The sequence below is a fragment of the Polypterus senegalus genome, chromosome 5, assembly GCF_016835505.1.
Source record: "Polypterus senegalus isolate Bchr_013 chromosome 5, ASM1683550v1, whole genome shotgun sequence".
In the NCBI taxonomy this organism is placed as follows: Eukaryota; Metazoa; Chordata; class Cladistia; order Polypteriformes; family Polypteridae; genus Polypterus; species Polypterus senegalus.
This window is the reverse complement of record NC_053158.1, coordinates 194,590,983-194,735,161: the sequence shown is the minus strand read 5'-3', so window position 1 is coordinate 194,735,161 and position 144,179 is coordinate 194,590,983. Positions and strand designations below refer to the sequence as shown.

General features: G+C 41.1%; 1 protein-coding gene across 1 annotated transcript; it reads right to left on the bottom strand.

The window, feature by feature from the left end:
• Positions 1 to 33,333: 33,333 nt before the first annotated feature.
• On the bottom strand, positions 33,334 to 137,401 carry mkxa (mohawk homeobox a). Its single transcript, XM_039753889.1, has 7 exons — positions 137,281 to 137,401; positions 135,752 to 136,017; positions 114,718 to 114,877; positions 105,727 to 105,880; positions 103,051 to 103,383; positions 38,991 to 39,024; positions 33,334 to 35,659 (listed from the first exon to the last, which is right to left on the bottom strand). The coding sequence occupies exons 2-7, from the start codon at positions 135,931 to 135,933 to the stop codon at positions 35,470 to 35,472; spliced, it is 1,053 nt and encodes a 350-aa protein (XP_039609823.1). The 5' UTR covers positions 135,934 to 136,017; positions 137,281 to 137,401; the 3' UTR covers positions 33,334 to 35,469.
• Positions 137,402 to 144,179: the final 6,778 nt, after the last annotated feature.

The window sequence follows — 144,179 nt, the reverse complement described above, 5'->3', positions numbered from 1 at the left end:
TTAGGTGCATTGGCGATCCTAAATTGTCCCTAGTGTGTGCTTGGTATGTGGATGTGTTTGTGTGCCCTGCGGTGGGGTGGCGCCGTGCCCAGTATTTGTTCCTGCCTTGCGCCCTGTGTTGGCCTGGTTTGGCTTCAGCAGACCCCCGGACCCTGTAGTTAGGATACAGCTGGTTGGATAATGAGTGACTAGCTGACTGATCAACTGGTAGGTATATCCTGCATTTGTCCCCTTTAAGTTTACCTGATATGGTCCATGGCATAATGTTAGACCTCATTAGTGACAACTACAGACAAACCACTGGGTTGATGTCTCCCAGTGTGTGCTTTCTAGCTGATCAAAGTGCCAGTGTGAATGAGCCGGAGTGCCTAACAAACACACTGAACTTGAACTTGAGCTTAAAGAGTGCTGACAAAATTTTTCCATCTGCTTTTTATTACAGTTGAGCTTCTGAGTTTCTGACCACCATTCTGAGTTTGAAAAATGTTCAATGTGTGATAAAGCGTTAAAAATTCTGAAGTGTCCAGCACATAACTTTCCATACATAAAGCTGTGATTTTAACAATAAAATATCGCAGAGCAGTGTTATATTATGTGGAATGAAATGGAAGAATCATATCTTGTTAAGAAAAATGGACATTTTCTTTCCCAAGTTAAGGTGCATTTGAGGCACAATAAAACGATTAACATTTTTATAGAATGTACAGCTCTTGAAATGCTTTTACAATGCTAGTAACTTTTCCAAGTTTCTTTTCGAGTTAAAGATTGTGGTGTGTGGCCGGCTGTTCATCCCGGCCAGTACCCCCAAGCCGCCAGGTGGAGCCCTTCCTGCAGCATGGAGGTGCCCCAAAGACCAGCAGGGCATCATGGACATTGGAGTCTTTATCCACAGCCCTGCTGGATACCGTGGGGGCCACTAGATGACGCTGCAGGGAGGAACGACGGTTATTTACCCTACGCCACCAGAAGTACGTCTGAGTCACATGGACAAGGGGAATGACGTGCTTCCAGGGTGAAGAAAAGGACTTTTTATCTGACCCGGAAGTGATAGGACATCACATGGACTAGGGATTAGAACACTTCTGGGTCAGAGAATATAAAAGGATTGTGGGAGCTCCCAGACGGCGAGCTGAGCTGGGTGGAAGGGTGGCAACGCGTCTGGGAGTGGAGGATTATTGTGTATTGTGAGTTATTGGATGAGTATTGTGGAGGAGAGGGTGCTTTGTGCACTGTGCAGAATTAATATAGTCTACTTTTGGACTTTTATCTGGTGTCTGGCGTCTTGGACAAGGGTTCAAGGGAGCGATAGCGCCCCCTATCTGTCACAAGATTCATTTGAAGAAACATAAGAAATTTAACAAGTAAGAGGAGAGCTTTCATTCCATCAAGCCCGTTTGTTTAGCTAATAGCTAAGCTGTCCTTATATCTCATCAAGATCCACCTTAACTCTTTCAGGGCTGATGTTGACTTTTGTCAAAATTCATTCGTAAACTCTTTAGTTCAACTCTCTTTGTTAGAAGGAAAGTTAACTTCGTTGATTTGACCTCGGTTCAGTGTGCATGCATGAGTAGCGAAGAGCAAACAACCTCCCTCTAAAATGGCATTGACATCTGACGAGAGACCAAAGCGAATGCACAAAGCAAAATATTCCGTGGATGACGTTTTGCGTATTATCGCCAAATTGGACTCTGGTTTGCCGGACTCCAATTTTGATGCAAGTGATCTGAAGATGGAGATTGAAAACGAAGGTGAGGCACCGGCTTCAGCTGATTGGTCCCCAGCTGATCGGGGTGCTGAACACGCCTGTGTAGCCAATAGTGCCAATGTGCAACGTTCGCCTGAGAGGACCGCCAGTTATGATGGCAAGAGGTACGAACCAAATTGTGTCGCACTGCAAACGTGAAGACAGGCCAGGCAGCCAGCCTGCCACACATTCGTACCGGCCATCGTGCTGTCCCTACACAACCGCCAGAGACACTGAACAGGAGCCGACAACAGCCACAGCAACAGACATTTTACGTTGATTTACATGTGAAACCTTTGCTTTGTGTGCTTTTCGGAAAATGGAGTTGCCTGCAAAAAATATTCAACCCTCAAAGAGTTAAAGGTCGTCAAGGTTTCTGCTTCAGCCGCATGTCTTGATAGGTTGTTTCAGATTCCCAGAGCAGGTTGGTGAGCATGCACAGGTACAGCGTGTCGCCACACCCAACACAAATGACAAAACAGCTCAGTATCCCCCTTAGGTAGACACTTGGTCCAGTCCCACCCCCTGGAAATGACAATCTATCGGCCACAGCCAGGTGTTACTTGGGAAATGCCTTGGCCTGGTCCAGCCACTTGGGTCCTTATCAATAAGGATCTTGCAACCCAGATCGGGGAATTGCGCCACATGGCCGTAGTGAGGTAACTGACGCTCCCTCACAATGCAGGTAATGTGCCTCAGTTTGGACTCCAAAGTCAAACCAGCGATACCCAAGGATTCTCAGTAGAGAACAGTAACGAAGGAGTCCAGTCTTCATCTCAGGTCACTGGATGGCGTCCATGTCTCGCCACCATATAGCAAGACAGGAAGCACCAGGACTCTAAAGACTCTTGCAGAGATATTGGGAACATCACACACCCCTTTCCAGCGACCTCATGACCCCCCATGCTCTCCCAGTCCGTCTGTTGACTTCATAGGAAGTGTCACTGGAGACATGAATGTCTCTGCCGAGCTAAATAAACCTCTCCAAATGTTCGACATTATCTCCACAGACAGACACACTGCTGACGGCTGTGCCCAAGAGGTCATTAAAGGCCTGGATCTTGGTTTTTATCCAGGACACACACACTTGCTTAGTCTCCCAAAAGCCCCAATCAGAACCTCCATTAATTCCACGAAGATTACAGAATTGTTGGCAAAGTCAAGATCAGTGAATCTTTCTTCACCAACAGATGCGCCACAGCTGCTGGACCCCACGACCTTGACCAACAGCCACAGTCCATGCAAACATTGAGGAGTGTAGGAACAAAAACACACCCCTATCCGAACCCCAAAATCAACTGGGAAAAACACAAAGGTTCTGCCTCCACTCTGCACAGCACTCACAGTACCGTTGTGCAGGCCGGCCATGATATCCAGCAACTTCGGTGGGATCCCGCAAAACCTCAGGCTATCCCAAGGGGTATCTCGAGTAACTAAGTCAAATGCCTTCTGAAAATCGACATAGGCTACAAAGAAAAACACTGCCGATATTCAAATGTGTGCTTGATGAGAGCCATCAGTGCCAGCATGTGGTTGGTGGTAAACTTCTTAGGCATAAAACCAGACCGCTCTGGTCACTGGTAGGTGAGCAGATGATCACGGATCCTATTGAGGATGACCCTAGCAAAGACCTTACCCGGCACAGAGAGCAGTGTTATCTCCCTGTAGTTGCCACAATCCAGGCGATTACTCCTACCTTTCCAGATAGCGATGACAAGTCCTGTTTTCCAGTCAGTTGGGATGATGCCAGTCTCCCAAATGGAAGCAAAGATTGTTTGCAATACCATGAGGACAGCCTTACCACCAGCCTGGAGAAGTTCACCCCAGATACTACAGATCCCTGCAGTCTTCCCTACCCTCAGCTGGTTTACCACCTGGGCAATTTTTGTAAGACTTGGCGGTTCACAGCTTATTGGAGGGTCAGACTCAAGAACCGTGGGTTGTGACTTAAGAAGTGCTTCCTGGCTTAAGAACTAAATGCGCGTCACCTTCATTTCCACTGACGTCCTCGAGTACGTGATTCACCCTTAACAACAACAACATTTATTTATATAGCACTTTTCATACAGATGATGTACCTCAAAGTGCTTTACATGATGAAGAAACAGAAAAAAGACAAAATAAATAAGAATTAAAATTAGGGAACACTAATTAACATAGAATAAAAGTAAGGTCCGGTGGCCAGAAAAAAAAAACTCCAGATGGCTGGGGAAAAAAAATAAAATCTGCAGGGGCTCCAGGCCACGAGACCACCCAGCCCCCTCTGGGCATTCTACCTAACATGAATGACCTCAATCAGTCCTCATTGTATTCAGGGTTCTCATGGAAGAACTTGATGATGATGGTCATGTGGACTTCTGGCCTTTAATCCATCAATGTAGGGACATCACGGTGCTTTGATCAGGTGGTGGTGGTGCAGATCGACACCACAGAAAACAGGAAAAAGAGCGGAAGAGAGAATAGGGGATAGTATGGATTTTGGAGCCACCAGAAATGATAATGATAATTAATTGAATATACAGAGCATCAGGATTAAACCAAAATGACGCTATGAGAAAGCTATGGCAAGCTATTCCAGATTTTAGGTGCATAACAACAGAAGGCCGCCTCACCACTTCTTTCAAGTTTAGCTCTTGGAATTCTAAACAGACCCTCGTTTGAAGATCTAAGGTTACAATTTGAAATGTAAGGTGACAGGCATTCTGATATATAAGATGGAGCAGATTATTGAAGGCTTTGTAAACCATAAGCAGTATTTTAAAGTCAATTCTAAATGACACAGATAACCAGTGTAGTGACATCAAGACTGGTGTGATGTGCTTGGATTTTCTTTTCCTAGTTAAGATTCTGGCAGCTGCATTCTGCACTTGTTATAACTGATTGATGTCTTTTTCGGGTGGTCCTGAGATGAGTGCGTTACTGTAATCTAGATGACTGAAAACAAAAGCGTGAACTCATTTCTCAGCATCTTGCAATGTCATAAGAGATCTAACTTTTGCTATATTTCTTAAGTGAAAAAATGCTGTCCTAGTAATCTGATTAATTTGTCATTTAAAATTCAGGTCAGAGTCAATAGTTACTCCTAAATTCTTTACCTCCGTCTTGACTTTTAATCCTAATGCATCAAGTTGATTTCTAATAACCTCATTATATCCATTATTGCCAATCACTAAAATTTCTGTTTTCTCTTTATTTAGTTTGGGAAAAGTACTACTCATCCATTCAGAAACACGAGTTAGACATTCTGTCAGTAAATCAAGAGAGTCGGGGTCATCAGGCGCTATTGATAAGTAGAGTTGTGTGCCATCAGCATAGCTGTGGTAGCTAACGTTATGCACCGAGATAATCTGACCTAACGGAAGCATGTAAATCAAAAAGAGCAGCGGACCCAAGATAGAGCCTTGTGGACCACCATATAGAATATCAGGTTTCTTTGAGGTATAATTACCACAACTAACAAAGAATAAGCCAAAATAATGTAGCAGGATTTATTTTATTAATGCCTTTGAACATATTGAAGGCCTCCTTAGGTCTCCATCAGAGGTGGGTAGAGTAGCCAAAAATTGTACTCAAGTAAGAGTAGCGTTACTTCAAAATGATATTACTCAAGTAGAAGTAAAAGTAGTCATCGAAAAAATGACTTAAGCAAGAGTAAAAAAGTACTGAGTAACTGTTTGATCATAATAAATGATTTATTTTTTAGAAATGTTGTAATAAGACAGACAAAAATATAAAATAATGTGCAAATTCTGCTATTTCCAAATAATGAAATAAAAAATGAGTAAAAATAAATAACATCTTTACAAAATAAAGATGCACAAATAACACAAAGTTCCAAATCTGTTTTTCACAACAAAGCTTTTGAAGCGAATACCTACAGTATGTAACATGGATGTTTGAACAGTGCAGACTACTTACAGTGACGAGATCTCCTGTACACTGACAGTATAATACTGCATATTCACTTGCCGTCCATATAGCACAGCTGATAGAAAATAACATTAGAAGAAGGCAGCTTGTGTACGTACAAGAAGTCTCACTTTACCAGAACTGTCTGTGTCTGTGCATGTTTAGTTAAAACGTGCTTGTTCTTCACTCTGTGAAGTGATGGTTAAGCTTCAGCAGGAGTTGGCTCTCATTTTTCATGTACAAGTGGAACCTTGGATTGCGAGTAACTTGGTTTGCGAGTGTTTTGCAAGACGACCTTAAATTTTTTATAAATTTTGACTTGATAAAATGAGCGTGGCCTTGCAATACGAGTAGTCCGTATACGCTTTGTCTGCCAAGCGTCACGTGATAACAACTGAGCTGATGGTTCTTCTCTCGCTCGCTGCGGGATTGTGGGCAATCGTCAGTCAGCGTGCCTCACTCATATAGTCAACATCCGTACGAGCGTATACTGTTTACTACAGCACTGTGACCACGTGTGTGTGCTGTGACGTTTGAGTTCCCGTCTTGCACCCCGACACCATCTTTGTTCAGCTTGAAACAGGAACAGCGTGGTTATTTATTGTAGCAGGATCTGCCGCTCTCCTATACAAAGACACAGCAGTCAGGCAGGATCATGCCCAGGTTAGTGGCCAAGTAATACTGTGCCCTGCGCATTTATAATGTCTCTTGTATCACCCATCAATGGCAGGTGCTTATATCATTTCCACGAACTTTTTGGATTCGCTTTTACGGTGAACTGCTACAGCGCTGGGTGCCTGTGGTTGCTTCAGGACGCTCTTCCACGTGTCGTCTTGTTGGGTGGAATCCCACAAGAGTTTAAAAACTCACTCACACCAACCATGATTCTTTTCAAAGGTGAAGTGCAGGTTAATTTGTTTGATGTATTTTTACTTTATATTTAATATTAATCATTTTTATATGAATAGTTTTGGGTTGTGGAACAAATCATCTGAGTTTCCATTATTTCTTATGGGGAAATTCGCATTGATATACTGTACGAGGGCTCACCGCCAAAAGCGTGATAGACATATGCGCCCCCGACAAAACCGCGACGGACAAATGAGCGCCGACAAACCCGCTAACTGGTTTTCGACAAATGCGCGCCGACAAAATCGCCACGCCAAAATCGCGAGAGAGAGCAAGAGAGTTGGACGCCCTTACTGCAATTCTTCCTACATATGCAGGGCGTGATCTTAAGGACTATATGCGTGCTGTGCTGATGGCATGCCGCGTCTCATAATATTGACTTCTAAAATAAACATTATTATATATGCTTTAAACTAGTAATTCATATTTAATGAAACTTTCGAGATTTTGTCGGGGTGATTTTGTCGGAGCGATTTTGTCGGCGTGATTTTGTCGACGCGTTTTAATCGCCGCTATTTTGTTGGCGCGCATATGTCTATCACACAAATGTCGGGTCACACTGTACGAGTGCTTTGGATTGCGAGCCCGTTTCCTGAACGAATTATGCTTGCAAACCGAGGTTCCACTTGTATTCTTTCTTTCCCTGTCTGCTGTCTGTGAGGAGTTTGTGCCGCTATGCCGCCACAGTATGTGTGTGGTCATGTGACATCATGGCTACGTCTGATTTGTGAAACGGAGCCATGTGATTATTGTTACTACGTCTGATTGGTAAAACGGAGTCTTATTATTATTGTTGCTACGTCTGATTGGTGAAACGGAGACTTATTATTATTGTTGCTACGTCTGATTGGTGAAATGGAGTCTTATGATTATTGTTGCTACGTCTGATTGGTGAAACAGTCATGCAGTAGATCCACTGGTGGCTTCTCTCTGGCAAAAATAAAGCATATTTAATGGAGAACAAGTAACGATTCGAGTGTTGCCCGATGTTACTGGAGTAAGAGTAGCGTTTCTTCTTCATAAATGTACTCAAGTAAAAGTAAAAAGTGTGGTGCAGTAAAACTACTCTTAGAAGTACAATTTCTTAAAACAGTTACTCAAGTAAATGTAACGGAGTAAATGTAACTCGTTACTACCCACCTCTGGTCTCCATGCAGTCTCCTCTGCTCGAAACTAAACAAGTTTAATTCCCTGAGTATGTCAAGAGTAACTCACGTCCTTAAGTCCTGGGATGCATCTTATTGCTCTTCGACCGCTTGGCCAAACCGAGTAACCGGGCAAGAAGGACCTCGGGCGTGAAATTGACCAAGATTTCAGTGGTCACTCTAACACAGCTTCAGATGTCCTATGCTGAGATGGGAGAACCTGTCAGAAAGACAACTCAGCAGCACCCCATCAATCAAACAGAAGCCACTCTTGTGTTAAAGGCATCTGATGATCCACTTGGAGTTTGCTGAAGATTTCAGTTTTTGATTTTTTAAATAATGTTGCCAACCTTTGTAAAAAATGTTTTCACATGGTCATTATTGGTGATTGAGAATAAATTGAGTGGCAAAACTGGCAAACTTATCCATTTAAAAATGACATTTACAACAAGTGTGTAGAAAATGAAAGGGGTCTGAACACTTTGTGAGTCCCCTCTAGAAATGTCAAATATCAGTGGTCCATTACTGCTTTCATTACCGAAAAATAGGGGCCTTTCTCATCTTTACGGCTTTTAAAATCTTCCATGTTGATGTTTTGTATGTGACTCTCTACAAATCCTTCAAGGCATTGTGAAAAAAAAAAATACAGATATGAAAATATTTCTAAAACCTAAAGGAAATGTTGTCCAGATGGAAATTTAAAGTAATAAAATAATAAAAGCAGAACTTTAACATGCAAAGTGGCGAAAAGCTACTACAAGGCTAGAATGTGGTGGAACCACAACTTCAGAGAAGGAGAAGCAGATGCCGTGGCATCAATCCAAAGAGGTGAGAGGATAAAGGAAAGCAAGAACATGATGCAACACTGCAGGTGTAAAACTCGGAGGTTACTTACACATTTTGAAATGATTTAAAACAGAAGAAGATACTGTGAAGAAGGAATGGAGCCTTAAAATATATACCGTATTTTTCGCTCCACCTGACCATAAGACGCACTTAGGTTTACAGAAGGAAAACAAGAAATTAAATATTCTGAACCAAATGGTGTACTAATATATTAAATAAAATATAGCAGAATAATATTTCAACCAGCAGTATTAAGAACCATCATCACTGTCATTAACAAATAAGGAGAGACTTAAAGGTTCAAGCACTCTTCTAGTTTTCTGGAAACCCCAAGAACTCCTCAACGCTAGTGTCAGAATTTATGAAGCTCAGTTGCTCACAATCACTTTGCAGGAGCAGGTACCTATCATCACGTGGCATAACCTGTCCAAAGCCACCAGGGGACAAAACATGCTTGGAGCAAATTCTCCCTGAAGTTATATCACCAGTCTAGTCCCATCTCTATTTGTAATGCCACAAAGCCCTTCATCTCGTTTTTTGTTGTGGGTTTCCACTTTGAAAAACGAGAATGCGGTGCAAACACAGCATGCGATCAAAAAATTTCTCTGCAATTTCTCTGAAAGGCAGCCTTAGGAAAGAACAGCATGAAGTAGTCCAGTGGCTGGTAAACCTTCGAGTCCAACAGCAAGTCATGCTGTCTTGTGAAGTCCGGTAGCCAGTTTGGCTCCCACGGATCAATGTCTGGGTATTCCTCCCACACGAACCTTGCCATAGGTGCATCGGCTGCGTGAATGTGCTCAGCTTGGGGTGGCATCGGCTGGCATCCGTTCAGCTGATGCCAGTTCCTCACTCTCTTGCTCGATCTCCTGATCACTGTCAACAAAATCAGATTCTGAAAAATCAGAGTCCGACTCGGCGATAATGCGCAAAACATCGTCTGCTGAGTATTTTGTTTTCTGCACTCGCTTCGCTCCCTCGTGAGATGTCGATACCATCTTCCCTTTGTTTACATTTCGTAACTCACGCCCACGCAAGGATTAGATGGCGAGTCAATGAATCTAACATTCCTCCAAGCAGAGAGGGAATGCCTGTAACGTAACGGTGAGTTTTATTGCCATTAACAGCTGATTGTCGCCCTCTACCCCTGGATGTCGACTTTTGTCAGGTAATACACATCACGGTCTGTAATGCAATTTTTGCTCCATAAGACGCACAGACATTTCCACCCTTCTTTTGGGGAAAAAAGTGCGTCCTATATAGGGTGTATATTACTGCAGGATAGTGGAAAAATCTGCTAATAATTAGCTATGATGGTGTACCAAAGTATGAAGATAAGTTCTGTGGATGACACCACTGTGACTGGACTCATCGAAGACAACGATAAGGCTACCCTGAGGAGGGAATTAAAAGACGTGACTGTATGTTGTCATGACAGTAACCTCTTTCTGAATGTCGGCAAAACAAAGAAGGTCATTATTGACTTCAAGAAGTACAAAGGCAGTCACACTCCACATCTACGGCTCCCCTTGTCCAGAAAGTTAACGGCTTCAGGTTCCTGGGTGTCCAGAATCACTGACTACCTTTTGTGGTCTCTGAACACCACCTGCATACTCAAAATGGCTCAGTAAGGGCTGTTTTTTTTTCCTGAAGAGGCTAAAGAGCTTTGGGATGGGAACCAAAACACTAATGAACTTACTAAACCCTTACTACTATCTAGAAATATCCTGTATAGCCTCAAGCAGAGGAGACTATGTGGGGACCTGATCCAGGTATTTCAAATCCTCAAAGTAGATAAAACAGATCCATCAACATTGTTTCACCTTAATGGTGAATCACATATTCAAGGATATCAGTGGAAATTAAGGGGAAGTGCATTTACTTCTGAAACCAGGAGGCTCTTCTTTACACAAGGAGTTCTGGGGCTCTGGGACAAACTACCGAGACGTGGAGTTGAAGCAGAAACCTTGACGGCTTTTAAGAAGAATTTGGATGAGATACAGTTAGGTCCATAAATATTTGGACAGAGACAACTTTTTTCTAATTTTGTTCTGTACATTACCACAATGAATTTTAAATGAAACAACTCAGATGCAGTTGAAGTGCAGACTTTCAGCTTTAATTCAGTGGGGTGAACAAAACGATTGCATAAAAATGTGAGGCAACTAAAGCATTATTTGAACACAATCCCTTCATTTCAGGGGCTCAAAAGTAATTGGACATAATAAACAACTGGAAATAAAATGTTCATTTCTAATGCTTGGTTGAAAACCCTTTGCTGGCAATGCCAGCCTGAAGTCTTGAACTCCTGGACATCACCAGATGCTGGATTTCCTCCTTTTTAACGCTCTGCCAGGCCTTTACTGCAGCGGCTTTCAGTTGCTGTTTGTTTGTGGGCCTTTCTGTCTGAAGTTTAGTCTTCAACAAGTGAAATGCATGCTCAATTGGGTTAAGATCAGGTGACTGACTTGGCCATTCAAGAATTTTCCACTTCTTTGCTTTAATAAACTCCTGGGTTGCTTTGGCTGTATGTTTTGGGTCATTGTCCATCTGTATCATGAAACGCCCGCTGCCCAATCAGTTTGACGTCATTTAGCTGGATTTGAGCAGACAGTACGTCTCTGAACACCTCAGAATTCATTCGACTGCTTCTGTCCTGTGTCACATCATCAATAAACACTAGTGTCCCAGTGCCACTGGCAGCCTTGCATGCCCAAGCCATCACACTACCGCCACAGATGATGTGGTATGCTTTGGACAATGAGCTGTTCCACGCCTTCTACATACTTTTTTCTTGCCATCATTCTTGTAGAGGTTGATCTCGGTTTCATCTGTCCAAAGAATGTTTTTCCAGAACTGTGCTGGCTTTTTTAGATGTTCTTTAGCAAAGTCCAATCTAGCCTTTCTATTCTTGAGGCTTATGAGTGGCTTGCACCTTGCAGTGCACCCTCTGTATTTACTTTCATGCAGTCTTCTCTTTATGGTAGACTTGGATATCGATACGCAGAACCCCTGGAGGGTGTTGTTCACTTGGTTGGCTGTTGTGAAGGGGTTTCTCTTCACCTTGGAAATGATTCTACGATCATCCACCACTGTTGTCTTCTGTGGACGTCCAGGTCTTTTTGCGTTGCTGAGTTCACCAGTGCTTACTTTCTTTCTCAGGATGTACCAAACTGTAGATTTTGCCATATTGTAGCAATTTCTCGGATGGGTTTTTTCTGTTTTCGCAGCTTAAGGATGGCTTCTTTCACCTGCATGGAGAGCTCCTTTGACCGCATGTTGTCTGTTCACAGCAAAATCTTCCACATGCAAACACCACACCTCAGATCAACTCCAGGCCTTTTATCTGCTTAATTGATAAGATAGAACGACGGACTTGAACACACCTGCCTATGAAATAGCCTTTGAGTCAATTGTCCAATTACTTTTGAGCCCCTGAAATGAAGGGATTTTGTTACATAAATACTTTAGTTGCCTCACATTTTATTCAATCTTTTGTTCAACCCACTGAATTAAAGCTGAAAGTCTGCACTTCAACTGCATCTGAGTTGTTTAATTTAAAATTCATTGTGGTGATGTACAGAACTAAAATTAGAAAAAGCTGTCTCTGTCCAAATATTTATGGACCTAACTGTATTGGGACACCTTAGCTATTAGCTAAACAAAGGGGCTTGATGGACTGAATGGTCTCCTTTTGTTTGTCAGATATCTTATGTTGTTATGTACCCTGGCCAGATGTATCATGGTCAGTCAGTCAGTCAGTCAGTCAGTCAGTGTCCAACCCGCTATATCCTAACACAGTATCACTGGGGTCTGCTGGAGCTAATCCCAGCCAGCACAGGGTGCAAGGCAGGAACAAACCTGGGCAAAGTGCCAGCCCACCATAGGGCACACATACACCAAGAACAATGGAGGATCGGCAACAGTCTTTGGACTGTGGGAGGAAACTGGAGCACCCGCAGAAAACCCATGATGAACATGGGGAGAACATGCAAACTCCACCTGAACCCAGGTCTCCTTACTGCGAGTCAGCAGCGCTACCACTGTGCCACCGTGCCGCCCATGTATCATGGTGTGGTTTCATAACCTCACTCTCCACGATTGTAAACTCCTTCAAAGGACTGTATGTACAACTTCTAACATAATTGGGACTGACCTTCTACAGCTTCATACCACCTACTGAACCAGCTTAATACCATCTACTCAACCAGATGTCTGAGGAGGGCTGAATCCATCATCTCTGATATCAGCCACTCAGCTCATCCCCTGTTTTCACTTCTTTCTTCTGGAAAGCACTACTGAAGCCTTACCACTCACTCCATCTGCTTCAGGGTCAGCTTCTCCTCCCAGGCCACAAGGTCACTGAACTCCTAGTAACCTGATCCTACTTGTCCTACACTGTGTGTTGTACAGGCTTATGCAATTTTGTACTGAATGTTTCTTCCTTCACTCTTATTTACTGTATTTATTAATCTTTTAGGGATCTGCACTGGCAATCAGAAGGTTGGCGGTTCGAATCCCGTAAATGACCAAAGGGACTCTGCTCAGTTGGACCCTTGAGCAAGGCCCTTAACCTGCAATTGCTGAGCCCTTTGAGTAGGGAGAAAAGCGCTATATAAATGCAAAGAATTATTATTATTTATTTACTGTACTGCGGTGGGTTGGCACCCTGCCCAGGATTGGTTCCTGCCTTGTGCCCTGTGTTGGCTGGGATTGGCTCCAGCAGACCCCCATGACCCTGTGTTCGGATTCAGCGGGTTGGAAAATGGATGGATGGATATTTACTGTATTTATTTGTATTTCACGACAACTAAAGCCCAAGAATTTCGCTATGCTCTCACCACGTATGTGACAATAAAGATCTCGAATTGCTAATCTTGCCTTGGCATCTGTAACTGCCAGGGCTAAACGTTATCATCCTGCCACTTTGCATTGGATCAATCAGATGTAAACATGGACGAGTGACTAATCCTTTTCACTCAGTAATTGCAAGCAGAACTGAAGTGTTTAAGTCTTTCAAGTTTCGTGTATCCAGACAGCTCACTCGCTGAACTGATGCTTTGGATCGTATCCAGTTTAAGCTACTGTACTTAATTAAAGTAATGTCAGTCTAGTGCAACCACCATACTGAAGACCCTGAATTCTTGAATGAATTTAATGAAAAGGGGCGAGAAGTCAAACAAAATGACCCCTTTTATTGGCTAACTAAAAAGATTACAGTATGCAAGGTTTCGAGGCGACTCAGGCCCCTTCTTCAGGTAAGATGTAATACAGAAACTGGAGTTCCCTGTGTTTATATACACACCAGGACACAAGTAACAACGTCGGTAAATCTTTAAGTGAGACATCTTTAATGTAAAAAATTAATAGACCTCTTATCCAAAGATCTTGACCATAAGAGAGAAGAACGATGAATGGTCAAGATCTTTGGATAAGAGGTCTATTAATTTTTTACATTAACTCTTTGAGGGCTGAATATTTTTTCCAAAAAACATAGTTTCTGAAAAGCAATGGTTTCACACAGAAATTCAACATAAAACGTCTGTTGCTGCTTGCTGCGGCTGCCAGTTTGCTAAGAATGTGCGGCAGGCTTGCTGCCAGGCTGTCTTTGCGTGGCTAGGACATGGTCGCAGTGCATTGCAATCTGGTTTCTACCTCTTACTATTGTTAAGTGGCACTTCCCCTGGAGAACATTGTCAGTACAACGATTAGCTGGGGACCAGTCAACTGAAGCTGGAACCTCACATTCGATTTCAAAATTTGAGTCCGACAAGTCATAGTCCAGTTCAGAGATAATAGGCAGAGCATCATCCACAGAGTTTTTTTGCTTTATGCATCCGCTTTGATCTCTCGCCAGATAGATATCAGTGCCATTTTTGCCGTTGTTTGCGTCTTGCTACTCACACAAGTGCAGGAAATCTCGGTCAATCCAATGAAGCTTCTAGCAATGAAAGTCCAACTAAAACATAATAGTTGGCTTTGTCACAGTTTATAGTCCTTTTGACAAAAGTCGACATCAGCCCTGAAAGAGTTAAAGATGTCTCACTTAAAGGTTTTCCAATGTTGTTTCTTGTCCTAGTGTGTGGATATAAACACAAGGAACTCCGGTTTCTGTCTTACGTCTCGCCTGAAGAAGGGGCCTGAGTTGCGCCGACAGCTCGCATATTGTAATCTTTTTAGTTAGCCAATAAAAGGGGTCATTTTGCTTGGCTTCTCATTACATTCATAATGGCTAACACGGTACAACACCCTAATACTAATGAAAATGTCCAAATCGTTATGTTATTATCATACCTCTACAGTAGATTTCACAGTGGAACATTAAAGGAGGACACAGGAATAGTTTCAAGGTATTGAGTAAGTGCATACAAGACATTTATTCATTCATTTCTTCGTATATTTGTGCTCATTCCCAAATGCAGCAGTTGCCCTGAAATGTTTCTGATATCATTTTTATACCCTGGGATCAGTTTGAAACATTTTTCCACGTATAGCATGGATGAGCGGTCAAAAAGATGAAAATCTGAGGAAGACAAATCTGGGCTATTTAATTTGGGATTTCCAAAGATGGTGAGCAGGGTGTGAGACCTCCATAAAGAGCTACAAAGCAGGAGACTACCATCATTTATCTGTCCAGAAGATGCTTACTTCAAGTCAGCAAAGTCTGCAGCTACTACAGTACCTTCTGGCTTTGGCCTATAAAGGCTTGATGTGATTTTAAGGCCAACAAACTGGATGGACCCTCTCCCCTCTCTAGCTGTGTCTTAATATCCTGTCCATGCAAATCAAAAACCAGGATAGGAGACAAAGTATAGCCCTGGCAGAGTCCCACACCCACTGGAAATGATAGCAACGTTTTTCTGAGTATATGGTGTGGCACCCAGCCAGGACGCTCAGGAGGACTGGAGGAGGGCTTGTGCCTCCTCCAGACCACGAGGGGGCGACCGCCGTAGTGGCTTTGAGGACCCTGTAGGGGCCAGGGGGTGCCCCGATGCATATGGAGCCCTGGACCTCAGCACTTCCACCACACCCGGAAGTCCTGGGGGGAAGAGGATCAGGGACACCCGGAGTGCTTCCGGATGCAGAGCCGGCACTTCCGCCACACTGGGGAGTGCCGGTGGAAGATTGCCAGGAGGCATCTGGAGCACATCCACGTTCGGGGGCTGGAGTCGGGTGGAAGAGGACAGAGCTCGGAGGAGAGGAGTGGAGGCAGAACAGAAGAGAGAAGAGGCATTGTGTAAGGGCCTGGCACAGGGTTGTGTGTGTCACTGTTGTAAATATTAGTGTCAATTAATGTGTGAGGTGCTATAAGATCATGTCTACCTGTTTGTGTCCGGGCTGTTCCCTACAATGGACACAGCTCTCATTATGATTATACACAGGGACCGAATAGCCTTTATTGGGGCCTCTGGAACCCCATAATGTCCCGGCACCCACCCACCCCACAGAATCCCTCGAGGTGCACGGATTGGACGCCTTGTCTAAGTCCACAAAACACATTTGGACCGATCAGGCTTGCTCCCATGTCCCTAGATACAATTAAGCAATTGAAATTGCTTTGAAAGTTTCAGGATTTGTATTTTGTGAAGATGATGCGTAACTAATTAAAGTGGGGACTTGGCTGAATCACAAATGTGGAACTCATTTTTTTTTCATTTGCTAGCCATAGTTTATGTAACAAGGCTTAAGACTGTAAACGATCAGATCTGCTCCTGTAAGGTAAAAAAAAACAAAACCCTTGTGATCTACTTTTGTCCAGAAGTTCCATCTTGTACAATGATTTCTTTTTGACTCAGTCTGTTAATTTCTAATCATTTGTTAAATAAAATCTTAAATTTAAGTTGTAGCCTCTTCGTTCTCCCACATGAGGAGAATATTCCATGTGGCTATTTTGTAAACCTTCGATGGAGCTGCAGTGCATTTCATGCCTTGTGGTATGAGAGCACAGCAATACACTTGGTGACAAGGGTGGGATTTACACTGTGGACAGGTGGAGTGTAGTTGGGGGTATTAGACAGAAAAGAAGAAGGGGGCTGAGGAAGACAGAGAGAGAGAGAGAAAGAGAAAGAGCTCAGGTGATGTCACCAGGAAGTGTTCAGAAGTGGTATCTGTGGTGCCAAGGCTAGGAGTTCTCTAATTGGCTCACGTTGTAAAGAGTCTGCTTCTGAGACAGATGTTGTTTTATGAAAGACCACGGGCCATTCATCACAGTGCAAATCTACAAACTGAGAAGATTTGTGGTCTGCAGCAACACAGCAGTACACCGGCGCAGTCATGTTTCCCATTCTTCTCTTGTGGCACACAATACAATACAGTAACATTGACAAACATACCAATAGATTCGGAGAGAGGTTATGTCCACAGGTTGTAAGGTCACAATCATAATTACTGTACAAATTCTTGCATTAATTATGATCACATTGGGGAGCTAAGACCACCAGACAGAGAAAGAATACCACAGCCAAGACACGTAGAAAGGAAAATATCAAATCTTTATTAATTCTGGCAACATAGTTGGCCTCTTTAATCTCTCTGAAGCCAGATGTACTGTATAATCAATATGTCTGGAGACAATCAGGAGTGAACTGTGCTTAAAACAGGAGGGCTCACCGAGTGTCACATTTCAAAATCAATACAATGCCTCATGAAGGTGGCCCTCAAAGTAGGGGTGGCGATTTTTCAATGGCAAAGATTAGAAGTAAACTGCTTAACTTGATCCGACAGACAGCAAGCTTCTGATGACAATGACCCTGCTACAGTTGACAAAGTTCCCTAAAAAATTCTCCATTTGACATATAAATGTGTGTCTTGTGTGTAGAGAGCACATTATCCATCCATCCATCCATTTTCTAACCTGCTGAATCCGAATACAGGGTCACGGGAGCCAATCCCAGCCAACACAGGGCACAAGGCAGGAACCAATCCTGGGCAGGGTGCCAACCCACTGCAGGACACACACAAACACACCAAGCACACACTAGGGCCAATTTAGAATCGCCAATCCACCTAACCTGCATGTCTTTGGATTGTGGGAGGAAACCGGAAGCGCCCGGAGGAAACCCACGCAGACACGGGGAGAACATGCAAACTCCACGCAGGGAGGACCCGGGAAGCGAACCCAGGTCTCCTCACTGCGAGGCAGCAGCGCTACCACTGCGCCACCGTGCCGCCCCGCACATTATACGTTTTAAAAATAAACATAATTTGATGCAAGGGAAAACCCTTCTGTAGCATCAGATTATACATTGACTTCTGACGGCATTAAAGGACAAATGGTCAACGTCCTGTATTTTTTAATCAAAAAATTAATGATATTAGAAATAATATAGTACATCTCCCCAATACTGATCCTCTTAAACCCCAGTACTCCGTTATAAACAAATTCAGTTCTTTCACCAGGATAGATTTACCTGATTTATATAAAATAATTTTTCAACTGAGACCCTCAACCTGTGTCCTTGACCCAATACCAACAAGTTTTTTCAAAGAAGTATTGGGCGTGCTAATTGATAATATTCTTGACATAGCAAACTCGTCATTAGATATGGGGGTCTTCACAGACTGTCTTAAGACTGCTGTAATTAAACCCCTGCTCAAGAAAAATAATCTTGACTCCTCTGCTCTTGAATATTTTAGACCTATCTCTAACCTGCCTTTCTTAACTAAAATTCTAGAGAAGGCAGTCATTATGCAGCTAAATGACCACCTAAATAAACCTGCTATTCTTGATAAATTTTAGTCGGGTTTTAGAACTAATCACAGCACAGAAACTGCACTCGTTAAAATAGTAAATGACTTGCAGGTAAATGCAGACAGAGGCCGTTTAGCTGTTCTCATCCTCTTAGATCTGATACCATTGATCATAATATTCTTAGAAACTGCCTTTGTTAATGGGCGGGCCTCTCTGGCAGGGTCTTAAATTGGTTTGAGTCTTACCTGGCAGGTAGAAAATTCTTTGTTAGTTGTGGTAATTATATTTCAAACACACCTGATATTCTATATGGTGGTCCACAAGGCTCAAATCCTGGGTCCGCTGCTCTTTTCAATTTACATGCTTCCATTAGGTCAGATTGTCTAGGGGCAAAACGTGAGCTACCATAGCTATGCTGATGACACGCAACTGTATTTATCAATAGCACCTGATGACCCTGACTCTGTTGATTCATTAACACAATGTCTTACTTTTGTTTCTGAAGGGATGAGTAGTAATTTTCTCAAACTAAATAAGGTGAAAACAGAAATTTTAGTGATTGCCAAAAATGGATATAACAAGGGTATTAGAAATAAACTTGGTCCATTAGGATTAAAAGCCAAGACAGAGGTAAATAATTTAGGGGTAACTATTGACTATTGAATTTTAAATCACGTATTAATCAGAATAACTAGGACAGCATTTTTTCACTTAAGAAATATAGCAAAAATTAGATCTCTTATGACATTGCAAGATGCTGAGAAATTAGCTCACGCTTTTGTTTTCAGTCGGCTAGATTACTGTAACGCACTCCTCTCAGGACCACCCAAAAAAAACATCAATCGATTGCAACGAGTGCAGAAAGCAGCTGCTAGAATCTTAACCAGGAAAAGAAAATCCAAGCACATCACACCAGCCTTGGCATCACTACACTGGTTACCTGTGTCATTTAGAATTGACTTTAAAATCCTGCTTATGGTTTACAAAGCCTTCAGTAATCTGCTCCATCTTATATTTCGTAATGTCTTACACCTTACACACCAAATCGTAACCTTAGATCTTCAAATGAGTTTTTGCTTAGAATTCTAAGAGCTAAACTTAAAAGAAGTGGTGAGGTGGGCGGCCTTCTGCTGTTATGCACCTAAAATCTGGCATAGCTTAGGAACAATAGGAATTTGCCAGGCTTTAAAAAACTGCTAAAAACTCATTACTTTAACATATCTTTCCCATCACTTCATCTTAGTTTAATCCTGATGCTCTGTATATTCAATTAATTATCATTATTACTTATGGTGGCTCCAGAATCTATACTATCCCCTACTTTCTCTTCTGTCCCTTTTCCTGTTTTCTGTGGTGGAGATCTGGGCCACCATCACCTAATCAAAGAACCGTGATGTCCTTACTTTGATGGGTTAAAGGCCAGAAGTCCACATAATCATCACCATCAAATTTTTCCATGAGAACCCTGAATACCATAACGACTGATTGAGGTCATTGATGTGAGGTAGAATGCCTAGAGGGGGCTGGGTGGTCTTGTGGCCTGGAACCCCTGCAGATTTTATTTTTTTTCTCCAGCCATCTGGAGTTTTTTTTTGTTTTTTTTCTGTCCTCCCTGGCCACCAGACCTTACTTTTATTCTATGCTAATTAGTGTTCCCTTATTTGAATTCTTATTTATTTTTCTTTTTTCTCTTTCTTCATCATGTTGAGCTACATTGTTTGTATGAAAATGTGCTACAGAAATAAATGTATATATATATAATTCACTAAGGTAAGACACCCATGGAAAGCACGCCGGAAGGGGCGTGGATTCACTGAGTCTGCCGACAAGTAAGACACTTATGGCGCACGCAGGAAGGAGCCACAGCCACCAACTCCTGGCACCTCCGAGCCACCTTGACTGTTCATAGAGGCATGTTTCTCGCGGAGGTGAATCGCCATATGCAGCTTGTAAAACGGTTTGCGAGGGGTATCCCATGGGATCCTTAAAACAATCCTTTACAACTGAGGTTAAAACACAATGAAGTAAGCAGTCTTTAAAAACAGAGTTTTTGGTTACGACACACGACCGCGTGCACCATAGCAAACTGTTTTACACGCTACATACAGCAATTCTCATCCGCGACAAACATGCGTCTTCTTAGATGCTCCTGCAGGAACACGGAAAGTCTACGTGAGTCACAGGTGCATCTGGACTGTGCAAAGACAACAACGACTCAAGTGACGAGTTGGAGGTGGGCACATGAGCAATGGCGGTCCGCCAGTTTTCAGTCATGGACGTGTTGGTTCGTTCCGTGCATTGTTATAATGTTGCTTTTCTTGCTGATTTATTACATTACCGAGTTTTCAAATGTTAATTTTCTCCCTGTGTTTAAAAATCATTAAAAAACCCAGCCTGATTATGCGGAATATGGTACGCCGCGGGTTGGCTAGTACTGTATATTATTGTAGGTGCTGTGTGTGCTCCCTGTTGTTCAAAATTATTCCGATAGTGCAGGAGTCGATGTAAGCCTGAAAGACTCATGACTCATGAAAATATGAACTGCAGAATATGCGTCTGATATAAAGGGTGTGTCACATTCCATCAAAAGGACTGCCATTAAGAGAACTGATAACAAATAGCCAATGGAGAGGCAGATTTCAGGGCTCAAAAAGCCCGAATCAACAAATCTGCCTAACGACACCAGCAGATGCACAGATGAGGCTGCACAGCATCCACCTTTCTGTCTGTACATCTAAACGAGTAACTAAGGAGGTGAACATTGCGGTCTAATTGGAAATGCAAACATGCCATGACAGTACAGCTGCAGCCTTTTAACACGTTGTAACCACAGACGACAAGGCCTATCTAAACTCTGTTTGATGTTGTTATGTCAGACAGTGATGCAATAGTCAACATGTAGCAGACAGATGCACTTCTTAAATGTGTGGAACCCACTAGCTGTGGTAGTCTGTGTGTGTGTCTGTCTGTCGCAGCACTCATTAAAATGTGCAAATTAATTATTAAGCTTCAGTTACTTTGTTGCTACTGAGCTCCTGAATGGATAACAGCAATTGTAGCTTTTTATTTTCAATCAGCATCAAGTCTTTTCTTCAGCATCTTTTGCTTGCTCTCTGCGTGAAACCCCGACGGTGGTTTAAAAATGCGTGAACTGGAGAAATTGGGGGTGAGTGTTTTAGGATTCAAAATCCTGTGGGTGCAGCCATTGTAGCACAGGATTTCGTTGTTATTTAATGCACACTTTTAACGGGTTTGTCTCCAGATGTGCATTCTTGTTTGAGCATCACGTCTGGCTAGTGAGAATTAGCCTCTTGGTCTTCTCAAGCAATTAATCTCTATTTCCCAAAGATGGGTCAACCCAAAAGACCTTGCTTTTTCTTCCTCTCTGTCAAAAGGCAGAGAACCTGGCCCATTGGTGGGCGAGCCAGAAGTGACTGTCACTCTTCCTCTGAGTCCATTTATGAAGCTGTCCTGGATCATGAGAGATCAGAAGATGTTGTCCTTTCTGCTCCTTCACTCTCTCAAAATGTAATGGTTCTCAAGTAACACTTTATTAAATTGTGCAGTTCCTCACAGGACCATTGCTTGATAAAGAACCATTTCATTCAGTAAAAGGATTCTTTACAAATGAAATTGGTCCTTTTGGCTTTGAAGAGGTTCCTATGGATGACCAGCAGTTAATGTATGCATACTGCCTCACTGCTAACCCATAATTTGACAAAAAAAAAAGTGTCCACCTAAAATCTAGAATAGCTTACCAAGAAAAATTCTCAGGCTAATATGGTGGAGCACTTTAAAAAACTGCTAACAACCCGTTATTTCAAAATGGCTTTCTCAAAGCTACATTTTAGTATAACCCTTATATACTGTACATGCATTGAATTATAGTTGTTATCATGGCTCCACTAGCCATATTAACCACTACTTTCTCTGCTGTTCTTTTTCCGGTTTTCTGTGGTGGTGATCTGTGCAACCACCATCTGATCAGGGCACCCCTTAGTGCAGATGGATAGAAGGCCAGACGTCCACATGACCATCATCTTCTAATTCTTCCACGTGAAGCCTGAAAACCATAAGAACTGATTTATGGACCATTTATTTATCTGCCATTTATGTTAGGTAGAATGCCTAGAAGGGGCTGGGTGGTCTCGTGGCCTCAGAACCCCTGCAGATTTTGTTTTAATTTTTTCTCCAGCCCTCTGGAGTTTTTTTTTTCTGTCTTTCTGGCTATTGAACTATACTTTATACTGTGTTTCCCCGAAAATAAGACAGGTTCTTATATTAATTTTTGCTCCAGAAGATGCACTAGGGCTTATTTTCAGGGGATATATTATATTTATTCATGTACAGTCATGTCATCTTCTTCTGGAATATCGTCATAACTCTCCACATTCAAACCCTGAATTTCTTGCTACGCTTTTAGGATCCTCCAGGATCGATGTGTCTGCTTCGATATTTGATGAATGGTTCAATGTGGTGAAGCAAAATGCCAACATACAAATGCATTCGTGGTGCTTTTATATTCAAGCGTCGCATATTCACCAAAGTAATGACACAATACATTTTAAAAGTCTCACATACCATTTTCTGTGCCGTCCTTTTTTTTTTTTTGCACCTTTACAATACCGTCAGAATGTATGGCGGCGTATTTGAGCCACAGAGAAAATAGAAAATAAGGACATAATGAAAATGTTTATTTTGTAATGAAAGTGGAAATGTCAGCTTTAAACTTGAAATGTCCACTTCAATCCCGTAGTTTACTTTTTTTATTAAAGCAGACCGTCGTAAATGTCATCTTAAAATCGACCCAGTTGTTAATCACTACGTGCTTTTGGGGCTTCCTCCTGACCTGACAGCAGCAGCAAGCAGCATCGCCACACAGAACACATTCAATCTCTTATATATATATATTTCTCTTCTGGTTCGTCCTGCTTCCTCTTCAAACCCGGTCCCCCCCACATGCAGCCCACATGGCATTGCTCGATTCTTATTCCTCCTCTTCCAAACCCTTCCCCACGTTGCCTGCGGCCTCACATACTCCCCCACGCTGCTTTTCTCGATTCCTATTCCTCCTTCAGACTACCGTGTTCCCCGCTCCTCTCTCATGACCCCATTGGTGTCACGTCACCACCCTATATCTAGCCTGACCGCATGACCTTTCACTTCGGCCATGTGTGCGCCTGGGAGTCTTTTCCGTAACTTGCTACAGGAAGGTACTCTCTCGACCATTGGCATTGGTTTCGCTCCTTGCTATTTTCGTTATACTGTGACTAAGCCTTTGTTATAAAATGAACGAAAGTATCTTCTCTGTCGACGAGTTTTTGTACAACGTCATCTGTATTCCGGGATCCCTCACACCAACTGGCATGCCTCCCCATATTCTTCATCTGAAGGTGGGAGCCTTAGTTATGCTCTTCCAAAATATTATGCCATCAAAAGGTCTTTTCAACGGAACAAGACTCATCGTTACCTGAATACATACAAATATTATTGAGTGCAAACTGATCGCTATCCAAAATTCTGAAACAATCTTCATTCCCAGAATCTCTCTCCTTCCTTCCGACACCAATCTCCCTTTTAAATTTAAACGCACAGAATTCCAACTCAGACTCGCCCTCTCCATGACTATCAACAAGTCCCAAGGACAAACGTTTGCAAAGATTTGCGTTAATCTACAACAACCAGTCTTCAGCCATGGTCAGTTGTACGTGGCTTTTTCTAGGGCTAGATCTTTCAACTCATTATCTGTCGTCTCCAGCAAAACACCTATTCACAACTGCATATTTCAAGAAGTATTTCTTTCTTCTTGATTTCTGAATTCCTTTCTCACCGTTTTCCATTCCTATTCTTACACGCCGTATGCTACGGCGGGCATTGGCTAGTTTATAATATTCCAGCTCTTTGCACATTTAGAATTCTTAGATTTATACTTGATATCACTTTCATGATTGTTGTGATGTAAGATTTTGCATATAACTTGATAAATGTTTTGTATGTCTGTATTTGTAATTTAGGCGAAGCAATTTAATTTAGTGGTACTTTGGTGAGAGGCATTCGTGTTTGAACCGTTTACGACTTTTCTTTGTAATTTTACGACAGGATTTGGGGATGTGTCTTAAACCAGTTTGGCAAGTGTTTCTTTGCTAAGTCTTTCTCTCATCCTCCACATAAAGCCAGGTTAGCTTAACATATGGTCTTGGGGGGTTGCAGGTGTTAAGATGTACTATTTTCCCCCCATTGGTGTGAGATATGGCTGTCTGGATTGGCTGTAGGGGTTGGACAGAAAACCTATAAATTTGCTTGCTCAACCACATTCTCTCTCTCTAACTAACATATGATGAAAGAAGCATCTCTTGCTAACCTGTGATGATGTAGAAGTATCTTTCTCTTGTTAACAACTGATGAAGACCATCACACCATGAACTGACAAGAACAACACAATGAAGAGCACAGTTTCAGCCATTTTGAACAGACATGTGGCTAAAAGCTGAGCACCAATGATGCCTTAACTAGAGACATTAAGTAACTACAAGTCTGTGTGCCACCTTATCAGGTTGTATGGTTGCCAATACTCAAATGTATGAATATTATCATCCATCCATCCATTTTCTAACCCGCTGAATCCGAATACAGGGTCACGGGGGTCTGCTGGAGCCAATCCCAGCCAACACAGGGCACAAGGCAGGAACCAAATTCTGGGCAGGGTGCCAACCCACTGCAGGACACACACAAACACACACTAGGGCCAATTTAGAATCGCCAATCCACCTAACCTGCATGTCTTTGGATTATGGGAGGAAACCGGAAGCGCCCAGAGGAAACCCACGCAGACACGAGGAGAACATGCAAACTCCACGCAGGGAGGACCCGGGAAGCGAACCCGGGTCTCCTAACTACGAGGCAGCAGCGCTACCACTGCGCCACCGTGCCGCTCCCTGAATATTATCAGTAATACATTATTTTATGTGTAACTTAACTCCTGCTTGTCTTTTTACTACATCTAATTGCCTGAGGTTATAGATACAGAAGGGAAGGTGGGGTTAAGTTATATACAATAATACCTTATAAACAGTGGGAAGTCCGTGAGATTAGGCATTCTAAGGCTACATATTAATAATACAATAGGGGAAAGTAGAGCAATAAATATATTACTCTACCAAGATAAAACAATGATGAAATTCATTAGAATATGTATATGACATTTCACAGATAAATCGTTAACTTCATTTAAATAATGAATACTGTTAATAATTACACATATGGGTTGGCACGGTGGCAGAGCGGTAGCACTGCTACCTTGCAGGGAGTCACGTTCCTTGTGATCTCTGCCTGGAGTTTGCATGTTTTTCCTGATGTGTTTCCACAGTGGGCTCAGTTTCCATCCAAAGACATGAAGGTTTTGGGATTTAGTGAAGCTACAATGATGCCAGTGTGTGTGTGTGCTTGTGTTCACCTTGCGATGAGCTGATGCCCCATCCAGAGATTTTGTTTCTGTCTTGCGCCAATGCTGCAGGAATGGGCGCCTCCCCGAATTAATGGATGTAATCATTAAACATCCTGTTCAGAAATATTGTGGCAAGGTGTCCTCTGAATTTAATGGATATTTCAGGCACACGTGTTGCATCGTGTGAAGTATAAACCTGGCCTTAGGCTCCATTATTTTTCAGCTGACAATCTTGACTAGGGCTTATTTTTGGGGTAGGGCTTATATTACAGAGCAGCCTGAAAATCATGCTAGGGCTTATTTTCGGGGAAACACGGTACTTTGTTACTTAGCATTGCCTAATCTTATTTTTATATTTTTGTTTTTATAAGCTTTTCTTTTTTCATCTTGCAAAGCTCTTTGAGCTACATCATTTGCATGTGGAAATGTGCTATAGAAATACATGTTGTCGTTGTCTTTCACAATGTTTTCACGTTTTAAAGAAGGGACTGATGACCCCTTTCCCTCTACTCTCTGAAACAGATGCTATAAATCGAAGATTGCATTGAAAATGAACTGCACTGGACTTGAATTCCCAGCCTACCTTTTTTAAGGCTGGGGGCGGTCACTTAATGGTGAAGGAAAGGTGGCCCCGCCTCCTGATGATCCGCCTAGAAAATACATCAGAGTACAGGATAACATATATAGAAACTAAATAATAAATACATAGAATAAAATGAACAGAAAATGCATAATTGGACAAATAATAAATGAACAGTACAACATTGGCAAAAATGATAGAAAACAATGAACAATAATAAAAACTGAACAAAGAAGACAGAAAGAAAATTAATTAAAAAATAAACCAGGAAGGAACCTTGCGTGTTCTAAGACAAATTGAATTTTCCTGCTCCCTTTGTTCTCTTCTCTTGGTTACTTTCTATAAGTCATAAATTCGTTTCTTGAGCACTTGCCTTTTCCTAGTGGTTTTAACCAAACACCAAACAGACTTCAGACAATTACTAGTTTATTTTATTGTGTAACCTCAAACCATTGAAGCCCATATGAGTACAGACCAAGTGGTGGATTTCAAAGCTCTTTGTAGAATATATTGTCCTGAATTGTTTTTTTCTTTTTTAAGCAGTGGTAGGCAAATTCAGAAAACCGACATCCATGGAGACATCTGAGCCTTGGTGGCGCAGTGGTAGCGCTGCTGCCTGGCAGTAAGGAGACTTGGGTTTGCTTCCCGGGTCCTCCCTGCGTGGAGTTTGCATTTTCTCCCCGTGTCTACGTGGGTTTCCTCCCACAGTCCAAAGAAATGCAGGTTTGGTGCATTGTCGATCCTAAATTGTCTCTAGTGTGTGCCCTGCCCGGGATTTTTTCCTGGCTTGCACCCTGTACTGGCTGGGATTAGCTCAAGCAGACCCCTGTGTTAGGATATAGGAGGTTGGACAATGACTGACTGATCTGAGCCTCAGTGGGACACTACCAAGTACTCCTAAAAAGTAAGAATGAGTTTTTATCTTTTCATAAAATTTACTTTATGTGAGAATTTATTTACAATATCATTTATTTATGTATGGCTCAAAATCACACAAGAAGTGCCACAATGGTCTCTAACAGGCTCTGCCTCTTGATAGCCCCCCAGCCTTGACTCTCTAAGAAGACAAAGAAAAACTCCCAAAAAAACAACCCTAGTAGGAAAAAATGAAAGAAAACTTAGGAAAGGCAGTTCAAAGAGAGACCCCTTTCTAGGTAGGTTGGGTGTGCAGTGGGTGTCAAAAACAAAAAGGGGGTCAATACAATACAATACACAGAACAGAACACAAGTCATCCTCAATACAGTATAAAAATATTACAAGTACCGAGCAGAATTTAACAGTAGATGATATCACATGATATTTCTCCTCAAAGCGATGTGAATTTTATTAATTTTCATGTTTACATTGCAAACTCAAATCTGTATCAAATCATACCAGCAGCACAAGTGGTTAGTGTAAGAGTTAAATTTGAACCCTGCTCTACGGTTCATGTGTGCACCTGGCATGTGTCTGAGTCTCATACCCTTCTGAGCTTATGCTTAAAAGTTGACACTGTTATTTTATTATTCACTGTGACAAATGTCAGTCAGTCAGTCATTTCCCAACCCGCTATATCCTAACACAGGGGTCTGCTGGAGCCAATCCCAGCCAACACAGGATCCCCGGGAAGGGTGCCAGCCCACAGCAGGGCAGACACACACTTGGGACAATTTAGGATGGCCAATGCACCAAACCTGCATTTCTTTGGACTGTGGGAGGAAACCTACGCCGACACCATGCAAACTCCACACAGGGAGGACCCGGGAAGTGAACCCAGGTCTCCTTACTCAGAGGCAGCAGCACTACCCCACTGCGCCACCATGCCGCCCCATGTATTTCTTGTTATTTATATAACCTCTTGTGAGAAATGCTATATTTATGGCATAACCATTCCTCTATAGTACTAAGTTTCCTGTTTTTTGTACCAAGCTGGATCATAAAATAATTAGGCCATTGTTTTTTTACTTTTTTGTAAAACAAGATGTATGTGGCGAAGTTTGCACATCTCCTAAAATAAAAATAAGAATGAAAAATATACATTCAAAAAGGCACGTACATCCCAAACAAACAGGACTATCAATCAAATTGTGGTCATCTAAGGTATCAACATCTGCCATGTCCCGTTAGCAACTACTGTAGGTGTAACCAATCATGTTAAAAGTTTTTTGAATTTGTAATGGATTCCTTTTAAAGAATAGTGACCTAATCAATGGATTGTATAAATATGGCGCAGATGACACTTATTTCTTTGCAAAAAAACTGATATGATGCTTTTTGCCTCTTCGGAGATTTAGATAAAGAATAACGATTGGCGCTTTCTCCTGCCTGTGTTTTATTGCTTAGGATCACACGTGAAGCACTTTGTTCTTGATCAAACGTTGTTGTTTTTTTCTCAGCTATCACAGATCTGGATCAGCCTGATGTGGCCTTTGATCATTCTCAGACTACATTCACATTATTACGTTTTCATTTAAAAGTACTGTTTTTAAACAAAAGTGATCTCTATGCACGCTAGCATTTTCAAATAATTTATGAAAGTATCTCTATCCACATTAAAACAAGCTGTCACATATGATGTAGCCATTCGCCTATACTGGGCCGGCACACATGAAGTGATAGTAATGCCACTGGTCATGGCATTTATCTGAAAACTGCAGCAATCAGTAAATGATTTGCCTTTTTGCACAGGTATGCATCATTCAAACTAGGCATACAGGTAAGCAACACAACAAGTGCCTTGAAAAGCAACTTTTCTATACCCGCTGTGTTAGAATTTGGTCCAACTTCTATTGGTTTACCTCTGAACCAATGGGTGCAGGCAACTCCCTTGGTTCATCCAATCCTATTTCAGCCACAGTCCAATTCGAATGATGAATAGAATTAGTCTACTTGCCCCTTCCTGGGACATTCACCAATGAGAGCACTCTGGTTCTAACCATCCCGTAGTACTTTCTTCCGTTGTAGCCTTTCCTGCCAGGATTTTCTAGATGTAAAAAGAAAACACAAATGCAACTTCAAAGAAAAACTATTGGGCACAGCTGGGTCTATGCAATGCCCACCCAAATTTATGCTATGCCCATAGTTGGTCAACTATATCCTGTGCCATTTGAAAATGCCTATCAACATTTACTTCCTCTGCTCTTGTCATGATTCCCTAATTGCTGATTTGCTGACTGAACTGAGTAAATAACGGTGCTGCCTTGACCCTCCAACGACAGTTTGCAGATAATTTGTGGGCTAATTATTTGAAGAAGAATATTTGTACATTCTTTAAAGCATTTCTTTCCTCATTGTTGCTGTAGTTTATTTTAGTGTTGGGTTGAATAAGAATATTTCCATTAAATCTTAACATTATTGTTAGCTTGCTAGCTCACCATTGGCCTCATGTATAACGCCGTGCGTAGAACTCACACTATAACATGGCGTAAGCACAAAAGCGGAAATGTTCGTATGCACAAAAAAAATCCAGATGCATAAATCTGTGCGAACGCCAACTTCCACGTTCTTCTGCTACATTAATCCTGGTCAGCATGAAAAGTAACGCACGTTCATTTGCCTGCTGTCCCACCCCAACTCCTCCCAGAATTATGCCTCTTTGATTATGCAAATCAATTTAAATAGCCCTTAAGCTCAGCCTTCTGTGAAAAGAGAATGGGAAAAGCAAAAGGGAAAATAGAAGAATTTCAGAGAATACCAAATGGAGGCAAAGAAAAACGTACTATTTGTTGGTTTGAACAGTGGTATAAACAACAAAAGGAAGTCGATCGAGTGACATAGCGTGTCGCAGACACTCGAAAGCTGAAGTTCACAAAGTCGTACAGTGCCCGAAATAAAAAAGAAGTTGTCAGATATCAAAGTCGCCGTGAAAAGGCAAGTCATTGCCCACCGTCTGAGTGTCATGAAACCTTATTAGGATACAGAGAAAAAAAAAAGGCGCATAGTGGGAAAAAAAGCATGAAATGTCAACTTTAATCTTAAAATTTCTACCTTAATCACGTAGTTTATTTTTTCATTAAAGTAGAACATCATAAACTTCATCTTAAAATCGTTTAATTTACTAGTTTCTCAAATCCCATCGTAACTAAAGTAGCACGTTAAATGCTTTGCTTTGTATTTGATCTTCTATGTGCTCTGTGCGTGTGAATCACTACGTGCTTCTTAAAGTGGCTCTCCTCCTCCGACAGGACACAGAATCCATTACATTCGTGATATTACAGGTCTCTGAATAATTAAAATACTGAGATGTATACATGATATCATTTTCATGATGATAGGAGTTAAAGCACGTTAAACATGGGGACACGGTGGCACAGTAATTGTTCATGTCTCACGCAAGATGCTTGTTGCGCCGTGCACAACCTTTGATGAAATACTTTATTGCAGCAGTACTGTCTCTTTCAAACGTACTAACCTCCAATTCCTGTCCTTCCTTTTCTTTCTCCAATTGCCACACAATCAGCTCTGTAATAGACGTTAAGCCATCTGTAAGCTTAGAACGCTGATTCTTCAAAACTTTTAATGAACATCAAAATATTTTCATAGTACGTGTTTAATTATTCTATCCATCCAGTGTCGCGTCAGCCACAGCAAGAATATAATGTGAGGCAGGAACAATCCGTGAATGGAGCGCAAGTGGCTCACTAGCGTTGGCACCGTGTCCTCACATGTCTAATTATTAACAATATAGATTATTTAAATGAAGTTAAAGTTTTATCTGTATAACATAATAAAACATTTTGCTGCATTTCATCTTAAAAATATCTTCATCATATGTAAATATGTGCTTTATTAAGTGGCACAGGTTGTGCAATATTATAACTAGTGCAAGTTTACAGTGAGGTGATTGTACTTATAAGTACAGACAGTTCTACAAGGAGCACTTGATGGACTGATTGATTTCATTTAGAGTTCTTGGGATGAAACTTTTTCTGAAGTGCGAGGTCCGTACAAGAAAGGTTCTGAAGGGTTTGCCATATAAGAGCAGTTCAAATAGGCAGCATGGCTGAGGCAGCGTGTCCCTGATGCTGAATACCGATAATTCTCTTTCCGATCAGCTGCTGCTGTGATTCACACTCAGATACAGTGATAAAAATACTACGAGTGGTGCAGTGAGAGTAATATGGAAAAAGGTGATCCGCTGTGGCAACTCTTAACAGGAGCAGCTGAAAGAAGAAGAAGGCGCAGAGAGAGTAACAACGCTAAAGCAGTTATGGTATTTGGAAAACTTTGGCTATTCCCTGGACCATTATATTGTTACAAGTTAATTACAATCAGATGCGTTACACTAATAAACAATATGCAGTTAGTTTCAGTGTATATGATAAAGCCGCGTCAGGGATGTGGATCTAAAAAAGAAAGGGAAACCACACAGGAACAGTAGCACTGCTTTGATGCTGGGTGCTGCTAGTTTGCAAAACCGAGAGCAGAACTTGCACACACCAGGGATGGAGCTACTGTGAAAATGTGTGTGGATTTACGCCAAGTTTAGGTTTTATACATCGCGATTTGAGCGTGGAAAGGGGAGTACGCAACATTTTTGTGCATATGCACCATTTATACATGAGGCCCCAGGACACTATTTAAGTATTTAAAAATTACACATTTACAAAAATTGCTATTAGCATGCATGCTGAAGCATCTCGGATAGGCACAAGTACGAGGCGTATTCTCTTCCTGGTAATGTTTTCATTCATCATCACTTTTTACCTTTAGTTTTTCATGTCTTTTAGTAGGTGTTTTTTGGTAATATTGTGCAAAGCTCAATTTAGCCAATGAATGAGGCGTTATAGGGCAGGACTTGTGACCAATGAACGAGACGGGGAGCCGGGTGTTCAATTCAAATGATACGAAACATATGAAGTGGTATATATAACAGTATTTGAGTAAAAATCCACATATTTGGGATGTTGTGGGCATACGACTGGATGAGATTTGTTCATTGACTTTTTGATAGTGTTTACCGTTGCTCAGCACTGGTCAGCACTGAGCCCAACTAAATTGGAAAGTTTGCTGACTCCGGTCTGCATGAAAAAATAAAAGAAATTTTATTTCTCGGCCATCACTACAAACTACATGGGGTAGGTAACATACAAAAAAATATATTTTTTGGTTGGAGTGTTCCACTAATTTCATTTTGAATGTTAGCAATGCCAGATAAAAGAACAAACATCTACCAGCTAATTATATGCAATTACTTTATCTATCTATCTATCTATCTATCTATCTATCTATCTATCTATCTATCTATCTATCTATCTATCTATCTATCTATCTATCTATTATATAGTGCCTTTCACATCTATCTATCTATCTATCTATCTATCTATCTATCTATCTATCTATCTATCTATCTATTATATAGTATCTATCTATCTATCTATCTATCTATCTATATAGTATCTATCTATCTATCTATCTATCTATCTATCTATCTATCTATCTATCTATCTATCTATCTATAGTGCCTTTCACATCTATCTATCTATCTATTATATAGTGCCTTTCACATCCATCTATCTATCTATCTGTCTATCTATCTATCTATCTATTATATAGTGCCTTTCACATCTATCTATCTATCTATCTATCTATCTATCTATCTATCTATCTATCTATCTATCTATCTATCATATAGTGCCTCTCCTATCTATCTATCTATCTATCTATCTATCTATCTATCTATCTATCTATCTATCTATCTATCTATCTATCTATCTATTATATAGTGCCTTTCACATCTATCTATCTATCTATTATATAGTGCCTTTCATATATCTATCTATCTATCTATCTATCTATCTATCTATCTATCTATCTATCTATCTATCTATCTATCTATCTATCTATCTATCTATCTAGTCTATCTATCTATCTATCTATCTATCTATCTATCTATCTATCTATCTATCTATCTATCATACAGTGCCTCTCACTACCCCTCTACTTATATCCACATTATATCTCATATGTTACTGGCACGCCATTCTTGTTTCACAGGCTCATTCCTCCCTGACTAACTGTGAGTCTGTTTCTGTTGTTGAACGTCCCTCACCAGTTGCTAACATGACACCAGTTAGTGAGCTTCAGTTCAAAAGTCCACCACAAATGTGACTGCTGCTGATATTGTTTATTGAACGGCTTGTTTTAAGCCTACAGGAGAAGGATGTCAAATAAATGTATTAAGACATTGGACAAAAATCCTGTCTCTGTTATTTTCCCATTTCATAATTTAACAAAAATAAAAATAATAAGAAACATTTTTTTCACTTTTACATTATAATAATTTATAAAAACAAACGTGAACAAAGTAATTGCTTACGCTGAAAAAGTATCAAACAGCAAATAGGCAACAGAAATGAAGTCTAATAACAGTACAAAGTATGTTTAAAAAAACACCCATCAAGAAGCCTATTTTGTACAGAATTTTAAGACATAAGCAGCAGTTATTCTGTCTCTCAAAACAGTAACTGCATTTGTTCGTATGGCTGAACTTCATTTTCCTTAATACACTTGGCTTTTACTGCGTCAATCGATAAAACACATGTGCGCATGATTTCCATATTAAATTGTTCCCTGTTGCATAAAAAATATGACAGTACAGATGTCACGCTAATAAGCAAGATTTTCTTAACAAAAATATCTCCCTCATAAAATAGCGCATGTTGTAAAAAATTCACACAAGAAAATTGAAAAACAAATAAAAGGCAACACTGTTGGGATATTTTAAAGAACAAGCCTGTGTCACATTGCTCAGTTGATTAGAAAGAAAGAAAGAAAGAAAGAAAGAAAGAAAGAAAGAAAGAAAGAAATCTTTTTTTCCCAATGAAAGAAATTCCTTTGGTCTTATTTTCTTGATATGGATATGAAGAAATCAAGAATTGTGAGCAGAGGCGTGCAGTTTGTCTAAAACGTTTTTTCTATTTAAATACAGAAAGAAATTATTCAGTTTGGGTTTAATGCTGTGTTATTAAAGAGAAAGAAAGAAAGAAAGAGAAAGAAAGAAAGAAAGAAAGAAAGAAAGAAAGAAAGAAGCTTTGTGGAAGTTGAATCATGATGCAGCACTTAAGGTTCTTCTATCAAACAGTGACAGAGTCTGGATTCAAATTCGGCATCACTGTGCAGTCTTATTTAAATGTAGAAAAGAAACACAAAAATAAATCCATGTACTTATTTGGCTGATGCCACAACTTAAATATTTGGGCCACAATTGGTGTACAGTAGGCAGGTGAAGTGACTTGCTCATGGTCACATGGTGTCAGTAGTGGGATTTCAAGCCACAAACCTCTGGGTTTGAAGTCTCCAAGCCTGCTGTCTTCATTCACTTTCTATGCCCATTACTAATGTGAAGAAAGAAAGAAAGAAAGAAAGAAAGAAAGAAAGAAAGAAAGAAAGAAAGAAAGAAAGAAAGAAAGAGAAACTTTGTGGAAGCTGAATGACGATGCAGCCCTGAAGGTTCTGCTACAAATCATGTGTGCTCAGATTACTGTCCTCTAACCATTAGGCGGACAGGCAGGAACAGTCGGAGGTCCCTGGGTGCTCGCCATAGACTCGGACTCCATGTAACGAGACGCAGAACTCGAGTGGCGCGAGTCAATGCCTTTGCCTCGACTCATCTGTCCGCCTGTCCGATTGTTTCTTCACAGTTCTTTCTCGTTCACCCACACTGCGCAGCACAGCACTTCCAGCTCGACCCAATGCCGTTTGCACTGCAGCTGCAGGTCACTTATGGTTAGCCACCGTCCGCTGAGATGTCAGTGACAAATGAAAACAGGCGGCCTTTCAGGATTTTAGTACACTTTAAAAAAAAAAAGGCAGCCGGTAATTACACAGTACGGAGGCTGAAGAGTTTGGAAGCACTTTTTAAATAGGTGCACGCATCTACATTTTTCTGCTTTTGTTTTTAAATTATGCACAAAAATGTTTTTGGTACAATTTCATAAATTATTGCTACTTATTTTTTTTCCCCCCCATTTAAAGGCACTGAGGTGTTTCTGTATTTTATAAAGGAAATGCATTTTATCAATAAGTTAATTTCCCTATGTCGTTTCTAGTAATTAACTGTACACATCAACCACACTTTTCAAATTCTTGTTCAGCTCGGGTTCAAGACAAGAAAGCTTACAAATGATTTAAATCTGACAAAAAAACAAAAAATGATTTGGCCCAATGAAGTCAACTCCTTTCGCCGACTGGTGCCGGCGTGCGTTTAATTTCTTAATTTTTTTTTAGAAGGTCTGCACAATGGGCACCTTGACTGTCTTTATTTCCGCTATATGGGAGGATTTCTGTATGATGCAGCTGGTTGTCCCTGATATTTTTTCCTTCCCTTGCGCAAGGTTCGTCAAAGCCATGGCTGCATTGATTTCTTTCCAGTAGGTCTCGTCGTTGCCTTTTCCTCCTTTCTCCTTCGGGGTGCTGGAAAATAAAAGATAAAGTTGTAAAATGGGATGGTTTTCTCAGCAGACACTTTTTACCAGTAGGGAACAGTTAAGCATGGGAAGTTAACTAAATTTGCACAGTTTTAGGATATGGGAACAAAATTTGGAATTTACAGATAAGATGAGCTATGAGTGTGCAGACTTCACACAAACAGTGACAGAGTCTGGATTCAAATTTGGCATCACTGTGTGTTCTTATTTAAATGTAGAAAACATACACAAAAATAAATCCTTTTACTAATTTAGCTGATGGCACATCTCAAATATTTGGGCCACAATTGGTGTGTAGGGGGGTGAAGTGACATGGTGTCAGTAGTGGGATTTCAAGCCACAAACCTCTAGGTTTGAAGACCAAAGCCTTAACCACTACACCACACTGCCTGCTGTCTCCATTCACTTTCTATGCCCATTTCGTCCCATTCAGTGATGGACTATTCCATTATCAAGCCCATTTACAGCTAATCAACCTACCAAATGACATAGGTGGCCACCTAGGCCCCCGTTTAGCAAGTCACTTTCACTTTACCCTGGATGTTGCACATAACGGCCTACATGCCTCACTGCATGCCCTTATGAATGTATGCCTTCTGTGGCACCAACACAGAGTAGATTGCTAATGTGGAGGGTGGAGAGGTAGAAAAGGGGGTCAATGTTACGGTTAGTTTGGTTTGACTCACCACTTTCACCACCTCCAAACCCACACAAAAAATACATCACAAGTGAAGTGGCAGGCAAAATGAAAAAGCAAAAACCATCAGGCACCGAAAAAAGGAACAAGAGGAGAGGCCACAGTGTGATGGCATCACTGTCACTCTCAGCACAAATGAGCTCATCGCACCAGATAATGGATGTGTGTAGTTAGCCTGTGGGCACTTAACTACTTGCTTGAATTTTCTTTTCTTCATATAAAGAACAGAGCTTCCTAGGCATCGTAGATATCAGCAGATGCTGCAGTGGTCAGAAAGGTTTTAAGGAAAGGATTGCACATCCACCCAGTCATCATTACAACTGTGCAATCCCCAGTCACCTAATAGATGTGCTAGAAATATCACAATAAAAGGTAACGTGGCAAAGAATTGTATAGTCATTTGTGTCATTTCAGGGGCATTTATACAATATCACCCTCAACAAATACATCTTCCTCATGTGTCCAGAATATGCCAAGTCATTCAATACATTTTGTTAAATGTTCATTTTTAGAAGTTCAGCAATCATTGTGTATGTTTAAGTGATATCATGTACAGTATATATATGAAAGGCACTATATACTAATAGATAGATAGATAGATAGATAGATAGATAGATAGATAGATAGATAGATAGATAGATAATGTGAAAGGCTATTTATAAGAAATAGATAGATAGATAGATAGATCTGAAAGGCACTATATGATAGATAGATAGATAATGAAAGGCATATAGATAGATAGATAGATAGATAGATAGATAGGAGAGGCACTATATAATAGATACATAGATAGATAGATAGATAGATAGATAGATAGATAGATAGATAGATAGATAGATAGATAGATAGATAGATAGATAGATAGATAGATAGATAGATAGATAGGAGGCACTATATAATAGATACATAGATAGATAGATAGATAGATAGATAGATAGATAGATAATGTGAAAGGCTATTTATAAGAAATAGATAGATAGATAGATAGATAGATAGATAGATAGATCTGAAAGGCACTATATGATAGATAGATAGATAATGTGAAAGGCACTATATAAGAAATAGATAGATAGATAGATAGGAGAGGCACTATATAATAGATAGATAGATAGATAGATAGATAGATAGATAGATAGATAGATAGATAGATAGATAGATAGATAGATAGGCTCGGTGGCACAGTGGTAGTGCTGCTGCCTCACAGTTAGGAAACCCAGGTTCGCTTCCCGAGTCCTCCCTGCGTGGAGTTTGCATGTTCTCCCTGCGTCTGCGTGCGTTTCCTCCGGGCGCTCTGGTTTCCTCCCACAGTCCAAAGACATGCCGGTTAGGTGGATTGGCGATTCTAAATCGGCCCTAGTGTGTGCTTGGTGTGTTTGTGTGTGTCCTGCGGTGGGTTGGCACCCTGCCCGGGAATGGTTCCTGCCTTGTGCCCTATGTTGGCTGGGATTGGCTCCAGCAGACCCCCCTGACCCTGTGTTTGGATTCAGCAGGTTGGACAATGGGTGGATGGATAGATAGATAGATGTGAAAGGCACTATATGATAGATGTATAGATAGATAGATGTGAAAGGCACTATATGATAGATAGCTAGATAATGAAAGGCACTGTATACTGATAGATAGATAGATAATGAAAGGCGCCATATGATTGATTGATTGACAGATAGATAGGTGTGAAAGGCACTATATAATAGATGGACAGATAGATTTGATAGGTGCTATATAATAAATATATACACACACTGAGCTGAACACACACCGAATGCCAAAAAAGGAGGAAAATTAAAAAAGAAAGAAAAAAAAACTTCTGCTTTGGCTGTCACAGTCCCTGTCAGGCACTATACAGCCATATTGCTGTTCCTATAAAGGAGCTCCCATAGTGTTTCTTGACACATTGTCTGAAAGTCCTCAGTGTTGTTGTGTCAGAGTGAGTATCTGCAGCATTGCTCGTAATGGCACTCAGTTTTGTTTTTATTCCCTCCTCCTCCTCTTTGACCTCCAGGGGGTCCAGAGTGTGTGCCATGACTGAGTCTGCACTTTTGATTAGCTTGCTGATTTGGTGGGCCTCTCTTGCAGTGATGTTGGCCATCACAAAGTTATAGAAGATATGAAGGATGTCTCAACCCATGTTAATGGAGCACATTCTCCTAAGAAAAGAGAGTCTGCTCTGCCCTTTCTTATATACCGTAGCTCCTCTGCATTCCAAGACCAGTCCAACCTGTCACTGATGTGGACTCCCGAGTACTTGTAGGAATGCACCACTTTTATGTCCACTCTCTGAATAGTGACCAGACACAGAGTCTCTTTGGTGCAGTGAAAGTCAATAACCAGTTCCTTGGTTTTGCTGATGGCATGGTGTTATGATTTGAGGGTGGGTCTGAGCGATGCCAGGAATGAACCATGCCTAGGCACCCACTCAGTCCAATTCAAGAGCCTTTTCCCGGAGTATCGGGTGCTAACTTGGACGGGAAGTCAGTCAATTCACTGTCACTCTTTTACTCACAGTGTGCTAATGTCTGTGATCAGAGCATCAAAGAAAAATGAAAAACCTGTAGAAAGAAACAATCAGACAATAGCAGGATGAATGCAAGAACTTTACAAATAAATTCATTACACTTACTTGCCACATTTATTTGGTCCGTGTTCCACAGTTTCTGAAAGGAATAAAAATGACAAAGCTTTAAAGTGCTGATATATTAAAGTGTGTCAATTACAGTACTACTAAGCACAGGGAGTTCCCAACCGCCCAGGCTGAGGTTATTTGAGTGTTTATTTTTTACATTTTTTACATACATGTGAGCATTTTTACAAAAACAATGCAACATGTCTTGAAAAAGACAAAAGTATTTATTTTTAGAACACAATTGTCTTAATTTATCAGATCAGTGAAGACCCAAACCTGCCTCCAAGTGATTGTCTGGCACTGCCTATGCTGTCCTCTATCCATCACTTTACTCTGAGTGCCTTCACAAAGCACATTAAAGGGGAAACCGTCAAAATATTAGCAGATGTCTTGAACGGTGCGTTCTACATATTTTCTTTCAAAGATTCGCCCACACTTTCACAAGTGAAGCGCTCTTGACGAGATCAAATACGGCAGCATTTTGCCAACACACAAACTTTGCAGCCTTGCCATAGCTTCGCCAAATGGGAGTCAGTTCAGAGGCGGCGGCTGCAGATCGTCCAAGGACAGCAGCAGGTCCCAATCACTGCGAATGACACGGGCTTGACATCTGTGAGCCATTCTTGAAAAGAAACAAAGAACGTCTACAGAATATGGCATCGCTGTATTGTCTTCATAACCGGAACACAAGACACTTACAAATTATGAAAAAATAACAGTTCATTTTCAGAAGAGAGTAGAAAATGTATCACAGCTATGCCTTGGTTGTGCAGTGTTTCCAGTTTATTTTTAACTAGCAAAATACCCGCGCTTCGCAATGGAGAAGTAGTATGTTAAAGAAATTATGAAAACGAAAAAGAAGCATCTTAATAACGTAACATGATTGTCAATGTAATTGTTTTGTCACTGTTATGAGTGTTGCTGTTATCAAGGATTTGATTATCATTATTTCTTTCAATCAGGTTCGTATTTGGAGGACGTGTTGCGTTAAAGTTACAGTGCATCCGGAAAGTATTCACAGCGCATCACTTTTTCCACATTTTGTTATGTTACAGCCTTATTCCAAAATGGATTAAATTCATTTTTTTCCTCAGAATTCTACACACAACACCCCATAATGACAACGTGAAAAAAGTTTACTTGAGATTTTTGCAAATTTATAAAAATAAAAAAACTGAGAAATCACATGTACATAAGTATTCACAGCCTTTGCCATGAAGCTCCAAATTGAGCTCAGGTGCGTCCTGTTTCTCCTGATCATCCTTGAGATGTTTCTGCAGCTTCATTGGAGTCCACCTGTGGTAAATTCAGTTGATTGGACATGATTTGGAAAGGCACACACCTGTCTATAGAAGGTCCCACAGTTGACAGTTCATGTCAGAGCACAAACCAAGCATGAAGTCAAAGGAATTGCCTGTAGACCTCTGACAGGATTGTCTCAAAGGCACAAATCTCGGGAATAATTTCTGCTGCTTTGAAGGTCCCAATGAGCACAGTGGCCTCCATCATCCGTAAGTGGAAGTTCAAAATCACCAGGACTCTTCCTAGAGCTGGCCGGTCATCTAAACTGAGCGATCGGGGGAGAAGGGCCTTAGTCAGAGAGGTGACCAAGAACCCGATGGTCAATCTGTCAGAGCTCCAGAGGTCCTCTGTGGAGAGAGGAGAACCTTCCAGAAGGACAACCATCTCTACAGCAATCCACCAATCAGGCCTGTATGGTAGAGTGGCCAGACGAAAGCCACTCCTTAATAAAAGGCACATGGTAGCCCACCTGGAGTTTGCCAAAAGGCACCTGAAGGACTCTTAGACCATGACAAACAAAATTCTCTGGTCTGATGAGACAAAGATTGAACTCTTTGATGTGAATGCAAGGCGTCACGTTTGGAGGAAACCAGGCACCGCTCATCACCAGGCCAATACCATCCCTACAGTGAAGCATGGTGGTGGCGGCATCATGCTGTGGGAATGTTTTTCAGCGGCAAGAACTGGGAGACTATTCAGGATAAAGGGAAAGATGACTGCAGCAATGTACAGAGACATCCTGGGTGAAAACCTGCTCCAGAGCGCTCTTGACCTCAGACTGGGGCGACGGTTCATCTTTCAGCAGGACAACGACCCTAAGCACACAGCCAAGATATCAAAGGAGTGGCTTCAGGACAACTCTGTGAATGTCCTTGAGTGGCCCAGCCAGAGCCCAGACTTGAATCCGATTGAACATCTCTGGAGAGATCTTAAAATGGCTGTGCACCGACGCTTCCCATCCAACCTAAAGATACAACAGGTTTCATTGATAACTTTGTGTCCACGTTGTCAGAGTTGAAGCATTCATAAACATCGAAGTGTCCACTACCCAAATCGCTACCTGTGAATCGAAGATGTTTAACAGGCATTCCAGGTTGTCCAAAGGTGTCAAATAATTCCCCATTTCTATACATTTGAAAGCGACAATAAAACAATTCCACGGCAACTATCAGTTCACATGCAGAACCATAGTTTGAGAGCGGCAGCATTTCACTGCCCTAGTGGTCCTGTGTAGTATAATTGTCTCCTGTACCGTCATCAGTTCACACCTTGAGCCTGTCCCAGTCATTCAGTACATAAGACACAATGTCTCTGCAGATATCAAGGCTGAGACTGATATGGCCATGCAACAAGTAAGAGAGAGAATGGAAGAGGCAGGCGCAATCTCGGGGAATGGAAACCACTTGGTACAGGTCAGTGAAATTGTGATCGATGGTGGTCACCGGAATAGACATGTTATTCGGGGTAAACTTGCACCTGTTAAGAGAGAAAGTACGAAAGAAGGCGAGAAGCGATGGAGCAGGGAATGAAAAGCAGAAGTCCGCACCAGGAAGACGTACTTGAGCAAGTAAGGAAGACCGACAATGACAGCCTTGAAGCGGTGGAGTAAAAGAAAAGGCAACAGTCACGAGGAGGGAGACGTGAAGCAAGGCCAAAAATAACAGGCTTGAAGCAGTGGAGTAAAGAAGAAGGGAGCAGTGAGCACGACGAACAGCTGAGGAAAGTAAGGAAGTGAGCGAGGAGGAACATGAGCGCGGGATGTCGTTAATGTATATAGGCAGGGAGCTAACCATGTAGTAGTGCGGAAAAAGGAAGGGGGACGGGGGGGGCGGCCATGAAAAAAATCCTCTGTTAACGGAAATAAGGAATGAAACGGCCAAAGGGAGAGGTCAGTTTGAAAGTTCCTTAAGGTATAAGGGTGAGAACCACCAAAAAGAAGACGTTATTTTGGAAAGTTCGTTACGGGGCAGGGCGAGAAATGAAACATTTTTGAAATGTTTGTATGTACAGTGTAAAGGATGAGCATGGGCTCCTGCATATACTGGAAGTCACAGAAATAGTGAGGAGGGGTTTCCCCTAACTATAGGGTGGTCCAGATCTAATTATGCAATTTTCATTACGCTATAACTTATTAAGTTTATTACATAGAAAATCACCCGAAAAATCCCGGACCATCGAGAAGTCTCGCGCAGAACTGGAATCGTCCCCGCATAAATCAAAGTCTACACGATCTGGATCTGCATAATTAGATCTGGACCACCCTGTATATATACAGTTTAGGGGGTACACCCGTTTCCCCCCCCCTTGTGTGTTGCAATAGGACATGAAACATACCTAACTTTTGTAAGTACACTGCAAGGAATGAGCACGCGAAATTTCAGCTTCCCACCAATATGGAAAGTGTGAGAATTAGTGATGAGTCAGTAAGGGCTTTGCCTTTTATATGCATAGATCTGAGAATCGGAGCAGATAAATTGATATTTTTTGTACCATTAACGTCTGAAAATAGCGAGAAGTCAAGTAAAATGACACCTTTTATTGGCTAACTAAAAAAGATTACAATATGCAAGCTTTCAAGGCAACTCAGGCCCCTTCTTCAGGCCAGATGTAATACAGAATCTGGAGTTCCCTGTATTTATATACACACCAGGACAGATAACAACATTGGAAAACCTTTAAGTGAGACATCTTTAATGTAAAAAAATAACACACCTCTTCACGTTAAGATTCATTAAGCAAGAGAGGAGAACAATGTATAGTCGAGATCTCTGGATAAGATAACTGTCCAACAAAGGCTTTAGAAGTTTCTGATGAGTTTTTCCGTACAATGTGGATCTCTAGTCCGGCTGTCTGTGTCAGTCCGAGAGATGCAAACAATCTATTCAAACCATGTTGTCATGTGTTCAGTTTTAGCAGGAGTTTCCCTTCCCATTCTTTTCTCACTTGCTGTGTTCTGAAGTTGCCCATAAGCCCCGTGACTTTAAAGTCCCTCTCACAGTGTCCGTGGCTGTTGAAGTGGGCCGCTACAGGAACATCTGTGTTGCCACGTTTAATGTGGAACCTGTGGAAATTCATTCTCTGGCGGAGTGTTTGTCCAGTTTCTCCCACATTGAGCACGGTGTCAGGACATTTCATACAGAGAATGAGGTAGACCACATGAGATGATCTGCAGGAAAATGATACCTTTATGTGAGTGTGGTATGACTACACGGTCTGTATTATGAATGTGAGCACACGTTTTACATCTTTTCTGTAGGCAGGGAGTTGTGCCATTTTCTGTTGGTTCACTTAGGGAGCTTCGGACAATTAGTTGCTGCAGGTTTGGCGGTTGTTTGTATGCCAGGAGGGGAGGTTCTGGAAAGCCATTTTTCAGTGTTTTGTCATTGTGTAGCATTGGCTTAAGTTCTTTTATAATCTGTCCTGGGGTCTATATAAACACAGGGAACTCCAGTTTCTGTGTCACATTTTGCCTGAAGAAGGGGCCTGAGTTGCCTCGAAACCTTGCATATTGTAATCTTTTTTATGTGTCATTTTACTTACACCCTAGTACGTCTGACAATATAAACGTTTAAAAGTGAAGGAAAGTTACTGTCTAACAAGATCTAATTTTAAAGTTCCTCATAGCTTGATTAGCAAACACTGCCCTCGGGCTGTTCTCTTTCTGGATCTCTTTCACCACCACCTGATCAAAGCATCATGCAGTCCCTACATTGGTGGATTGAAGGCCTGATGTCCACATGACCATCATCATCAAATTCTTCCATGTGAAGCCTGAAAACCATGAGGTCTGATTGAGGTCATTTATGTTCGGTAGAATGCCCACTGGTGGCTGGGTGGTCTCATGGCCTTAGAACCCCTGCAGATTTTGTTTTTTTTTCCAGTCCTCTGGAGTTTATTTTTTTTTTGTTTGTTTTTTCTGCCCTCCCTGGCCATCAGACCTTACTTTATTCTTTGTTACTTAGTATTGCCTAATTTTATTTTTATATATTTTTTTTCTTTGTTCATCCTGTAGAGCACTTTGAGCTCCATCATTTGTATGAAAACGTGCTATAGAAATAAATGTTGTTGTTGTTCTGTGGATTGGATTATTTGTAAGTGAAGTTCATGTGCCTATCCTTCTCCACGAAAATCTCCATCACTTTCTTGTCAAAGTCCTCTGTATTTTCATTTAGTTTTAAAAGTCTTAATCTTCCATGTTGGCAGTCAGTTGGAAGAAAAAAATAAAAATAAACAGACCGCTGCAGTGCACTTGACTTTCTGATATCACTAACTTATTGGCGCAGAGAAACCTGTTGGGCTCACATGCGCCCTCTTCAGGGCGGCACAGTACTGTCTGCCTCAACTTGTGCCTTTTCACTGTGGTTTTATGTCCGATCAGCAAGACTAATCTAACCGATCTATTTATGCAATTTTCATTACGCTATAACATATTAAGTTTATTACATAGAAAATCACCAGAAAAATCCCAAACCATCGAGAAGTGTGCGAACTGACGACATGAAGAATCGTCTTCGCACTGAACTGGAATCGCCCCCGCATAAATCAAAGTCATCCAGACGATCTGGATCTGCATAATTAGATCAGGACCACCCTGTATGTCACACACATTCATTAAAGATATTAGCCAGACTGTGGAAAATCAGGGTGTATAATAAACATGTGTGCCAACATTATATCGGCGACATACAGACAGACAGCACCAGGCACGCGCCAATTGCATGCGTCAACCCAGTGTGTGAGGGAGAGCGTAGTCTGAAGTGAGGCTCGGCTCATCTCGTCACTGCCACATCTCGCGTTTCTCCTTTATATTTGATCAGGAAATGCACAAATTATACAATTTTGAGTAAAAAAATAATCAAAATTATTGGAATTGTACAGAAAAATTTATAGCACAGACCAGTGGAAAAATGTATTTTATGTTATTATTATTAGTTTTTTTTTTTTTTTTACGTTTCATGCATCCCCTGATCACACGTCCCTGTACCGAAGTGCAGTCCTGGTGCGAGAGAAGTGCTGGACTTCCACTAACTACGGATCCAGTTGGTCCTGCACTGAAACTCTGAGACTCTTTTCTTCTTCTTTCACGCTACATTTGCTTTTATTATCATCTGCGCTGTAATTAAAGTATTTCCACACATTACTTTCTCACTTTCTACCCACAAACGTCTATGCAGAACTCGCCGTCATCAACCACACGTGCTTACGGCTTCAACCTGATGAACCAAATGTGCTCAACAAACAAACAATGGTCCTTGACGTAAGTTGCACCCCGCGACTAGTAAGCCCAAGTTACATAGTGAATAGTGCAATGTAACTGAACTCTCAGGGCGATTGAACCGGATTGAACGAAAATGCTATTGCTGTTTTTTTCGTTTTTACTCAATTTTTGTTCTCGTTTTAGTTTGTTTATTTTTATTTAGTTTTAGTGTCTCTGTTTGCCTTAATTTCAGTTCTTGTTCTTGTAAAATGAAAAACAATACTTTTAGTTCTAGTTCTCATTTTCGTTATGAAAATATCACTGGTGTATAGTCATGCGGGTACACAATGGAGACAGTTTGAGGGTTCTGATGATGGTAATTACCGGCTGAACCAAGAGTTCTAATACTTTCTCTGTCTTCCTATCTCTGCAGAACAGAAGACTGACAGCCACTCCACCGCTAATGTCACTTCCATTGCCCCGCTCCTTCTGGCTGAGTGAGTATATAACCTGGAACCAGCCATTTTGCTTTCATTTCTGTTCTCAACTCACATCTGGAAAGTTTTTCTCTGTAAAATTTTGTATGTTGCATTTTTGCACATTCTTTCAAATTGCACGGGGTCACCAAAGTGGTGCTCTGACTCTCTCACTTTGTTGTGTCTTATTTTTATACTGTATAGTATTGTATTCTTCTCAGCTTTGTGATTTGCTTTGTTATGGACTGCGCAGTTAAAGACACAACATTCAATAAGAATTTACTCATATGCTCGATGGAGTGACAGCCACTCTTTTCTCATTTTATTTACAAAGACTTTTAAGTAAAGTCAGTGAGTGTGCCTTTAAATGTGCTTCTTCTTGCTGCACTTAACAGTATGGAGTTTCTTTTCTGAAATCTAAACCAGATGAACGACACCATTCTGAGCAAGCCCACAGCTGGACAATACACTTATGTGCCTTTACTTCAAGGGAGTTCAATATGGTAGGCAGGCTGCAGCAGCCCTCCCACGGCCTGCCAGATGTGCTTGATGTGGGTTTCTTGTAACTGCACTGCTGTAATCTTAATCGTTCTGATTGCTCCCACTGTGAACGTTAATAGCAAGCAGTAGCTCCTTCTGATTCAGTGACACACCCGGTTTGCATGGTGTAGGGCTTCCACTAATGGCTACTGTAACATTGCTTTGGTAATATTAGCTGAGGCATCCTAACTCAGATACTTGTAGGAATTCATAGCTGGCTGTGTCTGCACATTCTCTTCATATCTGTGTGGGTTTGTCTGTGGGCACCAGTGTTGGATGGGGATGTCACTACCCACCTTCTCTCAAGCTGTAAACCACAGCAATACAAAAAGTACAGAGATAAAATAATTTCACACTAAAAGCTCCAGACGTACCTTTGGCATGCACTTGACTGTATTTGGATATCCCTTCTACCTCGATAATTCTCTCCTGACGCTGTTGTCTACATTACTGAACATTGTTTCATGGATGTGAATTGCTGTATGTCTTCAACAGTGAAATAATCAATGAAAAATGACACACTTATAATCACTCACATTGTTTCTCTATACATGATGCAAGAAAAAAAAAATCTAAAAATAGTCTGCACTCCATTTATTTCAGTTAAGTAAAAACAACCATAAATTCACTTGAAATAGCATTGCAATGTTTTTTTTAACACACCATGGAATACACAGCAGACAGCCAGCATGAATTTGACATTGGGAAGGGAGAACATGCGAAGTGGCAGATAGTGGATGGAGTAATCGGGCCACAAATGAAGAACACAGCGATGGACGATGCCTTTTGACTGACTCACAAAGTTTTCACATACACGGCAGACCCGACAATGAATGCAAATATGAGAATAAATGGTGGGCTTCCTTTGTGAAAATGGAAGGCCTAATGCAACGTGGTACTTGAATGTAAATGAGGTGCTTTATAAGAAGAAAAGGAATATGATTTGAGTAAAGCTGGGTTACGTACGAGATAGGGACTACAGGTTTGTTCGGAACAGGCACATTATTTTAATAAATGCTATCGCTGACCGACAGTAACAAGTGCTCTGCCAATGAATGATAGAGTTTCACCTCTCTCTGACCTTTTTATTATTTCTACTTTATTTTCCATGGTGATGGTTTTTCTCTTCTTTACTGAATCACCAGCACTTGCATCAGATTTGTGTTTCAGAGACATTACTGAAGGGTGAAGACTAAAGGTTAAGATGAGCTCTTCTGCACAGCACTGTACACGCTATCACAGCAGGAAGGCACGTCTGGTGTACTGACGAGAGACAACTTCCTGCTATGTACTGTCACACACGTGCGAATAGGAGGATGTTGTATTGACCAAGCAAAGGTAATTCCACGCCAGGCCAGGGGGTGGCGGGGTGCACTAAACCTTCTCCTGTTATCTCTGCAGACAAGCTGTGGGAAAACCTGTCCGATTCAGAGTCAAAGGCGGATGTAAACGCTCTTAGTCTTACTTCCAGTTCGGTGCAATTTATGATCCTTGTAAAGGTTAGATTCTTCCATGGTGAACTGAATCACCAGCACTTGCATCAGATTTGTGTTTCAGAGACATTACTGAAGGGTGAAGACTAAAGGTTAAGATGAGCTCTTCTGCACAGCACTGTACACGCTATCACAGCAGGAAGGCACGTCTGGTGTACTGACGAGAGACAACTTCCTGCTATGTACTGTCACACACGTAATGCCACGAAAAGTGCGCAGACACTTCATTTCGCAAACAAAACGAATAGGAGGATGTTGTATTGACCAAGCAAAGGTAATTCCACGCCAGGCCAGGGGTGGCTATGGTTTCTATTACACTGAATGGGTGCACTAAACCTTCTCCTGTTATCTCTGCAGACAAGCTGTGGGAAAACCTGTCCGATTCAGAGCGGATGACGTCACTTCCAGTTCCGGCGCCCAGAAGAACGTCACTTCCGGCACACAAAATGACATCAGAAGAGCATCACTTCCAGTTCCCTTACATCACTTCCTATCTGATCCCTTAAAGCCTCTGCAGTTCTGTTTTGGACTCTGTACTGAGAACATCTCTGTGCTATTTAAAAAGTCTTTTGCAGCCAGGAATAATATACGGTGGCTGCCCCAAACCTTTTTAAATGTGTCGAGTCTATTCATTTTCACAGTATGTAACAGTACAAGCAGACTTGCTATTGAGAGTGAATGGGGGCAGTGGGGTGGGGGGGGATTCAAGTCACCTCCACTTGCATACAGTATTCTGCCTGCAATGTCAGCCCACCAAGAGCAAACAGGAATTGCCCACCACTGCCCCCATTCAACAGGCAGCCACCTGAGGCACACTACAATGCTGCCCCACACCACCCCGTTCACCCTCAACGGCCTCTGTTCAGCCACAGCCAGGTCACCACTTGCAGCATCACCAGCCATCCGCCAAGAACGAACGGGACAGCTGTTCTAGGGACACTGCAAGGCTGTGTGGTGGGCAGACAGTGAAATGCCCCCCTCTGCCCCATCCAGCCTCTGTCCTGCACACGAGTGCTTGCTGCACACCCAGCCGACCACTGAGAATGAATGGGGTGCGGCACCCACCGCCCTATTCATCAACCTAAGCCGCCCGAGAGACACTACACTGTGCGGGCAGTGAAACTGGCCCCCTCCAGCCACCACTTGCAGCGTCCCCAGGCTGGAGATGATGAAGCGGCAGTTACTGAGAAGCCTGTGTTGCGTCCACCAGACAGATGAAGGAGTAGCTGCGGTCGTATGTCAGAAGTCTGTAACTTGGGGACTACCTGTATTGAAATGTGGGCAAATATACAATCTCAGGCATTAAATCACGTATATGATTTGATGGCAGATGCGTAAATATAAAAAGAAAACTGACTGTTTATTCTTCTCTTTGAATTTATCATGATTTTAAAAAAATTAGGTGATCATAATGGGAATACTGTAAAAAAAACTTTGTTGTTCTGCATAGATTCATTGAATGTTGTGTCTTCGCTGCTGGATTCAGCATACAGTAGAACCTCTGGTCACGAATGTTTCCGAACACGTACAAATCGGGTGACGACCAAAAAGTTTGCCAAACTTTTGCATCTGTTCACGACCACACACTCTGGTGGCGAACAAAAACACTGGCGGCCAGTTTCCCTATGTGCATTCATAAGCGCCAATGATTTCCTATTCTCCGCTTTCCATTTTCTTTTGTTTGCGTATACAGGGCCTAACAAAGCAACTGATGCTGCAAAAGGAGTTACAATGTTAACCAAGCAGAGGCCTCAAGTGCTGGAAGAGGTGGAAAAACTGTTGCTAGTGTGGTTGAACACACTATCCCCTAAACTACAATGTTAGTTTTCTCTGTTGTTCAAGGGTTTCTCAGTGTTATGCAATGTGTTTACATTTAGTTTACTATTAAATTGTGCATTCTATGGTATAATTAACTATTTTTGTACTTAATAAAATATATATTTACATACAGTTTGTATGGTCTGGAACGGATTAATTGTATTTACATACAATCTTATGGGGAAATTATGTTCGGGTCCCGTCCAGAGCTTTGGAATGAATTACGGTCGTGACCAGAGGTACCACTGCATTTTGCTCATTGTGCAGATCAGGTAATGACAGGGAGAGCCCCTCAAGTATATAAAGCGGGTCCCTTGCATCTCAGACTCTGTGTAGGTCTGCACATTATCTTCATATCTGTGTGGGAATCTCTATGGGATCTGAGGTTCCTGTTCCACATCTCAGAGATATTCAAGTTAGATTGTTTGGCTCCATAATGCATTGATGCCCCCTCTAGTTTTGTTTTAAGCATTACTGCAGGATAGGCTCTAATTCCCTAGATACATTTGAAAATACAGGTAAAATTCCATTACAATGAACTCCCAGGAACCTAAAAAATATTTTGTTGTAATGAGATTCTATATTTGTCACTATAGTGTTTTCTTTAACTTACACCCAGGCGTTTGCATTCATTTCAATAGCTTCTTTCATGTTAATTTTAATCTGCTCCTGCCTACAAGTTATGCTGACGAGAATCTTTCTCAGCATTTCCTTGCGATAATACACTTTCAGGGTTCGAATGATGCCCAAATCCAATGGCTGAAGCACTGCTGTGCAATTGGGTGGGAGGAATTCAATGCAAACATTATCTAAATGCGGAAGCATGTTGTGTGCAGCACAGTTATCATCAATCAGAAGCCGAATCATCCTTTTCTTCTTCTTCATATTGTGAGGTTTCTGAACACTCTTGTGATCCCCCCCACTCCCCACCCAAACAGGAACGACATGCTGTAGTGTGTCCCGAAGCGCGATTGCAGCGTCTGTGGAAGATTGTTTGTCCGTTGCTGGGGCAGGGCAACAACAGGCTCATAGCGCTGCAGTGAAGTGCCACAGAAGCAAATCATAAAAGATTAGGGTCGCGATATAAGTCCCTGTCTTGCAACCCAAAACACGAGGCTTAGTCTCAGTACTTTAGCAAAACCAGCTCTATTCAGCTCGAAACAGGAACGGCACAGTTATTTATTGAAGCTTGATCTGCCACTCTGCTACACACAGACACAGCAGTCAGGCAGGGTTGTGGCCAGGTCAGTGACCAAGTAATCCTGTTATCTGCATTTACAATTTATGTGCTCCTAACCTTGCATCGTCCGTCAAGATCTTTTCTGTTTACTTCGGCAGAGAGATGCAGTATAGCTGTTAGCCTGCTGTTGCCCTGTACCGACGCACTTCAGGACGCTCTTCGGTGTGCTATCTAGTTGGGGGAGGTCCCAAGAGAGTTTACAAACCTCACATTTTCTTGAATGAGTGCCGCATTAATAGGAATGTTTCTTGAACGAGCATCACTGAACCACATAAAAACTGCTTTTCAGACTTCTTCAAATGCAGCAGTTCACATACGTTTGCAATCTAAGATTTTTCTTCTTTTTTTGCTGGGTCCTTCAGAAAAGTTGGCAGTGTCGATGGTGAAATTCCGAAATCACTGGCAACGTCTTTTTTCCGCAATCGAGAGCTGCAAAAATGTAAAGTTTTTTTTTCTAATATGAACTGTGATCGTTTTTTCGTGTCTGCCGTTTCTATAGGAAGATGACAATGAGTTAAATTCCAATGGATGTTTTTCAAATGTTGACGAGCAATAAGCAAAAGGTATCACTGAAAACCACCAAAAACAAAAAAGGCAAAGAAAAACAGTACATGGAAAGTTTGTGGTGGGCTGGAGCCCTGCCCGGGGTTTGTTTCCTGTCTTGCACCATGTGTTGGCTGGGACTGGCTCCAGCAGAACCCCGTGACCCTGTAGTTAGGATATAGCAGGTTGGATACTGGATGGATGGATGGATGGACAAGGAAATTTCGAAGAAAGAAAACAAATTACAATGTTTCTGTTTGGGGATCGTTGTGCACAACTGAGCTGCGGCCACAGAACTAACTGCTCTGTGGATGATTCATTCAGGCATTTCAAGGTCTTTTGTGTACTTCATTGTAACGAAAGTATCTGCTGAATGTACTTCGTAGTAACGAGATTTCTGTAGACTCGCGTCATATGGGGAAACTGTTGGGACCATAAAAATACTTTGTTGTAATGAAAATTTTGTTGTAAAGATATTCGTTTTAACGGAATTTTTCCTGTATTGCATTATGATATGGAGCACACCAGCAGCAAGCAAGCAAATCTAAAAAAAACAAATCTATAAACATTTAGAGCTCCATTTGTTTCAGTTAGGTAAAACCTACTAGCTTGAAACGGCATTGCAATATTTTTTCATACACCATGGAATACAAAGAAGACAGCCAGCATGATTTTGGTGTTGGGAAGGGAGAACATGCGAAGTGGCACATAGTAGACAGAGTAATCGAGTCATGAGTGAAGAGCACAGCAATGGATGGTGCTTTACTCACAATGTTTTCACAGACACTGCAGACCCAGCTGTGTGTTGAGTCCCTTGTTGTATACTCTCTTTACTTATGACTGTGTGGCCTCTCAGACTAATACCAGCCTCATTAAGTTTACAGATGACACCACAGTTATTGGTCTAATCACTGGGGGAAAAGGAGACTGCATACAGAAGTGAGGTGGCATGACTGGTGGCCTGGTGTCATGAAAATCATCTCTCTTTAAATGCAGATAAGACCAAAGAGATGATTATTGATCCAAGGAAAGGGGGGAGGAAGGAGCAGCATACCATAATATACATTGGTGAGACAGAGGTGGAGAGGGTGAAAACCTTTAAATTCCTTGGAACTTACATCAGTGAGGGTCTCACCTGGTCCCACAACACTCGTCAGCTTTTAAAGAAATCACAGTAGAGAATGTACGTCTGGAGAACGCTGAGGAAATGTGGCATCGCAAACAAAATCCTCAGCAACTTTTACAGATATGCAGTGGAGAGTGTTATTACTAGTTTAATAACTAGTAATAACTAGTGTGGTATCGAAGCTGCTCCGCACAAGACAGGAAGGATTTTCAGTGTCGTGTGATAAAAACTGCACAGTTCGTTTCTAGGACAGTCTTCCCATCGCTACCAGGGTCATCAGGAGGGCCTACGGTATTATTAAGGACAGTACATACCCACAACATACAGACGCTACAGGAGTGTGAAATCAAGGACAACAAGACTTACATATCGCTTCTAACCCACAGGCCATCAGACTCATGAATAATACATTCATCACATCACTTTCCATCAATTCCATTGATTGTTACCCTGTCTGTAGCACAAGGCACAGAGTATTTTATTTCTTGTATATTTTTTCTGCTGCGGTGGCCTGGCGCCCTGCCCGGGGTTTGTTTCCTGCCTTGTGCCCTGTGTTGGTTGGGATTGGCTCCAGCAGACCCCCGTGACCCTGTAGTTAGGATATAGCGGGTTGGATAATGGATGGATGAATATTTTTTCTGATTATTTTCTGATTTCTGCCTATTTATTACTTGTTAATTTCTATCTAATTTAGTGTTTGGTATAAGGGAGACTGGCAAAGTAAGAGTTTCATTGCATGGTTTGAACCACTGTGTTTTTTTACTAATAAACTTCTTGAACTCTTAAATGTCTGTGCTCTCTAAGGCTGAGCCCATGAGACTTGATGTATGATGATTGTGCCTCAAACATGAAATAAATAATGGAACTTTTAGATTATTTTTCCTTCTTAACTGTTCATTTCACTTTATTTAGTTGCACTGGCAATAGGTTTTAACCCAGCGGAAAATCCATCCTTTGAATTGGCCCTGCCTGGCTCTTGCTATAAAAGGAGTAACACAACTCCACTTGTGTAATTTTACATTTCAAAAAAAAAAAGAAACAGACATATTTTATTTAGCATACCATTCATGTTTAAGTACTTAGTTTTAAAATCGTCTGGCTAGGGTGTGACTACAAATCTTAACAGCAGTGGCCAATCTGAGATTTTCAAGCTATTTGGATAATTAGGATTTGGGCAGTAATAGTAGCCTTTTTGCCAAGAAGACCAGCTAAATGAGCCCATATTTGGTTCTGCAGTTAAATGAGATATTATATTTTTGGACTTCCTGAAGTATTTTAATTACTATGATTAAAGTCATTTAAGGGCACTTTTCATGTGTTTCATAAAAAAATATACCCTTCACCCAAATTTCATGCTCGGTAATATCCTGAAATTGAGATGCCAGGACTAATGTACTAAGTTGACACCCATATATTCTAATTTAAATTGAAGGCAAAATTCTGGAAGATACTCAACTGCTTTGTTGGACAGTATTTTACCCCCAAAAGGCTGAGCTGTAAACACGAAACACCATTACATTATAGTGATCCCCTGCCTATCGCGGAAGTTACGTTCCAGACCCATAAGCGATAGTCGAAAATCCGCAATATAGAAAAAACATATAAATAAACATTTTTTTTATAGTGTAAGCCTTAAAATACCCCTCCCACACACTTTAAACACATGTAAACTTGTAATGGCGAGCGACGCCCGCGTAACGCTTTCCTTCCCGAAGCATATTCAGAAGTTTTACCTTCTCCTGAATGGTCAAGGTCTTCCTCTGGCGCTTAGGCTCACTACTACCAGAAGGCTTAGAAGATGCAGGTTGCTTGGGAGCCATCGTAGGGCTTCAAACAGAACGAAAAGTTCACAAAATGTTTGCTCACAACAATCGGAACAGAAGCAAGGTACGTGATACACAGAGAACTGAGAAATGCGTCGGGAATCCACACTCGCTGTTCTTATGAGATTGCACCACGTTAGCAGCAGCCAATCAGAGCCCAAGAGAATGAAAATCCCGCTCTGATTGGTTGAGTCTCCTCTTTCAGCCTAGTAAGAAATCATCTGGGTACTGTAACACGAAACTCTTTGTCTACCGTAGTGTTAGATGTACGTATATTTAATGATTTACTGTACTGTATTGCTTAAATGTTCATTATTTTATATACATATTGACTTTTTACTGAATTTTAGTCAATATTTACAGTTATAGTTATTATAAATTATAATACTTATTGTTCTAACGAACTCTTGTCTAGCAAGCATAGTGACAAATGAAAAACGTATGCACATTTCATTTTGAATTGCGACTCTGTCTACGTATTCCTGTACGTAGATGTATGTTTTATGATTTACTAGTGTATTGCTTAAATGTTGCGTAGTGTATACGTTAATATTGTTCTAACAAACTTTTGTCTAGTACACATAGTGACTGCTGAAAACTGTATGCTTTGTTATGAATTGGCTGCAAATGCACTACAGGTAGGATGTACTTATTGAATTTTTCTGCGATATAGCGGGGGCGCAATAGCTGAACCGCGATTTAGCGGGGATCACTGTATTACGATGTATTGTAGATTTATAGGTTTACTAGCTGAAGTAGTTGGAATGGCCATGTATAAATAAACCAGTAAAAAAACTTTTGTAAATTAAGTATGGCTTAACGCTAGTGCTGATCGGCGAAGTTTGGCAAAATGTTTTTCCGAGCAAGTTGGGTGGGTTCGCTGGTGACTTTGTTCACCAAATTTTTTCCTGGAAATTCATTATGTGGCTAACTAGAGCAGCGTTTCTCAACCTTTAAGTATTTGTGACCCGAGTTTTCATCACAGTTTTAATCACGGCCCTCCTAACATTTTTTTGAAATGTAGATGCATATTTTATTATACCTACTTAACTTTTATCGACATTTATCTAACTCTATATTTATTGTTCTAGTATCAGAATGTAGTTTAAGTTAATTTGTTTTGGTTTCAACAGATGGTTAGAATGAAAACCTGCAGCCACTGTGGCCCTCGAGAACTGGAGTTCGACACCCGTGACGTACGTGATTGGATGGCAGTTGTGTACACACATAAAGAAAAACAACAGTTTATTCTTCTTTTTGCATTCATTGTCATGTCTGCTGTGCCTGTGAAAATACTGCAAGTGAGCTGGACTTACTCGCAGGTTACTCCGTTCACAATGTGCCATCTCATAAAGCTGATGATATGCACTTTGTATGCTGACAGCTTTGTTCAGAACTGCATCATGCATTGTCCAAAATAATAAATGTCTACTTGTGGAAGTGTGTGAGTCTGTCTGTCCGGCCTGGAAGTGCGAGGCTACAGCACGAAGCTGACAGAAAGTGACTCCATCGCCAAAAGTGAAACCGCAGATGAAAGACATACTTAGACACTAATACATAAGCGAGGCGAGCACGTCGGCAAAATGAAACCTCAGTGGAGAGGGAAACTCTCTTAGCCGCTGATAGACAAGGGGACCGAGCACGTCCGTTAAACGAAACCAGCAACTCTGCATTTCAATTTTTTTTCTGACGATTTCAATGGTTTCTAGGAGCCAGGGCTTACAAAGCTAATAACTTATATATATATGTATGCATGATGTCACTACCTCTTCAGTACTCCAGCTGGATAAAATAAAAAAACACTCCATATTTTCATTTGAGGGGTGCACTAGCTGATCATAATGAGAATATTCTGAAAATACTTTGTTGTTTTGCAACGATTCGTTGAACGTTGTGTCTGCTGGATTAAGCATAGTATGCATTCCTCAAATATATAAAGCAGATCCCTGTCATCATAGGATCTGTGGGTGTTAGTTAGTTGTAGTGATAAGAGCTTGGGAGATGCAAAGAAACACAAAAGACTCCGAATATTGTGGACTCGGTATTATAATTTCATCCCAAGGAGGCACGGTTTTGCACTGCTGCCTCACAGTCTCAGTTTAAGGCACAATAACTGGTCCAGTGTAACGTGACCCTGTCCCTCAGAGACACTTAAAAGACCATCACACCATTAAATTCCACTCAAACCTAGTTGAGCTTCTCCTTCCCCATGGACTTTTAGTGAGTTTGCTGAAATTCCCAAACATTTCTGTGCTTCCCATGAAGTTAAGTTCTTTTTTTTAGAGAAGTTAAGTTGAGTTGAGTTGAGTTGAAACAAATTCAGCAGGTTTGTTCATCGCTACTAAACACAACCCATGATGGGACAAATAGACTGTGCTGTGAGATAAAGGCTGTAATCCAATGAAACTGTTATCGAAGGTAGTTGAGGAGAAAACACTGTACTGTACGTACTTGTGGTGTTTGATGAGTTCGCACTTTGGCTGCTACAAGACTTTGTGCACTCTGAAGGCATTCTGCCATCAGCCCCTGTACACTCCTGTTAGGAATCGTGATCTCCTCATCGGCTCTTGTTTTTGGGTTGCTTCCCCTTTCCCGATGCAACATATCTATCTATTATATAATAAAATCTTAGTTTGAGATGTAATCATCTCAGAGAGACACTTTGAACTCCCGTGAGACTTCTTGCACATCACACCTTTGCTTACAAACTATTTTTTGGGGACACTTTAATGTTCCTTTGAGACGAAAGGACAGCTGCTGTACAGGCTTTTAAATGATCGACGCGCAGAGCGACATGCGGATCACGCAGCTCGGTAGCAGCTAGCAGCAAGCCAGCAGCTGATCTGTCTTTAGTGTGCATTCAGCCCCCCTGGTTCACAATGTGAGCGGCAGAGACACGAAGTGGCTAGCGTGAAGCGTGCCCCCAGGGGTGGGGTGGGGGTTGTGGGGTGGGTGAGCGAAATGAGTAGGGGGCACAGCCCCTAGTCTATATATATATAAAAGTCAATGTGTGTATCTATCTATGTATGTATGTATGTTCCAGTATCACTACCGAACGGCTGGAGCGATTTTCATGAAACTTGGTACACATGTTTCTCATCGGTCGACTGAAAATCAACCCTAACCCACCCCCTTCTGGGTAGGGTGGGGTGGTGATCTTGCGGTCATGTATGCTACATTATCATCCAGTTGACACCCCACCACCAGAGGGCGAACTGGAGGTGACTGCCAGCATTCTTTATGTTTGAGCGCCACCACACGACACCCCTGTTGCTTTTTTTAATTAAACAGGGTGGATGATAACTGGATGATAACATGCATACAAGACCGCAAGACAAACACATTAGTGAGTCTTTAATGTTTGTTAATTTATTTTTTAAAGTTGTGGGGTTTTTTTTATTATATTTTTCTGAAACAATTAAAAAAACAAACACTTCATTTTCCTCCCGGGCAATGCTGGGTATTTCAGCTAGTAGCCTATATTTTAACTTGAACCAACAGCACCACGCATTTTGTGAAAAGCAGGTGAGCCACTTTGGCACAATTGGTGAACAGATAAACAAAGAGACATCTAAACATCATACAGAGTCATTTATATGGCTAGGGTCATCATCATCATCATCATCATCATCATCATCATGTGTACAAAGTGCCAATCAACTAGGGTCACATGTTCTGGGCCTGCACCAAATTAACATCATTCTGGACCAGAATCAGACAGCCTGGGTGCCCCAATCCCTCCTAATCCACTAACAGCTGTGTTTGGTGGGCTCACAGAGGGGCTTAAAGTGGAGAAGGACAAACAAACTGGAATTGGCTTTACTTCACTAGTGGCACGTTGACTTATTTTGCTCGACTAGAAGAATCGTAACTCACCTCTTTATAAGTCAGTAGGTAACTGATGTTATGTACTATTTGAAATTGGAAAAAATCAAATTCCTACTTAGAGGATCTGTACAAAACTTTTTCAAAACTTGGCAGGATCTGATCAATCACATCTTAGAATAAGCGTTTAATTTGAGGAAGCAGATTCCCTCCCCACTTTTTTATTCTATTTATTTTTGTTCATTTAATCTATTTACTTATTTTTTTTACTAGTTTAAAGTGTTACTCTGCTGGCGTAGCTCGTTTTCTCACGGATAGGAGTTGATTTGTTTCGAACCTAATTTTGTTAAACTTGACATGCTTGTATGGAATGTTATTTGATTTTATATAAAATCAATAAAATGCTTAGAAAATACACAATGATAGAGTGACAACATGGGAAAGCATTAGTATGAATTATTATAAAAGAAAGAATTTGAGCCTAAACGTTGTGCGAATGTGCATTTAACTTTTGCTGTTATTCACATAATATACCGTAAATATCGTACAGTAGGACCCCTCAATAATAAGGTAAAATACCAGAGGATTGTTGTTTATTTTTATTCGGGGAGGCTGAAATAATAGAGTGCAGTGGAACCTTGGATTGTGAACATAATTTGTTCTGGAAATGTGCGCGTAATCCAAAGCACTCGTATATCAAAGCGAATTTCCCCATAAGAAATAATGGAAACTCAGATGATTCGTTCCACAACCCAAAACTATTCATATAAAAATGATTAATACAAAATTTAAAGTAAAAATACATCAAACAAATGAGCCTGCACTTTACCTCTGAAAAGAATCGTGGCTGGTGTGAGGGAGATGAGAGAGAGGAGGAGGAGGAAGGCTATTGTGTAGGAAGACTTTCACTCTAACTAACGGAATCCCTGCTCTCTGTTGGCTCACTAGAATCTTCTTCTTTCTTGTGTGACTTCAACAAGGAGCCTATCCAACGACAGTTGCTTTTGCCTGAAGAGTCACTACACTTGGACACAAAATAAAATGCTTGACGCACTGTAAGGTTTCTAAACTCTTTTGGGATTCTACCCAATGCGACGACATGTCGAAGAGCGTCCTGAAGCAACCGCAGGCTCCCAGCGTTGTAGCAGTTCGGCGTTAAAAGCGAATCCGAAAAGATCGCGGACATGCTGTAAGCGTCTGCCATCGATGGGTGATACAAGGAACATTATAAATGGCAGGGCACAGTATTACTTGGGCACTAACTTGGCCATGACCCTGTCTGACTGCTTTGTCTGTGTATAGGAGAGCGGCAGAATACAATAAATAACCGCGCTGTTCCTGTTTCAAGCTGAAAAAAGCTGGTGTTGCTGTGCTGAGAATTCGTGTTTTGGGGTGCAAGACAGGGACTCACACGTCACAGCACACACACGTGGTCACAATGCTGTAGTAAACAGTATGCGCTTGTACGGATGCTGACTATACGAGTGAGGCACGCCGACTGAGACCGAGCATGGGATACAATTACCCACAATCCCGCAGCGATAGAGAGAGAGAGAGAAGAACCATCAGCTCAGTTGTGATCACGTGACGCTCGGCAGACAAACCGTATACGGACTACTCGTATTGCAAGACCTCCCTCGCTTATCAAGTTAAATTGAATTAAAAATTTTAGCTTGTCTTGCAAAACCAAGTTACTCCAAATCCAAGGTTTTACTGTATACCATTTTACTGCTCTGGCCTGCCTGGACCAAACGAAATTTTTAAATCTGTGTGTTTTGGCTGTGGATTTGGATGTGATCATTCTACCTTGAAGAATGACAGCAGGGGATATTCATCTTTGAATGTCCTCTGCAAATCTGATCACCTTACTAGTAAATACTTGCAATTCAAGATTTCAATTGAAAAAAAATGTCACCTTGGGAATATGTGATTCAAGATGAAATTTGCCTTGACCCCGTATAGAGCCATCTTAACAGCATTATAGGCCTCCAGGCAAAGCAGTGCACTTGGGACCCCTACCTACACAACCACTCAGCAAGTCACGACATACATAGATTAGCATTTGGCCCCTATGCTCGTGGGGGGGCAAGTGCCCAGCGTACCCATGCGTTAAGACGCCCTGACCCCTTTAGCCTTACTTTCAGTGCTGCACATTCCCGAGAAAACGACAAACCAGAAAACGCACAACCTGCTGTCCTCCCATCTGCTTTCCGGTATTCATTTCATTTTGGACAAAACACTGGAAACTTATTTCTCAGTGCTTGTGAAGAACTGAGATCTTTTGTACAATCTGTATCTTGCGTGGCCGAGTATCGACCAACATCTGGTAAGTAAGCTGCTCCCCCCATCTTCTAATTGCGATGTGAATCAAAATTAAATGATACCCTGCCAACTATAAAGGTGCCTAAACAAACTTTTAGTCTGGCCTAGCTGTGAATGCGGCATCTAGAATTACCACAAGCTAACCTTTTGAAAAATTAGTGTTGAAGAAGTCGGCCTCATGAAGTGGACTGTCACCCTCTCAGCAAAGTTCATGTTGCTTTAAAACCTGCATGCAGCTAATAAATATGAATGTGTGCAAAATTTGGTTTGCTGCTCTTCACCTGCCTTAGTGCCAGCAACGCAAAGTAGATAAATAGGTAGACAGGAAAGGCACTATATAATATATAGACAGATTGGAAAGGCACTATATAATGGATAGACAGATTGGAAAGGCACTATATAATAGATTAGAAAAGCACTATATAATAGACAGATTGGAAAGGCACTATATAATAGATAGACAGATTGGAAAGGCACTATATAATAGACAGATTAGAAAAGCACTATATAATAGACAGATTGGAAAGGCACTATATAATAGATAGACAGATTGGAAAGGCACTATATAATAGACAGATTGGAAAGGCACTATATAATAGAGAGACAGATTGGAAAGGCACTATATAATAGAATTTTTATCCAGTAATTGGAGATAAATTAATTTATTCGACACAACATTTATATTTTGATTCAGATATCATGTGCTGCAGTGGTAGTGCTACTGCCTCGCAGTAATGAGACCTGGTTTCGCTTCCCGGGTCCTCCTGTGTGGAGTTTGCATGTTCTCCCCGTGTCTGCGTGTGTTTTCTCCGGGTACTCCGGTTTCCTCCCACAGTCCAAAGACATGCAGGTTAGGTGCATTGGTGGTCCTAAATTGTCCCTAGTGTGTGCTTGGTGTGTGTGTGTGTGCCCTGCGGTGGGCTGGCATGCTGCCCGGGGTTTGTTTCCTGCCTTGCGCCCTGTACTGGCTGGGATTGGCTCCAGCAGACCCCCGTGACCCTGTAGTTAGGATATAGCAGGTTGAAAAATGACTGACTGACTGACTGACTATCATGTTCCACCTTAGAGATGATGCTGGTTGTGTGTACTAATGTGTGTGATGTTACCACTTCTATTTTATAATAAGGTTGTCTTCATCTGTGTTTTAAATGTTTTTTTTTTTTATTCATTTTTATTTTTTTCTTTGTCAATTTACAAGGTTAAACAATTGTTTTTGGGAATTTCTGGAGCCCTAGATTCTGAAACTCAATTTTTTTTGATGGAAACCTTACTTTTGTTATTGTAAATTATTTTGTACTGTTTTTGTTGGCACTTTAATCATCCTGTCGTTAGGCCAGCTCTGAGGTGTGTCCTGTTGGGTTGTCTGGTATACCACTATTGGGGTTTTCGTTACCAGAATTAAGCGTCAGCATTCCTCTCAAATACAACCCCCCTCCCACCTCCCCACCACTGAGAAATGATATTGCAGTTGTGGACAAACATTAATTTTGTAGACTACATAAAGCAAAAGTACACACCACACTCTTCAGTCCGACTAGGGCTTCACGGGGCACAACATTCTGTCTATATATATGTTTGAAGGAAGTTATAAGGGGGGACCTATTGAGGGTAGTGGTGTGTAGTTGTGTGGCACACCAGGGAGTTTTGGAGTTCCCCATTATTTGCTTTAGAACTATTTTGGCACCGGTGCTGAGATCCGAAAGCTGGAATCAATACCAAAGTCGACATATTAGTACTGATTCAACACTAGCGTCCTCAGAGACTGTGAACTGACACTAACAGTGCAATGGGATAAAAGGCCCTATTGCTCTCTTTTGCTTGTCTTATTTGCTTTGTCTTCCCACCTGGGGTAAAGAGAGTAAGAGGAGACGTCGTCTGATTTGGAAAAGTGAAGCACAGTAGAGGTCAATTCTGGGTGAAGTCGGATTGTAGTTCCAGGTGTAAATGCATTGTGGCTGCGGGCTGAGACTCCTTCCGGGGCAGAAGAGTAAAAGGAGAGAAGAACAAGAGTTGGTATGGAGGATGTAGCAAAAAATCTGGGCGTGGGAGTAAAAGAATCAATGTTTTAGGATAGGGTCTTCCCAAAATCCTCTGGTGATAAAACAATCACGCTATCCATTTTGCCAAAAGAGAACTCCAGAAGATTAACGTGGATTATTAAGGTTTTTGCCTTACAATTTCACTGAGAAGCTACAAAGCACAAGGCAAAGATCATACCAGCCAAGCCACTGAGGACAAAAGACAGATGGGCTAAAAGCCATGAGTGAAGACAAGACAAGAGAATGCCACCATTATTGGGAATAGTAGTAGTAGTAAAAATAAAAAAAAATATTAAACTAAAGTGGGGCAGCACGGTGGCGCAGTGGTAGCACTGCTGCCTCACAGCAAGGAGACCCGGGTTCGCTTCCCGGGTCCTCCCTGTGTGGAGTTTGCATGTTCTCCCCGTGTCTGCGTGAGTTTCCTCCTGCGGTCCAAAGACATGCAAGTTTGGTGCATTGGCGATACAAAATTGTGCTTGGTGTGTGTGCCCTGCGGTGGGCTGGCGCCCTGCCTGGGGTTTGTTTCCTGCCTCCAACCCTGTTTCGGCTGTGATTGGCTCCAGCTGACCCCCGTGACCCTTGTAGTTAGGATATAGCGGGTTGGACAATGACTGACTGACTAAACTAAAGTGTTAAAAGCATTTTAGTTGACATTTCATGATGTTACACTGGAGGTAAAACTGTTAAGTTTTTTTCTTTTAGGTTTTTTTTAGTTGTTGTTTTTGAACTTTTGATCTCTGTAATGGGCGTCTGCTTGAACCGCACAAAAAAGAGGAAGTCAAAGTAGGAACACAAGGCATTCTTACAAAGAAAGAGGATTTCTACAGCATACAGAGGAGCAGACACACACATTTGTGGACAAGCAGATTAGAAATTGGACTTCCTGCTTGTGTGCTACTTTCATTTTCCAGAGGTATTTATTTAACACTAGCTGTATAAGCCCGGGCTCCTAGAAAATATTGAAATTGTCAGAAAGAAAAATTGAAATGCAGAGTCGCCGGTTTCATTTTGCGGACGTGCTCGGCCCTCTTGTCTATCAGCGGCTAAACGAATTTCTCTCTCGTTTGTCTTTCCTCGGCGGTTCCTTGGAGTCGCTTTCTTTCAGCTTCATGCTGCAGCCTCTGACTTCTTTCTTTCTTCTTCCGACTCGTTAGCTTGGATCAGGCAGTGACATCATGCATACTTGTAAGTTACTAGCTGTAAAAAGCCCGGGCTCCTAGAAACTATTGAAATTGTCAGAAAAAACAGAGTCGATGCTTTCGGCCCCCTTGTCTATCAGAGGCTAAGAGAGTTTCTCTCTCCTCGGAGGTTTCATTTTGCCGATGTGCTCGCCTCGCTTGTGTATTGGCATCTAAGTAAGTTTCTCTTTTCTCACGGTTTCACTTTGGCGACAAAGTCACTTTCTTTCAGCTTCATGCTGTAGCCTCGCACTTCCGGGCCGGACAGACAGACACACACACTTCCACGTGTAGACGTTTATATATAAGATTATTACAGAATAAGAAATGAGATAATCAGAGGTATAAAAAAATAGAGATATCTAGGAAAGTACAGGAAGTGAGGTTGAAGTGGGGTGGATATGTCATGAGGACAGAAAATGAAGATGTGGGCAAAAGAGTGATGGGATTGGAAGTCCAAAACCGTGATGGATTGGATAAAGTTAAAGAAGATTGGAAAAGGTCTTGACTGTATAGGATGTGCATGTGGTAAAGTGAGGGCCGTGGCTGTTTGGCATTTTAAGTAAATAATCTCTGCATTCACGTCTTTGTGTGGGATATCGTGGTGAGTGGTTCCCGGATGCGATATGGGGGTGAATAGCACTGCATGTAGTGCACAGGTGTAGGATTGTCCATGACCCTAATTGAAGCCAGGAGCTTTTGATTGCCCAGTTGTGCCATGTCCACATTTTAAAAGGGAAGCATGACAGAAGGAAATTAAGAGTCAAGAAAAGATGGAGGTTAAATGGCGAAAGAAAGAGAGAGGGCAGGAGGCGGAAGGTGCCGGTGCAAGCAAGCAGAAGGGAGCAGGCTCAGGGGAGAGAAAGCAGGCCGCTGGGAAGGATAGCCACCTAAGCGGTGTAAGAGGCTGATGCCCGGGGGGCTGAAGGAGTGATCGCTCTGGCCAAGCAACTTGATGAATCAGAGCGAGGTGCACTAAAAGGAACGACTGGGAAGGCTGCGGGGGTCGAGGAGGCTTGAGAGGAGAGCCCTAGTGTGAGCCGAGGTCCAGAGAAGAAGCCTTTCCGTAGCCATGGGATGGCAGGGACCCAGAACCTGAGGAAGGTCTGCTGCGTCTGCTGTTAGGGCGACTGCTCCGCTGCAAGGCCCTTATGGGATAAGCTAGTAAGAAACCAAGCACCAGGTTGATGTGATTTGCCAGTTGATTTTAACCTCATTTTTAATGGATTTATTTATTCTGATTTTAACCTCCACAGATGCACACCTTTTTATGGATTATTTATTGAGCACTGCACTTTTTGAACACCTGTTTTGGACTTGGTTTTTAATAAACGCACTGAACTATGGTTCATTGTTTCATAATGTCTCGCATTGATTACTGTAATTCCCTCTTTATTGGCCTCCCTGCAAAATCTATACAGAAGCTACAGTATATTCAGAACTCTGCAGCCAGAGTCCTCACCCACACAAAGCGTTTTGCTCACATCTCCCCTGTTCTCTCCCAGCTTCACTGGTTAACGGTTCCATCAAGGATTAAATTAAAGATTCTGCTTCTCACCTTCAAAGCCCTACATGAAAGGCATATAAGACTAATGACTGCAAAGAGAATCGTAGCGCGTATGAGAACATGAGGGCAACCATTAAGAAGGATATCAGAGAGGCTAAAAGACAGTTGGAGAGGAATACAGCAGATAAGGGGAAAGAAGACCCCAAGAGATTCTTTCAGTATTTTAGTAGTAAAAGAACAGTTAAGGAGGAGGTCAAGTTCATCAGGAATAGTAAAGGGGAATTAAAAGATACAGACAGTGAAATAGCAGATGCCCTAAACTTACATTTTTTTGAGGTGTTCACAAGTGAGCAAGTGGATAACCTCAGAGCAGTAACAGGGACTACTAAGGAGGTACTGAGGGATTTGGAAATTGTAGAGGGAGAAGTGCTGCTCAGATTAAATAAGATGAAATCAAACAAATCACCAGGACCAGATAATATTTATCCTCGTGTTCTTAAGGAGGCTAGTAAGTACAGATATAAACCCTTGACACATATTTTTAGGAAGTCACTGCGCACTGGAGAGATTCAGAAGGACTACAAAATGGCAAATATCATCCCATTATATAAAAAGGGTGACAGGGCAGATCCAAGCAACTATAGGCCAGTAAGCTTAACATGCATCACAGAAAAATTGATGGAAGGAATTATTAAGGATAAGATTGAGCAACACATGGCAAGGACAGGAGTTATTCTGAACAGTCAGCATGGGTTCAGAAGAGGGAGGTCGTGTTTTACTAACATGTTGGAATTCTATGAGGAACAACAAAAGGATACAATCAAAGTGGAGCTTATGATATTATTTATCTGGACTTTCAGAAAGCATTTGATAAGGTGCCACATGAGAGGTTGGGCATCAAGTTAAAAGAAGTGGGAGTTCAGGGTGATGTTTTTAGATGGGTGCAGAATTGGCTCAGACACAGGAAGCAGAGGGTGATGGTGTGAGGAACCTCATCAGAACTGGCGATGTTAAGAGTGGTGTTCCACAGGGGTCAGTGCTAGGGCCTGCTATTTTTAATATATATAAATGATTTAGATAGGAATATAAGTAACAAGCTGGTTAAGTTTGCAGATGATACCAAGATAGGTGGATTAGCAGATAATTTGGAATCCGTTATATCATTACAGAAGGACTTGGATAGCATACAGGCTTGGGCAGATTTGTGGCAGATGAAATTTAATGTCAGTAAATGTAAATTACACATAGGAAGTAAAAATATTAGGTTTGAATACACAATGGGCGGTCGGAAAATCGAGAGTACACCTTATGAGAAGGATTTAGGAGTCATAGTGACTCTAAGCTATCAACTTCCCGACAGTGTTCAGAAGCTATTAAGAAGGATAACAGAATGTCAGGTTATATAGCGCCTTGATGAGTGGAGTACAAGTCCAAAGAGGTTCTGCTCAACCTTTATAATGCACTGGTGAGGCCTCATCTTGAGTACTGTGTGCAGTTTTGGTCTCCAGGCTACAAAAAGGACATAGCAGCACTAGAAAAGGTCCAGAGAAGAGCGACTAGGCTGATTCCAGGACTACAGGGTATAAGTTATGAGGAAAGATTAAAAGAGCTGAGCCTTTACAGTTTAAGCAAAAGAAGATTAAGAGGTGACATGATTGAAGTGTTTAAAATTATGAAGGGAATTAGTACAGTGGATCGAGACTTGTATTTTAAAATGAGTTCATCAAGAACACGGGGACACAGTTGGAAACTTGTTAAGGGTAAATTTCGCACAAACATTAGGAAGTTTTTCTTTACACAAAGAACGATAGACACTTGGAATAAGCAACCAAGTAGTGTGGTAGACAGTAAGACGTTAGGGACTTTCAAAACTCGACTTGATGTTTTCTTGGAGGAAACAAGTGGATTGGACTGGCGAGCTTTGTTGGGCTGAATGGCCTGTTCTCGTCTAGAGTGTTCTAATTCTAATAACCTTGCTCCCCCTCTACCTCACTCAGCTACTAGCTCCTTACACTCCTTGTTACTCTCTTAGGTCCTCGAGCAGTTATCTACTTACTGTCCCACCTTAGGAGGCAGGTCCTTCAGTGCTATAGGACCTCAACTCTGGAACTCTCTTCCTCAGTCTTCCTATTTCTGCAGTTTTAAATCCATCCATCCATGATCCAACCCATTATATCCTAACTACAGGGTCACGGGGGTCTGCTGGAGCCAATCTTAGCCAACACAGGGCACAAGGCAGGAAACAAACCCCAGGCAGGGCACCAGCCCACCACAGGGCAGACACACACACACACATATACACACACTAAGGACAATTTAGAATCGCCAATGCACCTAATCTGCATGTCTTTGGACTGTTGGAGGAAACCCACGCAGACATGGGGAGAACCTGGAAGCGAACCAGGGTCTCCTAACTGTGAGGCAGCAGCACTACCACTGCTCCACCATGCCGCCTGTTTTAAATCTCAACTGAAAACTTTCCTCTTCTACGAACTTTTGTCATCTGTGTAATTTTTTTTTTTTTTAAGTCTGTATGCAAAGCGATATTGGGTTTGTGAAAGGCGCTCAATAAATGTAACTTATTATTATTACTATTGTTATTAAAAGAAACGATTCACTTCTACACCACATCAGCCACACTCATCCGGGAACGTTATCGGCAGTGTCGGGTTCAAGAGGCTCCCATAATAGAAGAGGGAGCCAGGAGCGAACCTGAACTGTCACAGTGCAGAACCGAGCAATATGAAGAAGACTGATCAGCACAGCGCCTCCACATAGAAGTGGGGCAAGATGAAAAGGAAAAAGAAAATTTATTGAAGAAAGTTTTATCAAAACATACCTGCTTTTTGCTATTGTAAGTATACAACTGGATAAGGTTTTTCATGAATGTTCTTTATATTGTTGGTCACCATTGTCTCCCATTCTATCAAGAAACTTCGTTATATTCATCCTCCACGAAAACATGAAATTAAATTTTTTTTTTGGTTTAACTATAAACTAAATGGGGTAAGTAACATAAAAAAATATAATTTTTGGGGGTCATATTCCTTTAAGAAGGTGAAGGGGAGAGTATGAAGAGGTCGGGGGGAAGCAAGCCAATGTGTTTGATGGAAAAACCTGGAAAGAGGATTGGCAGGAGCATCAATCCAGTTCCAGATGAGCCTAAGGGTAAATGTCCAACGATAAAACTCCAAGTCAGGAAGAGAACAATCAGACTTTTCACGGATTAAGGAGGAATGCTCAATACGTGACCTCCTGCCATTTCAAAAAACAATTTGAAGAGATTGGCTCTGACTTGAGACTAATAATTGATAGGCTGCAGAGAAAGGAAGCAAGAATAGAATCATTTTGGAAATACCATTAAAATAATGAATTGGTCGTGTTGGACTTTCATCTTTTGAAGAGACCAGACCAGACACCAATCATCTGGTAGTTGGCCAAATGAATAAATCGACTCCTGTGTGAGATCAGGCCAATAATTTCATGAGTTTCAGAAGCCTTATTGCTAAATTCAAACACTGTAATTACTGAGTTACTGCTCATCTGTTCCTGTACAGTATAAATGAAGGATATTTATTAACAGGAGAGTTCCATCCTGGCATCTCTCCATTTCTAGGATAATACCTGTTATGATTTCATCGTTTTGAGAATTTTTTCTCCTAAAATAAATTTTTAGAACAAAAATATATGTGGGAATATGGTTTGTTTTTGCTCTGCAACTTTTCTGTGTGCTTTCCTTGCATTATCATGTTTCCTGAATGTAACAGTTAATTAATTCAACTTGCTGCGTTACCGGAACATGCCGATCCCAGTTGCCCGCACGGAACGTTGTTTTGGACATCACCATGCCTTGCGTCTTCAACGTGACTCTTTTTAAACTGGCTTCAAATAATCCTTCCGTATCTGTGATTTGGACAAACACACTATTCAACTTGGTGCGTTTTTCCTTTGCAAATTTCTCACCTCTGATCTTACCGTTTTCTTTCTGACTTTGATTTCTGGTCAGAGGTTAGACTTTGGTGTAAAATGGTTTCATTAGTAAGGTTTCGATTCATTTCTTTGTTTTGAATAATTTTTGTCACCTGGTTCTCCTCTCATCCTCGGGCAGAACAACGCCAAGGAGACTCAATATCTAAAAAGGGCTTTTTACTGTCGGTCTGGGGGACCTACTATGGTTGCAGGTTTTTCTTGCAACGAGATTCCTAATCAGTGACAGTAATTGATCTGATTTAATTAGCTGGTCTTTTTTCTCTCTGTGGATTCAGAAAATCACAGCAGTATGAATTTTTACCATTACAAGAAATTTAGAAACATTTCGATTTTTGCTACTGTGTTAAATGTTTAACTTTCTTTTGTTGAATTCCTAATGTTTGTGCTTTTTTATGTATAGTTTGCACCCTTCATTATATCCTAATAATGACAATTAACAACAAGCATGGTAGACAACCAGGAAAACAACACGGAACAATGAAAGACTGCACTACTTACGCATCAGACCAACTAATTAGTAAATAATGGATTGGATAAGAAGAAACTGGAAAAAGCAGAATGAAAATCAAGATGAAAATATCTCTCTATTATAATAAAAAAATATTGGGACGAGACGAGACTAATCCTGCGATGAGACGTGACTTTTTGAAGAGACTTTTTGGAAGGAAAGACAGAGACTTTTACCATGAGATTCTTTCAAGTCACACCCTACTGTAATAAGTTTATATGTTTAATATGTCACTGTGTTCTGTACAAAAATATTTTATAAATCTGCTTCTTCTTACATGTACAGCTAACACAAGGACTGATTTAGCACACAGGGGCTCATCATTTAGAACTGCTTAGGCAAGCATTGTGTGACAGAGTCAGCATGGCATTGGATCTTCTTTGCCTTTTTTGGAATGGCATGATTTACCTAAGTAGGGGTCTGCATATGGAGAAAGGGTATAAAACTTTGGAACATTGCCCGGCACACCTTTGAAGCCGACAGACGGATGGGAGATACCATCATCCGATCCAGAAAATCCTTCCAACGCAGCGACGAAAATGGCAGCCTCTACACAAGGTTTTGTCATGGCTTCCCGTCTGTTATGCCGTGTAAACCGCCATTAAAGAAAGCTACGTCATTTTCTCTTATGTGATTTCCTACCGCCGTATCACTAAGGGAGGGGAATTGCCTTTTAATATTAAATTTATATTGTTTCGGGTTACTTAAAACCCTGCAATTAAAAAAAAAAATTATTCCAACCAGGGAGCTAGCGCCCCCTAGAGGAAAACACCTACTTACAACTATTTTCAAACAAGACCACGGTCGTCAGCTGCATTACAGCACTTAACCTAGGCAGTCACTAATCTATTAAAGGGCTTACTTATGAACACAAACACATACACACTTAGGAAGATCCAGTTTAGAATCACCCATTCATCTAAATATGGCAGCGAGACACGATGAAGTCAAACAAATTAACGCGAAAATTGTCGATCGGTTACACGGCAAATTGATTGAATGCGTATCAATAGACTATACAGAAGCAGTTGGTGGTAACTGTGTGGAAGATGAAAACATCAATTTACAATATCCCGTCAAATATCTACAAGCGTTAACACTGTCCAAATTACTGTTGAAAGAAGGATGTATCGTAATTTTTTCCGTAATTAATGTCTGAGTGATGGGCTATGCAATTGAATAGGATTAGTTGTATTAAAAATTGGTCGAACAATTCTAACATGTACAATTTTAATAGGCAACAAGAAAGGTAATGTAGTACATATTCTGCGAATAATATTAGACACAAAAGGAGATCTTGATATGCCATTCGTATTAAAACGTTTCCCGTTAGAATAGCTTTGGCTATGACAATTAAGAAATCACAGGGACAAAAATTCGAAAAAGTCGGCTTATTTATTAGAGAGAAAGAAATGATATTCACTCACGGGCAGCTATAAGTTACGTTGTCACAATGTAAATCCAAACATAGAAACAAAATTCAATGCGATCCTGAAGAAAAGTTAATTGCAAATATTGTTTTAACTGAGGGGTGGCGCAGTGGTAGCGCTGCTGCCTCGCAGTTAGGAGACCTGGGTTTGCTTCCTGGGTCCTCCCTGCGTGGAGTTTGCATGTTCTCCCCGTGTCTGCATGGGATTCCTCCGGGTACTCCGGTTTCCTCCCACAGTCCAAAGACATGCAGGTTAGATGGACTGGCGATTCTAAATTGTCCCTAGTGTGTGCTTGGTGTGTGTGTGCGCCCTGACCAGGGTTTGTTTCCTGCCTTGCGTCTGGGATTGGCTCCAGCAGACCCCCGTGACCCTGTAGTTAGGATATGGCAGGTTGGATAATGGATGGATGGATGTTTTAACTGAAGGTTTAAAGTAAAGTGAAAATAATGCATATGTAACAATTCCCATGAAAATAACAATCTCTTTAAATTGTATTTACGGTTAACCAAACCCGAGGGTTGGCAAGCGAAGCGAGCAGGGGGCAGAGCCCCCTAGTGGTTATAAAGTAAAAGAGAAAAAATGATGTTATTACCATATGTCTGCTTAGTACATTTAAAAAAAATTACCAAACTTCAGTTAGGTTCACTTAATTAAGCTAGGAGTCCATTGGAAAACAGACGTGCGATGGAACAAAAGGTTGCAGCCACAGGAGGTCTAAATTCAGGAACCCTACCCTGGGGAGTCAGTGAGTTTCTTTTGGTTTTCTGTCCTTGTGCTATTTTTGATTTTTAACCATTGTGCTCATTTTTTTGCCTTGAATTTCTGGATTGGGGATTTAGTTGACTTGGATCACCTTTGTTTTGAGCAAGACCCTTTGCCTTTTGTGCTCCACAGAGCTTGCTTTTGTTAAAGAGCGCTGCGTTAAAGAATAAATCTTTTATTTTTATAAAGATCCTGTGTTAGCCCTTATTAATAGTTTGGTTTGGTGGTGATACCCGCCCTCTAGTCAGAATTTTTTGGCTTTGCTTTTGGACTTCTAGCATGGAGTTTTTTTTATGTCATCACTTCTGGGTTTAACCTCCTTGGCATTAACCCTCAGCATCTCAAGGTTTTTCAGAATTCTATGTAAAAATGGTTAACCCCGAGTAGTACTTAGGGGAAACCTGTTTTGATCACAATATACAGTAAAATACTGCAAAAAAAAAAATGTCTTATGTATTTGGCCAATCTATGGTAACTCATCAATATTCTTGAGTGGGCAGAGGCTTCAACCAGAAAAGACAATGGCATGTAAACTAGAAGCTGTAAAGCCAGTTTTAGAACAAACTAAAAACTGAACCATTAGTCGAATAAATCAGTAGTGACGACAAGGTGACTTGGTCATCAAACGTTGACATGGATAGTGAAACCGAAGCATATGGCACTGTATAACAGAACTGTCATGATATTCCTACTGACTTCAGTCACATAATGCATTATCTGTGTGGCAAAAAGGCAAAATGGTTACAATCAAATAGAAAGACAAGAACAATGTTAGCCCTCTAAGCACTGTTCACAATGCAGCAACTGTCAATGTTCATGTCAGGGGAAATGTGGAAGTCACTACGGTGACAAAGAGGCTCTGAAGGATGTACAGAGTGTGGTAAAGAAAACGCTGAGTGAAGGAAAGGAAGCTTACAAAGCAAAATAGAAAACAAACTCACTCAGAATAACATGAAGGATGTCAGGAATGGACGCAGTATAATTACTGGACTCAAGCAATCCAGGGCTCAGATGCTAGAAGGGGTTGTGGACAAAATGAACACCCTGAAACAATTTTTAAATTGATTTTCCCTCCCACTGCCATCTCCTTCCAATGACCACACCATCCTCACTACTTCCAACTACTCTTACCATATCAGCTTGAATGACCAGTGACAAGTCCACCAAAGACCACCAGTGTGGACTGTCCATAACTGAAGACCGAGTAAGGAGACAACTGAGAAAGCTACATACAGGAAAAGCCGCAGGACCAGATGGACCATATGGAGTCAGTCCTTGAGTTCTTAAGGCCAGTGCTGAACAACTATGTGGTGTCCTCTGTCACCTGTTCATTCTGTCAATGAGGCTTCAGAACATGCCACTGTTGTGGTAAGCGTCCTGCATTGTTCCTGTTCCAAAGAAGTAAGGTGCCTCTTCACCTAATGACTATAGACCAGTGGCACTTACATCTCACAGCATGAAGACATTTGAAAGACTTGTCTTGGACTATATGAGTCCTCTTGTGGTGGAGATATTTATGGACAAAGATTGGAGTGGAAGATGCAATTATCTATCTGCTCCACAGGGCTTATTCTCACCTGGACAAAGGTGAGGATGATGTGTTTTGATTTCTCCAGTGCCTTCAATACCTTCCAGCCATCACTGTAAAGGCATAAACTCAGAGATATGCAGATGAATGACCCTGTGATGTCCTGATAATGGACTACTGTATCCGCTGGGCAGACTGCAGCTTGTGAGACTCAAGGACTGTGTTTCTGATACAGATGTGAGCAACACTGGAGCACCATAAGGAACAGGCCTGTCTGCTTTTCTCTTCACTTTGTACACCTCTGAATAAAAATATAACAGCAGGTCATGTCACCTGCAGAAATTCTCAGATGATTCTGTACTTATGGGTTATATTGATTAAGGGGATGAGAGAGAAGAGATGAGTCAAACAGAGAGCTTTGTTTCTTGGTGCAGAAAGAACTGTCTGCAATTTAACATCAGCTAAACTAAAAAACTGCTTATTGACATTCACAACACGAAACAGCCTCTATGTCTGGTCACTGTCCTGGGAGTGGATATGGAGGTGGTCCACTCCTATAAGTACTTGGGGGTCCACAATAATGACAGATTGGCTGATCTCAGAACACAGAAGAACTAACGGGCAGAGCAGGCTCTTCTTCCTTAGTAGACTGTGCTCCATTAATGTGGGAAGTGACATCCTCACATCTTCTACAACTCTGTGATGGCCAGTGTGATCACTTCAGGAGAGGCCCATAGAATCAACAACCTAATTAAAAGGGCAGGCTCAGTTATGGGGAACACTCTGGACCCCCAGGAGATCGTAGAGAAGGAGAGAATTACAACTAAACCGAGTGCCATTAAACAAACATCCTCCCTCTGACACACAAGCACTGAGGACTTTCAGCCAACGAATCAATCAACAGAAGTGTGTCAAGAAACACGACGGGGGCTCCTTTATAAAAACAGCAAAAACATCTGCATAGTACCTCACTGCGACTGTGAGAGCCAAGTCAGAAGTTAGCTTTCTTTTTAAATTTCCTCCTTCTGGTGTGTATACACATATAAGAGTGCATATGTGTATTTATACATCTAATAATTTATTTATTTATTTACTTAAAGAGCTTCTGTAAAACAACAAATTTACCCCTGGGGACAAATAAATTTCTATCTATCTATCTATCTATCTATCTATCTATCTATCTATCTATCTATCTATCTATCTATCTATCTATCTATCTATCTATCTATCTATCTATCTATCTATCTATCTATCTATCTATCATATAGTGCATTTTCTGTCTACTAAGCCCTGCGCTCTGGTAGCCCACAGTAACACAATGGACACTTTTCTTTTGTCCCAACTGCAATGTCGGGTTCTTTGAAAACATTTCGCACGACAGGCGTGTATTAAATCTGCATCAGTAATAATAAAAATAATAATACATTTTAATGTAAAGGAGGTTAAGTGTGAGTGGGCCTTACAATGGGATGGTGTCCAGTTCTGGTTTAGTTCCTATCTTGTACTCTGTCCTACCTCAATATACATATAAGAGTGCATATGTGTATTTATACATCTAATAATTTATGTATTTATTTACTTAAAGAGCTTCTGTAAAACAGCAAATTTACCCCTGGGGACAAATACATTTCTATCTATCTATCTATCTATCTATCTATCTATCTATCTATCTATCTATCTATCTATCTATCTATCTATCTATCATATAGTGCATTTTCTGTCTACTAAGCCCTGCGCTCTGGTAGCCCACAGTAACACAATGGACGCTTTTCTTTTGTCCCAACTGCAATGTCGGGTTCTTTCAAAACATTTCGCACGACAGGCGTGTATTAAATCTGCATCAGTAATAATAAAAATAATAATACATTTTAATGTAAAGGAGGTTAAGTGTGAGTGGGCCTTACAATGGGATGGTGTCCAGTTCTGGTTTAGTTCCTATCTTGTACTCTGTCCTACCTCAATATGCTTTAGGTTTGATAATGTTATGTTATAAATGATGTTTTACAATCCGGCTAACAGAATTACAGCTGAATTTGAAGAAGGTTAAATGCTCAGTTCAAAAATATTTGGGACACATTTTCACTCAAGTCTGTGCAAACATCTTGACATTAATGACACTTGGACTAAGAGCCAATGCAGCGGTTCTTGGAGCAATAAATTCACATTTTCTCAAGAGTCATGGAGGACAGACTGGAAGCAGCTTTGAAATGAATAAAAAAGTCACTTTGTGTTCAAGTATGCAGAACAATTTCAATGCTGTCCCTGTTCTGTGTAAGTAGTCTCATTAAACTAAAACAAAGTCTGCAGAAGGAGCAGGAAAACAAAATAGTTGGGTCTGAGATGACAACCAAATCACTTTTGCTATCTCAGGGTATTCTTGTGACATTTGATGTTGTTAAATTCAAGTTAATTCAAGTTAATTTGTTTCACATTTATAAATGCCCTCATTTTTACTCAAATTCCTTACATTATTAATATTGTAAAGAAGCAATAAGCCTGGAAATATGCTATAGATTAAGTTACCATGCTCCAGTTGTTGTTATTATGGGATGTTTGACTAACACCTTTATCCAAGGCAACTTCCAAAAACAGGACCCCTAACCGTGACAACACAACAGGCCATCCCTGGAAGGAAAGCTGTAATATTAGACGAGTGAACAGCAAAAGAAAGAGGAGAAAATGGAGAAAAATCGTGAAAGTTTACAGCCGTCTACAGCGGATTCATAAAGTATTCAGACCCCTTCATTGTCCGCACACTTTATCGCGTTGTAGATTTCATTTTAAATCAATACATTTGCCATTTTTTCCCATCCATCCACACTCAATGACCCATAATGACAAAGTGAAAAAAATCTCTTTGTTAAGGTTTGTTTGTAAATTTATTTAAAATAGAAACTGAACTCTCTGATTCCTTGGAGTATTTAGACCCTTCGCTGCTTCGCTCCAAATTGTGATCAAGTGCATCCTGTTTGCTTTAATTCTCCTTGAGATGTTTCTAGAACTTCGTTAGAGTCCACCTGTGGTAAACCAAATTGATTGGATGTTGTTTAGAAAGGCAGATGTGTATAGAAGGTCCCATAAGTCACACTGCCTTTCAGGACAAAGACCAAGCCACATGAGGCCAGGCATTGTCGTGCGCCAGGAGGAACCCAGCATAGGGTCTGACGATGGGTCCAAGTATTTCATCCCGATACCTAATGGCAGTCAAGGTGCCGTTATCTAACCTGTAGAGGTCTGTGTGTCCCTCCATGGATATGCCTCCCCAGACCATCACTGGCCAACCACCAAACCGGTCATGTTACACGGAACGATGTTACAGACAGCATAACGTTCTCCATGGCTTCTCTAGACCCTTTCACGTCTGTCAGATGTACTCAGTGTGAACCTGCTCTTATCTTTGAAATGCACAGGACACCAGTGGTGGACCTGCCAATCCTGGTATTCTATGGCAAATGCCAATCAAGGTCCACGGTGCAGGGCGGGCAGTGAGCACAGGGTCCACTAGAGGATGTCGGGCCCTCAGGCCACCCTCATGAAGTCTGTTTCTGATGGTTTGGTCAGAGACATTCACACCAGTGGCCTGACTGCTGGAGGTCATCCTTGCCCAAAAGGGGCAGATACCGGTGAGTCCTGCTGATGGGTTAAGGACCTTCTACGAGGGGCCCTGTCCAGCTCTCCTAGAGTAACTGCCTGTCTGTCTCCTGGAATCTCCTCCGTGCACTTTAGACTGTACTGGGAGACACAGCAAACCTTCTGGCAATGGCACGTGTTGATGTGCCATCCTAGAGAAGTTGGACTACCTGTGCCAGCTCTGTAGGGTCTAGGTATGGCCTCATGCTACCAGTGGTGACACTGACCGTAGCCAAACGCAAAATGAGTGAAACAACAGATGAAGAAGGAAAAATGTCAGTGGCTTCCCTCCACCTGTTAGATCATTCATTCTTGTTTTGGGGGTCGTCTCATTGTTGCCCCTCTAGTGCGCCAAAGCAGCTGAAACTGATGAACAAGCCCCTCTGCTACTTAACTGACCAGATCAACAGCCCACAAGGTTCACTGACTTGATGCTATACTCTTATTAAAAAGTGGTCCTTTAATTTTTTTGAGCAGTTTATACATATATATATATATATGAGGGGACTGGGTGGTCTCATGGTCTGGAATCCCTACAGATTTTATTTTTTCTCCAGCCGTCTAGAGTTTTTTTGTTTTTTCTGTCCCCCCTGGCCATTGAACCTTACTCTTATTCGATGTTAATTAATGTTGATTTATTTTGTTTTCTTATTGTGTCTTTTATTTTTCTATTCTTTTTTATGTAAAGCACTTTGAGCTACTGTTTGTATGAAAATGTGCTATAGAAATAAATGTTGTTGTTGTTGTTGTTATATAAACTATAGTATATATATATATATATATATATATATATATATATATATATATATATACTGTATATGTTATTGGCAATGTATGAAATGCAGGCATTGTATAGAACGCCTAGGCAATATATAGAATGCCAAAAATTGGACGTCAAAGTATGAAACAATTAACATTTCACACATTTCCTAATCATTCTATGCAATGCCAAAAGACAAACTAGCAAAGTATAAAATACTCCCGCTAACGACGTTTCTAATGTTGCGTGACTTTCGACGCGCGCCTCAGACGGAGAATTCCCCATTTGCATTTCAGTGCAATTTAAAATACATTTTTTTCCTTCCTTGTTGCAATAAGTAGTTCATATTTTATTTTCTCTTGTTTTCCTCAATAAGAAAGTCATATACTTTATTCTGTATTTCTTTCTTTTTCATATACGTCTTTTCAATAAAAGCCATTTCATGACTCTCTTTTAATTCTTTGCCTAAATAGCATTTGTCGTTCTATATAATGCCTAGGTATTACATATGGAGTCCTGGATTCACTTCCCGGGTCCTGCCTGTGTGGAGTTTGCATGTTCTCCCCGTGTCTGCGTGGTTTTCCTCCCACAGCCCAAAAACATGCAGGTGAGATGCATTGGCGATCCTACATTGTCCCTAGTGTGTGCTTGGTGAGTGTGTGTGTGCCCTGTGGTGGGCTGGCGCCCTGCCCGGGGTTTGTTTCCTGCCTTGCGCCCTGTGTTGGCCCCCCGTGACCCTGTAGTTAGGATATAGCGGGTTGGATAATGGATGGATGGCATTACATACAAGGCCTAGGGAAAGTATATATAATATTAAAATAATTTGGATATTTCATACTTTGCCAAAAAACGCCAGGCATTCTATACAATGTCTGTATTTCATACATTGCCGGTAGCATATACTGTATACTGTATATTACACTGCATATACTCTTTTATGTTCTATTGTATGAATGTATGATTTTTGTACTTGCGTGTCTTCTTGTTGGTATTGTATTATTGTCAGAGGAGACATGAATATAATAAGGGTTTCATTGTGCAATGTCCACATGACAATAAACTTAAATAAACATGAATCTGAAACTGAACGAGACCAACCAGTTACTTAATAAGAAGTTCGATTAGCCCAACGGGTTTATCGATTTCCTTTTCCCGTCTGTGAGTGGGGGCTGCTTTGGACCCCTGGGCTTGAGCCAGGACTGATCTCATGACAATGGCTCTGTATGTGTAAAAGACTTACACCTTTAGCGTCTCGGAATCTAATAAGCTGCACTGTAATGATCATCGGTTCCTCAAATGTTCACACACACCTTTGTTGCCTTGGATTTCAGTATCCAATTGTGGGTCTTCCCTCAGATGATCTGTTTAAACTGATCTGATCAAAGTTGATCTGTAGCCAATTAACTGTGTGATTTATAGGGACAATGGCTTCAAATGCACTTCAGACTCAAACGCAGGCAGCACTTTTACTGGAAGTCTGAATACAAACTCAGTGTAAACACAAGTTGCTATGCTGTTTTTTTTTTGTTTTTTTTGTTTTCTGGATGAAAATAGATTTTTTTGGGGTTAAAACCAAAATTATATGTTAGCTACACAATTCACACAGCACTGTAATGTTGCCATTTGGTGCCTTGACCTTGAAATGCAAACAGAAATTGAGGGGATCCAGGAGAAAAAACCACTGAATTTCGCAGCTGTTTATAAATCTTTCTGTTCTTCATCATACATATTTTCTCTGGTTTACATTAACCTTTAGTGACACATTTTTTAGATGAAGCTGGAAAAATTTTAATTATGGAACAGTTAATTCCACATAAGGATGCACACTGGGAGATTCGCGTCGGGCTACTCTCTTCTAGCAATGCTTTCTCTTGTATGCCATAACACATTCCTGCGTCACATGTGCAAAAGAAGTCGTCCAGGAATTTAAAAAGGATTTATTCACTTGGACGTTTTTATTTTAAAATGGCACATTTACAAAGACACAACAGGATTAGCCATCCAAAAGTTAATCAAAAGAAAAAAGAACCAAAGAGCACCAAATACAGAACATTAAGACGTTCAGTAAAACTGTAAATTAGGCATTACTGCTTTTTATTTATGTGTGTTTTATGAGTTTTAACATTATTTGAAGAGTCATAAAATCGGTTATGTAATATTCTTTTGCTAATACATTATTATTTTCTTAAAAATTTTGAACAGATAGCTATAATTAATGGAGTTTTGGATCTTTGAAATGGCATAAAACATGTACAATTAAACATACAGTAATTCCAAATACTGCATATATGCAGAGTTAGTAAATGGAGTTATGAATTTTACAAAATATAATTGTTTTTGGATAGATAGATAGATAGATAGATAGATAGATAGATAGATAGATAGATAGATAGATAGATAGGAAAGGCACTATATAATAGATAGATAGATAGATAGATAGATAGATAGATAGATAGATAGGAAAGGCACTATATAATACATAGATAGATAGATAGATAGATAGATAGATAGATAGATAGATAGATAGATAGATAGATAGATAGATAGGAAAGGCACTATATAATAGATAGATAGATAGATAGATATGAAAGGCACTATATAATAGATAGAGAGATAGATATGAAAGGCACTATATGATAGATAGATATATAGATATGAAAGGCACTATAAAATAGATAGATAGATAGATAGATAGATAGATAGATAGATAGATAGATAGATAGATATGACAGGCATTATATAATAGATAGATAGATGTGTAAAGAAAAACTTGCTAGTGTTTGTGCAAGTAACAGTCTCTCTGCAAGAAAATATGGCGGGACGGAGTTAAAAGGTGACAAGAAGCCTGCAAACAGGAGCCTTGCATGAGTCTCGATGCCCTCCATGTGATTATATTACATTATTATGAAAGCTTATTCCTGTCACTTAATTAAAATTATTGTGTTTGGTGAGGCCTCATCTTGAGTACTGTGTTCAGTTTTGGTCTCCAGGCTACAAAAAGGACACAGCAGCACTACAGGAAGTCCAGAGAAGAGCGACTAGGCTGATTGCAGGGCTACAGGTTTCCTCAGAGTTATGAGAAAAGATTAAAAGAGCTGAGCCTTTACAGTTTAAGCAAAAGAAGATTAAGAGGAGAGCTGACTGAAGTGTTTAAAATTATGAAGGGAATTAGTCCAGTGGGTCAAGACGGTGACTTTAAAATGAGTTCATTAAGAACAAGGGGACACAGTTGAAGACTTGTTAAGGGTAAATTTCACACAAACATTAGGAAGTGTTTCTTCACATAGAGAGCCATAGACACTTGGAATAAGTGACCATGTAGTGTGGTAGACAGTAAGACTTTAGGGACCTTTTATGTTAGAAGAAATAAGTGGATTGGGGTGGTGAGATTTGTTGAGCCGAATGACCTGTTCTCATCCAGATTGTTCTATTGTTCCTATTGATGCATATCAAATTTCAGTGTTATATGTCCAAAAATGGTTTTATTAATGCAGTTTGTGGAAGTCTATCATGTCTTCTTTTCTCATTTTGTTTCCCACTCACAGGAGGCCCTTAAAAAAGGAAGTAGAGGAGTGCAACCTGTCAGGTTTGTTATTACTTGTTACTACACGTTCATATTGGAAGGCAAGTCACGATATTTTATGATTTCTTACCTTTCGGAAATGTAAGATACTGAAAGTATGACTAAGTTTTTAAAGTGATGAAATAATTAATGAGAAAAATCGAGATGACACTTTTGTAAAGAAGATCTCATCTCTCCATGTGGAGGACCGCAGTGGCTGCAGGTTTTTGTTCCAACCCAGTTGCGTAATTAGAAGCCAGTCCTCAACATTAACAGATCTTATTCAATTTCATGTGTTTTAGTGTTTTCCCTTCGCCATGTCAATTCATTCTTAAATCATAGATATTTTTTTTCCCTCCAGGAAGTCATCATCCTGCCGACTACGCCACTGTAAAATGGTCAAACTCGACACACTTAAAAAGGTTTGGGGCAGCCACACCTATATTATCCCTGGCTGCAAAAGGTTTTTGAAAAGAACAGAAATGTTCACAAGAGTCCAAGACAGAACTGAAAATGACTTTCCAAGATGGTGGTTTTGAATAGTCAGACGGTAAGTGAGGCACCGTAAGCAGAAGTGACATCTTCAGGGTTGAGTCTTAAATAGCAAATAAATTAAATGAACTTAATTAGCAGCAAAAAAAATAGTCACTAATTAAAAAAATGGTTAAGAATGACAACCTGCAGCCACCGTGGCCCTCCAGGACCGCCAATGTTGCTCAGCCCTAATTTAAAGGGTCTGAGTCTTAAATAGCGAATAAATGAAATTAATTAGCAGCAAAAAAAAACCAAAAACTAGTCACTAATTAAGAAAATGGTTAGAATGAAAACCTGCAGCCCTTCAGGAGCAGAGTTGGCCACCCCTAGACAATGCAGAAAAGCAGGATGTCTGTTTTCATGCAAGTCAGATGGGTTTGAGGTTAAATGCGTTACTTCAGGTAGTGAGGGGTGGTGGGAGTTTAAAATCTATGGAAATGCTTTTATAATCAAAAGTTAAAACCAGTTTGGTGTCCCAACACAAGTCCCGGTAATCATTAAATTCAGTCTATGTGTCAAAATGGTGGATCTTCCCCTTTTCATTCAACCATTTTGTTTAAGAGTGTCTGCTAAATGTGACTAAAGCACATTACACTTTTAAAAAACTTTATCAAGTGACGTTTCATATATTACACTTCTAAAAATTAACAAAAAGCTTTACAGTTAGGAATTATTATAAAACAAAATCGAAACATTTAAAGGAGATTCCTGGTGTTTGTCTCATAAAACCGTAATCTGGCATTCAGAATTGGAATATCCTGTGGAATTATCCAGATCCTTGTTTTTGCAATAAATTACAATCCAGAAACAATTCTTTCTTTTTTTTTTTATATTACACACCCACACCCACACTCATACACATATGGACATTTATTATTTCCAATGGAAATAGAAAACTTAAACCTAGTGCTCTCTCTGGCATGTTAAAGTTTAACTTTACTATTACTGGCCCCGATGCCAATTTCCATTAGCTACCAATTGCTTGGCAGCTGCCTGCTGCAGTTAGGCATTTCTTTTGTGATTCCAGAGTGTCATTTTCTGAAACCTTTTTTTTTTATGCTGCTGTTTAGTGTTTGGGTAATGAAATGCATATGAGTGCAAGACCTAAGAACAAAAGGAAGTCAGAGGCAGCGGTAGAACAAAATACTAAGCGTGCACAGCGTTGCCTTCAATGTTAAATACTAATTGTGAGCTACACACAGTATAATTATTGGTCACATGGATAAAAATAATACTACGTGTTAGAATTATTAGGGTTAAATAACACATGCAAACTACAGCCATGTGAAAAAGTAAGTGCACCCCATGGAAATTGTTGACTTTTTCAGGCAAACGTTAGATCTTCATGCCAACAGTGCCTACAGATAAAGGTGACATCCAACCCCAAATCCTAAAAAGTTGGAACGGTATGGAAAATGCAAAAAAAATAAATTTACTTTTATTTCATTGCAGGCAGTGTGAACCCAAGATATTTCATGTTTTGTCTGGTCAGCTTCATTTCATTTCTTAATATAGATCCATTTCTGCATGTCAGGCCTGCAACACATTCCAACAAAAGATGGGACCAGTAATGACGTGAAATCTACTCTGTCTATACTGTATAGAAAATCCTAAGCCTAAAAGTGCAACGATTTTGTACAACAATTTTATGTCACACTTTAAATCTGGCATATTTTAAAACCTACATATACAGTGGTATAGGGCTGTGCGATATGACCAAAATCTTACATCCCAATATTTCATTTCATATCCCGATATCACGATATAGTACATTTTCTTTGTATTCAGTGAATAGTTTATATAATCACCACTCCTTTTTTTTTCATTTAAATTAAAAAAATCAAAAATGAGAAGTACTCAACTTGTAATTATTTCTGTTCTTTTATTTAGAACATTTGAGCAAATGTTTGACTTAGAATGTAAACATAAAATGTTAATGTATCAAATATAAAACACTTTTCAAAAACAAATTACTAAAGGCCCAATATAAAATACTGCTATATAAAATGCCTGACATAAACAAAATGTGAACTGTAGCAGCAATAACTCTCACAACATATATTAAATATAAAAGGATCAAAGCACTAACAACTAAACTATATAAGGCCAATAAACCCTTTAAACAAAATAAATACAAGTCTAACATTAACTGTCAAAACCAAATGTAAACATTGTACTTCAAACTGTAGCAGCAATAAGGCTTACGACAAAATATATTAAATATATAATATTAAATATAATATTTTTTAGGCTACATTCTAGTAAAATGTTAATTTGCACATCGTAGTGTGGCAAATCTCCGTTAATGAGTTACAGCTGATCGCCCGTGCGTGGGACTGGGCGGCGCTAACGTGTTGATGCCGTCCAGCCCCAAGCACGGGCGATCGCTGTAACTCGTTAACGGAGATTTGCCCGTTAATGCAGTTGTGGCGTAAACGTAATTTTAACAAGATTAACGCTGACAGCAAACGCTGCAGGGAAAATTATGCCTTAAGCAAATTGTTTTGGTAGCAATTAATCTTCCAAGCTTTTAACATGCTCGTTTAAATGGTACCTTTACAACTGTAATATCAAACGTGGCCTGCCTCTCAGTTGTAAACTCTCTGCATGCTCGCTCACGTGCTTTTTGTGGAGGTGTAGAAGAGGTTTGTCGTGTTGGAGTCTGTGGTAGCGATCGGTTTGCAGCATAATTTGCACAGTACCGTTTTCTGGTCCGTGTCAGACTTTTCAAACCCAAACCATCTCCATACTACAGAGGTAGCCCCTCGTTTAGGAACAAGGTCCTTCTGTGTGGAGCTACCTGGTGTTGCCTCGTCTTCATCAGCCATGCTAGTGTGTCTGCATCCACGTGGTGGCCATCAAAACAATGAAAAAAATATTGCCGTAAACAGTTTATTTTGCGACACCACGAAACAAACGATAGCGTAATGTGCAGCGATAGACGTTTTCATATTGTCATCCGATATATATCGTTATATCGAACAGACCTACAGTGGTACCTCGGTATATGTCCTTAATCTGTTCCAGATCCTACGTATACCAAACAAATTTTCCCATAAGAAATAAAGGGAAAATGTTTAATCCGTTACCATGAAAAAAAAATCCTATTGTTATTGGCATATTATACATTGATGTGGTTGTATAAAATAATTTAAACACTGCTTAATACTAAAATACATAAATACAAAGGCTATTAGATGAAATAAATGAAAATGTAACCTCAATTTACTTTTTAATAACGTCTTTGTTTTTCACAATCGTAGATACCGCTGTTCTCGGCATACGGTATGCAAAGCCATGTCCCGGATACGCATGCCACCTTCATACTTTTCAACATTCAATTCAAATTTACGCGAAAAAACACAAAATCACGTGAAAATTCACAGAGAGTTATAGCGCGGGTTGTTCACTGAATGCTAGCAACTGGCGTACTGACGCTCGTGGGCAGTCGTGGCTTTGTCTCTCGAGAGGTAAACAAGGGTAGCACGTGGTGTTCGAGCACGCGAGTCGTATTCCTAACAAAGGTCGTATACCAAGCAAAATTTTTCAAATCCAAACAGGACGTATACCAAGTTGGACTTATTCCAAAGCGGACTTATACTGATGTACCACTGTATATGTTTGGTATCAATCTTTTCAGAATTTATCAAACTTTAATGTGATGTTGTCAGATTTTCAGATTCTTATTCTGTTTATAAATTATAAACTAAAAAATATCAAGAACTCACTTCCCACGAGACAAATTTAACCATGCCTGGGGCCGGAAATAAAAGACAAAGAATAAGAACAGGTGCTGAACAAGCAGCAGCATCAAGCCAGCAGCCGATCGAGCAAAGAGGAGGTAAAAAAAAAAACTGTTTCCTATTGTATCACCGTTTAAGAGGGGGTTTGGGAGGAGCGACCGTGTCTCCTTGGGGTGCGTTCAGCCCCCCTCTTCACAACGTGAGTGGCAGAGACGCAAAGTGGCTGGTGTGTAGTGCAGGCCGGGAGGGTTGGCAAGCGAAGCGAGCTGGGGGCGAACTCCCTAATAATTCAATAATGATGCGATTTCAAACATCCTGATTTGCTTTCCACGAAAGGCCGAGTCTCTGAGGAGCAAAGATGGGCAGAGGATCTCCAATGCTTGAGAAAATGATTGAAATGTTGCAAAAAACCATGTTCCTCGAAGAGAGATTGGAAGGGATTTGTATGTTTCTCCCTCCACAGGGCATAATATCATGAAATAATTCAAGGAATCTGGAAGAATTTTAGTGTGTAAAGAGCAAGGGTGCAGGCCTAAAGTGAAGATCCGTGATCTCTGATCCCTCAGATGGCACTGCGTCAAGAAGCGTCACTCATCAGTGAGTGATATAAGCACATGGGCGAGGCGAACCTTTGTCAAGCACTACAATGCACAGTTACATTCATGAATGCCACTTCAAAGTTTACTGTGCAAAAAAGAAGCCTTATGTTAACCATGTCCAGAAACAGCCTCGACTTCTCTGGGCACAGAGGCATCTGGGTTGGACCTTCACACAGTGGAAACATGTGTGTTGTGGTCAGACGAATCAGTGTTCCAGATCTTTTTTGGAAGAAATGGACACTGTGTGCTCGGACCAAAGACAACAAGGACCATCAGCAACAAATGCAAAAGCCAGATTCTGTCATGATTTGGGGTTGTGTCACCTTGGTAATGGTATTTTACACTTCTGTGATGGCAGCATTAATACAGAAGAGTACATTGATATTTTAGAGCAAAATGTGCTGCCTTCAAGACGACATCTTTTCCGGAGACGCCCATGCATTTTTCAACAAGACAACGTCAGACCCCATTCTGCACAGTTTACTAAAGTATGGATGTGAAAGAAGAGAGTCCGGATACTGAACTGGCCTGCCTGTAGTCCTCAGCTGTCCCCAATAGAATATGTGCGGAGAATTTGGAAACGAAAAATGCGACAGCGACAACCCCGTACTATTGTACACCTTAAGATGTATCTGCAGGAAGAATAGAACAAAGTAACACCTGAAATGGTTCATCGCTTGGCATCCAAGGTGCCAAAATGTCTTTTTTAACTGTTGTGAGGAGAAATGGTCGACATTACAGAGCGCCGAATGCTTTACCGTCCCATCTGTTTTTGGAATGTGTTGCAGGCCTGTAATGCAGGAATGGATATACAATATATTAACAAATGAATTCAAGCTGAACAGACAAAACTTGAAATAAGATGCTGCAGATGTTCCATAAGACAGTTGTGGCGAGCGCCCTCTTCTACACGGTGGTGTGCTGGGGAGGCAGCATAAAGAAGAAGGACGCCTCACGCCTGGACAAACTGGTGAGGAAGGCAGGCTCGGAGCTGTGCAGTTTGACATCCGTGGCAGAGCGACGGGAGCTGAGCAGACTCCTGACAATCATGGAGAATCCACTGCATCCACTGAACAGGATCATCTCCAGACAGAGGAGCAGCTTCAGCGACAGACTGCTGTCACCGTCCTGCTCCACTAACAGACTGAGGAGACCCACACTATGCGACTCTTCAGTTCCACCCGGGGGGGGTAAACGTTAACATTATACAAAGTTATTGTCTGTTATACCTGCATTGTTATCACTCTGTAATTTAATATTGTTCTTTATCAGTATGCTGTTGCTGGAGTATGTGAATTTCCTCTTGGTACTAATAAAGTATCTATCTATCTATCTATCTATTATATAGTGCCTTTCCTATCTATCTATCTATCTATCTATCTATCTATCTATCTATCTATCTATCTATCTATTATATAGTGCCTTTCCTATCTATCTATCTATCTATCTATCTATCTATCTATCTATCTATCTATCTATCTATCTATCTATCTATCTTATATAGTGCCTTTCCTATCTATCTATCTATCTATCTATCTATCTATCTATCTATCTATCTATCTATCTATCTATCTATCTATCTATCTTATATAGTGCCTTTCCTATCTATCTATCTATCTATCTATCTATCTATCTATCTATCTATCTATCTATCTATCTATCTATCTATCTATCTATCTATCTATCTATCTTATATAGTGCCTTTCCTATCTATCTCTATCTATCTATCTATCTATCTATCAATTTTGGGTTCATACTGTCTACAATGAAGTAAAAGTCAAAAAGTCAAAGTAAATTTTAGAATCGCTGTTGTTTTTTTTTTTAATTTATTTGCATTTTCCATATCGCCCCAACTTTTTCTGATCTGGAGTTGTACTTGAACCAATGACACATAATATTGACATGGTGAATTCATTATCATGATCAAAATGAACAAAAAACGCGTATTTGTCACATCAAATAGGAAGTCCACCCTTCCGGTGATCACCACTTTGAAACCATCAAGTTAGAATCAGGTGTTCCAGATGTGGCGGACGGCCGTGGCCCTTGCCCAGCCGGGACACCTCTTCTGCCTATTGTCCGGGGGAACAGGCATGGGCTGTACAATACCTCCCCCGGGACGCTACATGGCAGCCCCCCTGGATAGCAGTGGTGCCTCGGATACCCGCAGGGCCCCATGGGAGAGTTCTCTCCGGCCCTGTTGGGGTCCGGGGGTGCCACAAGGGGGAGCTGCATTGGCTCTTGAGCTTGTCTGGGCGGTTCTTCCATCACACCCGGAAGAGCAGCCGGATACGAGCAATCAAGCACTTGAAGCACTTCAGGGTGGCTTATAAAGGGAGCCAGCAGCCACTAATCCGGGAGACGAAGCTTACCAGGAGGAGTGCTGGAGGAGAAAGAAATAAAAAAGAGAGAGAAGCGAAGAGAAAGAATTGTGTTTTGGTGTTGGGACTGTGTTGTTATGCTTGTGAAAACGGGAAATACGTTTCCACAAGGGGGGAAAAAAGAAAATAAAAGCCCTATGTGCTTTGAACCTGAGTCCTACGTCTATCTGTGTCAGGGCTCGCCTTTACACAGATGATGATCAGCACCTCCTTAGGGAGTACACAGGTGGAAGCCGTCATATTTAAAGCACAGATATCAAGGGTCTGGTGTTCTCATTGCTTTTGACGTGTGTGGTGTCATCGTGCCAAGATCAAAAGAAGTCTCTAATGCCCTCAGAAAGAAGGTCATGGATGCCAATTGGTCCGACAAGGGATTTAAAATGATCATCAGATCATCTGAAATCAATCATTCCAACGTAAAGACAATCATCCACTGCTGATTTGTCCAGGGTTGCCCAATTCAGCCCAAAAGCTAACTACTTGATACTAAAAGATGTCTCCAAGAACACTAAAATGTGATCTGCAGGTAACAACTGGTGCTTCATCAATCAGAAAGCGATTGTACAAATCTGACCTGCATACATAATGTGCTAGGAAAAAGCCTTTGTTGTCCAAAAAGAACATTAGAGCAAGACAACTCTTTGCCATTGAACATCTAGGCCAGCGGTGTTGAACTCCGGTCCTGGTGGGCCGCAGTGGCTACAGGTTTTCATTCTAACCATCGCCTTAATTCATTTTCTGCTTCCTTTGCCTTAATTTTGATTAACTTGACTCAGACCCTTGAGTTGTTTCTTTTTCCTTAATTTGTAGCCAAACAATAATGAGACACAAAACAAGCTGCTACGTGACCAGCTCACCTGTGCCCATCACACAATATCTGAAAATAAAGGAAGGTGAAGGTCTCTGTAAGGCGGATCTGATCAGGTCACCAAAACATTATGGCGGCGGTCTTAGAAAAAGACAGAAAATCAACAGTCGGCGGTGGCAGAATGAGAGCAGCAACAAGTCCTCATATCCAATAACGGCTTTAATTAACAGCAAGAATCGGCTTCTTATTAAGAGATTGGTTGGAGTTTGAAGCCCCAGTTTAGCTGGTCATCATTTGGCTCGTTTCATGTCTTATTTCTGTTTGGCTGTCATTTAATGAAGAAACGAATCGTCTCAGAGGACTGAATCCTTAAAAAGTAGGGCTATAAAAATGAAGGGAAAATGTGTTAATTAGCAGTGAAAACGGGTAACTGATTAAGAAAAGGGTGAGAATGAAAACCTGCAGCCCACCAGGCCTGGAGTTCGACACCCCGATCTAGGCCAAGACCGGGCCTGGTGGGACAATGTGCTCTGGACAGATGAATCAACGATAAAGAGTTGTTTAGCCACAGTAACAGTAGACATGTTTGGTGCAGACCGAAGACAGCATTTTGGGAGAAGAGCCTCACGCCAGCTGTGCAGCATGGTGGTGATGGAAATGTTCTGGCTTGGGGTTGCTTTGCTGCCTCACCATCTGGGCAGCTTACAGTCATCGAGTCAACTGTGAATTTTGCATCTTATCAAAGTGTGAGAAGAATGTGAGGCCACCTGTCCAAAAGTTGAAGTTGAGCCAGAAATGGACCTTTCAGCATGAAAATGATCTGAAATGCGCTAGCAAATCCATCAAGGAATGGCTCAGAAAGAAGAACTGGAAGGTCATGGACTGGGCTAGTAAAGCCCTAATTTGAATCCTATTGAAATGTTCAGGAAGGAATTGAAGCAGACAGGATGTGCAAGAAAACCCACACACATCTTGCATCTGAAGGAAATTTCCATGGCGGAGCGGTCCAAAACATCACTGAGTCGCTGTCAGAGACAGGTGGGCAGTTAATGCAAAACCCCTACAAGAAGTCGTTTCTACAAAAGTGAGCAATACCAGCTTCTGAGGCCAAGCATGGACCTTCTCTTCCTTCCTAGAATAAATGATTAAAAAGTCTACATTTCCTTGTGTTTTTGTTCAAGTATATCCCATTTACCTGTAGGCATGATTTGCAGGACATCGTACTGCATGCTAGTTCAGATATATTGAGAAAGTCAACAGTTTCCACGGGGTGTACTTACTTTTTCACATGACTGTCTAAGAAAGAGTGTTATGATGCGGTGCTGCTGCATGACAGATCCACGGCAAGCACTGGGCACAAGGCAGGAACAACACCTGGACAGGACGCAAGTCACCCACTCATGCACCCACACACACAACACACAGCAGGGCCAAAGCAGCATCGCCAATCCACCCAGCTTGCCTTTGGACTACGGGAGGAAACCTGCATGGACACCGAGAGAGCATATAAACTCCATGCAGGAAACACCTAAGGCATTAGCCTCAGTATCCTTTTTGTGAGGCAGCAACGCCACCACTGCGTGACCATGTCACCCAATGCACATTATATACAATGTAAAAGTGATGTTTAAAATTGTTTGCATAGGTGACAATGTTGTTGGCATTAGGAAGGAATCCATATGTAAAAAATCAAATATGGTGGACAAGTCTAGTCAAAAAAAAAAAAAATAGCAACCCCATAAAAAATGGAAATAGCTTGTGGAGGATGGCCGGCCGTTTATCCTGGCCAATACCCCCAAGCCGCCAGGTGGAGCCCTCCTTGCAGCATGGAGGTCCCCAGAAGACCAGCAGGGCATCATGGACAATGGAGTTTTTATGCACAGCCCTGCTGGATGCCATGGGGGCCACTAGGGGACGCTGCAGGGAGGAGTAATGGATATTTTCCCTACGCCCTGGAAGCACACGTCGACAAGAGGAATGATGTACTTCTGGGGTGAAGAAAAGAACTTGCACCTGACCTGGAAGTGATTGAGAGTCACATGGACTGGGGATTAGGAACACTTCCGGGTCAGGAGATATAAAAGGACTGTGGGAGCTCCCAGACGGCGAGCTGAGCTGGGTGGAAGGGTGGCAACGCGTCTGGGAGCTGGAGGATTGTTTATTAGTGATTATTGTGTTTGTTTATGAGTATTGTGGAGGAGAGGGTGTTTTGTACACTGTGGCTGAAGAATAAAGTCAATTTGAAGACTTTTACCTGGTGTCTGGAGTCGTGGACAGGGGTTGAAGGGAGCGAGAGCGCCCCCTATCTACCACAAGCTATAGAAGAAGAATTATTACTCTGTGGATATACGTAAAAGATTACTAATACACACTTTGTAAGAGTCATTTGTTAGTTAGTTAGTAAGGTTATGGTAAATTGCTAGAAGTATTTTCTTAGTTATGTTAAATGTTTGCCTACATATTAATGCAGCGTTTCTCAACCTTTAAGTATTCATAAGAGTTTTAATCGCGCCCCCTAACGTTTTTTTGAAACCCTAATAAAATTTATTCCTATATTTTTTGCTGCCGCTATACCGCTACAAGTTTTATTATACCTACTTAACTTTTATCGACATTTACTCTATATTTATTTTTCAAGTACAGTATCAGAATGTAGTTTAAGTTAATTTGTTTTGGTTTCAATAGATGTATTTTTCATATTTTCGATTCTTGTTTTCTTTTTTTCACATCTTCCCGCGCCCCACAGGTTGAGAACCGCCGTATTAATGCATAGTCTATGGGAGGCTCCATTATATCCCTCCCAATCTAAATAGTAATAGAATATTCAAGTTATTTCTTGTCCCTCTGACCACATATTAGTCCCAGTTCATGATTTGCCTTGCAGCTGGTAAGGCACGGAGGGTAAACAGTTTCAAACCGTACTTACAGAACGTACTCAATGTATTCAGTGAAGCGTATGTAAGTTTGCCGTAGAGAAATAACACAACTTTTAAGTGTTGAAAGTAACTGAAGTTTAACAAGAAAAATCTAAGAAACCTTTTTTCCCTTTTTGCTTTTTATTCCGAGTGTGTAATAACTTTTTTCTGAATTTTTGTGACTTGTTTCTTTTTAAATTTTCGCTAAACTTTCTTAATTGGAGTGAGAAATTTCTTTCTGCTCAAATTTTAGGAACCTTGCAGCTACACACTCCTAAAACATAAGCTTAAAATTCATTTTCATTTCAACGTCTCCCCTGTCACTGAAGATCTTGACATTTCAAAATATTCATTTCAACTTCTATATTTTCTCCTGACTTCAGGACTTGTATTGATATTCCAATCCATCCATCCATTATCCAACCCGCTATATCCTAACTATAGGGTCATGGGGGTCTGCTGTAGCCAATCCCAGCCAACACAGGGCACAAGGCAGGAAACAAACCGCGGGCAGGGTGCCAGCCCACCGCAGGGTGCACACACCCACATGACAATTTCAGATCGCCAATCCACCTAACCTGCAAGTCTTTGGACTGTGGGAGGAAACCCACGCAGACACGGGGAGAACATGCAAACTCCACGCAGGGAGGACTCGGGAAGCAAACCTGGGTCTCCTAACTGCGAGGCAGCAGCGCTACCACTGCACCACCGTGCGGCTGTATTGATATTCTATTTCTAAAAAAATGGAAAAAAAAAAAAACCCTGAACCCAAACACAAACTCTTCATAGCATATTTTCATTACATATGTTAGTTATTTTTAATTTCATTCTATAATCCGAAAGTTTTCAACAGCACTAATGCTAAGCATGAACCACTCCCGGACAAAACGGCAGATCATCTCACTTATTCACATCACATTTTGAGTCAACCAGATAACTTAATCCACACGTTCCTGGGACGAAAACAAAATCCATCCATCCATCCATTTTCCAACCTGCTGAACCCAAACACAGGGTCACAGAGGTCTGCTGGAGCCAATCCCAGCCAACACAGGGCACAGGGCAGGAACCAATCCTGGGCAGGGCGCCAACCCACCGCAGGAAACACACAAACACACACTAGGGCCAATTTAGAATCGCCAATCCACCTAACCTGCATGTCTTTGAACTGTGGGAGGAAACCCACGCAGACACGGGGAGAACATGCAAACTCTACACAGGAAGGACCCGGGAAATGAACCCAGGTCTAGACAGGGACTCACACCTCACAATATTTTTTTCTTGCTTGTTTGGTTGTTGATCTACTTATGTTCATACAAGTGTATGGGTCCATCCATGCATCCATTTTTCTAATTTATCTGTCGGTTTGCAAGAAAACAACACCTGTCCTAAAAAGCATTAGCTACGAGGCAGGCACCAACCCTGGGTGGAATGATATATGCACTGTAGGTACGAGGTGTGACAGTTTAATTCCTGAAATGGCCACATGGTGTCACCCGTGTGCTTCGAATCATGGTGGATGAACAGAAACAGTGACAGCTTGAAGTTGAGACTTATCTTTCTGCGAATGAACAAATACGTAACAGGCTTATTATGGGTGACAATTCGTGGCATTTCCAGCACGACCCAGCAACAAAGTGACAAAGCATGTAGTGGAAACCAACACACCAAGAAACAACACAGAAGTATGGTTGTGAACTTCAAGCAGGACATGCGTGCTTTGTTTGGCCACACATTGCATTACAGTATATAACCCAACATCCTCTTGGTCTTGTTGTGAGTCTTCTGTACTGGATTGGATGTTGATAGTAATGAGTTCATAATGATTGCTAGATCCTTTTCATACGGTTTACTTTCAGGTTTGAGACCTCCCGTTGTGTATTCAAGTCTTACATCTCCACCTGCTCCATGCAATTCTTGACAGCCTGAATGTTGTCCAAGTCGCTTTGTAGCAGTTTAGCTGATTCTACATTATCTGTCATTTGGTTCCTGGTTTGTAATGTGTGCCAAGAAAACCTTCCCCGTACTGTTATACTAGCTGGGACCACTGATACAAGGGAGGACAGATCCATGGATCAGAGGTGTCTCTGCTTTTATGGCAAGTGTGACACTATCAACCATCTCCCAGCCAATGGCGATACATTATAAAAATGAAATGGGTCATAAATGTGCCTCAATAATTATATGTTTTTGTAATGATTGCTGCAATGATTGTGAATTTCCCTTGGGATTAATAAAGTATCTATCTATCTATCTATCTATCTATCTATCTATCTATCTATCTATCTATCTATCTATCTATCTATCTATCTATCTATCTTTTTATCATAGAGTGCCCCTTTTCTATCTATCTATCTATCTATCTATCTATCTATCTATCTATCTATCTATCTATCTATCTATCTATCTATACACAAATGGCAACAAGGTGAGGCTTCAAAAAGACCCACAAAATACTGGCCAGAATCCTAACTGTATTACCCCAAAAACAGGTCTCACCCCAGGGCACTCTGACCATAGAAACATGGGAGGTGTGGAAATATTTATAAAAGAGATTTTATTAACAAAAATTACTGGGACCACTGATACAAGGGAGGGCAGATCCATGGATTAGAGGTGTCTCTGCTTTATGGCAAGTGTGAACACTATCAACCATCTCTATCTATCTAGCCAATGGTGATATATTATAAAAATGAAATGGGTCATGAATGTGCCTCAATAATTATATGTTTTTGTAATGATTGCCACATTGATTGTGAATTTTCTCTTGGGATTAATAAAGTATCTATCTATCTATCTATCTATCTATCTATCTATCTATCTATCTATCTATCTATCTATTAATTATATAATGCCTTTCCTATCTATCTATCTATCTATCTATCTATCTATCTATCTATCTATCTATCTATCTATCTATCAACACACAAGACCCACAAATACTGGCCAGAATCCTAACTGTACTGCCCCAAAAACAGGTCTCACCCCAGGGCACTCTGACGCTAGAAACGTGGAAGGTGTTAGAATATTTATAAAAGAGATTTTATTAACAAAAATTACAAAAATAACAAAATATTAAAAGTATGTTAAAAAATGAGGCAAACCTATTGAGCAGTGGTGTCGCTGCCATTATGACAAGTGGGGCACTGACAAACATCTCCCAGCTAATGGTGACATACTGCAAAAATTAAATAGATCATACACTTGTCTTGATAACTTAATAATTTTGCAATGATTGCTGTAGCACACAAATGACAAGAAGGTGAGGACTTCAAAAAAGACCCATAAAATAAAAAGCAGAATTCTAACTGCATTCCGTGTAAAAATAAGTATCACCCCAGGGCAGCCTGATCCTAGGAAACTTAGGGGGTGTTAGGCCTGTGTAGGCCTCAAAATGGAGAACAGGCTTTTAAAGTTGAAAATGCAAAAGGTAGTCTTTAATATTTCCAAATGTGTCTCACAAGAGGGAATACCATGAAACTTCAGCTTGAACAAAGATAAGTCCCACAGGAATCTTTATAAAAGAGGATTTACTAACAAAAATTGCAAAAATAACAAAATATAAAAAATATTTCAAAAAATGGGGCGAACCTATGGAGTAGTGGCGTCTCTGCTGTTATGACAAGTGGGGCACTGCCGAACATCTCCCAGCCAATGTTGATGTATTGCAAAAAATGAAATACGTTGTAAAGTTGTCTCAATAATTATGCTTTTGTAATGATTACTACAGAACACAGATGGCAGAAAGCTGAGGCCTTCAAAAAGACCCACAACATACAGGCCAGAATCCTAACTGTACTGCCCCAAAAAAAGGTCTCACCCCAGGAGAGCCTGGCCATAGAAATATGGGAGGCTTCATGACTGTCTAGGCCTCAAATTGGGACACAGGCTTTTAAAGTTCAAAATACTAAAGACAGTCTTAAATATCTACAAATATGTCTCACAAGAGGTAGCGCCATGAAACTTCTGCATGAAAAGAGACAAATCCAACCAGAATCTTTATAAAAAGAGGATTTATTAATAAAAATTGCAAAAATAACAAAATATTGAAAAAAATGATAAAAGGAGGCAATCGCATGGATAAGTGATGTCTCTCCCATTGTGTTGTCAATGAACTGGCATATAAACTTTTGAGAAAAAAAAACAGGAGATGCCCATTAAAAAACAAAACAAAACAAAACAGCTAAAAAGAATAAAAGATATAAAGTGAAATGAAACCAAAGCCCAATACAAGAGACAATAATTGAGGTTGAGAGAATAAGAGTGTCAAAACCGAATATACTGTACATGTGAGAAAAGAGCACAAAGATAAACTTCAGAGATTTGAGATCTGCAGATCAGATAAGGATTTGCACTTTCATCCCGTTGCAACGATTACGCTTGGGTCCTGACCTTAGAGGCCACGCCCCTAGCCACACTGACCTAACGACGGAAATAAACACTCGCAGCCTTTGAGGACTCAAAATCATACAAAATCATGAACAGCCATTACGGGATTGCCAGCCACCTCCCGGCCAATGACAATGTATTACAAAAATAAAATACATTGTAAATTTGCTTCAGTAATTTAATGTTTTCGTAATGATTGCTGCAGAACACAAATAGCAAAAAAGGTGAGGCCTTCAAGAAAAAAATAAATTGACTTCCCCAAAAAAAGGTTTCACCCCGGGGAAGCCTGACCCTAGGAACAGCAATTGGAGAACAAAATGCAAAAGACTGTCTTAAATATCTCCAAATATGTCTCAGAAGAGGAAGTACCATGACACTCTGGGTTGAGCGGAGACAAGTCCTATCAGAATCTTTATAAAAGAGGAATTATTCACAAAAATTGCAATTTATGTTATATTTGCCACATGTTATTTTGTTATGTGCATCAGTGGAGAAAATGGGGTGACCTGATTCGCACCCCAACATTTTGTCTCTGTGGTTACTAACCATTGATAACTCTATCTATCTATCTATCTATCTATCTATCTATCTATCTATCTATCTATCTATCTAGTGCTTTTCACATCAACCTATCTATCTATCTAGTGCCGTTCACGTCTATCTATCTATCTATCTATCTATCTATCTATCTATCTATCTATCTATCTATCTATCTATCTATCTATTATATAGTGCCTTTCCTATTTATCTATATATAGAAATCAAACATCTGTCTGTCTGTCTGCTTTTAACGTGAGAACTGCTTAATGGATTTAGATCTCGTGTTTTTCAATAATTTGCTTGAACATTCTGGTTGATTTTGCGACTTCTCTCATTGCGCTAATAATCATAGTTCGCTATCTGAGACAGAGTCTGCGGGCTGAGGGGAGGAGGAAGCGTGACGTCAGAAGCAGGGAGCCAGGCAGGGCCCTCCTCGTGGGGCATGGCTAATGTATATGGATATATATATACACACTGTGTATATATATATATATATATATATATATATATATATATATATGTATATATATATATATATATATATATATATACATACAGTATATACACATACATATATATAAAATATACATGCTATATAAAAAAGCAGAAAAGCGAATTAGTTAAATAACTTGCTGTACCTTCAGCGTGCCAATTAAACACCACAAGCTGCACACACACACACGCCGCTTTCATTAAGTAGCTAATTCGATTATTTACACAGATTCTTTCACGTACTGTAACACAATTCCAGCTACTTCGTAATCCTTTAAGCATCTCTTTTAAAAATGCAGTCCATGTTTTCTCTGTGCCATCATTTTTGAACTGCCACTGCTGGAAGGCTCTATGGAAAGATGTCTACAATAGTCGAGTTTCAAATTTAGCTACATCTGAAACTCAGTCTTGTCACTACCAGAGATCAGACTATAAAGCACAGTAGGAGATGTCTGAGAAGAGAACACATGTCATCTCACTGCCTTTTTTATTTATTTTTGAAACTAATGCTATAATGCAGAACCTCTTATAAATGACACTGGTTTAATTCCTGCCATATTTCTGCAATTACAGCACTGCAAGTTTAGGTGACAGGTTCAGGGTCATTTAGGAATTTGGGGATTTTAACTCCAACCTTATGTTTTAGAAAGAAATGATAAAAGTTTTATTATCCTAAGCCCCTAATTTGCTGTCTTTAAATGCAAAACACATTGAATTTAGAAAGTATGCATTTTTTCACAGTTTATTGTGTTGCAGCCTTGTGCTAAAATCGTTTTATTAAATTTAAAATTAAGTACCTCAGACTGACAAAACGAAACAGGATTTTATAAATTATTATAAGTTAGTTAAAAAAAAAACCAAATCTCAGACTGGCACAAGTATTCATACCCTTTGCTATGACTCTTGAAATTCAACGCATGTGCATCCTGTTCTGTTGATCATCACTGATACGTTTCTCCAACTTGTTTGGAGTCCACCTGTGGTCAGTTCAATTGCTTGGACTGTTTAGGAAAGGCACAAACACCTGTCTCTAGAACAGGGGTGGGCAAAGTGAGTCCTGGAGGGCCGCAGTGGCTGCAGGTTTTTGTTCTAACGCGATTGCTTATTTAAAAAACAACCTTTGCCAATAATTTAATTTCATAGCTTGTTCGTGCTTTAACTCTGCCATGTCAGCTCATTCTCATATCCTTGATTTTCTTCCCCTTTCTAAGGATGTTATCCAAATGATTTGAAGACTAAAACGGAGGAGTAATTCTCAGTCCTTCACTTTTTTCTCTTCACTTTCCTTCCAGGTATTTAATTAAACCCAATAGTGCATGATAAATACACACAGGTATCAATGGTAACAAGCTAAATGGAGAACTGCTGGTTTCTTTTGTCATTTGCATCTTATTGCTAATAATAAGAATACAGCTGTTTAAGACTAAAATAAGCAATAAGGGTTCAAAATCGTAACGAGTAAGACAACTAAAATGAAGCAGATGTGTTACTTGAGAAATTGGTTTGGAACAAAAAACCTGCAGCCCTCCAGGAACGACTCTGCTCGCCCCTGCACTAGAAGGTCCAAAAAAACCAAGCCATGTAGTCGAAGGAATTGCTTGCAGAGCTTAGAGACAGGATTGTGTCAAGATGCAGTCAAGCCTTCAAAAACAATGCTGCAGCACTGAAGGTTCCCAAGACAACAGTGGCCTCCATAATTCCTAAATGGAAGAAGTTTGGAACAACCACAACTCTTTCTAAAAGAGTGATTAGGTAATCAAGGAAGAAGAGCCATGGTAAGAGAACCAACCAAGAACCCAATGGTGACTTTGGCTGAGACCCAGAGAAGCTGTGTGAAGATGGGAGAAACTTCCTGGATGACAATCATCACTGCACCACTCCACTGATCTGGGCTTTATGGCAGAGTGGCCAAACAGAAGGCTTTCCTCAGTAAAAGATACTTGGATTCCCACTTAGGATTTGCACAGAGGCACCTAAAACACTCCGACTTTGAAACCAAGATTCCCTGGTCTGATTATGCCAAATTAATTAATTTAACGCTTTTCTCACTACTCAAAGCCCTTAGACAGAAGGGAGCCACTTTAACTACCACTAACGTGTAGCACCAACCTGGATAATGTGACGGCAGCCATTATTGCATCATACATTAGCTACAGTCATATGAAAAAGTTTGGGAACCCCTCTTAATTCTTTAGATTGTCGTTTATCATTGGCTGAGCTTTCAAAGTAGCAACTTCCTTTTAATATACGACATGCCTTATGGAGACAGTAGTATTTCAGCAGTGACATTAAGTTTATTGGCTTAACAGAAAATATGCAATATGCATCATGACAAAATTAGACAGGTGCATAAATTTGGGCGCCCCAACAGAGATATGACATCAATACTTAGTTGAGCCTCCTTTTGCAAATCTAACAGCCTCTAGACACCTCATATAACCTGTGATGAGTGTCTGGATTCTGGATGGTGGTATTTCTGACCATTCTTCATTACAAAATCTCTCCAGTTCAGTTCAATTTGATGGCTGCCAAGCATGGACAGCCTGCTTCAAATCATCCCATAGATTTTCGATGATATTCAAGTCAGGGGACTGTGACGGCCATTCCAGAACATTGTACTTCTCCCTCTGCATGAATGCCTTTGTAGATTTCAGACTGTGTTTTGGGTCATTGTCTTGTTGGAATATCCAACCCCTGCGTAACTTCAACTTTGTGACTGATGCTTGAACATTATCCTGAAGAATTTGTTGATATTGGGTTGAATTCATCTGACCCTCGACTTTAACAAGGGCCCCAGTCCCTGAACTAGCCACACAGCCCCACAGCATGATGGAACCTCCACCAAATTTGACAGTAGGTAGCAGGTGTTTTTCTTGGAATGCGGTGTTCTTCTTTCGCCATGCAAAGCGCTTTTTGTTATGATCGAATAACTCAATTTGTGTCTCAATGGTCCAAAGTACTTTGTTCCAAAATGAATCTGGCTTGTCTAAATGAGCATTGGCATACAACAAGCGACTCTGTTTGTGGCGTGAGTGCAGAAAGGGCTTCTTTCTCATCACCCTGCCATACAGATGTTCTTTGTGCTAATTGCACTGAATTGTAGAACGATGTACAGATACACCATCTGCAGCGAGATGTTCCTGCAGGTCTTTGGAGGTGATCTGTGGGTTGTCTATCACCATTCTCACAATCCTGCGCATGTGCCGCTCCTGTAATTTTCTTGGCCTGCCAGACCTGCTGGGTTTAACAGCAACTGTGCCTGTGGCCTTCCATTTCCTGATTCCATTCCTTACAGTTGAAGGTGACAGTTTAAACCTCTGAGATGGCTTTTTGTAGCCTTCCCTAAACCATGAGACTGAACAATCTTTGTTTTCAGATCTTTTGAGAGTTGCTTTGAGGATCTCATGCTGTCTGTCACTCTTCAGAGGAGAGTCAAAGGGAAGCACAACTTGCAATTGACCACCTTAAATCCGTTTTCTCATGATTGGACACCCCTGTCTATGAAGTTCAAGGCTTAACGAGCTCATCCAACCAAGTAATCAGCATTGAGCAGTGACAGGCATTCAAATCAGCAAATTTACAAGGGGACCCACATTTTTGCACAGCCAGTTTTTCACATTTGATTTAATTTCATACAACTAAATACTACTTCACTAACAATCTTTGTTCGGAAAACACCCCAGCACTCCTAGGAAATGAGAGACATACCACTGTTATCTTTTTTGTTGAAAGTAAATTATTATGCAGGCTGAGAGGAGTTCCCAAACTTTTTCATATGACTGTATTAGGTGGTGAAGGTGTGAGAGAGGGAGAGCCAATTTAGAGACTGGAGATGACTAGGCCATCGTGGGTAATTTAGCCAGGGCTTTGAGATACACCCTACTCTTTACAAAGGATGTCCAGGGATCTTTAATGACCACAGAGAATTAGGACCTTGGTTTTACATCTCATCCAAAGTACGGTGCCATTTTAACAGCACAATGTCCTGTCAGAATAATAAGTTATGCTGGATGATGAACCATTATGTATTGGTTCTGATATGATCATGTCACATTAGACGGCTTTTCAGTCTTAGCCAGTCGGAGACAATCGCTGGTGTGCTCCCGTGAAGTCGATCATCTAATGTGACATACCCAACGACTCAGACCAACGAGTCTGTGACTGGTTTGGCTTTCTCTCTGGCCGGAGGGGGTGGCCTCTTAACATGTGATAGGTGAGAACCAATGAGCATTCAGCCAGCAGTACAATGAATAAAATGCAGCAACGAGGAAGAAGGAACACGCGTGTGTAAAAACTCTCCCTGTCTGATGTCTTGTGTTTTATGTATAAATAATCTGCACGACATGACGTTCTCTCACATACTCAATTCAACTCAGGTTTGGACAGGACCAGAGCTTATCCTGGCTTCACCACGTCCAGGAGCTGGAACCAGCCATGAACAGGTCACACACACCCTCACTGGGGTCAGTTAACCTAAGCAGTACATCTTTGGGGATGGGAGATGAACCAGGAGTACCTGGAAGCAAACCCATGCAGGTCAAGTCGGGAAGCGTGCACTGGTACAGCGCATTGCCACACCCCACCACACGATGAAACAGCTCGGGATCCTGGTTTGCAGCCCCCCAGGCGGATATGCGGTCCAGCCCCACCTTCCAAAAATGACACTCTATCTGCTGCAGCCTGGTATTATGTGGGCGTCCCCTTTGCCTGGTCCAGCCACGCAGGTCATCAACAATGAGGGTCGTATAAGCTGGATCAATCTCGGGGAATCGTGCCTCACCCAAGCAGGCAAGGGGAGAATGTGACAACGCAGCACAGACATGGGCGAGGCATAATGTGATTTGAACTCAGCGTAGTTAATCTGTGAGCCAGTAGTACGGACTACTCTTTTGACCTCTGACTGGGTACCATTATTTCCAGGGAGAAACATAAATGGGACCAAAAAACCCAGCCTTACTATTGCAGTTTGTGGTATAGCACGCCGAGAAAAAAAGGCCTAAAACCCAAATGATCTTCCTCGTCGTTTATGGAAAAATATAAAATAAAGAACTGCTTACCAGATCTATACACAAAATGGGCCTCAGCCTCAGATGACGAAGGTGACAGTATTTCTTCCTCGTATTCGTTTGAGCTGAAAGAGCCTGAATGGTTTCGCTTCCTTGAGTCCACAAATGCAGAGCTGGAAACCATGACATGACGTAGAGAGTCATTGAGGTACCGGTGAAGCAAACTGCTCTTGTATTTGGGTGGAGATACGTAATCCTCGCCAAGAGAGGTGTCTGTTCTCAGTCCTGCGCCAACTGTCGTGCCTTCATTTTTAACAACGCTCTGGTATATGGGCTTACTAAACTCGTTTACGTTGGCTTGGCTCCGTGTGGGAAGTTCGACATCTACAACACAACAAAATGAACAGCACTCAGCTTGAAAGAAGTTAAAGAGAAACGGTGAAACTGCTAGTTGAGTTTTCACATAAAATAATCTGATTGCTTCATCAAATTGTAGTTGTGATCGAAAGGAACACAAGGCTGCAATACGGCAAAATGGGGCAAACTGAAGGGGTCTGAATGCGCTCTGAATTCACTCTATGGCCACTCTGTGTATTTTTCTGTTTACTCTTCAGTATTACCTTTGTCTTTGCATACACTATTTTGTATTTGCTATTATTCTAGATCACATTGGGCTTTTAAATAGAAGGCTATTTAATAAGTATACATTAAAATGAGTTGAATTTAAAACATCATCATCATCATACCTAAGGAGATGTGTTTTATTCAACATGAACCATTACCACCATCACCTTGAACTGGATTAACTGGGATGCAAAGATGGATGTAGAGATGGATCAATTATTACAATAAACAATTCCTAAAGTATATTTTTATTATTTATTCATTTTCATTATGTATTAATACAAGGTGTTGCATACACACCTCTTCAATCTCAAATGGAATAAACCTGTCAAGGTCAATGCAGCATTTGAAAGTGTATATGTGTAATTTTATCCACCTTAATAAAAGGACAAGTATCTGTGAATCAGTGCGGTTGCCATGTCTCTGTCTTTCCAATAGATGGTGCACCACAAATATTTGTTGTAATAAATGCATTGCGTTCATCATTTTGAACAGATGGCGCGTCACAAACATTAACACTGCTTTTTTTGAATCCCATATCAAATGGCATATAACAGAAACATATGCATTCCTTTTGTCATTTTAACAGATGGTGCATCACAAACATTAATACTGTACTGCTTTTTCAAATTTCATATCAAATGGCACACAACAGACACATATGCATTGCATTCATCACAAATATTAACATTTCTTTTTCAGATCAGTCAGTCTGTCTGTCATTTTCCAACCTGCTCTATCCTAACACGGGGGTTTGCTGGAGCCAATCCCAGACAGCACAGGGCGCAAGGCAGGAACAAATCCCCGGGCAGGATGCCAGCCCACCGCAGGATTTTTCAGATTTCATATGAAATAGCATATAACAGACACAAATGCATTGCATTTTCCATTTTAACAGATGGCTTATCACAAACATTAACACTGCTTTTTCAAATTTCATATCAAATGGCACATAACAGACACATATGCACTACACTCATCACAAACGTTAACACTGATTTTTCAAACCCCGTAACAAATGACATATGAGAGAGTCATATGTATTGTATTTGTTATTCCAACAGATGGTGCGTCACAAACATTAACACTGCTTTTTTGAATTGTATACCAAATGGCATGTAACAGACACATATGCATCACATTTGTCATTTTAACAGATGGCGCATCACAAACATTAATAATGTTTTTACAAATCTCATAACAATCCCATACCAAGTGGCATATAACAGGCACATTTTTCATTCCAACAGTTGGTGCCTGGCAAACATTTGTGGTGATACATTTTATTTCTACAAATGCTTGGGTAACACTTTAGCTTAGGTACTGCAAAAAATGTGTCTATTACTTATTTACTGTTATATAACAAGACCTTAAAGGTTTCTTTGTGTCTTTGTAAAACTTACAAAGCATCAGTAAAGTGTTTTTTTTCATCAGTGCAATGTGACCGACTAGCAAAACTTTGCCTTGAGGTGGTCTGACGTGATTTTGATTAATCAAGTCCTTGTTTCTTGTCCTTTATGTTCATTTTTACTTTTGTTCATTATTTGTACTGCTCCTTATTTTTGATTTTGCTGTATTGCCGTTGCCTTTGTTATGCTCCTTGTGTTTTGTGGGTGGTCCCTCAAGAGTCAGGGCCACCTGCCAATCACAACCAGGAACTGCCCCCCCTTACCCTAAGTCTCCCACAGTTCCTAGCAGTTCACTTCGAATGCACTTGGGAGTTTGATTTGGTGCTTGCCCCTGTTACTAGCCAGGGTTTGACAGCGATATCCCCCTCTAGTGGGCGTTACTGGAACTCTTTAGTCCTTGGGGCTCCCTGCTCATGACAGATGAAGTCATATTATCTTAAAGCCAAGATGTAGAGAAATTGGTAAGTGTGGTTTGTCCAAGGCAGAATGGGGTTGGCAGTTTAAGCTATGCTACTAATTCACAATGTTAATTTCTTGCAGCTCTTGTATGATACTTGAAAGTTTGTTCGAATATAGAAAAGCATATTTTTCTTTACAGTGAATTATGTCACCAGGTTCATTCTAACTTTCATAAAAATAAAAAAAACTATGCAGGTATCACAAACTGTCTAAGATAAAAATGAAATGGCAGTACCTTCTGAACAGGTGTCATTGCTGCTCACGCTGAGGCGCTCGGCATTCCCTTGGACGTATTTATTATACAGTTTAATCCGTAAGGCCCAGCTTAAATCGGGTTGTCTCACAGTGTTCTTAAGCCGTCTCCTGGCATTTGCGAACCAGTTGGACACCTATGAGAAGAAAAATAAAGAGTGAAACATTTGAACCTTAAAAGTGATACTCTTCGTGAAGTAATATGCAATAGGAGATCCTCAGTCCCAGGCTAATTTCAAGGAAATGCAAGAAGGGGTGAAACCTGTACCTATTTACAGTTTCCAGTCTCATAAGGGGATTTCTGACTGCAAAAAGATGACCACCACAGGGCAGATAAGTGAGAAATGACACAAGACTAACAGTAAGATACTTTTAAAGACACCGAGAGGGAGGGAGAGGCACAGAAAGTGACAAATAAGGGAACACCGCACCTTGGGAGTCACCCTAACTTTAGATTGTACTGCGTTTATTAATTTATTTTTTAACTTAATTAATTTATTTTTTATTTAATTTATTTTTTGTTCTGAGCAGATAAAAATTTCAATGAATAACGTACAGTTATTCCCTGGGTGTCCCTGGGACTTCTTCCAGCAGCACTTCCTGGTGTGGTGGAAGTGCTGCCATCCAGGGTTCCATAACTGTCCAGGCACCCCCTGGCAGTGGCCACGTCCTCCCATAGGGATGAGCTTCCCACCTCAGTTCCAGTGGCCCCCAAGCAGACCCGGGCGGCTGCCCTCTCATGGCCTAGGGGAGGTATCGTCCCTCTCGTGGACCGTCCAGGCATCCCAGACGTCTGGCACAACAGATATGACGTATTCATTTGTCATTTTGTTCCATGTCACTGTTTCACTTTATTCACATGTCCAGCTGCAGGTGTGATGTGTTTTTTAGTTAGTCAGATGACTGGCACTGAGGTGTCTGGTGGAGTGGAGCCACTCAGGTTCACTCTTAAGGAGTCATTTCAATGTTCATCTGTCCGTCTTGTTCTGAACTTCATTTCATGATATTCATGTCAGACTCACAGAGGTATGGAGACCCAAACAAAGCAGACATTTTCAGAGCTGCTTGGTGAAGATTCTTCTAGTTATCTGGCTCTACGAAGCTCCAGAAATGCTGAGAATGCTGTTGAGACGGTTTGAAGGTTTACTAATATATAAGATATAAAATCCAATGTCTGTCTGTCTGTCTGCTTTTCACGAGAGAACTACTTAACAGATGTAGATCGGGTTTTTTTCTATAATTTGCTTGAACATTCCGGTTGATTTTGCGTCTTCTTTCATTTCGCTATGTATCAGAGTTCGCTTGCAGTAACGATTTAAGATCCACGCAACGGAGCGAGTGGAGGGGCCTTCATCACTCACTTCAGGGAGTGTGCCTTAACTCCGCTTAGCTAGCGAACGAGAGAACAATTGAATTCAACTTTGTTTGATATTTAAAATAAAGTGTTACTTAGGTCTTGATGAGTTTGAGTCCAGATATTCTCTTAACACTAGAATTACCAAAGCCTATGAAAAAACTCGTAGATCTGTCCCACCTTAAATCCCTTTGCACCTCTCCGTCAGCGTCTTTTGTCCTGTAAATGTGTCGATAAGCAGCAAGCAGCCTGCTATCACACCCCCCCCCACCACCGCACAGTTTCCCTGCGTGTCAGTTGCTTAGAGTTGTTTAGAGTGAGAAGTCAAGCAAAATGGCACCTTTCATAAATACTATATCGTTATTTGGAACTCATGCATTTCATGTGTGTTTTGTGTCTACAACAATCTATGGAAATACATCATTAAAACAGAAACATTTGTCATGTTTTGGTAATAATTGTCAAAATGTAGACATGAAGTGTGTAATGTGTGAAGCCTGAAGTCCAAATATCAAATAAACACTTTCACAAAAGGTACAAATATAACAGAAGAAGTGCGCTTCTATTCAAGAATATAACTGCAGAAAAAGAACCCGCGTTAGGGTGCGACATTGTGACAGCTCTTTGATACGACCGCTTCAGCGGCACAACGGTAACAACTGTTGACTGGTAATCAAAACTTCATGGGTTTGACCCCAGACGACTCCATTTTGAGAAGTGAACTGCTCTTATTCTTACTATTTTAGAATAAAGACATACATTTGATTTGAGTCTGTAAAAGCCGGTGTAAATTTATGATACAGACAGTCCCGGGGTTACGTACGAGATAGGGACTGTATGTTTGTACTTAAGTTGAATTTGTATGTAAGTCAGAACAGGTACATTATTTTAATAAATACTATTGTTGACCGACTGTAACCAAGTGCTCTGCCAATGAATGATGGAGTTTCACCTCTCTCTGACCTTTGTATTATTTCTACTTTATTTTCAATGGTGATGGTTTTTCTCTTCTTTACTGTATCACCAGCAGTTGCATCAGATTTGTATTTCAGAGACATTGTTGAAGGGTGAAGACAAAAGGTTAAGATGAGCTCTTCTGCACAGCACTGTATGCTCTCACAGCAGGAAGGCACCCATCGTCAACACGTCTGATGTACTCACAAGAGACAACTTGTGCATAACAGTACAAGCAGGCTTGCTATTGAGAATGAAAGGGGGCATCGAGGGGCGGTTCATCACCAGCCCACCTCACAGTCACCTCCACTACAGTATGCCACCTGCAGCATCCTCCCACCGAGATCGAACACGGTGCGGCCAAAGGCGGGCAGTGAATCGCCCCCATTCAATAGGCAGCCATCCGATGCACACTACAATGCAACCCCGCCACCCCGTTCACCCTCAATGGCCTCCGTTCAGCCACAACAGGGTCACCGCTTGCAGCATTACCAGCCGACCACCGAGAATGAACGGGGCAGCCGTGTGTGCTGGGAGGGCAGTGAAACCGCTTGCCGCCGGGAGCCACCCGAGGTACACTACACTGCGCGGGCAGCAAAATCAGCCCCCTCCAGCCACCAATTGCAGCGTCCCCAGGCCGAAGATGACGGAGCGGCAGATCTGAGGCGCATGCGTTGCAGCTGTTGTCCCATTCGTAAGTCGTAGGTCGGATGTTCGTAACCTGGGAACTACCTGTACTTGTAAAGGTTAGTGTTGTTTTTTTAATTCAGTTTTATTATCCCAGTTAGGTTCGCGCTCCCCCCAATCTGACACTGCTGTTTTCACATAAAGACGCGCTATAGCAGAGGTGAACTCAGATGATGACGACGGTTCTACATCGGAGAAAGAATGCATGTCGCACTTTTGCCGTCGCTGTACTTTGTATATGTACACGGGAAGCTCTGCAGTCTACTTGTGACTTTACACTGTGATGGTTTACTCCTCAAATATCCATCCTCATATCTGAGTATGTGAGAAAGTCCAGGGGAGACCACTCCTGATTTTTATTTTTAATATTTTAATAACTATGCAAAATTTCTAAAATTCAGTTTTTGCCTTGTCTTTCTGGGACATTCTTGATTAGGGAAGAAATGAATTTAAATGATTTTAGCAAAAGTCTGCTAAATAACAACATATGAGGAAGAAAAGGGGTGTGAATACTTTCGGAAAGTAGTGGCCACTGAGAGGGGCATCACTCTTCACACTCCACTGTCTGACTATTATTCGTTTCTTTTCCTCCACAGACGAGTTTTGTCCACCTCTGACTCCCCACCTAAATAGAGATGGCCCCTTTTATTTCGGACATAGGAATACTTTCGGTGTTAGGACATTACAAGGAGGAAGCACTCCTGGGTTTGGCTGGAGCCACGAAAAATAATGACAGGCCTTCCCTGCAGTTCCCCCTGGCGGCACCCATGGAATCCAGCAATAATAATAATAATAATAATAATAATAATGATAATTCTTTACATTTATATAATGTAGCACTTGTCTTCATCAGTCAAAGCACTTTACATAGTGACTGGTGCAATAATCCACCCGGATGATGTGGCAGCAGCCATTTGTGCACCAGTACGCTCACCACACATGAGCTATCGAGTGAGGCAGCGATAGCCAATTAGAGACAGGAGATGATTAGGGGGTCACAAAAACCAGGTCGTGGGGGCAGTTTAGCCCGGACATCGTGATACACTCTACTCTTTACACAGAATACCAAGGGATCTTTAATGACTACAGAAAATCAGGGCTTCGGTTTTACATCTCATCCAAAGGACGGCACCATTTTTACAACATAGTGCCCCCGTCACTGCACTGGGGCATTGAGTTCCATATTCAGACCACAGGGTGAGTGCCCTCTGCTGGCCACACCAACAACACTTCCTACCGCAACCCAAGCTTTTCCTTGATGGTGTCCCATCCAAGTACTGGCCTACCCCAAACATGCTTAGCTTCAGGTGGATGAACCCTTCAGAACTGCGTGGGTTGATCCAGAGGACTGCAACTCCCAGTATGCACTGCAGGCACTATGAATAGACCTACTGACCCAGAAATGCTGCCACCCAGTGGCAGTGTCTCCCTGTGTCCATCCCTGATCCTGGTCTGCCTGCCAAGTAAGAGGATGGGATTCATCCCGGGACAGGATGCTAATCTGTCCTTACCGTCAGTCACAAGGCCCACTATTTAAAGTAGGAAATGATATTAAAAACATTTCAAATGGTCTGTCATGCTTGCTTTCCCTTAAAAAGCATGGCAAACAATCTGCCCACATTACAGTATTTGTTCTTCGAAGGGTCCACCTCCAGCTCAACACATTTTGGCAAAATTGCCCAGATTTTCTTCCACAAAGGCGTTTGCTTGTCGGCCACATGCTGTATTCTTTCCATTTTGAAACTTCTTTTTTTTTTTTGTATATTTTAAGCACACCTGTAACTAAAAATATCATAGCCATTACTTCAACATCTTGGAATTCCTCATGAAGAGCTGTAGACTTGTGGCAAGCTAAACCAGCAGTTTGCAAAATAAAAATCTAAAAGATACCAAAAAAAAAAATTGGAAAGAAGAAAAAGAGTTTATTTTTGGCATATTTAATTCTCTTTCCAATAAATCCCAGAATAGATGGATCCTATTTGCCCTGTTAGAATGAAAACACAGCAGCTGAGCTCCCACTGGTGCAGGCACTCATGGTTAATATGAAATGAAGCCTGACTGAACATAGCATTTATTTATAGCGGGTTGGGTTCACCCACTTTCATCCCCGGCCTCAGTGAAAGAGTCAAGATTCAGAATGGAGCTGCACACTGGACATCTTTCATTGCAGCCTTCATCAGGACGTTACACTAATGGGTTTCTACAGCAGCAGATTTAATCCAAACTTTCTAAATTTTGTATCTGAGGTCAGAATCTGAACTTTCACCCTCACCACCAAACATGCTTACAATTTTTACAGACAATGATAAATCCTGGCCGTGGATGAATAAATCTGCAGTTATGGACCCCAAGGGGAATCTGAATTATACTCGCCACATGCTTGTGATAAGTCTTAACTCTTTAAGCCAGTTGCCAAAAAAACTGATGTTTGCAATTTTTGCAGTAGCCAGCTCCAAGGAGGAAAGAAAAAACAGAAAAAGATAATACTTTTATTCTACAGAAGGCTTCTGGGAAAATGGTAAGAGTAGCTTCTTGAACTGAGAGCAGAACGTTGACCCCAGATTAAAATTTAATTGCAAAACACCTTCAAGATCGGCTAATCTTCCTATATAATACGCTACTGTGGCTGTCCGTTTGTCTATCCAGGATTTTAAATCGCCTGTAGCTCGCAAACTGTTTGACCTATCCAGCCACTTATCCATTATTCAACCCTCTATATCCTAACTACAGGGTCACGGGGGTCTGCTGGAGCCAATCCCAGCCAACACAGGGCACAAGGCAGGAAACAAACCATGGGCAGGGTGCCAGCCCACTGCAGGTCACACACACCCATACACCAAGAACACACCAGGGACAATTTAGAATCACCAATGCACCTAACCTGCGTGTTTTTGGACTGTGGGAGGAAACTGGAGTACCCGGAGGAAACCTACGCAGACATGGGGAGAACGTGCAAACTCCATGCAGGGAGGACCGAGGAAGCGCTCCTTACTCCGAGGCAGCAGCGCTACCACTGCGCCACTGTGCCGCCCCCTAATTTGACCTATTGACCTGAAATTTGGTACACATATACTACATGACGTCTACTGTCCGCTTTCGGGGTGATGATTGGCCTCCAAGGTAATTCATATTTTGATTTTATTGAAGAATCAACTCTCGGCAGCGGGGCGGCCATGTGGTGCATGTGTATGGGCGCTGTTCTCATTCCCTACCACCTTCGCCGTCATTTCCCTTACCTCTTCATATCTTAAGTCATTCTTGAGGCAGATTGAAGACTTATGTGCCAGCTTAAGTGAAAAGTTAAGGAAAACGTACTAAGTAATTGCAACACAAACACTGACTTAATCAGTTTTAATTCAAAAAGATGCCGACGAAAGAAGAGATGCAGCGGGTCGCTAGGGTGGAGAAAAGAAGAGCTGCTCAGGAAGCAGCAAGCGCATCAACCGCTGAGCAAACGAATGCTAAACGTACAGAGAAAGAGAAAGAGGAGGAAAACCAGGAATGCTCAAGTCAAGTGGATTCACTGCACGTTATCTTGCAGTGCGCCATTACTGGTTGTAACAATATATATGCGCGTCAGTTCTAAGTGATTTGCACCCAATTGATCTATTACTATTACTGTCCTGTCATATTGAATTTCAGTTCAATGCATCAAACATTTATAAAAAGCATTTCCACTTCTATGCCCAGTATGCTATACACCAGTGGTTCTTAAACATGTTTTCCCTCACAACCCAATTTTGCCCTTTGCGTGTCTTTGCATCACCTCGGACCATCATCTACGGGATCCATCCCTCTTGTGGAACTGCCGCCGATAGTTGATAGTAGATAGTAGAGAATTGCTGCCTATTGTCAATTTTTCCTCGTTAGAGAATCGCTACCAATTGTCAAACTTCCCTGTTGGAAAATTACTACCGATTGTCATCCTTCCCCATTGGAGAATTACGGCTCAGGGCCGTCTTAATGCATGGGCACCTTTGGCAGTTGCCTGGGGGCCCCACGAGCATAGAGGCCCACGTTTTTTCTGATGCCTATGTATGTTTCTGTTTTGCTTTCAAAACAGGGGCCCCAGTGCTCTACGTTGCCCGAGAGCCTATGATGCTGTTAAGACAGCACTGTTACTGCTGATCATCATCTTATGGGGTGGGGGGGGTACCCCTCAGACAATCACCAACATAATTATATGAGGGAATTGTTTTACCCTTGCAAGCTCAGCGCTTCAGAAGGCTTACTGAAAACCACTTGTGATCCTTTCTCATTCAGTACTATTGTGATTCACGACTCAGCATAAACCAAGTTCAGACATCATGCGCCCCATCCCATAGTTAGGAAACTTTGCTATACACTAATTAAAGTACATTGTTCTAGGTTCAAGTCCTGTACCCAGTTGATGGCGTAAGTTGGCTCCACGTTTCCAGTTGCTCTAGGGAGCCTCTTGAACCTGCCACCGTCTGTAACGTAACCAAGGAATGAGCCTGGAAGATGAGGACACAACACACATAGCAAGGGGTATGGGCTTTTATTTAAAGAGGCAAACCAAACAGCGTTCAAAATAAAGTGCAGCACTCAATCCGTAATAAATAAATAATCCACAAAAAACAGTGTTAAGGTTAGGAGCATGCAATGATCGCGCGATGCCGCACCCACCACATGACAAAATACTTGGATTGGGACCCGAGTGCAGTGGGTGACACCTCAGCACCACACTGGAACATACTTGTTTTCATGGTGGCTGGAGAGGATATTAAATACAAATAAATAAGAATCCTGTAAAACAAGTTTAAAAATTCCCAGGTGGGCAACTGTCCTTTCAAACTCAATTCCTCTGTTGTGCTGCACTTCCAGACTCGATCAAACCTCACCCAACATCCCACTTCAAAGGCCCATGATACTTCTTTTTATATTACAGTGGATAGAAGCAGAATGTGGCATTGCTCAGGGAAGTCATGTTAAATGTCTGGTTATTTAGTTTGCTAGTTTGGCTCCAGTCTGTTCGGATGTTTCACTTGCTCTGATCCAGCAGGTTTGTCAATCCAACAGATGGCACATCACAAACATTAACACTGCTTTCACGAACACTGAAATGTATGCATTGCGTTTGTTATTCCAACAGATGGCACATCACAAATATTAACACTGCTTTCACGATTACTGAGATGTATGCATTGCGTTTGTTATTCCAACAGATGGCACATCACAAATATTAACACTGCTTTCACGAATACTGAGATATATGCATTGCGTTTGTTATTCCAACAGATGGCACATCACAAACATTAACACTGCTTTCAACTGAGATATATGCATTGCTATTGTTATTCCAACAGATGGCACATCACAAATATTAACACTGCTTTCATGAATACTGAGATGTATGCATTGCGTTTGTTATTCCAACAGATGGCACATCACAAATATTTGTAGTAATGCATTTTATTACCACAAATGTGTGATGCACCATCTGTTGGAAAGACAAATGCAGTGCATTTTATTACTACTTGCATTACAGCATACATTCTAGTAGATTGTTTACTGCAATCGTGAACGCAGACGTTTGCATTGATTATTTAGATTTCAACCCACCTTAGATGGTTAGCACAAGTCATAACCATATAAAAGCCTTAAATGTGTATCCCAAACACTGCATCAGTAACAATGAGAACTAACAATATCAAAATAAATATCCTCACCATATGTTTGTATCTATCTAAGCATTTTCTTTCAAACAAGCAAATGTTGGAACGGCACACTTTAAATAAAAACCTGCATTTGTGTTAAATTAAGACAAAAATGAAAGCACAAGCATCAACATGGAGAACAGAAAATTAGTGGCAGCAGTACATTTTGCAATGCTAATAAGCATTTCAGTATGTTTTCCAACAGTATGGCACACAAACAGTGTGGCACACTTTGGATTTCCCCACTGGCTGAATTAATATTTCCATATTCCCCAGTTGTGCTCCATCCAGTGTGTCCTACCTGCACTAATGTCATCTGAGATCCAAGCGCGAGCAAAATTTTTTCCGTCTTTGTTGGATAAGGGTTATCTCTGTGCTTGTACAGCCATTGCTTGAGCGGTCGAGCCATATCTTGCAGGGCTTGACGTTTGTGTCTCACTTTTCCGCCATTCTGACGAGACCTAAAGAAACAAAAGAAACACGTCCAGTCATAAATGCTTTTTAATTTTGATTTTTTACAGTGCAGGGCCCAAGGTAAGAGATGTAAAATCCAATAAATTAATTGTCTTACTTATAAGCATTCCATGAGGCAGGTAGTCTGAAAGCACTCCTGCTTTTCCCTAAATGTATTTATCTCGTTATGCAGGTTTCTTCCCAGGACTTAAGGACGATTGTCTTGAGAATTTAACCCTGCTTAGTCTCGGGCAAAGGATTGTGCGTCGGGAGCTAATCCTAGTTTTCAAATTTCTCAAAGACACTGATGAAGTAGATCATCATAAATCAAACAAAATCAACATTGATAAAGCAGAATTCTTTATTATCTTAGGGGTGAACCACGTAGTCGAGGACACCAGTGGAAATTAACCCATTAGACTCGGCCTGTATTTATGTCCATTTTCTGCCACTTTGATTTAACTGGCTGTAACTTCCATCCATCCATTATCCAACCCGCTATATCCTAACTACAGGGTCATGGGGGGTCTGCTGGAGCCAATCCAAGCCAACACAGGGTGCAAGGCAGGAAACAAACCCTGGGCAGGGTGCCAGCCCACTGCAGGGCACACACTAGGGACAATTTAAAATTGCCAATGCACCTAACCTGCATGTCTTTGGACTGTGGGAGGAAACCCACGCAGACACGGGGAGAACATGCAAACTCCATGCAGGGGGGACCCAGGAAACGAACCCAGGTCTCCTAACTGTGAAGCAGCAGCGCTACCACTGCACCACCGTGCCACCCCACTGGCTGTAACTTCATTATCCTTAACTCAAAAAGAAAAATAATTCTGAAATACAGAAAGTAAATTCGTCATTAGATACGGGGGTCTTTCCAGACTGTCTTAAGACTGCTGTAGTTAAACCCCTTCTTAAGAAACATAATCTTGACCCCTCTGCCTTTGAAAATTTTAGACCCATTTCTAACCTGCCCTTCTTAAGTAAAATTTTAGAGAAGGCAGTCATTATGCAGTTAAATGACCACCTAAATAAACATGCTATTCTTGATACTTTTCAGTCAGGCTTCAGAACAAATCACAGTACAGAAACTGCACTTGTTAAAGTAGTAAATGACTTGCGGGTAAATGCAGACAGAGGCCATTTATCTGTTCTCATCCTCTTAGATCTGAGTGCTGCATTTGACACCATTGATCATAATATTCTTAGAAATCGCCTTAGTCAATGGGTGGGCCTCTCTGGCAGTGTCTTAAATTGGTTTGAATCCTACCTGGCAGGGAGAAAATTCTTTGTGAGTTGTGGTAATCAAATCTCAAAGACACATGATATCCGATATGGTGTTCCACAAGGCTCTATCCTGGGTCCGCTGTTATTCTCAATCTACATGCTTCCGTTAGGTCAGATTATCTCAGGTTACAACGTGAGCTACCACAGCTATGCTGATGACACACAGCTGTACTTATCAATAGCACCTGATGACTCCGACTCTTTCATACACTAACACAATGTCTTACTGGTATTTCTGAATGGATGAATAGTAATTTTCTCAAACTAAATAAAGAGAAAACTGAAATTTTGGTAATTGGCAATAATGGATTCAGCGAGGTTATCAGAAATAAACTTAATGCACTAGGATTAAAAGTTAAGACGGAAGTAAAAAATTTAGGGGTAACCGTTGACTGTAATCTGAATTTTAAATCGCATATTCATCAGACCACTAGGACAGCATTTTTTCATTTAAGAAACATAGCTAAAGTTAGACCTCTTATATCATTGAAAGATGCTGAGAAATTAATTCACGCTTTTGTTTTCAGTAGACTAGATTACTGTAACGCACTCCTCTCAGGACTACCCAAAAAAGACATAAATCATTTGCAACGAGTGCAGAATGCAGCTGCTAGAATCCTAACTGGGAAAAGAAAATCCGAACACATTTCTCCAGTTTTGATGTCACTACACTGGTTGCCTGTGTCATTCAGGATTGACTTTAAAATACTGCTTATGGTTTATAAAGCCTTAAATAATCTCGCTCCATCTTATATATCGGAATGCCTGACACGTTATATTCCAAATCGTAACCTTAGATCTTCAAATGAGTGTCTCCTTATAATTCCAAAAGCTAAACTTAAAAGAAGTGGTGAGGCGGCCTTCTGCTGCTATGCACCTAAAATCTGGAATAGCCTGCCAATAGGAATTCGCCAGGCAAATACAGTGGAGCAATTTAAAACACTGCTGAAAACACATTACTTTAACATGGCCTTTTATAACTTCACTTTAACATAATCCTGATACTCTGTATGTTCAATTCTTCATAATAACTATTCATGGTGGCTCTAAAATCCATACTGACCCTACTCTCTCTTCTGTTTCTTTTTCCGGTTTCTTTGTGGTGGCGGCCTGCGCCACCACCACCTACTCAAAGCATCATGATGCTCCAACAATGATGGACTGAAAGCCAGAAGTCTACGTGACCATCATCATCAGGTCCTTCCATGAAAATATGATGATTTATGTTAGGTAGAATGCCCAGAGGGGACTGGGCGGTCTCTTGGTCTGGAACCCCTACAGATTTTATTTTTTTCTCCAGCTTTTGGAGTTTTTTTTTGTTTTTTCTGTCCACCCTGGCCATCGGACCTTACTCTTATTCTATGTTAATTAATGTTGACTTATGTTTATTTATTTTTATTGTGTCTTCTATTTTTCTATTCATTTTGTAAAGCACTTTGAGCTACATTTTTTTTGTATGAATATGTGCTATATAAATAAATGTTGATTGATTGATTGATTGATTGATTGAAGTAGTAATCACAGGGAGTGGATGGCGGTGTGAAAGATGAAACACCCCTCTCATTTAGTAGATGATAGTTCGCCCATCAAATTGTGTGCGGTTGAATAAGGACAATCAAGAAAGCCGCATGGGGAGGGCTGGGGTCAGGTGTAGCTGTGATACCGCCATCTTTGAAAAAAGGGAAGAAGGAGAAAAACTTTACAACATGGTACTGGGGTATGCAACATGGCATTTAAACGGCAAAACACTGCACTTTAATAAGAGCAATGGGGAAATGAATGATTTTATGCAGTTTTTTAAAAACTTTGCATAATTGTTCGGTTCTGCCAGCGGGTCCAAAACAATGTGACTGAGTTTAAAGGGTTAAGGGGAAGTGCATTTACTACTTTCTCCTTTTTCTGGCATACCTTGACTAGAGCTGCTGATTAGCTGTGCGTACTGCACTTCTGTTTATTAGTCATTTGTATAGAAATATAGGAATCACAATATTTTTAGTGCTGCTGCCTGGCAGTTAGGAGACCTGGGTTCACTTCCCGGGTCCTCGCTGCAGGAGTTTGCATGTTCTCCCCGTGTCTGAGTGGGTTTCCTCCCACAGTCCAAAGACATGCAGGTTAGGTGCATTGGTGATCCTAAATTGTCCCTAGTGTGGGTGTGTGTGCCCTGTGGTGGGCTGGCACCCTGCCCAGGGTTTGTTTCCTGCCTTGCGCCCTGTGTTGGCTGGTATTGGCTCCGGCAGACCCCCGTGACCCTGTAGTTAGGGTATAGCGGGTTGGATGATGGATGGATGGAAAGTCAGCAAACAGAAAGGAAAAAGTCAAAATTAACGTAAGCCGCCCTAATTCACAGTGTTTACCAGAAATATAAATTTGTTTCCTGCCTTGTGCCCTGTGCTGGCTGAGATTGGCTCCAGCAGACCCCCGTGACCCTGTGTTAGGATTAGGGAATCCAATCTCGGGAATTCGGGAATCCTGCATGTCATTCCTGGGAATCCCGGGCTTCCCAGGATGACACAGTGCACAGGCGTCTCGCATGTGAACGGTTTTAGAACGACCAACACTTATTTTTAATAAAACTACTGCAGTATGTTGACACCAATAAAAGACTAACCTTATCTACAAGCAGTTCATGCTGTTATATAAGTACATGTATCTAGTTCAGGGGTGCCCAATGCGTCGATTGCATTCAAAAACATTTTTTTTTTAAAGGTTAGTCTATCATATATCCTCCCTATTGCATTTGCCACTTGATTGACATACAGGGCGCCCAGTCTGAGATCTCCTTTCTTCTAACACACTGGTCATCTCAAGCACGCACGATCAAACGCGAGCTACTGCAAAACTCCGGCTGTGATCTAGTTAGCCTTCCAATTTATATCGACTAAAGAAGGAATTTAAAAGAAAATGTCTGGGGAGGGTATGGGCTGGATGTAGAATTGGATGGGGATTTTTTTTTCTCACAATGTCACAATCGAAGTGCGTGTGTCTGATCTGTCAATCTATCCTTGCTATTCCAAAGAAGGAAAATGTGGAAAGGCACTTTCGAACTGTTCATAAAAACTACGAAACTAACTTCCTTCCGAAAAGCGATCTGACAAAGAGAAAGGAGAGGGAACTAAAATCGCAGTTAATCGGACAGCCGTCATTTTTTACTCAGGTGAATTCAAAAGCTTCTTGGCTGCATTATTTGGCTCTACTTATTTATGCGAGTCAGCCTTTTCCCACATGAAGATTATTAAGTCCAAATACTGTAGTGACCATAAATGTATTGAATTGTTATTGTGCCATAAAGGTTATTAAGTTATGCATGTGTGTATATATATATATATATATATATATATATATATATATATATATATATATATATATATATATATATATATATATATGTGTGTGTGTGTGTGTGTGTGTGTGTGTGTTGGCTGGGATTGGCTCCAGCAGACCCCCGTGACCCTGTAGTTAGGATATAGCGGGTTGGATAAGGGATGGATGGATGGACTTTTATAACGGAGGATTTCTGGTAAGTAACCCTGTTTCTCAACTGTTCATTTTAAGTATAAGAACTCGTAATAAAACACACTTTCAAGAAAGCTCTAGAAACGTTTAAGAATTTTTTGCTGCATATTTAAGATTTACACTGCAAAATGCTTGTGTATTTGCAGTAGATTTTTATATAAATGTAAAAAGAACAGCATTGGAATGTATTATGTTCATAATAATTCTAATAGCATAAAAACAGGTTACGACCAATAAACCATTTTAAATTGTAACCACTTAAAAAATAGATTAACTTCAGTATAAAACAAGTATATTGCACCCAATCACTCTAAATAATTTGCCTCAACTTAAAAATTGTGGGTTCAATAAGATAAAAAGAATTATATTGGTTCAGTTTCAAAATATTAAGTGTGAATCATTACCTTCATTATTTTAAGTTGAATGGAGGTTATACTTTTTGCAGTGTAATAATACATTTTATTTATATAGCGCCTTTCCAATGCTCAAGGCACTTACAGAATATAAGAAAGAACAGCAGGGCACCTGATGACCCCGACTCTCATGATTCACTAACACAATGTCTTACTGGTATTTCTGAATGGATGAATAGTAATTTTCTCAAGCTAAATAAAGAGAAAACTGAAATTTTAGTGATTGGCAATAATGGAAATAATGAGGTTATCAGAAATAAACTTGATGCTTTTGGATTAAAAGTCAAGACGGAAGTAAAAAACTTAGGGGTAATTGTTGATTGCAACCTGAATTTTAAATCGCATATTCATCAGACCACTAGGACAGCATTTTTTCACTTAAGAAACACAACTAAAGTTAGACCTCTTATATCACTGAAAGATGCTGAGAAATTAGTTCACGCGTTTGTTTTCAGTCGACTAGATTACTGTAACGCACTCCTCTCAGGACTACCCAAAAAAGACATCAATCAGTTACAACGAGTGCAGAATGCAGCTGCCAGAATCCTAACTAGGAAAAGAAAATCCGAACACATCTCTCCAGTTTTGATGTCACTACACTGGTTACCTGTGTCTTTCTTTCAGAATTCTAACCCATAAGCAGAATAAGATTCTGCTTATGGTTTATAAAGCCTTAAATAATCTGCTCCATCTTATATATCAGAGTGTCTGACATCTTATATTCCAAATCGTAACCTCAGATCCTCAAATGAGTGTCTCCTTAGAATTCCAAGAGTAAAACTTAAAAGAAGTGGTGAAGCGGCCTTCTGCTGTTATGCACCTAAAATCTGGAATAGCCTGCCAATAGGAATTCACCAGGCTAATACAGTAGAGCAGTTTAAAACACTGCTGAAAACACATTACTTTAACATGGCCTTTTTATAGCTTCACCTTCATCTAATCCTGATACTCTGTATGTTCAATTCATTATAATAACTATTCATGGTGTCTCTAAAATCCGTACTGACCCCTACTCTCTCTTCTGTTTCTTCTTCCGGTTTCTTTGTGGTGGTGGCCTGCGCCACCACCATCTACTCAAAGCATCATGATGCTCCAACAATGATGGACTGAAAGCCAGAAGTCTGCATGACCGTCATCATCGAGTCCTTCCGTGAGAACCCTAAATACAAAGAGGACTGTTTCATTTATGTTAAGTAGAATGCCCAGAGGGGACTGGGTGGTCTCGTGGCCTGGAACTCCCACAGATTTTATTTTATTTCTCCATCACTTTAAAGTATGCTTGTTATTAAAATGTATCAAGCATTTGAGTTGTATCTTATAGTGCAACAGAATTGGCCTTACGTGCCCCCACATATTTCTGGCACACTGGAAGCATGTCTCAATTTAGGCATTTCACACTTTAGAGATATTTTACATTTGATTTACTGTATATTCTGCAGCATTTCAGAATTTGATTTGGATACTTAGGGGGCAGAGTGGTGGCTCTGAGGCTAAGGATCTGTGCTGGTATCCCGAAGGCTGCCGGTTCAAATCCCCATCACTGCCAAAAGAGATCCTACTCTGCTGGGCCCTTGAGCAAGACCTGTAATTGTTCCAGGGGTGCTGCACAATGGCTGACCCTGCACTCTGACTCCAAGGGGTATGCGAAAACTAACAAATTCCTAATACAAGAAATTGTATAAGGCAAAAGTAAAGAACTATATATATATATATTTGTGACAGCCTGGTAGCATGTCTGGATAAGACAGTTTATTCTACAGAGGTATGCTGCCATTTTTCATGGTGTGCCAGCACATATTTCTGGCAGCATGTCTCCATGTGGCATTTCACACTTTAGAGACATTTTACAGTTTGATTTACTGTATATTCTGCAGCATTTAATAATCTGATTTGGATATCACTGCATATTTGTGACAGCCTGGCAGCATGTCTAGATAAGGCAGTTTATTCTATAGAGGTATGAAACCATTTTTTATATCTTATAGTGTGCCAGCACACATTTCTGGCAGCATGTCTGGATGTGGCATTTCACACTTTAGAGATATTTTACAGTTTGATTTACTGTATATTCTGCAGCATTTCATAATCTGATTTGGATATTACTGCATATTTCTGGCAGCATGTCTACATAAGGCAGTTTATTCTATAGAGGTATGATACCATTTTTTTATATCTTATAGTGTGCCAGCACACATTTCTGGCAGCATGTCTGAATGTGGCATTTTACGCTTTTAGGCTATACTATCTTTTGATTTATACCCTATATACAGCGTATCTGGATACCAGTATATACATGTATTTGTACCAGCTTAGCTGCGTGTATTGATAAGGCATTTTGGACTATAAAGATATTATAAACTTCGATTTATATCTTACAGTGTGACAGAATTGGCCTTAGGTGCCAACACATATTTCTGGCAGGCTGGCATGATGTTTCTATAAGGCTTCTGGTAGCACATCGCGATGAAGCATTTTACACAACTGAGCTCCGCAAGGATTTATATCCTACAGCAGCGGTGCCCAATGCGTCGATCGCGATCGGCCGGTAGATCGCAAAGGTAGTAGATCGCGTTGCATTCAAAAACATTTTTTTTAAATGTTAGTCTATCATATATCCTCCCTATTGCATTTGCCACTTGATTGACATACAGGGCGGCCAGACTGAGATCTCCTTTCTTCTAACACACTGGTCATCCCGCACACACAATCAAACGCGCAAGCTACTGCAAAACTCCGGCTGTGATCTAGTTAGCCTTCCAATTTATATCGACTAAAGAAGGAGAAAGAGAAAGGAGAGGGAACTAATACATATATATATATATATATATATATATATATATATATATATATATATATATATATATATATATATATATATATATATATATATATATATATATATATATATATATATACACACACACAGTATATATCGCATTTTTAGTAGGTAGATCATTTCGACCTGGTCATTTTAAAAGTAGCTCGCAAGCTGAAAAAGTGTGGACACTCCTGTCCTACAGGGTGTAAGAGTTGCCATTAGCTGCCACATCATATTTCTGGCAGCATATCTTAATAAGGCTATACTACCCAGCACTGATGTTTATAGATCACTATTTTGTATCCCTGTTATGAAAATTTAGTTGACAGCATTTTTTCCATAAGGAAAATAATTGTATCAATGAGAACTAGTCTAACATATTCAAGTTTGCTAAGACGATTTAATCAAATTTTAAATGATTTAGTTAGAAGCATTATCCAATTCAGACTGCGGAGAAGCTCTGGAAACACACGACAACACCTCTGTCCACCTCTAGATGTCACTGCAGAGCTTTCCCAAGACGCACCTCCGGTCCACACATGTAACACATTTATTTCCCTTTAACCTCCGGTCCGCATGAGGTGACCGTTTTGCAAATATTTTCCTTGTAATTCAGACCTGCATCAAGTACCCGAGAAACATTTCCCTATTTGCTCCAGAACTGTTGGCGACACACATCATGTATTTGTATAAAATATTCTCTATTCGGTTTCATGATCCTCGGATACTGCACTTTACAGGCAGCTATGTTATTCTTAATTCTCACATTACCCTTTAAAGAACAATATCAGAAGAATAAGACCTAAGCGATGTAAAAAAAATAATGTTGATTTAAGTTGCCTCCAGTCTCACACAGCGTAAAAAATGGCTCGGCGTGTTCGCGGTTTAAAAACAAGGGCTCATAAAGAACCACTGTGCTTGTCCGCAAATAGAGAGCCTGGAGTGTGGGGAGTGTAAACATAGCGGCCGTCTGACAGAGGGGCAGTTCATCCCCACAGCGGCAGACTGAAATAAAACAGCACGGCGTGTCACCGATTTCGCGTCAAACGAGGCTCTGTTTATCGTGTCCGTCTCAATGAGCTTCTGCTCTTGTCTTTTGGGCAGACAGACAGACCTCATTTTGAACTGCTCCGTAACTTCGATGCTGGGGAAACCCCAAACAACACGATTATTGACGCGTCTTAGTTATGAAGGCTGCTTTCATCGATCCGTTTTCTAATTCGTCGTTGACAGCACAGAATCGCGAGGTTTATGCTGGCAGGAACGGAAGGCTGTTGTAACGCTGGGTGCCGTTCACCCACCTACCTAAACCCAACACTCGGCCAGTTTAAATCAGAGACACCGCGCCGATGGGGAACTTGAAAACGAAATGAAAGACTTTGTGGTTATTAAAGTCTACACGTTAGCACGAATGTTATTAATATTTTTGTTATTAACATCCTAAAACACCTCCCTGGGTCGCCCTTAAAATAAACGTTCTGCTGTGGCTTCTTAGTAGGTTTGTGTGGTTCCTTGTTTAACCATTGCTTGACAAAGGACCACTTAGTTCTTGCATATGAAATTGGTCCTTTGTGATATAATATACAGCAAGAGTCCTTTTAATATCATGAACCCATCGGAATTTTAAAAAATCATTTTTATCTATTCATGCTTATTTATAGTACCTGTTACACAGTGCTTTAAGTGGGCTGGTACTCAGCAGTTCTTTCAATTTCAACATATGGCGCTTTCCCACCACAGGACTTTTTATTCTGTGTGACCGGTGGCCGGGTCCCATACCCGATTGGGACGCCCCTGCTGCATATGTTCCGGGGGAATAGTCATGGGCTCCTCAGTATCAGGGGACGCTTGGTGGCAGCCTCCCTGGTTGACATTTCCCGCAGGATTCCATGGGAGATGGAGTTCTCCACAATACTGTGGGAATCTGGGGTGGCCGCCAGGGGGTGCTGCATGGATCCTGGTGCCAACCTGGACACCTCTACAGCCCCGCCCGGAAGTGCAATTAGCAACAGGTGATCAGGCACCTGGAGCACTTCTGGGTGGGCTATAAAAAGGGCCAGCATCCACCACTCAGGGGTCATAATCGGGAGGAAGAGGTTGCCTGGGAAGAATGGTGGTGCCAGAGGAAGGACTGGACTGGATTGTGTTGTGTTGTTGGTTTTAAGTGCTTCAGGACTGTGTTGTGGCTGGGGGTTCACGGGGAGGACATGCCCTCCAGCTGAAGAAAAATAAAAGTTCTCTTGTGTTTTACACGTGCCTCAGAGTGTGTGCCAGGTCGGGCACTATACAGCGTTCATTTTACACTGATCCAGGGACTTTTTAGAAAGTCTTGAATTTTTGTAGAACTCCCTCCATTTGAAATTCCTGGGTGGGTAGTTCCCAATACTTTTTTTTTTTTAATTCCTTGTACAGGGTATGTACCTTATGCTGTATCATGGCAGGGGCTCGGGCGATGAGTTTTGATTATCGGTTGACCACAAGCACAGGTGCCATCTTACAAATCTGTTAGTAGTTTGTACCTTTGGAGAGTTATTGGTGAAGATGGAGTGCCGCACTTCGCACCGCATTTCACAGCACATCACTCATCATAATCCCCTCCCTGGCGTGCCGCACCACCACCCTGTCAAAGCAATAAATGCCCCAGTGAACTCCCAAATGCACCTCACTTTGCACCGCTTCAATCTTAACATCTGTCTCTCCAGTGTGCTGTGCCATACACTGCGTTAAAGCAATAATTGCCTCCACGAACACCTGAACGCATCTCAATTTGTACCGCATCACCCTTCATAGCTGCCTCCCTAGTGCACTGCGCCATACACCGCGACCCGACATGAACTCCCGAACATGTATCACTTTAAAGAGCTGCGGCCTACGAGGCATTGAAAAAATAACTTGGGGGTCCTCCATGAACTCCTGAACGTGCCTTACTTCACACAGCATCATTCTTCTTTGCACATCACATATTTTGCATAAAGGTTACAGTCTCCGTTTTGCAGTGGAAACGCAACAAACAAAACTGGCAAGATGTGTCCCAGGGCCTGCACTGTATAGGAACTCACTGGTTCTTGAAAACAAAGTTACAGTGGGGGGATGTCGCCTATAGAGTACTGGAACCTTCCTTGCATAACAGTGAGTGTCGGCTCATCTTTGAGAAGCTTTATGGTATGGACACATGATATTCTATACGGTGTTCCACAAGGCTCTATCCTGGGTCCGCTGCTCTTTTCGATCTACATGCTTCCGTTAGGTCAGATTATCTCGGTGCATAACGTTAGCTACCACAGCTATGCTGATGACACACAGCTGTACTTATCAATAGCACCTGATGACCCCGACTCTCACGATTCACTAACACAATATCTTACTTGTGTTTCTGAATGGATGAGTAGTAATTTTCTCAAGCTAAATAAATAGAAAACTGAAATTTTAGTGATTGGCAATAATGGATATAATGAGGTTATTAGAAATAAACTTGATGCATTAGGATTAAAAGCCAAGACAGAGGTAAAGAATTTAGGGGTAATTGTTGACTGTGACCTGAATTTTAAATCCCATATTCATCAGACCACTAGGACAGCATTTTTTCACTTAAGAAATATAACAAAAGTTAGACCTCTTATAACATTGCAAGATGCTGAGAAATGAGTTCACGCTTTTGTTTTCAGTCGTCTAGATTACTGTAACGCTCTCCACTCAGGACGACCCGAAAAAGACATCAATTGGTTATAACAAGTGTAGAAGGCAGCTGCTAGAATCCTAAATTGGAAAAGAAAATCCGAGCACATTTCTCCAGTTTTGATGTCACTACACTGGTTACCTGTGTCATTCAGGATTGACTTTAAAATTCTGCTTATGGTTTATAAAGCCTTAAATAATCTGCTCCATCTTATATATCAGAGTGTCTGACATCTTATATTCCAAATCGTAACCTCAGATCTTCAAATGAATGTCTGCTTAGAATTCCAAGAACAAAACTTAAAAGAAGTGGTGAGGCAGGCGGCCTTCTGCTGTTATGCACCTAAAATCTGAAATAGCTGACTGATAGGAATTTACCAGGCCAGTACAGTGGAGCAGTTTAAAACACTGCTGAAAACACATTACTTTAACATGGCCTTCTCCTAACTTCACTTTAATTTAATCCTGATACTCTGTATATTCAGTTCATTATAACTACTATTCATGGTGGCTCCAAAATCCGTACTAACCCCTACTTTCTCTTCTGTTCTTTTTCCTGTTTTCTGTGGTGTTGATCTGTGCCACCATCACCTGATCAGAGCACCGTGATGCCCCTACATTGATGGATTAAAGGCCAGTAGTCCACATGACTGTCATCATCAAGTCCTTCCATGAGAACCCTGAATACAATGAGGACGGATCATTTCTGTTAGGTAGAATGCCTAGAGGCGACTGGGTGTTCTCGTGGCCTGGAAACCCTGCAGATTTTATGTTTTCTCCAGCCGTCTGGAGTTTTTTTTTGTTTTTTCTGTCCTCCCTGGCCATCAGACCTTACTTTAATTCTATGTTAATTAGTGTTCTCTTATTTTAATTCTTACTTTGTCCTTTATTCTCTTTCTTCATCGTGTAAAGCACTTTGAGCTACATTATTTGTATGAAAATGTGCTACAGAAATAAATGTTGTTGTTGTTGTTATGGGCCCAACCACCCCCTGCAGTTTGATGAAAGCCTAACAGGAGACCCCACTATATCACCATAAAAAGAGTACCGCCAGTAATTTGGCTCCACTTCTGACACAGCTATTACAGATCTAAGTAAGCGCCCGGTTCTTTCCAAAACCTGTGTGTGAAACATTTTCTTTGGGTACTAAAAATGGCTCAGCTATAGCATTACTCCAAAGATCCACTTTGGCACTGTCATTTTTACAGACGTACTAAAGACATCCACCCAATTCCGCAATGTGGTTAATGCAGTCGTGAGGTGGACCCTATCACGGCAAGATGAGGATTAAAAGAACCTGTCCAGAATGAGATACCAGTCCATCTTGGAGCGCACTTAAGGTCCCGTCAAACCATTTGACTTTTCCGCCTATTTTCAGTCACAGAAACTTCATTTACATAATCTATCTAATAATAACGTAGTCATTTACAGAAGCAGGTCGGGGACAGTCGAGGTACACTCCCAAGACCACCAGTCATGAACTTTGACATCCCCGGTGACTCAGTCAGAGCAGTCAAAGACCACCCTGATGAAATCAAACACAAGGCATACAATGCTGAGGCAATGAAAGATTGAAAGGAGGTGTTTTGGACCACGAAAACAGAAGAGAGGCTCCTCTCATGTTTGTTGTATCACAAAAGATTTGAAAAAGCAAAATAAAAAATGCCAAGTACAATACAATACAATGCAATTTATTTTTGTATAGCCCAAAATCACATTTAACAGGCCCTGCCACTTGACAGCCCCCCAGCCTTGAGTCTCTAAGAAGACAAGAAAAAACTCCCCCCAAAAAAAAACCCTTGTAGGGAAAAAATGGAAGAAACCTTGGGAAAGGTAATTCAAAGAGGGACCCCTTTCCAGGTAGGTTGGGCGTACAGTGGGTGTCAAAGAAAAGGGGGTCAATACTGTACAATACAATACACAGAACAGAACACAAGTCATCCTCAATACAGTATAAAAATATTACAAGTACGGAGCAGAAGTTAACAGTAGATGATATCACATAATATGATTTGGATTTGTTTAGAGTCCTGGAGACCTCATCCATCAAGCTGCCACCCCCTATTGGCCATTCCACAGCTGAAACAGCACTGAGCCAGCCAATCCGATGAAAGGACCCCTCTACCCCATGATTCCTGTGATCCTCCATCACAGATGACTTTACCTTAGGCAGGCAAAACAACTTGGCAGGTGGGCCGTGGCCAAATTTGCCACACCTGGAAAGCCTTGGCAGAGACACCGATGCTGTCAAGATGTGGGAAGGTTTTTATAAAATAAATGTAAATCTGTGCTGAAACGTTTTAACAAAAGTCGTGCCGTTTATCTTCCCCTTCAGCTCACGGTCATGTAAGCTGACATCTTCAAGGCAGTGACATCTAGCATCGGGATTTTGTCTTAAGTCGTATTCTGCTATTGTGTCTGTGAGACTTGCACACGGCAAGGACAATGCATGCAATTCAGCCGCAATGAAAGATCGAAAGCGGACCACGCAAACAGAAGAGGGGCTGCTGTGCTTGTTGTATCACAACACAATTGATAAAGAGGTTAGGAGCACACACATTGCCGCACCCACCACACAACAAACCAACTCAGGATCCAGGTTAGGACCCGAGTGCAGCCATGCAATGGGTGATACCTCAGCACCACACTAGTTCAGATGGAGTAGAACAGTGTGAGGTTTTTAATGGTGGCTGGAGTGCCAATTCTGCCACCAACCCCGACGTTTTCCCCTGCAAGTTGGACGGCCTACATGCAGGGATGGATGCAGATTGACGTCATACCCAGGACAGAGCAATGGCAGGTTAAGGGCTTTGCTCAAGGGCCCAACAGAGCAGAGACCCTTGTGGCATTTTACGGGATTCGAACCGGCAACCTTCCAATTCCCAGGGCAGATCCCTAGCCTCAGAGCCACCACTCCACCCATTGATAAAGAAAAATAAAAAACCACAAGATCTCGACTGAACTCGCCATACCTGGAAAGTCTTGGCACCGGCACAGGCAGCACGTTCATTGGTTGTCAGAAGATTGAGATTATTTTGTGAATGTGAAACTAGACTGAAAATTTGTCATGGCATCATATAATGTGTCATCCCTCATGTTGTGTAATCTGACATCCTAAAGCAGGGGTGGTGAACTCCAGGCCTGGAGTGTCGCAGTGGCTACAGGTTCTCATTCTCACCCTTTTCCTAATCAGTGACCAGTTTTCACTGCTAATTAACTTTTTCCCCATCACTTTAATAGCCCTGTTAGAAGAGTTCGGATCCCTCAATTGATTCCTTTCTTCATTAAATGACAGCCAAGCAGAAATGAGATGTGAAACGAGCCAACAGATGACCAGCTAAACTGGGGCTTCAAATTCCAACCAATTTCACTCCAATCGCTTTCTTAATGAGAAGCCAACTCTTGCTGTTAATTAAACCCGTTATTTAATTCCATGGCTTGTTGCTGCTCTCATTCTGCCACAGCACACATTATTGAAAACTTGTTTTTCTGTTCTTTCTAAGAGAACCGTCAAAATGTTTTGGTGACCTGAGAGATCAACCTTACCAAGACCATCACCTCTCTTTAATATCATCCATCCATCAATTATCCAACCCGCTATATCCTAACTACAGGGTCACTGGGGTCTGCTGGAGCCAATCCCAGCCAACATAGGGAGCAAGGCAGGAAACAAACCCCGGGCAGGGCGCCAGCCCACCGCAGAGTTTGTGGAATATATTTTGTAAAATTATATTCTATATTATAATAGTTGTGGTGCAATCGTATTATAGATAATAAGTGCAATTGTATGGTATTTATTTTTGATCTCATTGTCTTTGTGCGTAAGTATACAAAGTTGGTCTGAACCGAAGGGTGCTGTGGTCATGTGGTCAGGTTCATTGGTGGAGCAGAAACACACATATTGAGACACTTAATGGACGCTAAGCTCTTTTAATAAGACGGACGTGAGTGCGGTATCAGAGAGATTGTAATAAAGACTCCTGAATTTCTGGTCAGAAGGTGCACACGGTATGTTTTAATATATCACCTGTGTAACTCATTTATTGTTTAATTGACTTGCTTTATTTTATTTTCATTTTTCACAGTGTTTGAGAGCTGTTAAAGAGAGAGAGAGAGAGAGAAAGAAGCAAATAAATACTCTTCAGACATCACTCGGAGGGTCGTCTCATCTGTACCAGGAGAAAACTTTCAGGAGGAGCTACACAATTGGTTTATCCTGTTTCATTTCACATCACCCTTGGAAATAAAGGCTCTAAAATGGTTCTTGCCCAGCAATACCTATTATTGGTTTCCAGTTGAGCTATCCACATGAAGGTTCCAGAAAGAACCTTTTACGTAGACCCATGAACAGATTCCAAAAATAACCATGAATAGTGTGGCGGATGGCTGGGACAATTGCCCGGCTGGGACACCCCTGTGATGGAAGGACCAGGGGAGAGGACAGGTGCACGGCAATACCCCCCCCCAGAAGACAAGAGGGGCGACCCCCCTGGATTACATAGGGGCCACGGCTAGGAGCGTGGAAGCTCAACCACTGCCAGGGGGCACCTGGACAGTCCCGAAGCCCTGGACTGCAGCATTTCCGCCACACCCGGATGTGCTGCCAGAGGAGGATCTAAGTACACCCATGAGCACTTCTGTGTGCCTATGGAGTATAAAGGAGGCCGCCTTACTCCGTTCAAGGAGCCAGAGTCGGGAAGTGGAGGTCAACGCTTGCTGGGAGAGGAGTGGAAGCAGCAGAGAAAAAAAGAGAGCCAGAGAGAGAAAGAAGAAGAAAAAGATTTGGGCCCTGTTGTGCTTGGACTGTGTTGTACCGGTGGGAAACGGGGGGAAGGCGTTTCCCACGGGAAGAACGATAAATAAAAGCGTGTTGCTTTTGCACTTGTGTGTCACTGTGCCGCTCTGTGTCCGGGTTTGAGGAGCTGTACGTCCCCGTGGCTTTCAAAGTGGATAACGGATTTGTGAAATACCAATGGGTTCCTTGCCACATACCCTCACAACCTGGCTAAGTTCAGGTTTTGTTCATCTGTTTTGTCCTGCTAGGTTTCCTGACATACATTCAAAATTTCACTTTTTGTTCACATATTAGGAACCTTCCTAAAGCCCAAAGAACCAATTTTCTTATGCAGAGAGGCCTTCCCAGAAGATCAAGCAAAGGCTCAAGGAGGAACCAACCACTCAGGCCAGTGAGGCGCCATTCCCGAGCCAGTATTTAGAAAACTGTGCAGCTCTCCAGATTGGCTTGGGGCTGGAGTTAATGTAACGTTAAAATGACATACAGCGTCACCTGTACTATGCTCAGCTATACCGAAGCTATTGTGATTTATTCTTATAAAACTAAAAAAAGGGGGCAGCACGGTGGCACAATGGTAGCGCTGCTGCTTCGCAGTTAAAAGACCCGGGTTCGCTTCCCGGGTCCTCCCTGCATGGAGTTTGCATGTTGTCCCCATGTCTGCGTGGGTTTCCTCCCACAGTCCAAAGACATGCAGGTTAGGTGCATTGGCGATCCTAAATTGTCCCATGTGTGTGTGCCCTGTGGTGGGCTGGCACCCTGCCCAGGGTTTGTTTCCTGCCTTGCGCCCTGTGTTGGCTGGTATTGGCTCCGGCAGACCCCGTGACCCTGTAGTTAGGGTATAGCGGGTTGGATGATGGATGGATGGAAACTAAAAAAAGTCAGCAAACAGAAAGGAAAAAGTCCAAATTAACGTAAGCCGCCCTAATTCACAGTGTTTAGCAGAAATATAATAATTTACTTCATAAGGTAAAGACACAAAATAAACAAGAACAATTGCATCAGATATTTAAAATATTAAAATGTGTGTGTCGATAAAAATGTTTAACGTCTAAACATTCTCAATTGTAATCAAAATTTGTCATTTTTTCCCCCTCTGATGGTCCATGGAGGACTCGACCCTTAGTAATGGATCAAAATTCAAAAGTGACATCAAATTCATAATCACTGACCTTAAAATAGTCGAAAATGATGCTTACGTTTGAAATTTGCCATTTTTAACTTTCGGGGAGTGGCTCTTAGAGGGCTAGGACCACCAGGAAAGAATCAAATATTAAAAAATATCACATCCATGATCAGCAACCTTGAAATAGCATAATATGACGCTCCGCATGCCCGTATTGCCGATTAACATTTATTTCTGTTTTGTGAAAATAAAAAAACTTTGACTCCTTGTATCCAAATAGGGGGTCAAAGTTACACCCTAATTGAGTTTTGGTTGATGTGGCAACTTCAAGTCCTTCTCGTCACTTTTGCTGAATACATCTATCGGTTTACTCTTCATCACAAGGGTGTAACTTCCTGCCCAAAATGGCCTGGGAATGTGGGGTCAAAAGTGGGGTTGCAAAAAAAGCTCAACATCTGGCATAAGAAAACATCAAGACAAGTCAAACGCTGCATCACGCGTGGGGTCTTCTGCTATTGGTAAGTTAAAGAGCAGGACAAGGGATTTCAAAAGTAATTCTGATGCATACAGAATACATCACTTATTCTTATACGGCCTTATTTGCTGTAATTTATTTATTCTTATAAAACTAAAAAAGGGGGAGGAAAACAGAAAGGGAATAAAATGATTAACATATTTTGTCATGATGCTATTGCATTCATCTATTTTTGAGGCCACATTTTGAAATTCAGGGTCATTGGGAGGGTGGCACAGGGGTAGTGCCACATGCTGCCATGCAGTAAGGCAACCGGGATTCAAGTCTCAGGTGCTCCCTGCATGGACTTTGCATGTTCTTCCCATGTCCACAGGGGCCTCCTCCCAAAAAAGTACGAAAATAAAATGATTAACATCATCATTTTTCTTTATGTTCTTGCATTTTTTATTTTTCAGCACCCACATTTTAAAATTATGGCGCCCTGTCCAGGGTTTGTTCCTGCCTTGTACCCCATTGCTGGATGGCACGGGCTGCAGCATTCCCTAAACCGCAACCCTATTCAAGACTAAACGGGTTAGAAAATGACCGAGTGACATTTTAAAAATTCAGCATCACTGCGAGGGTGGCACAGGGGTAGTGCCGCATGCTGCCATGCAGTAAGGCAACCGGGATTCAAGTCTCAGGTGCTCCCTGCATGGACTTTGCATGTTCTTCCCACATCCACAGGGGCCTCCTCCCAAAGACATGCAGCTCAGGTGAACTGGTGACACCTAACTGGCCCTGGTGTGTGTTTGGTGTGTGTGCCCTGCGGTGGACTGGTGCCCTGCAACACGGTTTGTTCCTGCCTTGCCCCTTATTGTAACTGGGATAGGCTCTGGCAAACCCACACAACCATTGTGTGCATTAAGAAGGTTAGAAAACGACAATTTTCTTATCTGGCCATAATTACTGTAAATTCTCATAACACTTAAAAAGGGGAGACAAACAGAATGAAAATGAAATGATTAACATCATCATTTTTGATTATGTTATTGTATTCATGTATTTTTCAGCACCCACATTTTAAAATTCTGGCGCCCTGTCCGGGGTCTGTTCCTGCCTTGCCCCTTATGGTAACTGGGATAGGCTCCAGCAAATCCACGCATTTAGAAAATGACAATGCAGCATCACTTATTCTAATTTGGTCATACTTATTGTAAATTCTTATAACATTTAAAAAGAGGAGAAAAAAGTACGAAAATGAAATGATTAACATCATTATTTTTCTTTATGTTCTTGCATTTTTATTTTTCAGCACCCACATTTTAAAATTATGGCACCCTGTCCAGGGTTTGTTCCTGCCTTATGCCCAATTGCTGGATGGCACGGGCTCCAGCATTCTCTAAACCACAACCCTATTCAAGACTAAACGGGTTAGAAAATGACCGAGTGACATTTTACAAATTCAGGGTCACGGAAGGGTGGCACAGCGGCTGCCTCGCTGTAAGGAGACTGGAGTTCAAGTCCCAGGTGCTTCCTGTGTGTAGTTTGCATGCTGTCCCCGTGTCCACATGGCGTCCATAGGCATGCAAGTTAGGTGGACTGGTGATGCTAAATTGGCTCATGGACGTGTTCACAGTTCACTTTTTAAAAGTAAAGGCTGTAAAATGGCACTTTTACTGGATTGTGTTGTTCCTCATAGATCTTCTTCCTTGACACATTCTTTACATATGACACTGGGTCTTTGGACTTTGAAAAGGTTCCTAATAGGTGGAAAAATATGAAATCTTTAATGGAGGCTCCCTAGCAGATACTAACAAATCGGAAAAAAATAGAACTTTGCCTGTGTTCTTATACACAGAAAGAGTCCTTTAAAATTCAGGAACTCATTGGTATTTTATAGATCTGGCGACCTAGCAGGATACAACGGATCAAGAAAATCTGAATTTAGCTTATGAGACTGTATGTGGCGATGAACTCGTTTGTATTTCACAAATCTGTGGTCTATTCCTGGTTATTTATGGAGCCTGTTACTGATCAAAACACATAAAACCTTCACGTGGATGGTTCTTCAGGAAACTAAAAATTGTTCCCGAGTGATATCCCTCTGGAGCCCTTTATTTTTTAGAGTGTAAGATGGACTGGCGCCCCGTCCACGGATTGTTCCTGCCCTGCTGGATTGCATGGGCTCGAGCTCAGGATAAGGCGGATTTAGAAAATGGATGAAAAGGTCACAGGGGAGCTGAGGTATAACCAGCTTCAGGCCCGAGAGAGGAGCCACTCTTATAGACTAGTGAACACCAGGCTGGCACACACGTCAACATCCAAGCGCAACAAGTGTTGCCAGATATCCTAGCACTGGATGTTTTTTGAATTAAGTAAAAATGGAATATTTGGAAGGAAAAAAAACGATTAATGAGGAAGGGAGCTGGAGTGCCGTTAGCGCTTCTCGTTGTATCACCGTAATGTGAAATTATGATACGGGAAAATGGAGCTTGAACGCATGAAACGCACCGCGCTGTCTGTTTGTCGAGTTTTTTTTTTGATATTCAAATGTGATTTTTGTAGAACTTATATTTATTTGTGGTAGAATACAAGCACATTTTTTTTTTTACTTGATTTGATTTTTTTGTATGAACGGCAGATAGAATCTCTAAACAACATTCCTTCCCAAAGCGGTGTTCCTCCACATGAAATTCTACGAATCACGATCACCATATCCTTTTAATAAACGCCGAAATCCTTCAAGGCGCTCACATGCAGTAAAAATTCAGAGACAAAACACGCCACAAGTGGCCACGTACCCGGACCGTCTGTGTTTCAATCCAGCGGCGCTGTCTTTGAGAGTCTGGCTGCTTTGGCTAATCATTTCTGGATGTTGTCCTTCGATGACTTCCAAATAGTTCCTGCTGCTCCTCTCCACTTCTTTGGCCTTCTCTTCAAAAAGCACCTGCGTGCTCAGTTTATTAAACACGATCGTGTTCATCTTTGGTGTGTCTCTTTTCGTCGCGTTTCTCACCTTGCAACTATTCAAGCCGGCGTGGGGATTCGTAACTGGAAAAGGCAGTTACTATGAAAGAGAGAAAAGAACGTTTTAGGAAGTTTTATGTTTAATTCCTTGCAAAAAAATAAAAAATCATAATACTATAATTGAAAATATAGTCGATCACTTAAATCTCAATCATTCTATACTAGTAATATAAATTAGTGGGTTTCTGACACGCCATACTTAACCATTTGAAACGCATCTTCATACTGTCTGCCAAAACACTCGCCTAAATCTCAAAGCAAGTTTTAAAAAGGAGACTTTGCAGTCCTCGGCCATTTTTGAACACATGGAAAGGTGTTGCTCTGATTCAATTTTACACACATGTGTAACGCAATAAATATCCCAATCATTTTAAAGTCGAGTTTCAGGTCGTCCATAACGGACAGGGCGACTAACGGGGCTACAGCAGTGACGTGCGCCTTCAGAGTAAAATATGTATTATGGCAAAAAAAAAAAAATAATAATAATAATAGTAAAATAGACAAGGGTTAAACTTTTAGTGTGCACGTCACCATGATACAATATAACTATTAAACATATAACTTATGTAAAAAAAAAACTTTCGCTAATTCATTTTTCGGTGGGTTTTATATTTGTAATTATTACAAACTATTGTACGCAATCTGCGTATAAAACAGTATGTAAATTGGATATATTTGCTACTCGCAATGTAATTGATCTTTTCGATGGGGCTAAAAAAATATGCCCACCAATCTGTGTACATGGCAGTACACACGCTCAGTATGCGCGTTCAATGGTCCGTCAGCAGTAGCGCACATTAAAGTCTGTTTCCCTATCACATTAAAGGCGAATACAGACTGCCATATCCATTCCAGCGTGCTCCACTATTATCTTTTAGTATTTTTAAATTAAGTTTTAAATATATATATATATATATACATATTCTATCCTGATTTTTAACATCCACTTGCAACAGACATCCAGTAAACATTATTTGCTCTTGACACGTCCACCACTGTGCGATTTAGCAATGTCTAGCCATCAGGGTCCACTAAAGTCTGGTTTAACTTCTAGATTCATGACCCGATGGCACACACAGGGTTTTGTCCAATGGCCAAATCCGAAGAGACCATAATGCCCGTTAATCATACATGCAATCTCTGCTTCTTGATTCTTGTATCACCGGGAACGACGCCTGATGAGAAGACCCTTCACTTCACTTTGCCCAGCGGCCCTTCGATGTAAAACGACAAACGTCGGGTGAACTTCAATCACACGGCGGGGCAAAACTGGCGATAGTTAAGTAAGAAGGTGAAACCCTACCTGTGTCGTGTCCCTGAAGGTTTATGCGCCGTATCCCAGTCCCCTCTTCACATCCTGCCTGTACTTCGTTTCTCAGCCATAACCACACGAACCGCGGCCGCCTCTTCGCTTTATTTCTTCAAACTTGGATGGTCCGCCCGGGCACATGCATAAAGTACCCGTCTCATGTTTCCTAGCAACGCCGCCCAGCCTGCGAACATAAGGGTAATGCGGCATGCAGATTCCTGGGCTGGTCTTAGGGGAGGCTACTGGATTACAATCCTCTCCTGTTGTCAGAAGGCTGGACCGCGGCCAGTAGCGCGCCTGGATCACACCGTGTTTGTTATTGTTGTTCGATTTGTTTATGCATTCGGTAATTTTACACTTCATTCACCATTCTTTGGCGTGCAGAAGTAAACTAGCGAAACCTGGAGCTTTCTTTTAACAGCGGTATTGTCGTACCTGCGGAAAAAAAGAAAGAAAGAAAAAAAAAGAAGCGAGACTCTTTTTATTGCAAACCCGGTCCGAGAAAACAACTTTGCATTGAATGTAAGTCATATTATTAGAGGATGAGAAATACAGTATTCTGTTTCATAACGCCCAGCGCAGACTTTACAGCTTTCCGTTACGAAGTTAAAGGGGGAGGTAAAGAAATCGCGGCGTTCAGCATTGCTATTTTTGCTGTTAGTAAGTATCACGACTTCCTCGAAATTTTCAACAGCGAATGACTGCTTACAAACCTCGAACAAAACATACAAAAAGAAAAGATCCGTCCGTGAAAAACATCCGAATGAGGCTGGACGGGCAAGAAGTCACCTTCTGCGGACAACAGGTGCGCATGTGTCCCAATGCAAGAGCGACTCGTTAAGAAGAAAACCAAGCCAGCCAGAGCAGTGGAATTTTTAAGACGATTGAGGTTTTGAGATTTACATTTTAAAAATGCTAAAAAAAAAGTACATCATATGTTGTGTCGAGAATGGCTGTGAAGTGCTTCTAATGCGGGGATCATTTCGATGAGCTACAGGACACAGCCGTTATGTCGCGTGCTAGAAGTACAGCGCTGACATCGATACAGAATCATGTCTTGTAATTGTGTTTTACTTTACAAGGTTTGTATCGTTGTATTTGGTCAGAGCAGGATTCCCAGTTGGCTGTAAATACTTATGGTGCATTCGCCCTTACTGATCCATATAAATGCGCTTCGCTGTGCTGTTTTACAGAATTAAGTAGGTAACTTATAGTCTTATGTTATGTGTTGGTGTTTCAAAAAACGGGTGCTGTACAGGAGCCCAAAGGCAATACTGCACGACGATATCTCGTGTTCATGTAAAATATTTTACTATAATTGTAACAATATAAATATTTTGTAGTAACGCTTTTTAAAGGCAGTTGCTTCCACGTGACTACGACAGGTAACATTTTGATTATACTGATGTTTATATGTGCGGTATTTTTCGGTTTACAATTCATTAAAGGCGCTATATAAATAATATGTATTATTATTATTATTGTTATTAAATTTTATTGCAATTTTCGTACAAATTCAGGATATAATAAGGATGTTTTAAGTATGGAGTACATTGCATACGTAATAATGTATTGATTTAGTAAGCGCCGATATCTTAAAATGCAGTTTCTAGAAGTATTACAATATGTAATGTATATGATGCCATCTGTTTGCTGGGTCTTGTTTCATATGAAACGTGTCCTTACCGTTCCATGTCATATTTTAAAATCCAGTCAGTTCCATCACTCATCGTGTGAAACCTTTAAGCGCAAACGTCAGTTAGTCTTCGTTAAGATGCTGTAAAAAAAAAAAACACCGCGCTCAACTACAGATGTAAAATAAGATTTCTCCTTGTCGCTGCTTAAAAAAAGATGTGGGCGTTTTGCTTTTAAATATCATTAGAACTACGCGTGTAAGAAGTGAAAAAAGGAAAAAAGCCCAGATGTTCAACGGTTTGTAGATGCAGGCGGACGATGTATGCGTCCTGTCAGCGTCTGTGGCGGCGGCTCCTGCTGTCCTATACGTGGCTGTCGGATCAACAGCGTTATTCTCAAAATATTTCAATTGAAAGCCTACGACCTACTGGAGCTCCATTCGACAGGGTAATATCGCAAACATACACTTTTCTGCAGGCAGGGTCGTATGTTGACGGCGCTATATCGTAAGTGCTTGGGCTGCAATAAATTGATTTTTAATGTTTTATAGACTTTGAAAAATAATAAGAAGAAGGCAATAAAAATAATTAATTTTGTGTTTAATTCCCAGAAATAATTATTAGTCCCATAGATTTAGTAATTTGTAAAATGTATGCACAACTTGCCACACCGCTCTGCGCCTGCGCTCAGTGAAGAGCGCTATACAAACAAAATAAAGTGAATTGAACTGATGAAATGTTTTCAGACTTTGACTTATCTCCTTCATATTTCTGAAACACACTTATATAATTTCCCGACAGATATAACCACAATAACATTAACAGTATTCAAAATACGGCACAGTGATTAGCAAGTTGCGACTTCATTTAGTTAATAGTAACTTGCTGTTCTTTGTAAACCATTCAATATTCTTTTTTGACGGCCTGTGCTAATTAAAGAGCTTAATGTCGCGGTGCGTGTGCGGTAATTTCGCAGGCCGATCGAGGAGACTGCAGGTGTTTTCTTATTGTTGCTTATTTATTATTGTCCCATGCAGGGCGGACACAGATCTGTTAATTGAATTCTCTATTATTTGCCTTTTACTTTTGACAAATCTTTGTTGCTTTGCAATGCATGATCTTAGAAAATAATAGTTTTTGTAATGTCACTTTACAGGGGTGTGCGCATCCTTTGCTCGACAATTAACGATTTCATTCTGGGAAGTGTTCTTTGTCTGTACAGTTGTTTCTTGGACTTGAATGGTCCCTAATATGTGGACAACAGAAACAATCTTTAATATAGTAGCCTAAAGCAGATCAAGAAAACCTGAACTTAGCCCGTGTTATTGCTTGTATCAAGAGTGCTTTTAACATCAGGTACCCGTTGGTATTTTATAAACCTGTCATTATGTATTCAGGGATATTTATCGAGCCCGTTACTTATTTAAGCTTATTTTCTTGACAATTAACCACTTCATTCTGGGAAGGATTCTTTAATGCTTGGACTTGAAAAGGTTCCTAATATGTGGACAATAGAAAAATGCTGAATAACTAACAGATCAAGCAAACCCGAGGTTAGCCCGTGCTACTGTATGCAGCAAGAGTGCATTTAAAATCAGGGACCTGCTGGTATTTCACAAATCTGTTGCCATCTATTTATGATCATTAATGGAAACTGTTACCGGTCTAAACGAATAAAAAGCTCTTCCTGGAGCGTTCATGTGGATGGTCCATCACTATCTTGCGCTCAAGAACCTCTTTGACACATTTAGTTTTAAGAATGTAGAACGCAGATTTAAGAAAGTACGCGTGTTTTCATAGTGTTTATTGCAAACAATGAAAAATAAAGATCTGTTATTTCAATTATATCATTTAAATGACTTAATCTGTGTTGCTTTGCAATGCATCAAGACTACATATAAAACAAAGTATGATTTGTCTGGCGCATGAAAAATGTTGCAGTTGGTAACGCTTTTTTAGCCATTATGTATACAGATTTTTTTTTTTTTTTTGTAATATAATATATTTTTATTTGATTAATGGTAAAGTATATGAGTTACACAGGAAAGCGAGTGTCCTGCACAGCATTTAATAATACCTTTTGCAAGATGAAGAACAATAAATGTTCGTGTTTAATTCAATGCACCGTCCCGTTTTTCTCAGCACACCGTATGGCCGACTTGAAGGCCGCTTCCACCGTAGTGCCCTGATTGTTTCGTTGGCTTCTTCATCATTTGGGCTCCGGAGCTACGCGGCGATTTATGAAGCGAATGTTGGACTCGAGGCATTTTCACCGTATGAGAATGTCTGGCCGGAGTGTATGGATGAATTTGAAAACCACTACGTGCGTGGGCTTCAACTAAAACCGTTGGCAGACACACACCCGTCAATTAAAGCGTGCAATTTTCAAGAAAAATGTGCTGATTTGCCCAGCGTCATAGCGTTAAGTTCCCCACGATTATGAAGTGGATTTATCGAGTAGAGAAATGGGTGGGATAAAGAGCTTAATGTAGCTGTGCGTGCTTTTAGATTAGTGAGCAGTCTGCAGGTTAGGCTACTACAGCAGATCAAATATTGATTATTTGATTGATTGACTGACATACACCCGTCAATCAAAGCGTGCAATTGATCGATCGACCGACTGACTGGTGAATTTGAACTCGGTAGTGCTAGTTAGACCTTGGACTTCAAAACCTGAAGCTGTGGGTTCAAATCCTGACACTGATACTGTGACCATGAGCAAGTCACTTCACCAGCCTGTGCTCTATTTGGAAAAGCTAAAGAAATGGAACCAATTGTATTTCAAGTATTGCAAGTCGTCTCGAATAAAGGCGTCAGCCAAATATGTAAATGTTACTATTTTGTAGAAGTTTGAACGCTAATCTTATATTTTTTTTTATCGTTGAAAGCTTCCCATCTATAAGGAAAAAGCAGCAATTCAAACGTATTACCATTTTTTAATAAATGAAAGTTGAGAAAAGCCAAGCAAAATGACACATTTTATTGGCTAACTAGAAAGATTACAATATGCAAGTTTTCGAGGCAACTCAGGCCTGCGTTGCCTCGAAAGTTTGCATATTGTAATCTTTTTAGTTAGGCAATAAAAGGTGTCGTTTTGCTTGGCTTTTCTCTACATTCATAATGGCTAACACGGTACAACACCCTAGTACTAGTTAATAAATTAAAGAAATTCAACTGGCGGACCTCTAACCGCTGCTGCGCCTCGTCCAATTCCCGCTATGCGGCGTCTCCCGGGCGTTACGTCAGCAGCGCAGTGCGAGTCGGGGACTCCTAAGCTCAGGACCTGCGCGTCTCTTTTTAGGTCAGTGGGCTATGCTGCAGTCCCGCACACCGATAAGTCTGAAGAAGTGCATTTTGCAACACGTGAAGTGTTCAGCTGAATGCTGGTAAGATAACAACTAATAGCTGATTATCGCAGTTTTGTTCAAGAAATTGTATTTGTATAGTGGTTTGCAAAGTGTCAGGTTAATGGTGGGCTGAAATTGTGTTGTCACGAGTTGGTTATGTCTTGTATCCCATGTTTTGCACCTAACCAAAGTCAATTCTGATATGTTTCACATGCTAGCATCCAAGTGGTTTTGATTCTGAATAATGTTTTGCACCGTGCAGCTTCTGTATCCGACATTGTATTTAAATATATGAAAATATAATCATTAAGGCAATCGGAGCATTAGATTGTATTAATCCTGTTCGTTCTACGATGTACTGTTCATTTTATACAGTACCCTTTTCCTTCAGATTGTGGCAGTTTTATAACCAATTTTAAGCATTTGCACCTGTAATACAACTCAAAAGGGCGAGGAGTAAAGCAGTCTGGAAAATAAGTTGATCTCCTGTATTTAATGTACAGTGGTGATCAAAATTAGAGAGCAATTTGTGAACGCTTGCTTGGTCTGAATCTTAGCTGTTGGGTATATCACTGTTCTACTAGAGTGTTTTACAAAATAATCAAAGCATTTCAACAAAATCCTCTATTTTATGGGTAATTTCAAGACCCAACAGGGGCGGAGAGAATGGGAATACAAACTTATGCTTAACTTCAACACTCTACAAAATGGTCTTAATACAGACAAGAGTTTTATGAGCAGATATGTGGACTAACAGACTGATTGATTACATCAGAGGCCTATCTTACAGACAATGCACTTAAAAAAAAAAAAAAAACCTTACAGGACTTTCTCTAGTGATGGTTATCTTATCTCTACATTTTATTAGTTCATTGTTCTCTTCTTTTCAGGGTTAATTCATCTCGGGTGTATTCATTTTGCTAACATTTGAACAAAAAGGTTGTTAATCACTTTGCTGTCCCAATATAAGCGAGAGTATTTTTCACTTTCTTTGTTACACCTCGCCTGATGAAGGGGCCTTATCTGCCTCGAAAGCTTGCATTTGTAATCTATTTAGTTAGCCAGTAAAAGGGGTCATTTCACCCTACTTTCTCTTATTTTATGGAAAACCATAGTGATCAAAATTAGAGAACAGAAAAGACGATTAGGACTAAAATTTTTGGAGGGTTGCAGCTTTCAATAATGAGTAGGAAGTGTAGAGGCTCTTGCTTTGAATGACTTCAGGACATCACTACTTTCTCACCCTGCTCTGGTGTGATCCTGATCCACCCTTCTTCCTGTCTCTTCCACAGTTCGGTGGGTTTCTTAGCCATGACATTTCCAGAGATTCTAGATCGGATTTAGATCTCAACTCTGGGCTGGCCATTTCATTATTTCAATGTTGTTAGCTTCATGGAACAGCTTTACCTGTTTTGCCGTGTGACGGGGGGCTTTGTCTTACATGAAAATTGTGGGCCGATTGGGAGATACTCGCAGGGTAGGAACCTCATGCTGCTGAAGGAGGTTCTGATAAGCCTTTGTAGCTGTATAAGAGGCTGTGATGGACGGTCGGTGCCCTTACCCGGCTGGGACGCCTCTACACAGGAAGCACTAGGGGAGAGAACATATTCAGAGCCTTACCTCCCCAGGAGTGATTGATGGCAGCCCCCATGCATTGCAGCGGTGCCTAGGACTCCCACAGGGCTTCATGTGAGTTTGGTGCAGTCCTGTTGGATTCCATGGGCTCCACCAGGGGGTGCTGTAGGTACTGTTGAGCCACACCTAGAAGTGCTGCTGGAAGATGGTCACCTGAAACCTGGTGCACTTCCAGGTGTCCTATAAAAGAAGCCAGCTGCCACTACTCCAGAAGTCAGAGTTGGGAGGTCAGAGGACAAAGCTTGCCAGGAGGAGGAGTGAAAGCGGGCAGAGAGAA

Excerpts from the sequence above, each read along its gene's own strand:
- mkxa (XM_039753889.1), bottom strand. The coding sequence starts at position 135,933 with ATGAACACGATCGTGTTTAATAAACTGAGCACGCAGGTGCTTTTTGAA. Across the intron at positions 103,384-105,726 it reads CAATGACACCTGTTCAGAAG|ATGTCGAACTTCCCACACGG; the intron begins GTACTGCCATTT and ends GTTGTGTTGTAG. Across the intron at positions 39,025-103,050 it reads CCATTTTGTGTATAGATCTG|AAACTGTGGAACACGGACCA; the intron begins GTAAGCAGTTCT and ends TATTCCTTTCAG.